At 41.3% G+C, this 116,772-nt stretch overlaps 1 protein-coding gene across 2 annotated transcripts; it reads left to right on the top strand.

The window, feature by feature from the left end:
* The first annotated feature begins 23,161 nt into the window (after nt 1–23,161).
* LOC124777498 lies at nt 23,162–77,024 on the top strand. Of its 2 annotated transcripts, XR_007015736.1 has the most exons (7): nt 23,162–23,252; nt 53,927–54,019; nt 57,765–57,909; nt 61,326–61,459; nt 62,417–62,566; nt 76,393–76,602; nt 76,734–77,024. XR_007015736.1 is itself a non-coding variant. In XM_047252941.1 (6 exons), exons 1-6 carry the CDS (start codon nt 23,189–23,191, stop codon nt 76,536–76,538), a joined length of 732 nt encoding a protein of 243 aa, XP_047108897.1. In that variant the 5' UTR covers nt 23,162–23,188; the 3' UTR covers nt 76,539–77,024. The 2 variants fall into 2 exon arrangements, 1 of the variants encoding a protein (XP_047108897.1); XM_047252941.1 differs by having other exon boundaries at nt 76,393–77,024.
* The last annotated feature ends 39,748 nt before the right edge of the window (nt 77,025–116,772 follow it).

A 116,772-nucleotide genomic window follows, 5' to 3' on the forward strand; every position in this document is an offset into this window, starting at 1 on the left:
GTTCTCCACATCCCCCTAGGTGAATACCGGCTTGGACCCCACGTCCCGCCTCCGTTACACGGCTCGCAGACATCTGAACACTTTCGCACTATTCCATGGATTACGTTAGTCGCAGACAGTTGGGTTACACTAATTCCGTCCCGGGGGGTACGGGGTGGCGGCAGGAAGGGCATCTGGCCACCCCTTCAACTAACATTGCTACATCCGATTAACCATCTCGACAGGTGCACAACATGGACACCGCCTGTGCTATGGTAAACGTTAACAAGTGAGTGCAGATGAATGGAGTCGCTGACACAAACTGCCCGCGAAGACGCCACAGCTACCGACTTTGGAAATTTGTTCACCGGATTGCCTGTCCGAAGGCAGATACTTATTATTCACAAACTGCGATTCTGAAATTCACAAACTTGTCAGGGCACTGTGTGTTTGCGTTTTCCTCATCATTTCATCATCATTCCTCAACGTGGTGAGACTGGACTGTGTAAAAATTAGAACTTCGTACGGGCGCTGATAACCGCACAGTTGAGCGTTCCATAAACCAAACATCATCATCGTCATCACAGGATTGTCAGCCGACTAGTTAGCGTCGTTCGTGGAATTGTGCACGCTACGGCAAGAAACACCGTCGACCCGCTCTTCGTCTTAATCAGCGGCAAGTATCCCTGGCCTGACACATTTACAACACTATAACTTCCGGCTGCAACGGCGGCCAACCCTGCAAGGCGAACAACGCTAATTGCTCACAGCACGGCGGTGCGCTCTCACGTAACACCGGCCGCAAACTGTAATGTACTGCACCCTGAGAGCCAGCAACATCTGCTAAGTAAATAATGCCACACGCACCTGCATTCAGGAGACCCGCTTAGAGCAACAGGTAAAGCGCTTTGAGATACACTGGGCAACGGTTTGCTCTCCTTGTTTGATTAAAATATGCAATAATATTGCATTTATTTTAATGTATGTGGTTCCGTATTAGCAGCGTTTCCTTGATATGTTACACACCTTACCCTCTACTTTTAATCGGTGGTTATCTACCTTAAGCCATCTGGCATCCAATAATTAAAAACGGCTGATGCGAGAGGATGGCTACTGCAGTGCTAGATTTGAATTGCGCAGGTGAGTATCACGGGGCCAGGTCACCTTCTCCAGCTCCAGTTACACATAATTAAAAAAAAAGCTTTCCGATACTTGAGAAGTGGGCCAGAATTCCAAAAATTAGTAGACTGTTACTCAAAATCTGTTGTATACTACAGCACTCTGTCTTCTAGTGTTTAACACTCTGCCTCCCTAACAGGAGCAATAAACGAAAAATGAAGCTAAAATTAATTTCGTTCGCCACTTGGAACACAAATAATGTATATACCGGTAAAGCGTCTTTTCACAAATATTGGTGCAATTTTTTTACTTTAGCCGCAACAATTATACTTAAAATGCAAAACTGAATTTGTCGGACCTCACGTTTGACCAATGGCGTTCGAGTCGACATCTGCTTGAGATACACGGCAGTAAATACTTCTCCGTACGAGTTTATGTTTGTCCGTACTTATCCTCCTTTGGTGGCCAAATTTTCGAAGTGAAAATTTATTCTGTCAACGAGATTGTATTCTGTCGTCCTTGGGGAAAGTACGATGAGACTGATTCTGTCAGAATTTCGCGAGGACAACTACGTTATCATTCTTCTCAACTGAAGCCCATCCAACCTAGAAGACAAACAAAAGGAGGGTCCAGAATAGATATGGTCGATACAGAACAGCAAATCGAAGAGAGAAGATTGATTAACACAGGCCAACGATTTTTTTCATTGAAATTGGCTTATTCTCGCCAATTTCAATTTGTTGAATCCTAATATGATGGCAAAAATACCGCATCAACGACAATTTCTTTATTACTAATAATTAATGACATGTGTGTTGGCAAAAGACGAACATCGGTTTCGAGTAAAGGTGCCTGCACCAAAATTTTTGTAGCCTGGAGAGAAGAAAATTTAGCGAAATTGACTCAGGGATCTGAAAAAAAAAAATCCATTACTACTTCTGTTCATTGAAGTTGGTCTTAATGAAACAGTTTGCGAAAACATTATTCAAAAGGGAGAATGTCTGAAGTATTTCTATGGGAAGTTTCCTCATTTATCAGAAGATAAATTGAAAGAAGTCGTGTTTGTTTTAGCTGACATTTGACAAATGATATTCAGTTCCAACACTGAATCAAAAGTAATTGTAAGTGCGAGGGCACTTGGATATCATTCAAGGACGCTGTTACCAATGTCTCTAGCAAGAAAAAGGACCAGCATTATATTTCTTTACTAGTCAAAATGCAAGGTGACAACAAAAGTTAGTCTGATGAGCCTCAAGATCCACTGTTTCACAGTCACCTAGACGTCTTCAATGCTAATTTATTGGGAGGCAAGCACTGGTCACGTCACCGAGATGTACAAGAGGGCATACATCAGAGAAAAAGCTATTAACAAGTAAAAAGAAACCACAAAATAATTTTTCGTTGGACTATCTACATCTACATCTACATCTATACTCCGCGAGCCACCTTACGGTGTGTGGCGGAGGGTACTTATTGTACCACTATCTGATCCCCCCTTCCCTGTTCCATTCACGAATTGTGCGTGGGAAGAACGACTGCTTGTAAGTCTCCGTATTTGCTCTAATTTCTCGGATCTTTTCGTTGTGATCATTACGCGAGATATATGTGGGCGGTAGTAATATGTTGCCCATCTCTTCCCGGAATGTGCTCTCTCGTAATTTCGATAATAAACCTCTCCGTATTGCGTAACGCCTTTCTTGAAGTGTCCGCCACTGGAGCTTGTTCAGCATCTCCGTAACGCTCTCGCGCTGACTAAATGTCCCCATGACGAATCGCGCTGCTTTTCGCTGGATCATGTCTATCTCTTCTATTAATCCAACCTGGTAAGGGTCCCATGCTGATGAGCAATACTCAAGAATCGAACGAACAAGCGTTTTGTAAGCTACTTCTTTCGTCGATGAGTCACATTTTCTTAGAATTCTTCCTATGAATCTCAACCTGGCGCCTGCTTTTCCCACTATTTGTTTTATGTGATCATTCCACTTCAGATCGCTCCGGATAGTAACTCCTAAGTATTTTACGGTCGTTACCGCTTCCAATGATTTACCACCTATGGCATAATCGTACTGGAATGAATTTCTGCCCCTATGTATGCGCATTATATTACATTTATCTACGTTTAGGGAAAGCTGCCAGCTGTCGCACCATGCATTAATCCTCTGCAGGTCCTCCTGGAGTACGTACGAGTCTTCTGATGTTGCTACTTTCTTGTAGACAACCGTGTCATCTGCAAATAGCCTCACGGAGCTACCGATGTTGTCAACTAAGTCATTTATGTATATTGTAAACAATAAAGGTCCTATCACGCTTCCTTGCGGTACTCCCGAAATTACCTCTACATCTGCAGATTTTGAACCGTTAAGAATGACATGTTGTGTTCTTTCTTCTAGGAAATCCTGAATCCAATCACAAACCTGGTCCGATATTCCGTAAGCTCGTATTTTTTTCACTAAACGTAAGTGCGGAACCGTATCAAATGCCTTCCTGAAGTCCAGGAATACGGCATCAATCTGCTCGCCAGTGTCTACGGCACTGTGAATTTCTTGGGCAAATAGGGCGAGCTGAGTTTCACATGATCTCTGTTTGCGGAATCCATGTTGGTTATGATGAAGGAGATTTGTATTATCTAAGAACGTCATAATACGAGAACACAAAACATGTTCCATTATTCTACAACAGATTGACGTAAGCGAAATAGGTCTATAATTATTCGCATCTGATTTATGACCCTTCTTGAAAATGGGAACGACCTGCGCTTTCTTCCAGTCGCTAGGTACTTTACGTTCTTCCAGCGATCTACGATAAATTGCTGATAGAAAGGGGGCAAGTTCTTTAGCATAATCACTGTAGAATCTTAAGGGTATCTCGTCTGGTCCGGATGCTATTCCGCTACTAAGTGATAGCAGTTGTTTTTCAATTCCGATATCGTTTATTTCAATATTTTCCATTTTGGCGTCCGTGCGACGGCTGAAGCAGGGACCGTGTTACGATTTTCCGCAGTGAAACAGTTTCGGAACACTGAATTCAGTATTTCTGCCTTTCTTCGGTCGTCCTCTGTTTCGGTGCCATCGTGGTCAACGAGTGACTGAATAGGGGATTTAGATCCGCTTACCGATTTTACATATGACCAAAACTTTTTAGGGTTCTTGTTTAGATTGTTTGCCAATGTTTTATGTTCGAATTCGTTGAATGCTTCTCTCATTGCTCTCTTTACGCTCTTTTTCGCTTCGTTCAGCTTTTCCTTATCAGCTATGATTCGACTACTCTTAAACCTATGATGAAGCTTTCTTTGTTTCCGTAGTACCTTTCGTACATGATTGTTATACCACGGTGGATCTTTCCCCTCGCTTTGGACCTTAGTCGGTACGAACTTATCTAAGGCGTACTGGACGATGTTTCTGAATTTTTTCCATTTTTGTTCCACATCCTCTTCCTCAGAAATGAACGTTTGATGGTGGTCACTCAGATATTCTGCCATTTGTGCCCAATCACTCTTGTTAAGCAAATATATTTTCCTTCCTTTCTTGGCATTTCTTATTACACTTGTAGTCATTGATGCAACCACTGACTTATGATCACTGATACCCTCTTCTACATTCACGGAGTCGAAAAGTTCCGGTCTATTTGTTGCTATGAGGTCTAAAACGTTAGCTTCACGAGTTGGTTCTCTAACTATCTGCTCGAAGTAATTCTCGGACAAGGCAGTCAGGATAATGTCACAAGAGTCTCTGTCCCTGGCTCCAGTTCTGATTGTGTGACTATCCCATTCTATACCTGGTAGATTGAAGTCTCCCCCTATTACAATAGTATGATCACGAAACTTCTTCACGACGTTCTGCAGGTTCTCTCTGACGCGCTCAACTACTACGGTTGCTGATGCAGGTGGTCTATAGAAGCATCCGACTATCATATCTGACCCACCTTTGATAGCTTAACCCAGATTATTTCACATTCGCATTCGCTAATAACTTCGCTGGATATTATTGAATTCTTTACTGCTATAAATACTCCTCCACCATTGGCGTTTATCCTATCCTTGCGGTATATATTCCATTCTGTGTCTACGATTTCGTTACTGTTCACTTCCGGTTTTAACAAACTTTCCGTTCCTAATACTATATGCGCACTATTTCCTTCAATAAGAGATACTAATTCAGGAACCTTGCCCTGGATACTCCTGCAGTTTACCAATATTACGTTAACTTTTCCTGTTTTTGGTCTCTGAGGACGGACGTTCTTTATCAACGATGATAATGTCCTCTCTGGTAAGCCGTCAGGTATTTTATCGTTTCGCCCAAGGGGGGGTCCCTCTAACCTAAAAAAACCCCCGTGTGCACGCCACACGTACTCTGCTACCCTAGTAGCTGCTTCCGGTGTGTAGTGCACGCCTGACCTGTCTAGGGGGGCCCTACAGTTCTCCACCCAATAACGGAGGTCGATGAATTTGCAACCATTATAGTCGCAGAGTCGTCTGAGCCTCTGGTTTAGACCCTCCACACGGCTCCAAACCAGAGGACCGCGATCGACTCTGGGCACTATGCTGCAGATATTAAGCTCAGCTTGCACTCCGCGTGCGATGCTGGTTGTCTTCACCAAATCAGCCAGCCGCCGGAAGGAACCAAGGATGGCCTCAGAACCCAAGCGGCAGGCGTCATTCGTTCCGACATGTGCTACTATCTGCAGCCGGTCACACCCAGTGCGTTCAATAGCTGCCGGAAGGGCCTCCTCCACATTACGGACGAGACCCCCCGGCAAGCACACCGAGTGCACACTGGCATTCTTCCCCGACCTACCCGCTATTTTCCTGAGGGGCTCCATAACCCGCCTAACGTTGGAGCTCCCTATAACTAATAGGCCCGCCCTCTGTGACTGTCGGGACCTTGCCGGAGAATCGGCCACTGGCCCAACAGGCGAGGCATCCTGTGGTGGCTCGGAGACGATGTCATCACCACTAGGAAGCACCCCGTACCTGTTGGAAAGGGGTAAGGCAGCTGCCACGCGGCCAGATCCCACCTTCGCCTTTCGGCCAGGCACGCGCGAGCCCACCACTGTCCGCCATTCACCCTGGAGTGATGGCTGACCGGTAAGATGCTCACTGCCGGAAGACGCAGCGACATCAGGGGTTCCATGTGATTCCAAAGCCACCGAAGTAGGCATAGGTCTCACCACAGTTGCCCCAACGCCACTACGAGCCGACGCCTGCGCCTCGAGCTCGATGAGCCTAACAGACAAAGCCTCCACCTGCCCCCGAAGAGTGGCCAATTCTCCTTGCGTCCGCTCACAACAACCACAGTCCCTACACATGACTATGTTTACCCTACTCTATACGGTGACAAATCCCCAAGATAATCTTCTGATGAGCTACTCTGATAATCAAGAAACACTCACTGAAATACGAGACGCGAAAACTACGCTAGGTTTTCCCAGAAAAACTATTTAAAAGCTAAGCGCAGCAAATAAGTACAAAAACGCTTTATACAAACAGTACTCGCTGCTGCTGGTGCTCTCGCTCTGGCTGTCACAAGACAACTGCTGATTCAAGTGACTAGTGGCTAACGGCCGCGAAACAAACAAAAGACGGTTTTAGGGCGCTTTCTGTTCTAAACGATCAAGAAAACACTAAGAAATCTAACACGAAAACTACGTAAAGTTTTATCAAGAACTGTTAGTTACTATGCAGAGCAGATAAACACAAATAGAATCCCTTCCTTGTTTATATATCGAACTGCATATGACCAGTTTCAGCTCGCTACAATTTCCGATGTGTTTTACAAACTTCTTGCAGACAGCAGATAGACATTAGATAAAGTTGCTGAGGAAACTATTTAAAATTCTGGATTTCACTTTGGTGTGTTTGTGTGATGGTTACTTCCAACGATTAATTTAGTATTACTATAGAATCTCATACATACAGTCCTGGAAATTAAAGATTCGTCATTATGATTTCGCCAGAGAGTTTCAAAACAATAGTAGATCGATATGATTTTACCACGCGTAAGTATAAATCTGAAATAATAAACTTACAGAAGCAAGCAAGAATGTGAGAGATGTACGTAGGTAAATAACTGGAAATACGCTGTCCATAACTTCGTGAGGCCAACGGGGGTTTCTCTCACTGCGTATCGTTATGGAGAGAATTATACATCAGGATGGTGAGGCGATATAATTAAAAGTACAACAATGCTCGTGCGCAACCAAAAGTGGACAAGGGCAGAGGAATAATGCTAACATATGTTCTGCTAACTTTTTTTTCACTCCCATATTTCCTGAGAGCTTTTGCGCTCATTGTAATTACTCTACTTATGGCTACGAGCCAGCAGAAGTTCTTTATTCGAAATTTTGTTCGAGTGAAGCTCCAGCCTCCCGAAACAGCAAAAGTTACGTGAGTTGTGCCTGACACCAAACCATCAAATGTCAGACACTCAGATCGATACCAAACGTTATAAGTCGATAGAGTATCAACCAAAACTCCGATTTAGTTCTTACTGTTTGCTGTCATCCAGCAGCAAAACGGGCGTAAACGTTAATTAAAAGTAACACCAAAGCTACGGAGCACAGCAAAAGCATAACTGTAACTGTCCAATGTTGCTTCCGTGGGGAAGCTGATAGAGCGTTAGATCCTTGTACCTAATGACGACAATATTGTTTGCTGTTTTCTGCGTGAAAATGTTGTATGGGTCAGTACGGTTATGACATGTAAAAGGGCTGTTTGGAGTTCACAGCAATGTTCTCTTTGAAATCTGCTTTCTCTTCGTTTCTTTGAAAGTACTAAACCTACAGAGAACATTTGTAGTTTCACAGAATATCCAATCAGAACAGAAAAATAAAGAAGCAATTGCATCACACACGCGGAAGTATTAATAATAATAATAATAATAACAGTAATGTGGGAGTATCACCGAGGGAGAACCAACCTCACCACCAAGGGGCTCAAAGTGACAGGAAATTCTTCTTCTTTGGGTGGAGTGTGTAATACGTTGACTCAGCAGTTCAGCACTCTCCGCTTTTCTGCAAGTCACTGTGACTTGCATGGCTCGACATGTATTATGGCTATGCAACCGTCGTTGGTTTTCCCGCTTTATCTGTTTCTAGTTGCTGACATGACTCAAGGGCACATTTCTTCAGTACATTCAGTGGAAATTTTAAACATCTACATTTACATCTGCAATTCATGCTTAAATGCCTGGTAGGGGGTTCTTCAAACCACCTTAATATTATTTCTCTACCGTTCGACTCTCTAACAGCGTGTTGGAAAAATTAACTCTTAAATCTTTCTGTACGATTTCTGATTTCTCTTATTTTATTATGATGGTCTTTTCTTGCTATGCAGGTTGGCGAAAATAAAATATTTTAATATTCATAACAAAAGGCTGCTGGTTTCAATTTCGCGTAAAGGTCTCGCCGCAACAAAAAAGCCCTTTGTTTTGATGATTACCATCCCAACTACGTAATCATATTGTAATGCTGTCTTGCTCAGACCGGTCTGAAATTCTTAAATGTTTTAGAATCTTCACCAAACAAGGTCGCATCACACTGACGACAGCAAGAGAACAGTAATATCATAAAAATGTAGGATTTAGGATAAATGAGTTGATGTAAAATTCTCCTTCTTTGTCTAGTTAAGTTGGAAGGGACACACAGAAAATGTTGTGGGGAAGGCTAACCAAAGATTGCAGGACACTTACAAAATGTAACACATCTACTAAGGAGACTGCCTACACTACGCTTGTCTGTCCTCTTTTAGAATACTGCTGCGCGGTGTGGGTCCCTTGCCAGATAGGATTGTCGGAGTACATCGAAAAAGTTCAAAGAAGCGCTATACGTTTTGTATTATCGCGAGATAGGGGAGAGAGTGTCACTGAAATGGTACAGGATTTGGGGTGAACATCATGAAAACAAAGGCGTTTTGCGTTGCGGCGTAATCTTCTCACGAAATTACAAATACAAACTTTCTCCTCCTATTGTGAAAATACTTTGTTCACACCGACCTACATAGGAAGGAACGATCACCACGAAAAAAAGGGAAGTAAGAATTTGTATGGAAAGATACAGGTGTTCTTTCTTTCCGCTCGCTATACATGATTGGAATAACAGAAAATTGTGAAGGTGGTCCGATGAATCCTCTGCCATGCGCTTAAATGTGACTTGCAAAGTATCCATGTAGATGTAGATGTAGTATCTTGATTTGATTAAATACCCGTTGCCTTCACGAAACTGAATCATTAGGCAGTCGTTGTTAGATAGGGGAGAAATTTGGTGACAGAAAACAACGTTCTGTTCTACGTTAAGCCTCAATGCAATGTTGGCACAGTCAGATACAACGAAAGCCCAAAATACCTGGGAGTCACTCTGGACAGAACTTTAACATACAAAAAACACCCTTCCAACTTGGCCAAGAAGATACAAACACGAGTGAACCTTGTGAGAAACCTGGCTGGCAGTACATGGGGGGCAACCACATCAGTTCTCCGAGGAGCATCCCTTGCACTGGTATACTCTGCAGCAGAATACTGTGCACCAGTTTGCTTCCGAAGCGCCTACGTAGTGAAAGTAGACGTCCAACTGAACTCAGTTATGAGAGTGATTAGTGGTACAGTCCGGTCTACACCTACTTGCTGGCTACCAGTGCTTTCAAACATCTGTCCACCAGACCTCCGTCGAAAGACTTCTCTTTACAACCTATGTCAGCAAGATTCTGAAAACAACTCGATCCCTCTTCATGTCGATTTGCTATCACTGCCCAGGAAACGCCTCAAATCTAGAAGACCAGCATATGAAATGGGAGTCCAAATGCCATCCACAAAAAGTGGCTCTGAGCACTATGGGACTTAACATCTGAGGTCATCAGTCCCCTAGAACTTAGAAATACTTAAACCTAAGTAACCTAAGGATCACACACATCCATGCCCGAGCCAGGTTTCGAAGCTGCGACCGTAGTGGTCACGCGGTTCCAGACTGAAGCGCCTAGAACCGCTCGGCCACCACGGCCGGCTGCTATCCACAGGATTCGACCAGGACGCAGAGTGGAAACGTGAGTGGTAAGCTACAAGAACCCGAAACCACGAACTTGTAGACAATCCAACAGTTCCAGTTCCAGGCTTCCACCAACCAAGGGAGGTGTGGGTGCATTTAAACAGATATCGTAGTGAAGAGGGTAGTTGCAAATACAACAATCACAAGTGGGGCTTTTCAAGTGACAGTGTGTGTGACTGTGGTGACAACCAAACAATGAGCCACACTGAGAATGAATGTCCAGTCAGACGCTTCCCTGGTGGCATTGACAAACTCCATCAAGCATCCCACGAGGCACTCCGTTGGATCGAGTCCATCAACATCCGAGTGTAGTCTGATCCGCTTTAAAACTTGTTCTGTATATAATTCCACATGTTCATTTTTATATATATTTCTTTGTTTTGCTAAATGTGTATTACTGTAATTGATGCATATGATAATAACAATAATAATAATAATAAGGCAAAGAATGATAAAATTCCGCAAATAGCTGAAATTCACAAGAGCTTTACTTTCTGCAGTACAATTAAGTTTTTGACACTGAGTCATAGCCGGCCGGGGTGGCCTAGCGGTTCTAGGCGCTACAGTCTGGAACCGCGCGACCGCTACGGTCGCAGGTTCGAATCCTGCCTCGTGCATGGATGTGTGTGATGTCCTTAGGCTAGTTAGGCTTAAGTAGTTCTAAGTTCTAGGGGACTGATGACCTCAGAAGTTAAGTCCCATAGTGCTCAGAGCCATTTGAACCATTTGAGCCACTGAGTCATAATGATTTCTTACACCGCTCCCTTGAATGGCGGAGACAATATCTGTAATAGATTGTGGAAGCGTCATTCAATCATATTTCACTCAGGAGCTCAGAGTTGACATGTAATGATACTAATTAAATGGTAAAAAGTGTGTAGGAGGAGAGTGTAGCGTTACAATACACGTGACACTTTCTCCCTTACTTCGCGATAAAACTGACTGCTCTGGTACGCACTGAGTGCAATTAAAGATTTCAGTTTCTATTATGTCGTACTTCGTTCATCTCTTTCCCCAAGATAAAAGTGATATGCAAACAAGCGCTTTGAAAATTAGTGCTATTCAGGATCGTTTACGAATTCATATTGAATCTTCGTGCCACATCAAAAAACTTTGAAGCACAATTTCCGTCACAACACCTCTTGATATAAAAGTATGTTAACTATTGTGAGAACTGGATATGGACAAGTAAAGAAACAAACTTTCTTAGAAGGATCTATAATGTGCAATGCTCTTAGAGCTGGAACATCTTATAAATTGCATTGTTTCTGCATCAATAAATTTTCATAGACTTTTAACCTCACCTCGTCATATATCCGAGTTCATTGCATTCATTACAGTAAGCGCGTTGTTGCACCATTGTGTCCTATGAAGGAATTTTTGCATTCAGGCAACTAGATAAGCCGGAAACAATACATATACTATGCATATACGTTCCACATATCCTTCTAAACCACTGAATCGATTTCAGTCAGACTTGGTACACATACCACTTATTGTCTGGAAAGAACCATTGTGGTGTAAGATCCTGTTAAATGGATGGGGGTTGGCGTGAAAGGGGGGTATAGCTCATGACGCGCAAATAGTCTGATTATATTCATCCATTATATGAGAACGAGAGCTCTTGGTGACTCGCAACGAACTTCACATACACTTTCAATCCATTATGAGACTTTTTTCGCTGACATCCCCGCCCCCTCCCCCACAAAATGATGAAACGAAAGAAGTTTAATACTTACTACATTTTCGCTGTTCGTGCAGTAAAACTGCCGCATCAGGCATGACCTTTTCATTTATTACTTATTTACTAATAACTTCATTCGCAACACATTTTGAAGTCATTGATCACGTATACCACGGAATATACCTACAAAAATATATCGTTATACGACACACAGTTCAAGAGATTTGACCTGGTAAATATAGAGATGCGTGCAAAACTGAAGCATTGTATATGATGTATTAATTTATTATTTCTTTATCGTTGTCTCTATTCGAACACTTTTCGTAGACAGTGTCTACAAATTCCACTGAATGTACCTGCAAAATTGTATCATTCTACGACATGTAGTTCAGGAAATATGACACCATAAACTTTGAGCTGCGTAAAAATAAAGCTCTAGAGGGAAGTACGCTAGAGAAAGAGGTGAAATATCCGCACAGATATGTGAGAAATATAAGTGACATGTGCGTATGCGGATAAAGCCGTTGGTATAAAGCTCCTATAGACCACTGGACCGATTTCAACCAAACTTCGATACACGTATTATGTAGTAACTACAAAGATATACTGTGGGTTGAGAACCAGTAACCTTCTGTTGGTACGATATTGCAGTGCTTGTTTTGTTTGAAGAAATGATACAATGTTCTGTCGGACATGCATGCGTGTGGAGGGGGAAGGAGGATATGGACAGAGAGAGGAAAGAGGAGGCAGTGGAGAGAGAGGAGAGCGACGAAGAGATGGACTCGGAAGGGGCGAGGGGCAGGAGAAGTTAGAAGAGCGGGGCAGGGGAGAAGATGGACAGAGGGGAAGTAGCAGATGGACAGTGGGGGCAAAAGTAGATGGACAGAGAAAGGGAGCAGAAGGAGATGGACAGAGAAAGGGAGGAGAAGGAGATGGACAGAGAAAGGGAGGAGATGGAGATGGACAGAGAAAGGGAGGAGAAGGAGATGGACAGAGAGAGGGGCAGGAGGAGATCGACAGAGGGTGGGAGGGTGGAGGAGATGGTCAGAGAGTGGGGAGAGGAGGAGATGGCAGAAAATGGTGAGAAGGAAATAGAGAGTGAGAGGCAGAAGATGGAGGCGGACTAACAGAATTGGAGGAAATACAGACTGGAGTATGCTTGGTACTCAACTAGTTCTAAATAGAAACATCATACATAGAGAAATATCGGCATTCAACTAGATCGAATGATTATGCTAGTGATCAACAGGACTGAACTTCACTTTAGAAGACATACTCGTATTAGCCCAACAAATGTAAGTTTGGGACCATGCTTTTTTTTATACATTATAGAGTGCAGCAATCAGTCGACCTTTTTTAGATTTTATTACGCAAATCCATATTTAGGCCAGTAGCCGAAATCTGGATTTGCGTAATAAAATCTAAAAAAGGACGACTGATTGTTGCACTCTATAATTTATAAGACACATAACAGTCGATGAGTGTACCCACTTTCTGAATGGAAGGTAACCATGCATGTTTAATAAGACTAGACTGGAAACTAGAAGCATTTAACCTTAGAAGACCTGCTGCCACTGAGATTTATGGCCATCATTATGTCCAGAAACAGACGAACCTACTCCACTCGAGGAAATAACTGTCACAGTGGGAAACTTATGCTGCCAACAAAGTGCGTGAAGTTTGGATACCATCTGCTAGCTCGGATGGCAAAAGTGGAACGATGGCTCCATGTATGAAAACACTCAGCAGATCGTTGTCAGTAGATTAAAACACGCCAACGGTCACACCAGAACCATTTCATTACCACGAGACAACCTGCCTCCGTAGCCGTGGTCGCTAATGCTCGCCTTTGCGGTGACGGTCGACGCAGAAATAGCTGGTTCAGATACTGATGGTGGTGGATGAAATTTTCACTGCCAGTATTTGACCCGAATGGGGAAGAGAGGTATGGCAAGAAGTTTCCGTTCATCAGTATCTGCGCCGCTGTCTTGGCTTAGATTCCAAACCTTTCCACAGTGTCTCATGAAGTGAATGCATGTGACACTGCTGACGGTTATCCGTCAGTCGGATGGGTCCGTTAAGCTCGGTTGACCGTTCGCAATATTCGAGAGGAACAGGCTACGTGCTGGCACCAGGTTTCACCATCTCCCTTCTCTCATCGCGGTCGTCGTCATCATCATCAACAAACAACACCCGGGTTCCCGGGTTCGATTCCCGGCGGGGTCAGGGATTTTCTCTGCCTCGTGATGGCTGGGTGTTGTGTGATGTCCTTAGGTTAGTTAGGTTTAAGGAGTTCTAAGTTAGGGGACTGATGACCATAGATGTTAAGTCCCATAGTTCTCAGAGCCATTTGAACCATTTGTTACACTTATTTATGTTCGGGGTTAAACTGCCAGTCCCCGTACCAGCCGCGGTTCTTCTGCTCGTCTTCCTGCATTTAGCAACAGTCTTCTGGCTCTGCAAGCTTGCTAAAGACTGCAGCATCGTTCATCAATAGCCTCACAGAGGGCCCGATATAATCGACAATATTTTTTTTTGAAGGATTCTTTAGCCTCCCCTATCGATGTCGGTTTACACAACCCGGTATACGTCTGTTTAAGGAATGGTATCCACACGGCGACAGCAATGTAATCGATGTAACTTCCCTCTTAGAGCTTTGAATGACTCTTAGCAAACGAAATCATACTGTAAAAATACAAGTGAGGATTGGCCATGAATTACAAGATATTTTTGGACCAAGATATACCTTACGTTTGCCAAACCTGCCCAAGTGTCTTCAATTTCTTCGTGTAATTAGTGGTGTAATCATATATGTTTTAGAAGTCCTTTTAAGTTTATTCAGTTTATACTACTTAATCTTTCGCAAATGGTTCAGAAACGATGCCTTATAAACTGTTCTTCACCACCAGGAACAACGAAGTTAACAGGAGACATCAAAACGGGAAACGTGGTAGTAACAGTTTTCTGTATATAACCCAATGAAACGATTAACCTACAATTTTATAACATAATTTTTTTCAAAGTTTAAAACTTTTGGTGCCTTGACCGAAATTTTCCTGTTACAATTAAATCACGGTAACTAATTTCGGTTGCCCTCTACAACCATCTTCACTACGTGCAAAACGTAAAAAATAGCGGTAAATCCGCATTGGAAAGCTTTATTAACTATAGTCAAACAATTTTTTTTAGTATAAACACCAAGACAATGTACGTAGTCAGCATGCTAAGTTGTTGATAGTAATCTCGCAGGATGGCGGTAATAATGAATGCAAATGGTCATTTGCTTGAGTTAAAGTTGCATGAAAAGCTCTTTATTTGTAACTGTGTAGCAGGCATTATAGTCAGAACAGTTCCAAAAGCTGTCAGCTTTTCCATAGCCTGGCTTACAAAAGAATGATCCTGCATGCTGTATGAAATAGTCTAATAGGTTGAAGAACAAAAGGGAAATGCCATAGGCACACCAGCCTGACAACAGACGTCAAAACTCTATTTCATAAAGGTTATTTCATACGCCTTGCAGGATATAGTGATCTCACTATAATACCTGCTAGACAGTTGCAGATAATGAGGTTTTGATGGAACTTTAACTAGTGCAACTGGTCATTTTTTTTCATTATTACCGTCATTCTACGAGGTCTACAACCTGGTTTGATGTGGTCCGCCACAAATGCCGCTTCTGCGCCAATCTCTTCATCTCAGAGATGCACTTGTAACCTACGTTCTCAATTACTTGCTGGACATATTTCAATTTCTGCCTTCTTCTACAGTTTTTACCCACTACAGCTTCCTCTAGCAACATGGAAGTTATTCCTTGATGCCTTAACAAATGTTCTATCATCTGTCCCTTCTTCTCGTCAGTGTTTTCCACACATTCCTTCAGTCTCCGATTCTGCGCAGAACTTCCTCATTCCCTACCATATCAGTCCATCTAATTTTCAGCTTTCGTCTGCAGCACCACATCTCAGATGCTTCGATGTTCTTCTGTTCTGGTTTCCCACAGTCCATGTTTCACTACCATACAATGATGTGCTCCAAATGTACGTTCTCAGAAATTTTTTTCTGAAATTAAGGCCTATGTTTGACACTAGTAGACTTTTCTTGCCCAGGAATGCTCTTTTTTTCAATCCTAGTCTGCTTCTTTCGTTCTCCTTGCTCCGCCCGTTATGAGTTATTTTGCTGCCCAGCGTACAGCATTCCTGAACTTCATCTACTTCGTGACCATCAATCCTCAGTTTAAATTTCTCGCTGTTCTTATTTCTGCTACTTCTCCCAGCTTTTGTGTTTGTTCGATTTACTCTCAGTCCATATTCTGTACTCATTAGACTGTTCTTTCTATTCAACAGATTCTGTAATTCTTCTTCACTTCACAGAGGATAGCGATGTCATCAGCAAATCTTATCATTGACATCCTTTCGCCTTGAATTTTAATTCCACTCTTACATTTTCTTTTATTTCCACCATTTTCCTTTTAATAAGCTATATTAAGAGCGCCGTCTCCTCCATGACAGTGTGAGGTTTCATTAATATATGACTCGCTGCGTTAATACGCCAAAGTAGTTTCGTAAAAAAACATTTTTACAGTATGTCTAACATGTCTTTGTTTGCTTTAACAGTTATTCTGGGACATTTTGACAATGCGCTTTACATCTCCAGAGCTAACTGCCAACAACATTGTTCTGTCATATGGGGGTGCATGAAACAACATTAGTGGGGGCAGCTGAATCACCCTGTGTACTGGGTCAACCAGAGACTCATCGACAAAATTTCGGAGGCAGTTCAGGGATATTTTGAGTATTTCGGTGTAGGGGACACTTAGTCTCCCTTGGCTCGTTTTGTAGTAAGAGTTCAATTATGATTTATCCCGTTCATTTCCCACATTACCTATGTTTCTGTGAAATAAAATTCACAACGGTTAAAAAGCCTGTAATTCGCAGACAGTAAAATGTACAATACAAATCAGAGAGTGATGGGATAACCCTCAGACAGAAGCGAAAGTATTGTCATGGGGAGTGTCGCTATGGAAACAGCTCAGTATAGCGTCGTTATTCAGCTCTTCCACTGTTCCTCACAAGCGTCTTCTAACCAAACTGCGTGCCTACGGAGTAACGCCTCAGTTGTGCGACTGGATTCGTGATTTCCTCTCAGAAAGGTCACAGTTCGTAGTAATAGAAGGAAAGTCATCGAGTAAAACAGTAGTAATATCCGGCGTTCCCCAAGGAAGTGTTATAGGCCCTCTGTTGTTCCTGATCTATATTAACGACGTAGGAGACAAGCTGAGTAGCCGTCTTAGATTGTTTGCAAAACGACTTACAAAATGATTTAGATAAGATATCTGTAAGGTGCGAAAAGTGGCAATTGACCATGAATAAAGAAAAGTGTGAAGTTATTCACATGAGTACTAAAAGAAATCGGATAAATTTCGATTACACAGTAAGTCACACAAATTTGAAGGCTGTAAATTCAAGTAAATACTTAGGGATTACAAGTACAAATAACCTAAATTGGAACGATCACATAGATAATATTGTGGGTAGAGCAAACCAAAGACTGCGATTCATTGGCAGAACACTTAGAAGGGGCAACAGGTCTACTAAAGAGACTGCTTACACCACACTTGTCCGCCGTATTCTTGAGTATTGCTGTGCAATGTGGGACCTGCATCAGGTGGGACTGACGGATGACATCGAAAAAGTACAAAGAAGGGCAGCTCGTTTTGTATTGTCCCGAAATAGGGGAGATAGTGTCACAGACATGATACGTGAATTGGAGTGGCAATCGTTAAAACAAAGGCGTTTTTCGTTGCGACGGCATCTTCTCATGAAATTTCAATCACCAGTTTTCTCCTCCGATTGCGAAAACATGCTGTTGGCAGCCACCTACACAGGGAGAAATGATCATGACGATAAAATAAGAGAGATCAGGACACGCACAGAAAAATTTAAGTGCTCATTTTTCCCGTGTGTCCTTCGAGAGTGGAACGGTAGAGAGATAGCTTGAAGGTGGTTCATTGAACCCTCTGCCAGACACTTTATTTTGAATAGCAGAGTAATCACGTAGTTGTAGATGTCGATGTAGATTGCATTCTGTGAATACGTACAGAACGTGCATATATACCAACATTCTATCAGTAAACCTATCCATACCACTCTGTATCACTGTTAATGCACAACCATCAATGCTGGAAAAACAAAGCCGTGACAACTGAGAACAGAAAGCGCGCTTGAGGGCGATGAGCGGAATGAGTGTTACAGTTGCCAACATCCAGTGCCGTAAGTTAACGGGGCAAGTCTGGATCATATAAGACGCCCTGTGCATAATGTTGACATGTGAATTTCTCTGCAGATATATTCAATGCAACACAGCTAATGAACATGCATGGGGGTAAGAAATCAAACGAAATGGCATTGCTCGGTAACGCTCCATCGGAGGTCATTGATCTCTTGTATCAAAATATTCATAAAATATCCGTGAACAGCTTCCGATTCTTTTTCGGTGGAGTTCTGTAATGAATTTTTGATACTGGAGCCGAGCGTGCACTGGTATGAAAATTCCTGGTGGATTAAAACTGTGTGCTGGGCCGAAACGCGAACCCGCGATCTTTGCCCTTATCTGGCAAGTGCTGTACCAGATTTATTTTCTTCTTATTTTTCCCCTTCCTTCCTAGCCCCACCTTGCGATGGCCACTATTACATCTTCTGAGTCAAATTAAATATAAGTTTCTTGTGCAATTTTTCCTTTCTTTTGTCAAAGAAAACGATAACTGAGGAATGCAATTGTTGCATCGAACTGGCGGCTAAGCGTATGGAGGGGACTGACAGAGCGTAATATATAGCTATGGTAGCAGCAAAAGAAAAAATGAGTGCAGTGTGTGGGTAAGGAAGCCATGAAATGAATAACGAAGGGTGGGATCTATAACATCACCAGTAACTGGCAATATATTGTGTGGTGGACTGGAAACAAAAGCAGCAGTGTATCCTTCCTTAGTTAAGGTAAAAAATAAAAAGGGGAAGCACATATTGCAGCACCGTGCAAATGGTCATCACAGACCTCTCCCGTTGCTTAAACATGCAGGTGTGACTACCCGTACTGTGTAAGATACAGCCCACATTGAAATGTGCCTTGTTTTATCATCCTGTAATTTTAGCTTGTCCTACCAGTGATGATCCAGCTGCAAGGAGGCTCGTGAAGCGCACTCCATAAATAATTAGAGAAATATTGCCTATGGTTTGTACTACGAAGGATCGAAGGATCTTGCAATGTCGTTCCTGCAAGAAATGCTAGAAATCCAAAGTGTTCTTAGTGCAGTCTTGGGAAAAATAATACAATGTGTGCTCGTGAAGCCACGACACGGCATTAGTTTTTATACTTGGGTAATATGTCACATTAGGAAATAATGGAGCCTTAGTTCGATATGATTTGGAGTTACTCGGAGAAAGTACGCCAACATTTGCTTCACCGAGCGTCACCCTGCCGCCGACGCGCCACGGCTAAGACGGTGTTCATCGTTCTCTTGGACTCTACAGCCCGTGCACAGTGGAGAATCCGTCATATGGATCGGGTGTAGCTCTGATATTTTCATGTGCTTGCCGTCAACCGTAATAAACCATATAGTAATGATATGGTGTCAGCATAACATGCTGAATCTTTAGTCACATTACGTTTTCTCTCTACCATGTAATTTCTGCGTCCACGCTGCATGATACGATACACCGTCCGTGCCGTCGCCGGTGGAGTCGCTGGTAGGGTGAGACAGGCCTAACTGAGGTCTAGATAAACGACACCAATGCAGCCGATGTAGAAGAGTGTTTCTGTGGAGGAGGGGGGGGGGGGGGGGCGTGGTGTGGTGCACAGGCGACGTTACGGAGAGCAGCGCCAGTTCCTCTAACAAACCCGTCAGACTGTGCGAACGGTGGTGCCGTAATTTGAGCAACGTGCTTACAAACAGCGCGACCGCCCTCTCATGAACATGGACTACGTCAAGGTCTCCCAGACCCTGGGGAAGGGTCAGCGTTTCACGTTTGATCTTGACAAGCATTTCTGAACGAACAGAGCACCCAAATTCGCTAGTATTTGTCGAAGAAAAAAGACCATCATCATCAGTAAGTGTAGTATCAGGAGGATGTGCAGGATGCGTGACGCCAAATGAATGTTAACACACTGAGTCCTTTGGAGGACATAGTCTGTCCTTTATTGATTACAAGGCATCTCTGAGCTGGAAGGGGGGAGGGAGTGGGACGGGGACACGCAAACTTTCAACAGGCAATCCAACCCCAATATTCATCGCCACTGATTGGTGACGTTGAAACGACTACTCGGGGTTATGCCATATGGACGAGTAACTGTTCAGTCCAGCCAAATGGTCTACTCATGCACGACCCACGACACGTTCTCACAGATTAGTTTCCGCCAGTCGCCGATCTCCTATCTTCCGTACTTCACAGTTCAACTGGGAAACTTGCAGGCCTAGCATTCCTGGAAGGAAGCATATCGGGGACACATGTGTTAGCCACATGCTCTGGGATGTTTCCAAGGAAGAATTTTTCACTCTGCAGCGGAATGTGCCATTATATGAAATTTCCTGACGGATTAAATGTACCGGTCCAGGACTCGAACTCTGGGCCTTTTTCTTCCGCTGGTAAGTGCTCTGCCGACTGAGCTACCCAAACACCACCCATACAGCTTCAATTTCGTGACTACCTCATCTCCTACTTTCCAGACTTCACAGAAATTCTCTTAGTAGATAACGGACTAGCACGCCTGTAAGAAAGAAAAATGCAGATACATGGCTTAGCCAAAGGGTGGAATACGTTTCTAGTATTAATATTTCACTCTGCAGCAGAGAGTACGCTGATACGAAACTTCATGTCAGATTAAAACTATGTGCGACACCGGGAACCTAATGAGGGCCCTTTTAAGTGGCTTTAATCTGCCAGGAAGATTCATATCGGTGGAGGTTTGGTTCAGCCTGCACATCGTAAACATTAACCGCCCTGTAACACGCTCTTGGGGTAGTCCAAACTAGTGACTTCCAGCCGCACAGGACATTGTGGAAATGAAATGGCGAAATCTGAAAATTAGTGTCGGACCGGGACTCGAATCCCGATTTACCGCTTCTGACGAGAGATTGACTTAACCACTTCAGCCATCCGAACACGTTGTCTGACAGAGCCAAATTTCCAGCTTATTGCACGTTGCACTGCTGTGTTCCTCGTCAGTTAATCCCGTACTCACAAATAATTAATTCATGCAGGAATTGGAACGATATTAGCGCATCCGCACTGAAATAAATCTCTGTGTAGAACAGTCACAACTGGTATATACACTACTGGCCATTAAAATTGCTACACCAAGAAGAAATTGATATGATAAACGGGTATTCATTGGACAAATATATTATACTAGAACTGACATGTGATTACTTTTTCACGCAATTTGGGTGCATAGATCCTGAGAAATCAGTACCCAGAACAACCACCTCTGGCCGTAATAACGGCCTTGATACGCCTGGGCATTGAGTCAAACAGAGATTGGATGGCGTGTACAGGTAGAGCTGCCCATGCAGCTTCTACACGATACCACAGTTCATCAAGAGTAGTGACTGGCGTTTTGTGACGACCCAGTTGCTCGGTCACCATTGACCAGGCGTTTTCAGTTGGTGAGAGATCTGGAGAATGTGCGGGCCAGGGCAGCAGTCGAACATTTTCTGTATCCAGAAAGGTCCGTACAGGACCTGCGACATGCGGTCGTGCATTATCCTGCTGAAATGTAGGGTTTCGCAGGGATCGAATGAAGGGTAGAGCCACGGGTCGTAACACATCTGAAATGTAACGTCCACTGTTCAAAGTGCCGACAATACGAACAAGAGGTGACCGAGATGTGTAACCAATGGCAGCCCTTACCATGACGCCGGGTGATACGCCAGTATGGCGATGACGAATACACGCTTCCTATGTGCGTTCACCGCGTTGTCGCCAAACAGGGATGCGACTATCATGTTGCTGTAAACAGAACCTGGATTCATCCGAAAAAAATTACGTTTTGCCATTCGTGCACCCAGGTTCGTCGTTGAGTACACCATCGCAGGCGGTCCCCTCTGGGATTCAGCGTCAAGGATAACCGCAGCCATGGTCTTCGAGCTGATGATCCATGCTGCTGCAAACGTCGTCGAACTGTTGGTGCAGATGGTTGTTGTCTTGCAAACGTCCCCATCTGTTGACTCAGGGATCGAGACGTGGCTGCACGATCCGTTACAGCCATGCGGATAAGATGCCTGTCATCTCGACTGCTGGTGATACAAGGCCGTTGGGATCCATCACGGCGTTCCGTATTACCCTCCTGAACCCACCGATTCCATATTCTGCTAACAGTCATTGGATCTCGACCAACGCGAGCTGCAATGTCGCGATACGATAAACCGCAATAGCGATAGGCTACAATCCGACCTTTATCAAAGTCGGAAACGTGATGGTACGCATTTCTCCTTCTTACACGAGGCATCACAACAATGTTTCACCAGGCAACGCCGGTCAACTGCTGTTTGAGTATGAGAAATCGGTTGGAAACTTTCATGATGTCAGCGCGTTGTGTGAATGCTCTGAAAAGCTAATCATTTGCATATCACATCTGTCGGTTAAATTTCGCGTCTGTAGCACGTCATCTTCGTGGTGTAGCAATTTTAATGGCCAGTAGTGTAATTATACATTTACCTGATAGTGTGACAGTTCCGTGGCATTTCCTTCGTACGAGCTCCGATGGGAAGCAATAATTTGCGAGAAGGGGATTAATGGCTTAGGGACGCTGCTGCATTGCAGCGTGCGATAACATGGAAATATGAGTCGGTCAGTGACCTTGTCCGGATATCTGAAGCGGATAAGCCAACCGCTCGTGAGAAGTGGTAAATCCGACTTCGAGTCCCGGGCCGGCAGAAACCTTCAGCTTTCGCATTTCCACAATACCCTGTGTGCCTGGAAGTCACTAGTTTACCGTGCACCCTTCACCTTCACATTCCATATTTCGTATACGGTGTATAGACCTGTCGCTAACTCGCGGAGCAGAGCAGACACTACTCGTGTATAAATTATTTCTGGATGCCCTTGCCTACGGAGTGGCGGGTCTCACGGAAGAACACTTTCTATTGCGGAAGCCGCAGCAGGGCATGACTGCAAAAGCGGCCGCGTCCAGGACGTTGCCACGTCCGGTAGGAGTGTCGGCCGCCTGTCGCGAAGGATGATGCGCGCCGCTGGAGGAGGCGGCATCGCAAATGATGGGGACGCCTCGAGCCGCGCGGGGCGGGGCGTGGCCGCGTCGGCCTTGGGGCCCGCGATATAAGCCGGCGGTGCGCGCGACCCCACAACAGCGCCGCTCGCTGCAGCCATGGCTCTCCTGCAGGTCTCTTGCTTTCTCGCAGTCGCGATTGCCGCCGTCTCGGCTGCACTACGTGAGTACATCTCCACCATACAGTGTAGCTAAGCGGCGACGTTAATTAGTCCTGCCTAGAGCTGTAAAACTACCGTAGGCTACCGTAGACTATCACAATTAAGCGTGGACTTCGGAAGTTTTCGTAGTAGCTTTGGTCAGTTAAGGTCGTAGCCGCGTTACTTGTAAGTTAGGTGTGTTGCCTACCTATCGGGCGTCACGTCATAACGACCGCTTTCTTTACGTATGCGATGTGTTACTAGAGTCCGCTAAAAACCAGAAGTGGTGAACCGTCTAGAAACTGAGTGAGGATATATTAAGGGCTGGATAACCTATGGAATATTTTACTTCTCCGCAGATATCCTCCTGCATGTTATTCAAGAGAAAACAGTATTTATATCAGAACTGAAATTGTTACTGTTTAATTAATGTTTTATTCGAAAATTGTTGATTTGTGACGTGAAACAGACGGATGTTCTACACAACATAGACTTAGGATATAGCGCCAGAGAACGAAATATCCTCAACAAAAAGGTAAAACACAACACCCGCAAAACAAAAAATGTATCGAACATCGCTTCAATACTTCGTAGAACTTATATAAAACATATCTGTGTTACTCATAAACAACTTTAGCATTTATAAATAATGACAGAAAACTCTTTTCTTTTCATCATGATGAAGAACGTTCTATTGAGTACAAAAAGCAATATTTTTATATATATAATGTTCGTGCGTGTAAACTATACTTGCATCAAAAGTTATCATTTGTGTTGCATAGAAGCGTCTAAGTTACCCTAACAACTATTTTTATTACTTATAAAATACAATTTATCTTCTGTAAAAATGTAAAATGAACTACGCTGAATGATGTTTCGTTCTAATTATGAGCAAAGCAAACAACCAAACAAACAAGAAAACAAGAGGCAATTCGCCCGCTCTCACTTCCTCCCTCACACATTCATTTATGTTCCTTTCCTACCATCCACCAACAATCCTACCATCTGCTACGTCATATATGTAGTGTACCAAAACTACTGAGCAATAGTTTTGGTAGAACACAGCTCTACTCCTGCCGATAAGGAGGCCGTGGCTTCAGGAACGCCTACACATGATTCTCTGGAATCGTGGAAAACGGTTGGAATTCTTCGAGAAACAGCATTGTAACCATAAAGATCCTCAACGACGAATATTGTCTCTTAAACTTAGGCACCATTCATACCGTTACTAGCTTTATGAAGCTGCTTCCTTCTCGACTAGTACAAAATGGTAGCAATTTCTACCTAATCCATTAAATTTCGGGCAAGCAGCCGCGTGAATTCCAACTTGTCACACTGTTACTTCAGCCGTGTACCTTGTCGTCATGCACGGAGAAAACCAAGAATGTCTCTTAGTTCCTTCCGAGGATGGCTGGAAGACATGAGGCAGAAATATCAGTGCAACTAATGTAATTTGTACAGCTGCGTGCCTGAAACTTAATGGGTTATTTATTTGTACATTTTTACGTGATTTCTACTTCTGGAAGATCCGTTGTTGATGGGATGACTATAGACTCTGTTTAAATTTGGCGCAATTCCATTAAGGTTTGACATTTTTCCCAGACTCGCTATGCTAAATAACTTATAGATCCTGTTTCATATGCACGATTCGCTCATAAATTAGAAGAAATGATGATGGTACTTGTTTTTGAATGACACCGAAGCTGGAAGTATTAGAATGACGAAGCTGTGACTGCTCTTGGAGGAAGTCATTTTCCTGCATAAGCTACTTTTGTGTTCGAAATAATCACTTTATTTCATGCTTAACTGTTAGCTAATTTCACCCACTTGAGCGAAAAGAAGTATCTAGCACGTAACCGAGGTGGTGAATTTAGGTAATTGCTAAGCATGAAATATAGTGATTATTTCGAAAATAAAAACAGACTGATTAGGAAAATGACTTTCCTCATAAAATTTATACCGACATTGGAAGCATGTGTACCAATGTCTATTGTTACTACTCTACAGTTGGCGTCAGTTTATTAAGAACAATTTACAGGAAAATTTAAAAATTTCATATATTTATTACGTCTTAACGGTTTAAGTAACAACAGAATTGTCTTAAAAAGGGGACAACAAATTGTTCATGTCTCTATGAAGGAATCTCCCAGTATGTGTTTTACGGAAACCACGGAAAACAAAACTTCGAATGAGGATATATACTGCAACGGAATGAAATTTCTAACCTTATTCGATCATTCTTTCTACTTTATTACATGTCGTAATGCTTTCTTTTATTCTGAGCCTCGTTTGATGTTACGGTTACCTTTTAATGTAGAAACTATGTCGAGTTATACAGTACACCTACAGATTATGCAAACCCCCAGTCAACTGTACTAACGTTTGTTTGGTTCATTCAAGAATACACCAAGCCTGATCTTTGGCAGCATGTTGGATCCTCTTTGCTTATCCCGCTAGAGATAATTATGGTTGGTTTTTTCACACGTCTTGTTTATCTCACGAATTACATTGTCCGTTTAAGTCTTACGCGAGTCACATAGTGCTCCCATATCAATAGACTTTCCGACAAACTGAGATTTGATACTGATATTATTTTATATATGATTATTGTGACATGATTAGTCGACGGTTTATTCATCAGATTTTCACTATTCATAAAAAAAGATTTCGTGGTAAAAAGGGTAAGAAATTTTCTCGTGCAAACCATCAAATTCTATAAAATAATTGGGAGTATACCGATGAACAGATAAATTCCATTTATCACGTTCCAAAATCCAGTCATATTACAGTTACGTTAAAAAATTTTCATCTTTGGCACTAAAATACGAAGTCAAATAATCAAGGAGAATTAATAATAGTCTTATCGCAAGTTACATACACGTTGCTTCTAGAGAAATATTTCTTACTATAGCCCTAGCAAATTATATAAAATTGTAGCTATTATTTCCGTTTTAACACAGAATTAAACACAGATGTGCTATCGATTCCTTGATTCATGTTGGCCTATTGAAATGACGTATTATACCAAACAGACCAAGACACACACCATGTGCAAGAATGCGAAGGGGAGTAACAAACTACATCATTGTCTAAAGTACATTGCTCAATATTTGTTATAAATTCACTGTATCCCGATTTAAAATTTGAGTCGCACACCTCTTTTTATAGCTGGCATTTCAGCTACTCCAGTGTTGACGCCTTTGCTCATCGGACTGTGTCAATCGTCATCACTGTCCTCGTTATCGTTTTTTAAATTGCAAATCAAGTTTTTCTTCTCTTGCAGCTGTTTCGTAATACTGTGCTGTTGCTCAAAGAGGTTATAAATGTCATAGTGTTGCGCAGTCATAGAGCTGAGAGTTCCACTTCGTCCTTCAAACGCAATAGAGAGCAGGAGCAAATCGCTTATATAACTTATAAATAATTTAAATATTTCAGTAAGTTACACATATTTTTATTCGTGAATTAAGGTTCTAGCGACACTCTAATTATGAACGGAGAATTAACCAAACTATCCGAAGAATTTGGAGGGAATTACCTTGGAGCATTCACAAGAACCTCGACAGTTTTAGCGCGTTTTATTGTATGGTCCCGATGGAAAAGTAATTCGAGGTCATCGGATCAAGAGTTAAACGTTGTTTTCCCGGAATAAAAGTCTTTTTCTACGTCTACTTCCACTGTCTGACCTCAAGAGGTTTCGTAATGAGAAGATGATAAAACGGATGGTATAAGAGGTGCTTCGACACCCTGTAGTTAATTTATAATTAGGTATTGCATTTATCTTCGAAAGTAAATGCTGCAACATATTTTCTGGATATTCCTAGAAAGTGCTTAAATAGGTAGGGTCTTCACTCTTTCCTCATTGTTGTTACGCGGATGAATCCTTGTGCAAGACAGTGTTATATTTGTATTGAAATGGATGACTATCGAAATGAAGACAATTCTGAAAACGACAATAGCTGCTTCTTTCGAGTAGCATCAAGGAGACCGCCAAACTTGTCGTCCACATCCAACGGACGGATCGCCGTCAACAGTAGTGCAATGCCGCTTGTCAGAGTAAATTCATGGAAGACAGCAGAGGGGTTTCGATTTATCACGAACATTGATGCTCAGTTGATGGCAATAGACTCTTCTTACCCTTATGATCACATATCTGTTATGAACTTCTCCACAATCACTATTCGAATCGACCTGGATTATTTACCCGTAGTTGTGACAATTTCTCTTCCCGGAAAAAAGGGAATGGACTCGAGCAACTAAACCTAAAAGCTAAATACAAATTATATCTAAAATTCAGCACATCTAACATTCTTCTCTCAATATTTTTTAACATTACCGGTGCGGTTTTAATGCGGGGACAGACTGTTTGAAGACGTAAGTATTCATGAGTACGATTGTACATCCATCTGTATTTCTCCTGCATTAAAACATCCAAAACCTTAGGCTACATGTCTCCACAGAAGACTGAACTGTAGGCCTGAGTCACATGAGACGTCGCAAAGCAAATGGAGATTGTTACTCCGTTAGACCAGCCGAAAAGAGTGTGATGCTCGACGTGACGAAAATATACGAACTTCCCGAGTGACTGTGGATGGAATTTTTAGGCGGTTTCCCACATCCCACTAGGTGAATGCTGGGCTGGTGCCCGAGTCTTGCCTCGGTTGCACGATTCGCTCACTTCCACTACACGCAGGCAGTTGTGGTACACATATTATGTGCCAGGGATAACGGGAAGGCGGCAGGAAAGGCACCACATCCCTTAAATTAACCAAGTCAAATCCGTTAATAACCAAGCCATCCTTGCTCCGATGTGAGAGAAACCTAAAAAAAAAAAACTACTGAAAATATTCCATAGCACCAGAAACGTAGCAAAACAGTCGGTCAGTCGGTCTGTCGATGTTATTATTTACCGAGATAGACTGCCTTTCCTTCAACGATACAAACAACTATTTCCAAATATTCCAGGAATGCAAACCAAGTAAAAAGAGAGACAAGACCAAAGATTACCTGCACATGACATGACTTCGCCGTGCAGAGCCTTAGGAAGATGAATGAAGCACTCCACTTTTAACAGAGACATTCAGATTATCTGGAAAAAGGCTCCAATGACGGAAGTTGAAATCATCGATAAAAAAGAGCATGAGTATTATTTATTGTTATCTGTGGTCGTAATTCTTCACAGCTGGTTGTAGCGTCGATATATAGTACAATTTTAATGAAACCGTAGATGTCAAGCGAAAATTGTTAGGGCATAAAATTTTGTACCACAGATCCTGTAGTATTTAGCATCATGGACGCTATTCTGTGTGTTTTAGTTTAAGTAACAGGAGAGAACAGGACCAGAGTGACACAAATTATACACTAAGTCCTACTACTTGCCTTATGTTGTGTATGTGACTAATATTGCGCTGATGTACACGACGACATATCTACAGATTTGCAGAAAGAAAGTTGAAAATCCCGTTCGAAGTCTGTGTCACTAGAGACGGATTCGCAAAGGATGGTAAATCAAGTCTTGCTTTGTGTCTGTAAGCAAACATCTCGGCGTTGAGCTCAAGTACTTCCGGTAAATTTACGGAATTAGAATAATCTGACGGAATTTGAACCGTCTCTGCCGAACTGTCTTGTCCACTAAGCCGCCGCGCTGAGGGCGCAACTTTACAAGAAGTTCTTAGGTCGGCTGGCGACATCTTTTATTGAGGCCATGCATTTCCCCTGACTACCCTCACTCATCCTCTCAAACTACATTTCATTACTCATCTGCTTCCAGTCATACAGATCAGCATTTCTTGAAATGTGTTCACTCAAGTGTCCTCCAAAACGTACGTTTTTTCACAACTTTCAAGAAAATAAATTAGAAAAGAACAATAAAAACTTTAAAAAATAGAGTAGCAACTAACCATTGCTCCCATCTGCTAGGCGAACGGTCTACCCGACGGGAGGCCCTAGCCACACGACATTTCCATTTTTTTATCTGGCTAGTATGTACGAATGGGACACCGACAGCTACAAATTGCTTATTTGCGACATTTTAGAAAGATCGATGAACTTATTTTAACCCTTCAAGGCGGACAAATAAATACATTTACTATTCTCTGATAAATCTTACTTTTAAGAAGAAGAATTTTGAAAAATTTGTACGCGCTCTAATAAGTGTCATTGTTTCCCAAGAATGAAAGCCTTTTTACGAGGAAGGATCTGGAATAGCAAAGACCTAAATAGTTTGAATGAAGCTGCTCATCAGCATGAACAGGTTAAGCATCTAAATTAGGTATACGTGAAATTTTGATTTATTGTCAATGTACGACCTACCATTCAACGGAAGAATGCGAAACTTCTATTGAGGAGACATCTAATTCACCGTAGGAAGAAAAATTTGAATTAACGCCGTTGTCGAAATTCTGATGCAGTTTAAAAAATGAATATTCTCAACTGGTACAAAAGGCCATGTTGACACTTTTACCATTTGAAACAATATGTGCGTGCGAAACGGTGTTCTCACGACAGTGTGCCATCTTAGGCAATTTATAACTCTTAAAACACTTGATAATGGCACTTTGAAGAAAAAATCATAATTGTATAAGTGTAATGTAACACTGTAAATAAACAACAGTCTAATGGCGGTACTGACTTTAAAGGGTGTTCTCACCTTTTTGCGTGGACAAAAATTAAATACCGTAAGAGAACTGTTTCAGAGCCACCCATGATAATTCAGCTTTCACCCATAAATCCTACTGTCAAGTCGAAAATGAGAACCAATACCACTGATCTCACCAAAATTTGAAGTTAGAAGTACTGTTTGATTATATTACTTTAAAGTGAAGCAACTTTACGAACTTTCGATTAATCTGAAATTATTTTCTGAAGAAAATAAACACAGTTTGAAATAATTGTCATTTTTGTAGTAGATAATTAATTTAAAGAATGTTGTATTGATAATAAACCGCACAAATAAGAGTGAACATGAAAGAGGATTCCACTTACCGAAAACATTAAGAAACTCTGACGCAGATGATGCACAAAGAATGTCAAAGGTTCTTATATAATAACACAGGAAAATTTTAGCCACAGACTAGCAGAGCAACGATATAAAATAGCATCATTTCTTACAAGGCCAAGGATGAAGCCAGGGATGACCTTGGAGTCCAGAGTGCGTTCGGAGCAAGGCGGCAGATGCGAAAGGAAAAGAAAACGTTGAGAGCCCCTTCCAGAGCACCGAGTGACTTACGTAGTCAGTCTCTGCATTACGTAAAAGGTTAATGTGGGGAACTACATGCCGGTTAGCTGGCTTGTATATGCCTGGAAAAAACCAGTTACCCCGTCGGTAGGAAGGCCTTGAGATGGCCAATTAAACTTCGTTGTACAATTTTACGGTGGATGCAAAAGAAAAGAACAATCCACGCACTCATTATCTTCGACGTCCTTGATAGTCTTCTTGTTGTATGTACGGGATCATCACTATGACATTTTTTTGAAGGAAGGAAGGTTAGAGTTTAACGTCCCGCTGACATCGAGGTCATTAGAGACGGAGCACAAGCTCGAATTGTTTCAAGGATGGAGGAGGAAATCGGTCGTGCTCTTTCAGAGAAACCATTCCGGTAGTTGCGTGGAGTGATTTAGGGAAGTAACAGGTAACTCAGATCACGAGGACCGGAGGCAAATTTGAATGGTCGTCCTCCGGGATGCGAGTCCAGTGTGCTAACAAAAAATTGGTTCAAATGGCTCTGACCACTGTGGGACTTAACTTCTGAGGTCATCAGTCCCCTAGAACTTAGAACTACTTAAACCTAACTAACCTAAGGATATGACACACATCCATGCCCGAGGCAGGATTCGAACCTGCTACCGTAGCGGTCGCGCGGTTCCAGACTGTAGCGCCTAGAACCGCTCGGCCTCTCCGGCCGTCAGTATGCTAACAACTATGGCACCTCACTCGGTGTAGCTTTCGACGTTAATGAAAAAATAATTACGAATGCTATACTGTTGGTATCATGTAAACTCAGGCAACGCCGTGCACAGTAACGCATTAACGTGTGCTATATGAAACAGAGGAGCTAAGGCCTCAAGTGATCCCGAAATCGAGAACGTTGAAAAATTATGTGAACTTCTAAGAGACGAATTCGTAGTGCTAAACTGTTTTTCCTGCCGTGATTTAATCAATATTTGTTTGAAACAAATAAGCTTTTAGCATTTTCTTAAAATCTGTGGCAAATTTCATGAATTACTGTTGTAACAAGTCCGAAAATTTCGATTTCTCGTCTCGCTAGAGGCATATATACTAGATACTGAAACTTATTTGTATTGTCAGAAGATAATCATTGTAGTAGTAGTTGTATAATTGATTCATAGCTTCCCGAAATAAATTCTCACTCTACAATGGAAAATACAATGTTAAGAAATTCCTTATAAATTAAAACTCTACTCCAGACTTAGCCTTGAGCCCAGATGACTTTCGCTGGCAGTGCCTGGCAAGAGCTCTGTTGCAGCACACAACTGTAACCGGCCAGGAACCTTGAAATAAGAACCTTTCAAGAACGGCAACAGGGAAATAGATAAGAGCTGCCATTGTGGAAAATAGGAGCAGATCTATCTAAACTGACCAGTACAGTGATCGGACAGAACATCACAACCAGCCGTGAGTTGTGGGATTGGCACGCTTAGGATACATGGAACAACAGCTAATTAAATCAACAGGTATGTAGCCGGAAAAGAGATGCAGAAAATATTTTGTCAGCGACTAACTGCAGTCGGATTTTGAGAGCTGCTCTTGTAGGTACCTCTCGAAAGATAGAAATCGATAACGAAACCGATAATAGAGAACAGGAATTGAAGCAAACGCGTGTAATTCCTTAACTGGGCGACGGTAACTTGCGTTTTGTAAACAGTGCAGGGGGCGCCATACTGAGGTGAACTGCAACGCTGGTCAAAGCGCAGATATGTCGCAACCGTTGGTTGGAAAGTGAGCATTTGTAGCAGGAAACCTGTCTATACGAACCAACGATATTGTCAGTTATGACTGTCCTAGTCACGGGAGCTTCGTAATTGCAATGACAGTAAGTTGTTTGGTTTGTAATGTAAAGTCGCTTCATGTCAAGTATCCCCTCGAGATACATCGTGTTCCAGAGGCGAAGAAGTTGATTCATGGACCAAGTGGCAACCTTATTATGTTTGAACTAAGCTGAACTTCCCGACGGAGGTACTTACCACTGAAAGCACAAGAGACACTGAAGAGGGCGTCGAGATTATTGCTGTGGATTTACGTCAGTTAATGACTGAAATCTTATTCACCAGTTATGCCGCTTTCCAGTTGGACTATTGTCTGTTTCAAATATTTGAAACAGTGCTACACAGGTTCGATAAGCATTACGGTGATGTCTTGGTCCTTAAATTTGTCGCATATCAAACCCCTCGGATACATTTACGTCTACCATATGTACGCGACGGGCAATACACGGTGTACTCCTACCTAATCCATTCGCCAATGGTACGTGGGACAAAAACGTATAGGATTCAGCCCCTCTGACCTTCAGGGATTGCTTGTGATCCGTCTACCACTAGGTATCTCCTGTCACGTACTAAAGAACTGTCGAAACCACAAGGCGAATTCCAGTAGTTTGGTGTGGCTAAAACAATCCATTACTATACTGGGTAGGTATTGCTACTGTTATGGCTTAGCGTGGAATGTAAGATCCCTTAATCGGGCAGGTAGGTTAGAAAATTTAAAAAGGGAAATGGATAGGTTGAAGTTAGATATAGTGGGAATTAGTGAAGTTCGGTGGCAGGAGGAACAAGACTTCTGGTCAGGTGACTACAGGGTTATAAACACAAAATCAAATAGGGGTAATGCAGGAGTAGGTTTAATAATGAATAGGAAAATAGGAATGCGAGTAAGCTACTACAAACAGCATAGTGAACGCATTATTGTGGCCAAGATAGATACAAAGCCCACACCTACTACAGTAGTACAAGTTTATATGCCAACTAGCTCTGCAGATGACGAAGATATTGAAGAAATGTATGATGAAATAAAAGAAATTATTCAGATTGTGAAGGGAGACGAAAATTTAATAGTCATGGGTGACTGGAATTCGAGTGTAGGAAAAGGGAGAGAAGGAAACATAGTAGGTGAATATGGATTGGGGCTAAGAAATGAAAGAGGAAGCCGCCTGGTAGAATTTTGCACAGAGCACAACATAATCATAACTAACACTTGGTTTAAGAATCATGAAAGAAGGTTGTATACATGGAAGAACCCTGGAGATACTAAAAGGTATCAGATAGATTACATAATGGTAAGACAGAGATTTAGGAACCAGGTTTTAAATTGTAAGACATTTCCAGGGGCAGATGTGGACTCTGACCACAATCTATTGGTTATGACCTGTAGATTAAAACTGAAGAAACTGCAAAAAGGTGGGAATTTAAGGAGATGGGACCTGGATAAACTAAAAGAACCAGAGGTTGTACAGAGATTCAGGGAGAGCATAAGGGAGCAATTGACAGGAATGGGGGAAATAAATACAGTAGAAGAAGAATGGGTAGCTTTGAGGGATGAAGTAGCGAAGGCAGCAGAGGATCAAGTAGGTAAAAAGACGAGGGCTAGTAGAAATCCTTGGGTAACAGAAGAAATATTGAATTTAATTGATGAAAGGAGAAAATATAAAAATGCAGTAAGTGAAACAGGCAAAAAGGAATACAAACGTCTCAAAAATGAGATCGACAGGAAGTGCAAAATGGCTAAGCAGGGATGGCTAGAGGACAAATGTAAGGATATAGAGGCCTATCTCACTAGGGGTAAGATAGATACCGCCTACAGGAAAATTAAAGAGACCTTTGGAGATAAGAGAATGACTTGCATGAATATCAAGAACTCAGATGGAAACCCAGTTCTAAGCAAAGAAGGGAAAGCAGAAAGGTGGGAGGAGTATATAGAGGGTCTATACAAGGGCGATGTACTTGAGGACAATATTATGGAAATGGAAGAGGATGTAGATGAAGATGAAATGGGAGATATGATACTGCGTGACGAGTTTGACAGAGCACTGAAAGACCTGAGTCGAAACAAGGCCCCCGGAGTAGACAATATTCCATTGGAACTACTGACGGCCGTGGGATAGCCAGTCCTGACAAAACTCTACCATCTGGTGAGCAAGATGTATGAAACAGGCGAAGTACCCTCAGACTTCAAGAAGAATATAATAATTCCAATCCCATAGAAAGCAGGTGTTGACAGATGTGAAAATTACCGAACTATCAGTTTAATAAGTCACAGCTGCAAAATACTAACACGAATTCTTTACGGACGAATGGAAAAACTAGTAGAAGCCAACCTCGGGGAAGATCAGTTTGGATTCCGTAGAAACACTGAAACACGTGAGGCAATACTGACCTTACGACTTATCTTAGAAGAAAGATTACGGAAAGGCAAACCTACGTTTCTACCATTTGTAGACTTTTAGAAAGCTTTTGACAATGTTGACTGGAATACTCTCTTTCAAATTCTAAAGGTGGCAGGGGTAAAATACAGGGAGCGAAAGGCTATTTACAATTTGTACAGAAACCAGATGGCAGTTATAAGAGTCGAGGGACATGAAAGGGAAGCAGTGGCTGGGAAGGGAGTAAGACAGGGTTGTAGCCTCTCCCCGATGTTGTTCAATCTGTATTTTGAGCAAGCAGTAAAGGAAACAAAAGAAAAATTCGGAGTAGGTATTAAAATTCATGGAGAAGAAATAAAAACTTTGAGGTTCGCCGATGACATTGTAATTCTGTCAGAGACAGCAAAGGACTTGGAAGAGCAGTTGAATGGAATGGACAGTGTCTTGAAAGGAGGATATAAGATGAACATCAACAAAAGCAAAACAAGGATAATGGAATGTAGTCTAATTAAGTCGGGTGATGGTGAGGGAATTAGATTAGGAAATGAGGCACTTAAAGTAGTAAAGGAGTTTTGCTATTTGGGGAGCAAAATAACTGATGATGGTCGAAGTAGAGAGGATATAAAATGTAGGCTGGCAATGGCAAGGAAAGCGTTTCTGAAGTAGAGAAATTTGTTAACATCCAGTATTGATTTAGGTGTCAGGAAGTCATTTCTGAAAGTATTTGTATGGAGTGTAGCCATGTATGGAAGTGAAACATGGACGATAAATAGTTTGGACAAGAAGAGAATAGAAGCTTTCGAAATGTGGTGCTACAGAAGAATGCTGAAGATTAGATGGGTAGATCACATAACTAATGAGGAAGTATTGAATAGGATTGGGGAGAAGAGAAGTTTGTGGCACAACTTGACCAGAAGAACGGATCGGTTCGTAGAACATGTTCTGAGGCATCAAGGGATCACCAATTTAGTATTGGAGGGCAGCGTGGAGGGTAAAATTCGTGGAGGGAGACCAAGAGATGAATACACTAAGCAGATTCAGAAGGATGTAGGTTGCAGTAGGTACTGGGAGATGAAAAAGCTTGCACAGGATAGAGTAGCATGGAGAGCTGCATCAAACCAGTCTCAGGACTGAAGACCACAACAACAACAACATGGCTTAAAATTGGTTTCCGCGAAGTCACGCATCTTAAGGTTACTGTCTTAACCAACTACTTCCGTTAAATAATTTACTTACAGTGGTCAGGTCAGCATTACTGGAACAAATAAAATGCAGCAGAGCGTAAGTTATATATTTGGAAATAAAATATTCAATGGAAATTTACTTTGAGGAGTCTACAGTCTGTAATGTTTTCAGAAGTGCTGGAATCCCCAATTCTGAATCGATAAAAGTCTTAAGACTACGGCCTCTGTCATCCATAACCACCCATAAAAACTGTGTACACTAGTTCTGCGGTAGCTATTCTTGAATTCTGTGTTACAGTTTACTTACATTTATTCAGAAATAACTCTGGGGTCTCAGAATACAACGGAGTGGGAACTGCAAAAGTACAGACAGAGGATCTCTCCAGGTTTCGATTCGTAATAAACGCCGTTGCGTAGCTGAAGTGTGCACGACTGGAAGGCACGCGTGTCAAAACATGTAGGCAAATTGTCCGCACCGTATTGCCGCAACGAATTAGAGCGCACCTGCAGATACGCAACAGAATCAACAGATTTTCAAAGCGGGCTGTTGACCTAGAACACACACACATGCTCCTCCGCCCATACTGACGTTTCCTGCGTCGTAAACGGTGACCATATTGAGCACCTGTAGTGTGACTTAAAAACTTGGAGAAATGCTCTATCGATTGACACTCATATATTCTGTATATGCTGTACTTTTCAGTTTGCACACAGTCATCTTCTGAAACCCCAGAGATACTTATCAATAACCCGCTAGTGTGATGTGTTATTAAGTAATTTCTGGTCCAAAACACTTTATAATTTGTGCAGCCAAACTACGAAAATTCATCTGTTAAATGATGCTTTGTTAAAACGACCGGTTTCGCAGCTTATAGCTGCATCTTCAGGTATACGAGTACCTCTGAGGAGAAAGAATGGGCGAGTGCAGTAGGATTCGCTCTTTGAGGGTTCCATGCAAGCTTAATTAAGTATGCAGATAATTTATCCATCCCGGGAATTGATAATCTCGACGATTTTAACGTGTTATCGACATCGATACTGGCAAGTTACCCGTTCCAGGAATCCGAAGGCCGTCGGAAATGTTTCAGTTTTATGTTTAAATAATTAACGTAATTTGGCTTTCGCTATTGATATTGATTACAAAAAGGGATCTTAACAGATGAACAGACAGGCAGGAGGACGGATAACAAATAAAAAATTTTTTTTTCGTGTGATAGGATAACAAATTAACAATTAATGGATTTTTTCCTTTACTTGTACTGTCAATCCTTGCTTCTTACCAAATTTCAAGATTCTAGGTCAACGGGAAGTACCCTATAGAAATTGCGAGCATCAAAATGTGTGACATACTTGGCCGTATCTTTTGACTGTGCTGATTTAGAAGTCTAAATCTTTTACATCGCCAAGGGGCATAGGGCTTAGTATGTGAAATAAATGTCAATTTTTTTCGTCTACCTTCTCCTGAGAAAAAGCAGTTTTAACAAACTGACAGAAAAGCGACTGGGTAAAAAATACAATGATTTTTCGTTTGATATAATTACAAATGAACAAATTTAGGATTTTTCCCTAATTCGTACAGTAAAATCTTGCTTCTTGCCAAATTACAGGATTCTAGGTCAAAGGGAAACGTGCTATAGATTTCGAGGAGTGAATTTGAGAGTACTACAGTATGTGACATAAATGGCAGAATCGTTTGATTGCATTGACTTACAGGCATAGACTTTTATATAGTCAAGGAACTATAAGCCTTAGTGTGTGACATAACTTTCAACGTCTACACGTTTCTGGAAAAAAAGGGTCTTAACAGTGGCGCAGACAGACAAACAGACAACAAAGTAATCCTATAAGGATTCCTTTTTTATTAATGAGATACGGAACCCTAAAAATAGGGAAAACATAATAACCCATATTTTCAAAATCCAAAGTTAAAAATGGATGTAGTAAATAACGGATAAAATCCAGACTGGGATTAAATGGACGACCCAGCATTCTCAGTGAAATGAAAGTAAAATGTCTGTCAAAGAACGGTAGTCAGGTAATGAAACCGGGAGAACGATGGAATCTACTAACCCTAATAGCAAGAAATTCTTTGAGAGAGCAACATAACGTAATAGATCCGTGTGGCAATACAACACGTTGGGTACCGGGCAAAAAATCAGATGAGATAACAACCACAATAAAATAGGAAACCAGAATGTAAAATCCATATAGGCACAAAGCCGGGACAAACGCAAGTGAAAGCCGTTGCAACACTGACGAGGAGAATGCGGCAAGTGGCATAACCCGACTGTATGGATGCCTCGCTCAGTGGAAGGGGAGCCGAAATAAGTGAACATGTCTCAGGTTATCTGTAGATACCCGACCGTTATTGAGAATACGAACCTCAAAGTTTTCGACCTTATGTAAATGCCTTTTAGTAGGCAATCAGTGCAGTCCATGTGGCTAGAATAGTGGCTAGAATCAGGGCTTCACACTTTTGTGCCCTGTGTTTGAAACCCGACTACTATATTTATTTTTCGTTTATCTAATCACGTACGTGGAAGATTACTACATGAATTTTTTCCAATGTGTGTTGAAATAACGTTGTCCTTATTCGTCTACTAATTATATATCTGGTGAAAGCAGTAAAAAGAAATAGAAAAATAATTTGAAATTGTTTTTGGTGTTGTTCCTGTAGTGTATTCTGATTCACAACCAGGTGCAAGCGCCAGATTACGAAAAAGTGATCCGTTATGTGTGGTTGCCGCAAAATTATTGAAAACGCGTGAAATGTTCAGTAATCTTAACAATGTTTCTTTCCCCAGGGAGAGATATACTGTCGTCGTGCGTTGCTTGTGGTGTTTCGAATTTTTATGTTCGGGATGTTTCCACTATCGGTATAATGCACCACATCTTCCTGAACAATAGACATAGGAATAAAATGAAAGAATTAGGAATTGATACAAGAATGAAAAATGGGAATTTAAACAGATTTTTGCATCTGAAAATACCATAAATACATGTATTAGAAAATGTAGATAGATAATAGATAATAACAACCCAGTCGTAATTTTGCAATTAATATATTGGTCGCGACGTTAGCCACTATGCCACCACTGAAAGCCTGCTAAAAGGCATCTAAATTATGTCGAAAAATTTGACGTTCATTTTTCAGAAACGGTCCAGTATCTACTGTTAAGGCGGGACATGTGTTAGCTTATTTTGGCTCCTCTTACACCGAGCGAAGTATGTGGAAAATCGGGTAGTGACACTTGCCGTGTTCTCCTCGTGAGTGGTGAGTGCAGTGGGGGCTAGGGAGGTGCAAGAAGCCGACGTAAGCCAGCGCGAGCGGGCTAGACAATAACAAAATAAATACATCTCAATATCCACATAAGTAACACATAATGAATGTGTGTTTATGGGCGGTAACAACTTTAAACGGGAAGAGGGATACTGAAAAATTCAAGAGAGCATAAAAAGTGATCATAAAAATATTATGTTCAAATTATACCCAAGAAGGAACACACAGAGTAAAAGCAAGTAATAATGTAGGTAAGTAAGTGTACAAACATTTATTTGGACACGAAGAAAATTCAGGCAAAAATTCTGTGTGCCTATTAAAGGGATGGAACTAACCAGATTAAAACAGACGGTATTGTAAGGAAGTTTCAATAAAGTAAAAATTGAAACAGTTAAAGCGATCGGGATAAGTTACAAGAAAGAAGAAGTAATACAACGTGATATACCCTGTCAGAAAAATGTTTAGGCAGAAAATTGACGACGGGACAGTTTTCATGGAAGATAAACTCAAGAGGATCGGAACAATATGATCAGACGAGAGAAAAAGAGCCCAGTTGCAGAGAGTGAAGTAATTTGGGTACAAACTAAAGCTAAAACAAATTCTGGAAATGCCGTTTGTTGTACATCGTCCGGTGAAGATTGTTGTACATCGTCCGGTGAAGAATAAGCAGACGAGTCCCCCATCTCTGTACCTAACGACATCTGGCTGTTTTCATTATTTTAGGGACTCTTGTCGATACCCGTTGTCGAGGGATAGCGTCTTGGATTAGTAATCAATGCGTCCTCATTCCCGTGTTTGAGGCCGACCACTGCTCAAATTTGTAATAAAATCATCATTAATGGCGGTCGAAGACATCAGGAATAAGAAGTTACCGTCTTCCTTCTAACAGCCCTCTCAAAGAGGGCGGAGGAGAGGACAGGTTAAGGGCACTCTCTTGCCCCTGGGTTGAGAAGCTGCCCCTAAAAGGTGGAAGAATCAACAACGATCAACAGCATGAGGATGCAGAAGCAATGGAAACTACTCCGTTAAAGACATATACAGGGCTATTACAAATGATTGAAGCGATTTCATAAATTCACTGTAGCTCCATTCATTGACATATGGTCACGACACACTACAGATACGTAGAAAAACTCATAAAGTTTTGTTCGGCTGAAGCCGCTCTTCAGGTTTCTGCCGCCAGAGCGCTCGAGAGCGCAGTGAGACAAAATGGCGACAGGAGCCGAGAAAGCGTATGTCGTGCTTGAAATGCACTCACATCAGTCAGTCATAACAGTGCAACGACACTTCAGGACGAAGTTAAACAAAGATCCACCAACTGCTAACTCCGTTCGGCGATGGTATGCGCAGTTTAAAGCTTCTGGATGCCTCTGCAAGGGGAAATCAACGGGTCGGTCTGCAGTGAGCGAAGAAACGGTTGAACGCGCGCGGGCAAGTTTCACGCGTAGCCCGCGGAAGTCGACGAATAAAGCAAGCAGGGAGCTAAACGTACCGCAGCCGACGGTTTGGAAAATCTTACGGAAAAGGCTAAAGCAGAAGCCTTACCGTTTACAATTGCTACAAGCCCTGACACCCGATGACAAAGTCAAACGCTTTGAATTTTCGGCGCGGTTGCAACAGCTCATGGAAGAGGATACGTTCAGTGCGAAACTTGTTTTCAGTGATAAAGCAACATTTTTTTTAATGGTGAAGTGAACAGACACAATGTGCGAATCTGGGCGGTAGAGAATCCTCACGCATTCGTGCAGCAAATTCGCAATTCATCAAAAGTTAACAAGTTTTGTGCAATCTCACGGTTTAAAGTTTACGGCCCCTTTTTCTTCTGCGAAAAAAAACGTTACAGGACACGTGTATCTGGACATGCTGGAAAATTGGCTCATGCTACAACTGGAGACCGACAGCGCCGACTTCATCTTTCAACAGGATGGTGCTCCACCGCACTTCCATCATGATGTTCGGCATTTCTTAAACAGGAGATTGGAAAACCGATGGATCGGTCGTGGTGGAGATCATGATCAGCAATTCATGTCATGGCCTCCACGCTCTCCCGACTTAACACCATGCGATTTCTTTCTGTGGGGTTATGTGAAAGATTCAGTGTTTAAACCTCCTCTACCAAGAACCGTGCCAGAACTGCGAGCTCGCATCAACGGTGCTTTCGAACTCATTGATGGGGACATGCTGCGCCGAGTGTGGGAGGAACTTGATTATTGGCTTGATGTCTGCCGAATCACTAAAGGGGCACATATCGAACATTTGTGAATGCCTAAAAAAACTTTTTGAGTTTTTGTATGTGTGTGCAAAGCATTGTGAAAATATCTCAAATAATAAAGTTATTGTAGAGCTGTGAAATCCCTTCAATCATTTGTAATAACCCTGTACAACAATGTGTATCCAAAGGACATGTTGAATGTAATCGAATAAGTGTATTGATAATTTCTGCATTGGCAGATGATTCCGGACTAATCCCCCATTCAGATCGCCGGCTGGGAACTGTCAAGGGGGAGGTGACCACGAGGAAAAGATTGAACAACCAACGGAAGGATATCGTTCTACGGGCCGAGCTTGGAGTGTAAGAAGTTTGAACGTAGTAGGAAAGCTAGAAAATCTGAAGAGGAAAACGCTAGATGTAGTGACGGATAATGAAACGAAATGGAAAGAAGAGAAGGTTTTCTAGTCAGATGGGTGTAGAGTAATATTAACAGCAGCAGAAAACGGTGTAAGGGGAGTGTAGGATTCGTTGTGAACAGGAAGGTAGGTCAGAGAATGAACTACTGCGAACAGTTCAGTGATAGGGTTATTCTCATCGGGAATCGATAGCAAACGAACACCGACAGCTGTAGTTCAGAGCAAGCAGAAGATGAAGAGACAGAAAAAGTATATGAGGGTATTGAGCGGGTAATTCAGTACGTAAAGGAGGATGAAAATTTAACAGTCGATTGGAATGCGGCTTTAGGGGAAGGAGTAGAAGAAAGTGCTACGGGAGAATATGGGCTTGATAGTAGAAATGACAGAGGAGAAAGAGTAACTGATTTCTGCAACCAACTAGTAACAGCGAATACTGTATTCAAGCATCACAAAAGCAGCAGTTATGCTTGAAAAATGGTGGGAGATACGGGAAGATTTCAGTTAGATTACATCATAACCAGGAAGAGATTCCGAAACCAGAAACTGAATTTACGCAGGAGGAGATACAGACTCAGAACACAATTTAGTAATCATGAAGAGTAGGCTGAAGTTTAAGAGACTAGCCAGGAAGAATTATTGCAAAAAAAGAAGGGAATACAGAAGCACCAAGGAATGTACAGATATGCTTTAAGTTGTCTGAGGCTATGTTCAGGGATATTTAGGAATACATAGATACAAGTCACTTAGGAATGAAATAAATGGAAAGTGTAGGGAGGTTAAGGCAAAACGGTTGCATTAAATGTGAAGAAAGCGAATAAGAAATGATTGTCGGAAGGACTGATCTAGTACACCAAAAAGTCGAAGCAACCTTTGGTGAAATTAAAAACAAGGGTGGTTACATTAAGAATACAGTGGGAAGGAATTCCACTGTTAAATGCAGAGGAGAAAGCGAATATGCGGCAGGAGTGCATAGGCCACTATGAGGGGAAGGACTTGTCTAATGACGTAATGGAGGAAGAAACAGGAGTCGATAGGGAAGAGATAGCGGATCTTGTATTAGAACAAGAATTCAAAAGAGTTTTGATATAATTAAGAGGTAATCTGGCTTAACGGACACATAACATTCAATAGGAATTACTAAAATCATTGGGGGCAGTGGCAGCAAAACGACTACTTACGCTGGTGTGTAGAATGTGCGAGACTACTGATTTACTGTGAGACATCCACACAGTTCCGAAGATTACAAGAGCCGACAAGTGCGAGAATTATCGCACAATCAGCTTAACAAGTCATGCATTCAAGTTGCCAACAAGAATAATATACAGAAGAATGGAAAAGAAAGTCGAGGATCTGTTACATGACAATCACTTTAGCTTTAGGAAAGTTAAAAGCACCAGGGAAGCAGTTCTGACGTGGCAGCTGATAATGGAAGCAAGACTGTCTTGACACGTTCTTAGGATATGTAAACCTGGAAAAAAGAGTTCGACGGTGTAAAATGGTCCAAAATGAGCTCTTGAGAAAAATAGGATTAAGCTATAGGGAAGTATGGACAACATACAGAAGTAGAAGAACCAAGAGGGAACAACTAGAGTGAAAGACCAAGTACTAAGTGCACGGATTAGAAAGGATGTAGTGTTTCGGCGCTGCAGGTCAACCTATACGTCAAAGAAGGAATGACGGAAATAAAAGAAACACACATACACACACACACACACACATTGCGTGTCACCTATAATTGCTGGTCTGCGTTAAAAGAAGTGAAACGTGAGTGATTACACCCCACAACGTTATGTAATCCAGAAGGTTAGCATCGTTCAGAAAGTTATCTGTCTTATTAATTGTACTACAGATCTAGATTTGAACGACAGTGCAGCTATCATGTTAAAAACTAACAACTTGCATCAGTACATGACATATGGGGCAATAGATTTCAGTCTTTTGATTTAATAGTTCCTTAATCAAACAACTATTCAATCAAAAGACTGAAATCTATTGCTAAGTGAAAGCAAACAACAGTCGCTCCGAAAATCGTTGCTGTTGCCAGTACTTGTGGTAATTCCATTTTTGTCTGAAAATTATCTAGAACTATTTAAATTCATTAAGAAGTGTGCTTGGTTTAGGGACGTATAGTAATGAAGGGATGTTTACACAGTGTTGACTGTACGAATGTTTTTGATGAAAAGTGGACGAACATTTTTAGAGCACTACCGACTAGACGGAAATGGTTTGTTTTCCCCACATCGCCATGGGTGACTAGAAGTGGATATGTCATATCGGAGTGGGATAAATACAACAGTCAATACTGTGTCCTCATTCATTTCTGCCATGCCAGAACAAAAACTCAAGCAGTCTCCATTACTGGAAGCTGGTCGTAATATCCTCTGTCCTTTTTATTACATTGTAGAGCTAGATTTCAACCGATAGTGTAGCTGTCATCACTACGCTATAAGTAGTCATGGAGACTGATCGTAATTATAATGACACAATCTACAAGCCTGAATTAGGTTGGAATGACTACTTATATCGCATCGATAATAGCTGCACTGTAAATTGAAATCTAAATCTGCAGTGTCATAAAAAAGACATCAACAATAAAATATAAACATACGGCCGTTACTTTTCGCACACACCTCGTACACAATAAAAAAGACATCAACAATGAAATATAAACATACGGCCGTTACTTTTCGCACACACCTCGTACAGGTCTGCTCTTCGAAAAGCAGCAAGGGCAGGCACTCTATACCCACCGCAAATCATCCTTTTCCTCCATAACGAGCGTGGGTTAAAACCAAGAATCTTTCTGGAACATGAATCTTATAAAACATCGAATTATTTCTAATTTAACAAGAAAATGAAAATAATTTGAATTTTTTTCTGTATTACCAAAATCATGGTGTAAGCATAGGGAATGAATCGATGCATGACACTGAAATGGGTGCGCTGCACGAGTGTTTTATCGTCGCCTCAGCCCCACGCCTTTCATCTGCAGGCAGCGCACTGGGTCTTAGCGGTCGAGAAACGGTTCGGACTGTATGTTAATCCACGTTATGGTGCACTTTTGTGATACAGCCATACTTCTAAGCAATATTTGGTTTCTAGATTATCTGTCTTGTAAGGACGATGGATACGCCTCGAATACTCGAATATCGAATATCTGTATGATGAGAGCAATTTTCGAACACTATTTTCCCGCCCATCTTCTCTATCCTTACCCATTCTTTCTTTTGTTTTAAAATGACACAGCCAAGTTCCACGTATCTGAGAAGTCTCAGTACGTGTATCCATTCAAACATTTTCGAAAGACTGTCTGTGAAATCATAAACTTAGAAGGATTATGGTGATAAAATAAGAACAATGCCATTTATATCGGCCTTTCAGTGACTGAGTAGAAACGTACGAACTGTCTATGAAGACGACAAAGATCATGCTGCCGTAGCTAACATACAGCTATAATCTTTGTACCACAGAGCTTTCTTACTATCTTGTTATGGATGTATGACTTATCATGCTCACCTGAACGCTGTTTGCGATTGTACTTCAAAAGCTGTTTAACACCATTGTTTCTATCACCACTCACCCTTTACCAGGTAAGGTTGTAAAATACCGAAGATCGACTTTAAGTAAAATGTATTATAATAATTAAAACATCTGGCTAAATATAATTAATACACTTTCATCTGCACTGGTCCATTCCCTTCCACTTTTGGTTATGTAGGACTTTGGCATGCAACCTGGTGCACTGTATTTTAGTGGTCACACGCAGCTTTTCCAGTAGTACGAGGGTCATTCGGAAAGTAAGGTCTGAATCGCGCTAACTATCGTATATCGCACGAACACTGAAACACGCAAACGCACCGACTGCCGACATACCTTGTTCGTCAAACGGCGGTATTTGCATTGTTATTGTTGCAGTGTGCTGTTTACAGTCTCAGTTCAAAATGTTTAAAACAATTAATCAGCCCATTGACTACGAAATACGGACAGTGATACGGTTTTTGACGGCAAGGAACATTGTAGCAGCGGGAATTCAACGACAGATAAGTGAGGCGCAGGGTTCCATTGCGATGAGTGACGGCAAGGTGTCTAAATGGGTGAGAGCTTTCAAGGACGGACGGGAAAATGTCTGCGATGAACTGCGATCAGGTCGACCATTAGTGATCTCAGAAGATTCGGTCGAAGCCGCGGAAGAAAAGATTCGTGAAGACCAGCGAATGACAATTTCAGCTTTAGCACTGGAAATTTCGAATGCGGGTGTAAAAACTGTGGACTTGTCTCAGAAAAATTGTTGTTTAGGAAATTCTGTACACATTTCGTTCCCAGACTGCATATCGGAAAACACAAAATGGAAAAAAACGGCTTGTGCTTTTGATTTTTTGGACTAGTATCATAAGAAAGGCGATCAATTTTTAGAGATCTGACATAGGGTACGAGACGTGAGTTTCTTACATGACCCCAGAATCTAAACGTCAGTTAATGCAATGGCGTCACCCGATATCGCGTATCAAAGACAAAGACAAGCAGACAATCTCAACTTGTAAGGTTATGGCAACTGATTTTTGGGACAGAAATGGAGATTTTTTAGTAGGGTTATGAGTAAGGGACAATAGTTGACGCAGCTACCTACTGCGCTATCCTGGCTAAACTTCGTTGTCCGTAATAGACTAAGCGATGTGGCTTTCTGAGTCTGGAATTCTGCTATTGCGTCATAATTCCAGATCCCATTCTGCCATTCACACCCAAAATCTGATCAGACCTTTAGGATGAGAATAGACTGTCCACCTGCTGCACGATCCAGACTTGTTGCCGAGCGATTTTCAATTGTTCCGCTGTCTAAAGGAGTTTCTCGGCTGCAAACGCTTCGCGACAGGTGACGAGGTTGGTTGGTTGATTTGAGGGATAAAGGGACCAAACTACAGGATCATCAGTCCCTTGTTCCACACGCAAACAAGGCCCAGGGTAAAACAATTCCCAAAGTACGTTTGGGAAAGAAAAAGGGGGAAAATGAATGCGGAACAACACCTAAATAGAAAACAAATGGTACAACCAGATCACAGGGAAAGCATACACCATAAGGAAAAATAGAAGATTGTATTAAACCATAGAGCTGATGGTCTGGGCTGGCTGATCACAAGGATAAAAGAGGATGAGCCAGCCACTCTGCAACACATTAAAATGTCCACTCCAAAAAGACAAGGCTAGATGAACACATGTAGGGAAAAGATGAACGCAAACAAATGCAAAGAAAGGTTGACAAAGTTAAAATGGAGGGAAGGTGGAGGCCCCAGAGAGAAGGCCAAACGCCCACCCTTATATGATATGATAAAAACCCGCTTCACGAATAGAAAGTAAAACTAAATCTTCCATTGAGGAATTGTCACCCAACGCCGACGAAAGGCTGCTGGGAAGGTTAAAAGTCCGCCGCAGAGCAGCTAAAATTGGGCAGTCAAGGAAGATGTGCACGACAGTCAGAAGCGAGCCACAGTGACACCGTGGTGAGTCCTCGTGATGGAGAATGTAGCCAAGTGTTGGCCACGTATGGCCAATGCGGAGGCGGCAAAGGACAACACATTCCCTGCGAGTGGCTTGCGTGGATGACCGTCACACATTCGTCGTCTCCTTGATAGCACGTAGTTTATTTGGTGTACTCAGAGTGCCCTTTCAGTATGCCAGATCGCGAAAACATTACGGCGGAAGACTGCTCGCAAATCGGTCTCCGGTAGGGCAATCTCCAGAGATGGTTTACTGGTGGCCTGCTTCGCCAGGTGGTCAGCAAGCTCATTGGCTGGCATCCCGACATGGCCTGGGGTCCAAATGAAGGTCATTGAGTACATAAGGATGCCTGGGGAAGCACTGGTCGAGAGTTTGTAGGCTGCTTAAGGAGTCACTACAAATAAAGGACTCTCCAGAGCAGGAGCGGATGTGATCAAGAGCGCGGTAGATGGCAACCAACTCTGCTGTGAAAATGCTGGAGCCATCCAGCAAGGAGCGTTGTTCAGTATGGCCAACGTGAGCATAAGCGTAGCCAACAAGACCATCAGCCAGTGATCCATCGGTGTAGATTATTTCTGAGCCCTCAAAGTGGCATGGAAGACAGATAAAATACCGACAGAGGGCCTCAGGTGGAACTGAGCCAAGAACACAGATAGAATCCCGACATAGGGCCTTAGGTCGAACTGAGCCTTTGGGGCCTTGCAATAGGTCCAACCGAAGCCGTGGTCGAAATATGGACCTTAGAGGTGTACGGAAGTGGACCTGCAGAAAAAAGGTGGTAAGGGGGAAGCGCCGATTTCATGAAGAAGTGACCAGATACGGGCGGCGAAGGGAAGCCCAGTTCTAGGCCGCCATTCTGGGAGATGGACAGCCGTGTTGGGGAAAAGAGACGGTAATTTGGATGGCGAGGCGAGCTATATATGTGGGCGGTAGAATTTGCGAGGAATACCTGCCGCCGGAGCCGCAGCTTCCATAAGTAGGCTCTTCACGAGGCTAGATCGGAAGGCACCCGTCGCGAGGCCAACCTCACAGTGGTGGATGGGGTCTAGTAGACTCAGTGTAGAGGGGGCTGCTGAACTATATACCACGCTCCCGTAATCAATACAGGACTGTAGAAGGACTTGGTACAGATGCAACAGTGTATGACGATCAGCACCCCAGTCGTGTGGCTAAGGCATCGAATAAGCTGACAAAGACGTGGAAGCTAACTTAAGCAGGCGTCGAAGACGAGTCCCAGAAAGCAGTAACTCTCCACTACATCTAGTAGTTGGTCATCAAGGTAAAGTTCTGGATGGCGCTGGATGGTAAGACGACGATAAAGGTGTATCACGCAAGTTTTGGTGGCCGAAAACTAAAAGCCGTGAGTGAGGGCTCACGATTGCACCTTCTGTATAGCTCCCTGCAGAAGGCGTTCAGTTGCAACAGTATAAGAGGAGAAGAACGAAGTACAAAAATCGTCAGCGTGTAGGAGAGGAGATACTGACGATCCTACTGCTAATGCGAGACCATTGACGATAATTAAAAAGAATGGGACACTCAGGACAGATCCCTGTGAGACCCCATTCTCTTGTATATGGGGTGCACTATGGGAAGCACACCACTCTGAAAGTGTGGTGTGATAAAAAGTTCTGTATAAAAATCGGGAGTGGATCCCAGACCCCACTCATGCAGTGTAGCGAGGATGTGGTGTCGCCAAATGGTTTTGTAGACCTTTGTGAGATCGAAAAAGATGACAATGAGATGTTGTCGCCAGGAGAAGGCTGGTTGAATGGCAGACTCCAGGTACACCAAGTTGTCAATGGTGGAGCGTCCTTGGTGAAAACAGCCCTGGGACGGAGCCAGCAGGTCCAAAGACTCAAGAAGCCAACACAACTGCTGGCTCACAATATGTTAAAGCAGCTTGCACAGAAAATTGGTGGGGCTGATGGGATGATAGCTGTCAACATCTAGTGGGTTCTTCCTGGACTTTAGCACTGTAATGATGACACTTTCCCGCCATTGCGATGGGAAGTCGCTATCGCTCCAAATGCTGTTGAAGACAACTAGGAAGTAGCGTTCGGAATCCGTTGACAGATGTTTCAGCATTTGTGAATGGATGTGACCTGGGCCAGGGGATGTGCCAGGACAGTTGGCAAGGGCACTGAGGAATTCCCACTCACTGAAGGGAGCATTATAAGGCTCAGAGTGGCGTGGAGCAGAAATGAGGTGTTGTCGCACCACCCTTTGTTTGAGGAGACGAAAGGTGGGGTGCTAATTCTCTGATGCAGAGACGTGAGCATAATGCTCAGCAAGATGCTCTGCAATTACGTCGAGATTGGCTGAGACAGCTCCCTTTTTGGAAATTCCAGATTCATCTGCTGGGTTCTGGTAGCCATAAAGTCGGCAGAGCTTGGTCAAAACCTGAGAGGGGGAGGTCCTGTTCCAATAGTGGAGACATAGTGTTCCCAACACTCCTGCTTCCTTCGTTTGATGAGGAGGCAAACCTGCACTCAGATTCATTTGAAGGTAATAAGGTTCTCCTGGTATAGGTGGCGCTTATGTCGTTGGAGGGCCCGCCTACAATCTCTAATGGCTGCAGTGATTTCAGGTGACCACCAATGAACTGACTTCCACTGGGGGTAACCAGATGAACGAGGGATTGCTGATTCAGCTGCAGAAACAATATTATTAGTGACGACATGGATCACTTCATCGATGGTGGCATGCAACGGATACTCTATGTGGGTAGCGGATGTGAAAGTGTTCCAGTCAGCCTTGGGAAGAACTCACCTGGGCAGGCGCTGAGAAGAGGAATGCTGTGGTAGGGAAAGTAAACTGGAGAAGGCCAGGACTGCAAACCGAGAGATCAATGGCTGAATATGTGCCATTTGCCACAATGAAATGTGTGAGGGCACCTGTATTTAGTAGGTAAAGGCCAAGGCGAGTGAGTAGTTCCTCAACATCTTTGCATGGCCATTAACCTTGGCTCCATCCCACAAGGGGTTATGGGTGTTAAAATCACCCAGAAGCAGAAAAGGTGGGGGGAGTTGCGAAATGAATGCAGCAAAAACATGGGGTGGGGCTTCACCATCTGGAGAGAATGTAACAGATGGTGATTTCCTGCGGTGTTCTCACCCTGACAGCCACAGTTTCCAAAGCTGTTTGAAGGGGCGCAAGTTCGCTACAGACAGAGGTGAGGACGAAAATACTCACTCCACCTGACAGTCTGTCAAAGGCAGGACGGTTTTTGTAGTAGCCCCAGTAGCCATGAAGGGTGGGTGTCTGCATTGGGGGAAACCAGGTGTCTTAAAGGACAATGCAAAAGGCAGGTTTATTGCTTAAGAGTTGACATAACTCAGCAAGTTGGGAGAAAAAGCCACCGCAGTTCCACTGGAGAATGAAGCTTTCTGTTATCTGGGGTGGCATGGAGTGACCAAGGAGGCACATTAGGCCTCAGAATCACCTGTCGCCAGTGATTGAGCATTGGCATCTAGCACCATTGCATCAGAGCATCAGCGAGACCTAGGTCCTCAGGGGACACCAGAATCTCCACCTCGACCTCAGACACATATCTGTGGGGGAGTGCTGGTGTAGGCTGCACTGGAGGCTCCCGTTTATTAGTGGACTTCTTCTTTGAAGTTTTGCCCTCTTGCCACTCCTTGGGTGCTTGCCAGGAGGGCTTCTTGGAAGTAGCTTCAGGGACAGAGGACGACCTTGAAACCTTTTGACCAGCAGTCAGTGGATATTTCAACCACTGACTGGTGTCCACTGGACTATGGGGGGGTGAGGGGACTGTGTAAGGTAGCGTCCCAAGGGACTCCATCCGCATAAGAGGAGCCAGGGGAGGCCATTGCTTCCCCAGCTGGGTGGAGGGAACAGATGTCCCCTGGCATTTTGGGGGGGGGGGGGGGGGCGATGCTCCCAAAGTAGAAGCTCTGGGAGCAACAGAAGAGGATGTACCTCCAGCCACCTGGTTGGGGGAGGAAGATGGGCGACCCTGAGGCCCCACAGGACCAACCTTAGAGCAAGGGCATAACGACGTCGTCGAGTGCGACGCCGTTGCGGCGGCAGCATATGAAAATAGCATGGCAGCAGGGTTTAGTGGTTCATATTTTAGTTTAGCCTTGTGGTAAGATAGGCTGTCCAGCCAGGGTCTTGTACTCCATAATTTTGCGCTCCTTTTGGAGTATCGGGCAGGCTGGTGAGCAGGGGAGTTATGCTGTCCACAGTTCACACAGGTAAGAGGAGGCACAAATGGAGTATTCAGATGCAGTGAACAGCTGTAGTCTCTACATGTGGCATTGGAAGGGCACCTGGAGGACATGTGCCCAAATTTCCAACACTTAAAGTATCGCGTAACGGGAGGGACAAAGGGTTTGACGTCACACCGGTAAATCATAACCTTGACCTTTTCAGGTAACGAATCACTCTCAATGGCCAAGATAAAGGCACCAGTGTCAACCCTATTGTTTTTGGGTCTCCTATAAACGCGCCAGATGAAACGAACACCCCACCTTTCTAAATTGGCATGTAGCTCGTCATCAGAGTGTAACAGGAGGTCGCGATGAAAAATAATTCCCTGGACCATATTGAGGCTTTTATGGGGAGTGACTGAAACAGTGATATCACCCAGCTTGTCACAGGCGAGTAACGCCCAGGACTGGGTTGGGGATGCTGTCTGAATCAAAACTGACCCATTGTGCATTTTGGATAGCGCTATCATTTCCCAGGTGCTCAACAAAAACCAGAGGCTTTGTTTCCATGAAGGAGTACCCATCAGTTCTGCTACAAAATAAGTAAATTGGCGAATAAGAATTCTATCGCTCTGAAGCCCTACGTGCCTCCCAAGGTATTACTAAGGAGGGGAATGATTTAGGATCATACCTGTCAGTGTTGTAATCACTCTTTCCTTTCTTAGAGACTGCTGAGGCCATTTGGTCCCCAGCAAAAGATGACTTAGTCCACTTCATTGCGGGTCATCCGCTCTGATGCCACCCACTCCGATCAGGGGCTCTCCCAATGGGCGCCATCCAGCCACAGCAAAGGCCACCTGGCTTGATGGCCATTGCCAGGAGTCCAGATGCTCCAGGACGACAGGCATCTACACCTTGGCATACTTGGGGAGTTTACAGCTCAGGTATCAGCAGTGTATTCCCTGTGTTGTGAGGGGGCTACCACCAAATGGGTACATGATAGGCCCACCACAACGGGCTGGGTACCGTGCTGGATATTAGGCGCAGAGAAATCCAGTATTGTCATGAGGGCAAAAGGGGACAGGAGATGACAGAAGAAGATGACCTACCCCAGAGAGTGTCCTCGCCCAGATAGCTGAATTGCAGGTGGAGATGCAAAGCCGTGACAAGAGATTCAGGAGATCCAATCTAATGGCACTATGGATAACTCATGCACAAACTAAGGCGTCCTTCTCCATATGGCCCGCACTTCTGTAGAATTTGGAAAAATGGAGGTCAAACCCTACAGGGGACTATTACATAAAGGCCGAAACGTGTGAGACTCCTTTTAGTCGCCTCTTACAACAGGCAGGAATACCTCGAGCCTATTCGAAACCCCGGACCCAAAGGGAGGGGTGGGGGGGGGGCTGGTTGTTCACACAGGCGGCTGATGTCGATGTCTTAGGGATACAAACGTTTGTAGCACGTTATGACAAATGCTTAAACAAAGATGAAAACTTCTTAGAATAATAGTGAAATATGTAAGGAATTAAGTAAAAACATTTTTTTGAAAAAAATCTGTGATGGATTACATTTTACAGTAAATCAGACTTAAATTTCTGCATAGCCCTCGTATTTACGTCACATACACTGCCTATAAAATGAAGCAAAGCTTATTTGGCTTAGTTCAGTTTAGAGGCAACGTATGTCATATGTAAATACTACTGGAATAACCGCCTGAGACCATTGAAAGACAGGGCCATAAGTTGCGCACAAAAATCGTACATAAAATACGTGCACCCATGCATTATTAACTGACATAACTCCAGCGCATGTTTGAAGTAAAGCCTCCGAAACGCGTAGTGGGAAGAACAATAAATATGACGTTATAGTTCTTCGTATTTCAAAGGGATATTCGAAAGGGCGACTGTCAAACTTAATCTAAAATGTTCGCATTTGAAGATTCATTTTGTCATCAGCAGTATATTTAGCGTCTATGTTATCTGTTTGGTTGTAACGAATAACTAGCACAGGCAACGAATAATACACAAAACTCGCTACTCGCTATTGGAGACAATAAGTATCATTGTGCCTGGTGAACACCTCGATGTACGGGCGGGTCTTCTGCTGACGTGGAAGGGCTCCACCGTGCCTTCGCCAGCGCCTCTCCAACTGCGAGGGACCTCACCGTCAAATGAAGTGCTTCTTTTCGTAGAGTTATCACGAAGCTATTCCTATGCTATGCAAGGAAAGCTTCACATACATGTTAATTGATTTCAGTTGTTTCTTATTTATCTCTTCTAGCCAGACGACGCTTCTCTGTAAAAAAAAAAAAAAGCTACAATTCAACTTAACTTCTCATAATTTGATTGTCTTAGTATTTACATAGCCAATAATTAGATGAAAAAGCAGAATCTAATAACGAGTAGTACAGTCCCTCTTTTCGAACAAGAGGACTTTTATTCAACTAACAACACCGCAAACATCATTTTAATTAGTTTTGACGTAAAACGTAAACAGGAAAGAGAACTTTTATAAAGTGTAACTGTAGTTTCAGGGTATAACACTGCTGCGTTCTGTTTGTTGCAGCGGACTACGTCCCCGTGTGTTCGAGGAATGACCCTGACATCAACGCCTGTGTTTCGAATGCTATCGAGAAGCTGAGACCCGCACTGATGAAAGGTAAGCGGAGGTGTCGTACAGACGGCAGTATACTGCAACCAAACAGCATTCTGTCTTGTAACTGCTGCTGGAGTGTAGTCCATAGAAGTAAATCGTAAAATTTATATGTAACTACCATGACTCTACATGTTCAATTGTTTTTTACCTTTATTTTGACTTTTACTCTATTTTTAACTTGGATATCTGTCTAAGATGTACTCATTTCTAGAAAGAACATATCTCCATTCATCCAGGCACTCTTGCGTGATTTGCAGAGTATCCACGCAGATGTAGATATACAGATGCCTAATGAATTTACTGATTTGGATAAAAAAAGTAATACGATCAGCAACGTTTCAACTTGCTTTTAACTTGGATGTAACATGAAACGTGAATGAGCTGTAACAAGCTGATTTACTAGCAAGTGAAATGTAAAAGAGTGGGCTTAACATTCACTCGATTTTCTTACACATTTTCGTTAAATGTAAACCTGTTGATGCACACTCATGAGCGAATTGATTAAAGATAGCTGGCCAGACTCCTGTAGAATCCACTTTGACAGTGATAACGGCGGTCTCACATCGTGGGAACGCAATCCACGCTAGGTGCCAGGGAGCCTTCCCGATTCACGACCATCCGCAAGTGTTGGAGAGTGGTTCGATTGCGCTCCATATGTGCTCAGTGTGACTGAGGTCAGATCACCTGATGCTGTACGCTCAATGAGCGCCCTGACAGTTGCGGTGTGACTGATTGTGGGGCACTGTGTTGTTGAAAGTACATGGCGCCTGCTGGGTGCTGTAGACCAGCAGTCAATTCACATGGTCAGCCAATAGGTTGCTGTAACGACTCACCGCTGAGAGAGCATGGTAAACACAGCTGGAACGCTGTTACAGATCATTTATGCATTAGAATACCTCCACCAACAGATTCAATGATGCCCATTTGATTAGCGGAGTGCATTAATTCACTTGATTCTAGACGAACTAATTCCTTCTCATCGGCGTGTACAGCGACTCACCAGTGAAGGTGGCACTCCTTGCTTGAAGCGTCGAGAGGTGATGTTCCTGAGCCTGTTCTAACTGCTGGAACTGGTAATTTCAGTGGCTTTGTACCACACAGGAAGAACGTAGTTTTGGCGGGTGACTCGGCGGGAAATGGCGAGTCACCTCGTGCACTGTGGCTGGGCATTAACTGTCACCTTCCAAGACAATCGACAGACCCATGTCACCGACACGCTGTCCCCCATGGCAGTTGTGAACACTTTTCAAATGAGTTAGAACTTCGGGTTCGCTCCAGGCTCTAGCATCCGCCATCTCTGGTTTCAGCTCCTAAGAAGACTGGATTGCCATTCCTCTACAAACACATCATCCAAAGTGTCCCCAGCGGAGGTGAGTCATAAAGGCGACGGGTGGACACTGACGATATTTATGTCAACTATTAGTTGTCCGGATACTTTTGATCTGATATCGTATAAACATCTAGTGAAATAACTTACTTGGTTGGTTCTGTAGGTCATATTTGCGATTAAAATTGTAGCGTGGAATACGCGTAGCTGTTACACATGGGTAATACAGGTACATATTGTATATTTAGAGGTACGTAATTATCTATTTCTGTTTAACAGCTCAGTTATGTTACGGAAGGAATTATCAAAGAGAAAAAAATCGAATATCATGTTGTTGTGGTCTTCAGTCCAAAGACCGATTCGATGCAGCTCTCCATTCAACTCTATCCTGTGCAAGCCTCTTCATCTCCGAGTAACCAGTGCAACTTAGGTCCTTCTGAATCTGTTTACCGTATTCATCTCTTGGCGTCTCTCTAAGATTCCCCCCCCCCCTCCCACCCACGCTTCCTTCCAGTATCAAATTGATGATCCTCTAATGTCTCAGAAGGTGTCCTACTAACCGATCTATTCTTCTAGTCAGGTTATACCACAAATTTCTCATCTCCACAATTTGTTCAGTACCTCCTCATTAGTTATCTGATCTACCTCTCTAATCTTGAGCATTCTTCTGTAGCACTACATTTCAAAAGCTTCTATCTACTTGTCTAAACGGTTTATCGTCCATGTATCAGTTCCATACATGGCTAGACTCCATACAAATACTGTCAGGAAAGATCTCCTGACACTTAAATCTATACTCGATATTAACAAATTTCTCTTCTTCAGAAGCGATTTCCTTGTCATTGCCAGTCTACGTATTATAACCTCCCTACTTCTACCATCATCAGTTATTTTGCTTGCAAAATACTAAAACTCATCTACTACTTTAAGTGTCACGTTTATTAATCTAATTTTCTCAGCATCACATGATTTAATTCGACTGCATTCCATTACCCTGGTTTTTCTTTTGTTGATGTTCGTCTTTTATCCTCCTTTCTTGACACTGTCCATTCCGTTCAATAGCTCTTCCAAGTCCATTGCTCTGTCTGACAGAATTGTTATGTCATCAGCAAACCTCAAAGTTTTTAGTTCTTCTCCCCAGAGTTCTATTCCTACTCCAACTTTTTCTATTGTTTCCTCTACTGCTTGTAGCAAGCCAAGTTGTGTGTAATGATTTAATAACGTTTGGCAAAACACAGTTTACTGTTTTTTTTATTTCAGTGCTTCCTTTAACTCCAATTATTATATAATGTGCAGAAAAAAGTACTCTGGCTCCTATTACATATTAAATAGTGCGTGACTCAAATACACCACTTAGAGCGGAAGACCCACGATAGAATATTATGAAACGTCCTTCGTAAATTCTCCGGTACAGATCACATGCAGTCAATCAGCGATTTATTTGAAATACTCAGATTGCGTTACACACTTCGTATATACGAAATAAATCTTCTACTGTCTGATTAACACAGTTAAAAGGTCACTTCAAAAAAGTAAAACAAAGGGTCGAAAATAAATGAAACAAACCCCAAAACTTTAATTATGAACATTTCAAAATTTTCCTCCTGTGGGCACTGAACGCGTAATAACTGTGAAAGTATAAAGACGTGCTGAAATCCACTCTCAATGCTTAAGTATCACATTGCTTTTCCGCCTCGTTGCTTATTCAAGTTCCAGAAAAATATCTAAGGAGAGAGGCATGCCTGTAGCTGTGAACATACCAATAATCACACTTATTTAAAGAAGCATAACAGAGGCATTTCATAATCTGTCTAGAAAGGCCCAGCATCTACATGTCAAAGGAAGAGATCATCTAAATAAATTAAAAGCATCGTGAGTAGCATATGTTGCCCCTGAATCGCATGTGTTAAAGGCATTTAAATGGACGAAGGAGCCGCTCATGGATCATTTCTCCATTGTGGATGACTTTTCTGTTAGAAAACGTCTCCTTGCTATAACGGCAGAATGGAGCTACCGTTGTTTGGGGACCGAACAGAGGATTTACAATGGATATTCTGGTTTATATTCATCCTACTTGAATGATATCATCTAGTCGAGCTCCTCGTCCTCCAGAGCTCCAGTTTTTTCGTTTGTATAATTTAGCCATAAATGTTGGACATACATAACAGTAAATTTAAAACTCAAACAGTTACCGAAGTCGGTACTCGAACCCATTACCTCTGCTTCAAAGGCAGAAATGCTATTACGAAATGATGGATAGGGGCCGTGCTTAATGTGTACAGTGGAGACAGCATACATCTGGGTAGTTGAAGTGCTTCATAATGATAACAATAATGACTCTACACAGCAACAAACAGAACTAACACAGACTGTAGTCTTGGTGTAGTGAGTCTGATCAAAGAGCGTGTGCATTTGCTTCAGGAATCCCGGAGCTGGAGGTGCCGCCAATCGACCCACTGGAAGTGTCCGAGGTGACGGTCTCCCCGATTCCTGGACAGCGCGTTCGCGTCACCGCCAGCAACATCAAGGTGTACGGCCTCGAGAAGACCAGGATCAACAGGATCAAGTAAGGCAATGGTACAGGAGAGGAAGGTGTCTGAGAAATATCTTACACTGCACGAATGTTCCACGTATTGTGGGTTAAATATAGCACAAACTGACAGAACACGAATGAAACTATACGGTTGCAGAGACCTTATCACGTCTCATACGTTTATGATGTACATATAATACATATGCAGACTGAAGCGGCGAATGAAAATTTATACAAACGCCAGGATTCTAACCCAACTCTCCTGCTAACTACGCAGTTGCGCTAACAGCTACGCCACCTTGGCACAGTGACTTTCCTAGGACGCCTCCCTCTTCAATCCAGTCTGCACATATACGTCATAGATGTTTGAGAACTGAAAAAGTTTCTAGAATCGTATAATTTCATTTGATTAAAGTACCTATGCCTGTGTTTCGGGAGGATCCCCCGTTTCTTTCGATGCTGGGGTGATATTCCAATGCAGTTGAAGAACCTCTGCAATGATGTTCGAGTATAGGGGCGTGAATCGTATCGGGAGTGAGCCGGGTGGCATGCAAGGATAGCCCATGGAGTTGTGCAAAACCTAAAGCTACTGCGCTAACGTGGTTCCGTGGTTAACGAATCTACTTTGTAATTAGGAGACCTGGGTTCGAGTGCCAGCATTGGTACAAATTTTCATTCGTCGCTTCAGTCTGCATATATACATGACAGAATACGGTTCTTATTATCGAAGCTGAACAACAGGAATAGAAATGAGTACCGATACTGCATCATTCCCTTAGAGGCCCTTTAGGGTGTCATTTTCGTATTATTTTTCATTCACTACGCATTTCTAACACCTATGTCAGTCACTTTATGATACAATTACTCGTCAGTTCGCACAATTCTTATTATCTTACGATGTAACGGGACCTTTAGAGCTCCACATTCCTCTGTAGAAATTCCCAGATTTTTTTGTGGACGGTAAATCAGAAGAACTACAGCTGTAAATTTTTGTCTAACGACGTAACAGATTCATGTGGCGGAAACACATAAGATTACGTTATACTTACGCAGATAGTCCCATATAGTGCGGAATACTGACAGGTAGTTTTCGTCACGTGTAATAGTGCAGCTACTTGGCTAAATGGGTTCCAGTCTTATGTTCCAAAGATTGTGGCTTCAACGTTCAACTTTTGTCACTTACCGCTTCTTCGCTTCTGGTAATGGTCGTTACATGTCAAAAACTTTAAGTGATACCACTGTTTAAAATCGACGTTTAACTACAGGTCCCCTACGAATGGCTCGATGAGCAAGTTCAGTCAACAGGAAACAAAGGACGTACCATCTCCGTTAGGCCCGCGCGTTGTAAAGCACTGCGGTGTTCAAACATACTTTCGGTTTAAAGATAGTTTCAGGCAATGTTCTGTAATAGTTAAAGCTGTTTAAGGAGGATATTTGTCGCATCTTCGGTTTTGTAATGGTTCAATATATATGACTTTAGACAGATCACAATATTCTGAGGGTATTTGTCTTTATTTGTGGTTATCGTAATTCTTTCAGCAACAAAGCTGCTGAAGCAGTTTTTTAAATGACGATGTATGACTTTTTATGGTTTTCGAGAACTGTTAAAGAGAAAGGTTGGTAATTTTCAGAGAGAGTTTTCTAAAAACATTGACTTTATATGAAGCCAGCACAACTAAATTTCTTGGCTATTCATACAAAAGATTTCCGATTCGTCGTTTCTCAAGGCCCTTTTAACAAGTGTATCGGCACAATGCAAATTAACAAGGGATAGAAACACAAGTATCTGAGGCATTTTCTGTTCACACCAGGAAAAGTTGGTTGAAAATCAAAACTCGCCACGAGAGAGGTATAGAAGAATCACAGAACATTTTGCAACGATTCGTAATATTTGCTGAGATGATACGCCATCCTGTCCTATGGGAAAGCAAGTAGAAAGAGAGGTGACTAAGAAATGGGGATAGAGGAAATCAGAGGTAATGAAAATTGCCATTCAGAGCAGTGAAGGAGTCAATAGTCACGTTGCTGACGTCTCATTATGCCCGTTTACGCCGTACTAATTTCCTAACGTTTTGTAGGGCTGTCAGATTTAGGGAAAGGAACTGACACTGAAACAGCTATCCACTAGTGAGATGAACATTCGTAGGAACAGTTATGACCGACGAAGATAGCGAAGCGTGGAATAGGAAGTTTTCTACGATGGAGAGCTACAACACCTGTATGAGTACCCCAAAATTATGTCTGGTTAAGAGTCGAATTCTAGAACGTAGTTAGTATAAATAATGGCCAAAGACTTGTACGCGCTGATACTAGACTGGCAACTGGAAATTTGTAGTAAGGTCTTATGGGACCAAACTACTTAGGTCATCGTTCTCTAAGCCTACACACTACTTAATCTAACTTAAACTAACTTACTTACGCTATGGGTAACACACATACCCATGCCCGAGGAAGGACTCGAAACTCCGAGGGGGGAGCCGTACGGACCGTGGCAAGAAGCCCGAGACCGCGCGGCTAACCCGCGCGACTGATACTAGATGCCAGAAGGCAAGTGAGAAGCCCTAGTAATGGACAGATAGATAGATTAAAAGTGTGTGTCCGGGACAACTACAGAGGACTGCAAAAAGGACGGAGTGTAGTGTCTTAGTCGAGACATCTCTTCCTCCATTGTGCTTGACCATACAGAACAAGAAACAGTGAAGAAGAAGAAATGGAATGAAAGAAGAAGAAAAGGATATTCTACTGCTGTTAATATTTTATTATAACCAACACGAGGCCTAGTGAATGTGTAACACATAGGTGAATGATGAATATCGGGAAGGAAGAACCAACCGGTGAACCTTCAGTATCTCTGAAGTATACTTCCCAGTATAATATAATATTAGTCTAGTCAGTGAATTCTTATGTGCCGTAAGTCTTATGAGATCTCCAATTGCGCATTAAATGTTATGTATGTTTATTTTGTGCCGGACACGGACACGAAATCGCCGTGAGGAAGGTGGAGATCGAACTTTAGGAAATAAAAACATGCAGGACTCTGTTAAAGATGCTTTTTCATAAAGACAGGTACATGATAACTGATGGTACTTTGAAGCTAATGGCAGCAAAACGTCTACGATATTTCTAAATAATCGTTTCGTGAGTTATTTCATTTGACTTATACCAGGGCAAGAACGAACGGTAACCGTGTAGGACATTTCCAGAAAAACGTGCTTAAAAGCTAGGCCAACGAATATGTCTCCGGAAGCGGATTTAAGAAGTCCGTATCCAGGAATAATCCTTGATTAATGTCTGGAAGCACTATACTGGAATTATCTAACATGCTTATTTCAATTTTTTTACATCATTTGCCCAGCTGAATATTTTTTAAAAAATTACTTGTTGTGAGGCTACATAATTAGGATATTTTTTGCTTTCGTATTTAAAGAAGTTTTTGCACTATGTTGTAGCGTCAACGTGCGGAACCAAGAATTCTCTGGAGCAGTGGAAATGCCTAATTTGATGTTTGCGGCTGACTACAACGTCGACGCTAAGTTCATGCAGCTGTCCATGAAAGGGAAAGGAGCTGTGAGCGGCAACGCGAGTAAGTAATCTACCTCTCACCTTTAGATTAGCATTAGTTTTTGTTCCAGGTACATTTCTCATTTCAAATGAGAACTCAATGAATACCGTACTTGTTCGCTTGAGAAGAACTGTATGCGATAAGATGAATTCTAGAAAGCGTTGTTTGAAATTTCACTGAAATGGTAAAATCGATTGCAGCGGAGCCAGATGGTAAGTGTGTTAGGCAGGTAACTGGTTGTCTCAACAGCCCATTACTTCACAAGTTACCACTTACGCAGAGGGTTCCGTCCACCTGAGTCAAGATGGGAAGAAAACGTAAATGTGTTACTTGACATTGTGGCTTGAGTGATATAGAAGATTCTTCAGCAGCATTCCAGATCAGGAAAATGATATTTTATTACGACCCTAAAATCCCTTTGTTTCGTTTCGCGAATTAAATTCCCTTGTTTACCGTAGCTGAGTTGAAATAACTGCCATTAAATTTTAATAATGTGGAGCGTCAAGGAAGATAGTGGGAACTGCTGTCTGCACATAGAGTAGCCTTCGCGACTCAAGTAGTAATGAAGGGAACACCGAAATTAAAGACCACATCGGGTGGACAGAACTCCATCACCAACGTTATACGTCGCGGTCCTATGAGACCATAGAGATATTGTATTTACGGTATCATGAAGGACTTTGTGTAGCAGCTGCCACGTGACTACTTTCCTACCTACCAGGACACAATCTGATGACGAACATTTCTTTTCCTACCACCACTTATTCCTGCTACCGACAGATCGTGCTATTACAACAGCGTCAGTGGCCTCCACCAAAGAGATATACGATGAAGTGGTAGAAGTAGGTCAAAACTAATACTTAAGTTTTTAATACAGTGATGGCTGTACTCTCAAACTTGACTGCACCATCAAATTTGCCAAATACTTTATGTTGTAGGGAGTGTTGATAACGAAACCTTACTCTTGCTCTATTACAGCTGGCGTCCATGGAGATTTTACGCTCAGAGGAAAGCTTGTGAAACGCAAGAACGGCAACTATTTGCAGTTCAATAAACTGAACCTTAACTTCAACGTGGATCGTTCGCATTCGCACATGGAAGGTCTCGTATCTGGCGACCTAGTGATAGGTAAGTTTGAAACGTGCAAGTATCGTTACCCACACACAATATAACGTAAGCATAATATACTAATATGCCAAATTAAATTAAGAAGCCCAAAAGGAAACGCACAAATTAACTGTAGGCGCGTAACAAAAATGAAAGCTCTTAAGATGAAGTGTTGGCCCTTTGGAAATATCAATTCGTATAATTCGTATATGATCAATTTGATTTACTCTACTACAGTTGCAATTACTTCAGTGATTTAAACTCACGCCGTAAGGCTATTACGATGCTCATTGCGTCCCTTTTCAACATACATGGTAAAACAAAATGAAACAAAAATTAACAAAAATTATAAATAGTGTAGCTTGTAAAAGATCACTGCTATTATCTTAAAATTTTCATTCCTCTGCACCTTATTACTACTGCAGTACAGTGGTGTCTCCCTTACGTTTCGATCGAATAGTGTTCAAAAAAATGGCTCTTGGACTTAACATCTGAGGTCATCAGTCCCCTAGACCTTAGAACTGCTTAAACCTAACTAACCTAAAGACATCACACACATCCATGCCCGAGGCAGGATTCGAACCTGCGACCACAGCAGCAGTGCGATTCCGGACTGAAGCGCCTAGAACCGCTCGGTCACAGCGGCCGGCTCGAATAGTGTAATTTGTAAATAAATTACTCAAGAAGTTTCCATTATCTTTATGACGTGAATATTTTTTAGTTTCTATATCGAAAAATACACCTCTGATTACAGGAAATAGCTGTATAGAGCATGTGTCTAATGGTGATAAAAATAAACCGGCATTCTCGGTGCAGTTCAGTACAATGCGTTCTGTCTTCAACGGTGAACGTGACACTGGAGCTTTTATACATAGTCGAGTATATCAACATACCACGAAAGGTTACTTCAAGCTTAGATTGTGCACATAGTGTCAGTTTATGGCAAAAAGGGAAATTGCGTACCGAACTGGTGTTGCTCACAGGCTGTGAACAGTACCAAGTGGTGATCGTTGCCAAACGACTACTGCTCTTAGCTACACCTGTAGTCGAGCTGCCACAAGAAGATTCCTGACAGCTGGATCCAGCAGCTTCATATTCCTACATTAACCTGTAATGTAATGCGATTTAGTAAATATGTGTAACTACGTTTGCGTGAAATGTTATCCTGATCCATAAAACTAATTACACTACTGGCCATTAAAATCGCTACACCAAGAAGAAATGCAGATGATGAACGGGTATTCATTGGACAAATATATTATACTAGAACTGACATGTGATTACATTTTCACACAATTTGAGTGCATAGATCCTGAGAAATCAGTACCCAGAACAACCACCTCTGGTCGTAATAACGGCCTTGATACGCCCGGGGATTGAGTCAAACAGAGATTGGATGGCGTGTGGAGGTACAGATGCCCATGCAGCTTCAAAACGATACCACAGTTCATTAAGAGTAGTGACTGGCGTATTGTGACGAGCCTGCCGGCCGCGGTGGTCTAGCGGTTCTAGGCGCGCAGTCCGGAACCGCGAGACTGCTACGGTCGCAGGTTCGAATCCTGCCTCGGGCATGGATGTGTGTGATGTCCTTAGGTTAGTTAGGTTTAAGTAGTTCTAAGTTCTAGGGGACTGATGACCACAGATGTTAAGTCCCATAGTGCTCAGAGCCATTTGAACCATTTTTGTGACGAGCCAGTTGCTCGGCCACCATTGACCAGACGTTTTCAGTTGGTGAGAGATCTGGAGAATGTGCTGGCCAGGCCAGCAGTCGAACATTTTCTGTAACCAGAAAGGCCCGTACAGGACCTGCAACATGCGGTCGTGCATTATCCTGCTGAAATGTAGGGTTTCGCAGGGATCGAATGAAGGGTAGAGTCACGGGTCGTAACACATCTGAAATGTAACGTCCACTGTTCAAAGTGCCGTCAGTGCGAACAAGAGGTGACCGAGATGTGTAACCAGTAGCACCCCATACCATCATGTTGGGTAATACGGCAGTATGGCGATAACTAATACACGCTTCCAATGTGCGTTCACCGCGATGACGCCAAACACGGATTCGACGATCATGATGCTGTAAATAGAACCTGGATTCATCCGAAAAAATGACGTTTTGCCATTCGTGCACCCAGGTTCGTCGTAGAGTACACCATCGCAGGCGCTCCTGTCTGTGATGCAGCGTCAAGGGTAAGCGCAGCCATGGTCTCCGAGCTGATAGTCCATGCTCCTGCAAACGTCGTCGAACTGTTCGTGCAGATGGTTGTTGTAAACGTCCCCATCTGTTGACTCGGGGATCGAGACGTGGCTGCACGATCCGTTACAGTCATGCGGATAAGATGCCTGTCATATCGACTGCTAGTGATACGAGGCCGTTGGGATCCAGCACGGCGTTCCGTATTACCCTCCTGAACCCACCGATTCGATATTCTGCTAACAGTCATTGGATCTCGACCAACGCGAGCAGCAATGTCGCGATAAGATAAACCGCAATCTCGATAGGCTACAATCCGACCTTTATCAAAGTCGGAAACGTGATGGTATGCATTTCTTCTCCTTACACGAGGCATCACAACAACGTTTCACTAGGCAACGCCGGTCAACTGCTGTTTGTGTATGAGAAATCGGTAGGAAACTTTCCTCACGTCAGCACGTTGTAGGTGTCGCCACCGGCGCCAATCTTGTGTGAATGCTCTTAAAACCTAATCATGTGCATATCACAGCATCTTCTTCCTGTAGGTTAAATTTAGCGTCTGTAGCACGTCATCTTCGTGGTGTAGCAGTTTTAATGGCCAGTAGTGTAAGAGCCGGAGACACCTTTAAGAGATAAGCTATAATTTAGTGTGCACAACTTTAATGGACAACGTGAATGGTTTAAGGGTCTAGTTAAAGGCCCTAAAGCTAATCAATATGAATGGAAGATGTTTAACAGAAACAATCTTCCGATTGAGACAGTAATTAATTCAATTAAAAACATAATCATTCCAAATAGATGACGCATGAACATGAAATCATTTACAATCTCTTTACGCAAACTTCAAGTAGTAGCTTTGTTGATTTTCAACGGTACTTGAACCAACAGGAAAATTGCCTTTCTGAAACTAACGGGAGTCTGAAAATTATCCTCGAATCTCTTTAACACCAATGAAAGCCAGTGGTAGTAATCCTAATAGTTTTTGAGGAACTGATACATTCGCTACAGTAGTGGTGCACCTGAAACAGGTGATCGAAATGATTTCCACAATTGCAGACCAAGAAACGCCCTAACACAGCAGTGCTGCTTATTATGCTCATTGTAACTGTTCACCGACATTCACGCAGAATTCTGCTCTTGTGCAAATAGCTCTATGGTACAGGAAGAGGGTCATGCTGATGTCGTAACAACTCCTGACCCCACTCGTTTGCCAAGATGCACGCCTCTGTCCGTCTACAAAGTACACGGCTAATATGCACAAGATACACACACTTACATGATTCCTGAGTATAGATACATAAAAAAAGTTTTGCATCGTCATAGTTCACAGAACTCCTGAAGATAGCCGTTGACTGTGGATGTTGTATCACAGACACAGTCCCTTTGACTGTTCAGAGAAGTCACTAAACCCGCCCATAGATGTGGAGAATCATGCAACAGCAGCGCCTATTAGACGGAGGAGGTCAGACAGCCGATCAGTTCCAGTCATTCCACCAGGATGGATGTACACGACTGGTGTTGTCTGTAGTTCCACAATGCCTAGACGGTCAATACCACAGTTCGATCGCGTCCGCATTGTTACTTTGTGCCAGGAAGGTCTCTCAACAAGGAAAGGATCCAGGCACCTCGGAGTGAACCAGAGTGATGTTGTTCGGACATGGAGGTGATACAGAAAGACAGGAACTGTCCATGACATGCCTCGCTCAGGCCGCCCAAGGGCTACTACTGCAGTGGATGACTGCTACCTACGAATTACGGTTCGGAGGATCCCTGACAGCAACTCCACCATGCTTTTAGTGCAGCCACAGGACGTCGTGTTGCACCTGAAACTGCAAAATTGGCAGCATGAAGCGCACCTTCATTCCCGACGTCCATGGCGAGATCCATCTTTGCAACCACGACACTATGCAGCGCGGTACAGATGGGCCCAAAAATATGCCGAATGGACCGCTCAGGATTGGCATCATGTTCTCTTCACTGATGAGTATCGCATATGCCTTCAACCAGACAATCGTCGGAGACTTGCTTGGAGGCAACCCGGTCAAATTGAACGCCTTAGACACACTGTCCAGCAAGCGCAGCAAGGTGGTGGTTACCTGCTGTTTTGGGGTGGTATCATGTGGGGCCGCTGGGGTCATGGAAGGCGCCGTTACGGCTGTACTATACGTGAATGCCATCCTCCGACCGACAATGAAAACATATCGGCAGCATATTGGCGAGGTATTCGTCTTCCATAAACGACAATTCGCGCCCCCATTGCACATCTTGTGAATGAGTTCCTGCAGGATAACGACATCTCCCGAATAGAGCGGCCAGTATGTTCTCCAGACATGAACCCTATTGAACATGCCTGGGATTGATTGAAAAGGGCTGTTTATGGACGACGTGACCCACCAACCACTCTGAGGGATCTACACCGAATCGCCGTTGAGGAGTGGGACAACAGTGCCTTGATGAACTTATGTATAGTATGCCACGACGAATAAAGGCATGCATCAATGCGAGAGGACGTGCTACTTGGTATTAAAGGTACTGGTGCGTACAGCAATCTGTACCACCACCTCAGAAGGTCTCGCTGTTCAACATGCAATGTGTGGTTTTCATGAGCAATAAAAAGGGCAGAAATGATGTTTATGTTGATATCCGTTCTAGTTTCCTGTACAGGTTCCGAAACTCTCGGAACCGAGGTGATGTAATACTTTTTTGATGTCTATTAGGCTCAGTCTTATGCACAGGTATTTCTTTCTACCAAACGGAAGATGCCTGGTAATGCGGAAAATGCGAACACGGCCATCCAATAGCGAGGTTCCTTGAAGCAGACAAAATTCCACCAATACGAAGCATCACGATCATACATCTACCACACCACAATATGAGCTTCTACCTCTAAAGAAATGTCGTTTCGGTACCGTCTCCACGGTGTCACTATCAGCTTTACCAATGGTTAATTTTTCCACCCAACAACTAGCTTTGCATCAGAGGTTGTCTGAAACTAGAAGGCTGCTCGTGAGGCTAGGCCATTATTTTCTGCAAGCCGTCTTTCTTTCTAAATATGCAATATTAGGGAGTGTCACTCTCCTTCTGCTAGAGTCGCTTCCCACCCTCTGTTTGGCCTCTGGACAAGGCTTGGTTGTAAAATGCACAGTAGCCTGCCGTAGGGGGGAGTGGTGGAGAGGGGGGGGGGGGGGGGGGGGCGTGGAGACCACACCTGAAGCTTCAGCCTGGGCTGATGCAAGGCGCCGCTCTTTTCGCTGCATTCTCTGCTCTGCCTATCTCAAACCCAGTGCACTGCACCTTACCACTTACATACTCAGAAGAACAAGGGAGTCCAGCATCTTGTCAAACAAAAAGAAATAAGGCCAGAAAGAGCTCAGTATATATAGTCACTGTGTTCTGATATACTTTCATAAAAGCAATGCTATAGGAATCTGCGCTGTTATTACCTTCTAATCAGTGAATCAGAAACATATTAAATGAAAGAGGCACGTGGTTGTGCCTGATATATTTCAAATATCTTTATGCCGATTTCTCAGCGTTGTTGCAGTTCCATAGATGATTACAGTTTTTGCGTGCAGCTGTCTGCGTGTCGCAGTTGAGTATTGGCCACCACATTGCTTCCATCTGTCAGGGATCTTTTAACACTGACTCCACTGCATGAGAGTATTTCAGAACAGTGCGGTGCCTTTTTACAGGCAACCAGGAGGGCTGTGTTGTCCCAGACAGTGCTAAAGTCTCTCCACATGAGGAATTTGGCCTTTAAATGTACAATACGGCCAACAGTACAAATCCTCAAGGCTGTAGACGAAGGGACACTTGGAAAGGAACTGGGATCAGTGGACCTGGGTTCTCTGCAACTGATGTATGTATTATTTGTCTGCCGTCTAAAGAACATCGTGGGAGAGAGTTAAGGCAGTCAGTGGTTACCAGAGAGGTGAGTCAACAATGTTCGGGCCAGTATCATACAGGAATGTTGGGCGCCTCTCAACGCAATAGAGGGTAATTTTACGACTGTGCAGCACCAGTACAGGAACCTCCTACCAACTGCCCCGACCTAGAGTTAACATTTCAGCGACGGGTTCGGCTCTCAAGACGATAATGCACGAATAAACCGCGGGCATCTCGAGGACACCTTCCTCCAGGAGGCAGTAATCCACATAGTGTGTGGAATTTCCTGCATTATCTGCTGACCTGAGCCCGACAGATCATGTTTGAGACCAGCTGTAACTTGTAGCGCATCATGGTACAAACTCTCGAACACAATGTGTAACCTGAGGCACCTCTCCTTTAAAGAATGGGACAGGCTTGAACAGTGCCTCGACAACCTTGTGTACAGCGTGCCGAGGAGGAGCCAAGAACCATACAATGAACGGGGCGGATCAAAATGGTACCTACCATCAGGTTTTCGGTTCACAGATGCGTAAAAAGTGTACTTTCTAGGAGACTGCACTAATTCTCTTTTTTTTACAGAATTAAATCCCATTATTTCGTTTCCTGTACCTCTTAATTATGAGCTTACACTTGTTCGCAGATGTGCAGGTAGTGCAAAACCATTTTTAAGCAGTTTGTGTTTGAAAATGAATAGCCACATAATTGTGAAAAATTAAAAACATATAACGAGTCAGAAATGGCTGCTTAATATGACACTCCTTTGGTCCATGTTTCCACTAGATTGACAGCTATTAATACGTATGTATCCATACAGTACAAATAGAAAATGTATATGGCCTAAAGAGGTTCATAAACCGATATCTAACGTGTACTGGAGGTAGCCTTGTGCATTAGAAGTTATTTCTGTTTGCCCAGATTGTTTAACTGAAATATAACTTCAGTCGACTTCTTTACCCTCTCAAAAGGTAAAGACAAATCTAAGATTAAGATGTAAATGCTTCTAAGGATTATTTTAGAGTTAGATAACACATCCACAGCACTGGTTCGAGAACAAGTGTGAATATTAGAGGGTTATTGAAATGTTTTAAATTATTTTTGCCTATTTTTAAACATATCATCTATGACATGTATATCTACATCTACATCCATACTCCGCACGCCACCTGACGGTGTGTGACGGAGGGTACCATGAGTATCTCTATCGGTTCTCCCTTCTGTTCCAGTCTCGTATTGTTCGTGGAAAGAAGGATTGTCGGTATGCCTCTGTGTGGGCTCTAATCTCTCTGATTTTATCCTCATGGTCTCTTCGCGAGATATACGTAGGATGGAGCAATATACTGCTTGACTCCTCGGTGAAGGTTTGTTCTCGAAACTTCAACAAAAGCCCGTGCCAAGCTACTGAGTGTCTCTCCTGCAGAGTCTTCCACTGGAGTTTATCTATTATCTCCGTAACACTTTCGCGATTGCTAAATGACCCTGTAATGAAGCGCGCTGCTCTCCGTTGGATCTTCTCTATCTCTTCTATCAACCCTGTCTGGTACGGATCCCACACTGCTGAGCAGTATTCAAGCAGTGGGCGAACAAGCGTGCTGTAACCTACTTCCTTTGTTTTCGGATTGCATTTTCTGAGAATTCTTCCAATGAATCTCATTCTGGCATCTGCTTTACCGACGATCAGCTTTATATGATCATTCCATTTTAAATCACTCCTAAGGCGTACTCCCAGATAATTTATGGAATTAACTGCTTCCAGTTGCTGACCTGCTATATTGTAGCTAAATGATAAGGAATCTTTCTTTCTATGTATTCGCAGCACATTACACTTGTCTACATTGCGATTCAATTGCCGTTCCCTGCACCATGCGTCAATTCGCTGCAGATCCTCCTGCATTTCAGTACAATTTTCCATTGTTACAACCTCTCGATATACCACAGCATCATCCACAAGAAGCCTCAGTGAACTTCCGATGTCATTTATGTATATTGTGCTGCACATATAAAGAAAGAGTATTTACTCCTTCGCAAAGACGGTCAAGAAAATTATTATTGCTTTATGAAGGAAGTAAATCCAGCATTTATTACTAAATGAGAGTACTTTGCGCCCGCGATTGGTTCAGAAATAAAGTGAATTCCATGTATGGAGAGAGACAGGACTACCGGTCCCTTTTTGTTTTATTTTCAATTAATCGTTGTTGCACCATCACTGGTTGCGAATTCTTAATGTTGAAACATTTCTGAATTTTAGAGGCTAAACATTGCTAACGATGTTCCGAGAGGGCTCATGGAGAGATTCAAGTCAAAAAAAAAAAAAAAAAAAAAAAAAAAAAAAAAAAAAAAAAAAAAAAAAAAAGATGGCGTTCCAGTACGAGTGGACACCACTTGCGCTATCATCGTGACACTAAATGTAAGACTTTGAGATTGGTGATTAAAATAGGGGATCACGTATAGAAAAATTAAATGATTTGATACACACATCATCAGTTAACTACAAGGGTTAATAGATAAAGAAAATTCGAAGAGCAACCTTACAGCTGAATGTCGCATATAACTCAGAGAAGCAGATTTAGCTTATCTGCACACAGGTATGAGAGCTGTTGGTTCCGGTCTGATGCAAGCCTTTCTCTCGGTGATGACCTTAGAAAGACGTACCTCTGTAACATACAGAGAAAAAAATCTATAGCTACGTTTCACTGAGCTTAAAACTCAAAGATTCAGTAATCAATTTCTGATGTTCGTAAGCACAGAAGGAAATCACTATATCTTTGAAACAACGCTCACGTAATTGTCATATGTTACTTTCGTGTTCAAATTAAGAAGATACATTCCTATGTTAAGAATGTTAATGGCACTGTAAAAAGGTCGTAAAAAACTTTAAAATTTTTATATAAAATTATAAGCAACATTTATTCTGTGAAATGTAAGATGGCTGAAGTAAAGAAACAAACTTACAGCAAAAATTATTCGAGCAAATTTTCAGTAACAGTTTCAGAGAATGAAATAAAAGTAATTGATCAATGCTGTCGCAAATTCGCCGTTTCGGCGAAAGTTTTTACGATGGGGCGAAAATTACAACTGTAATTGGTATCTGCTATAATGTAATTTAAAAGAGTGCGTACGAAATACACGTAAAGTTAAGTAAGAGCAATATAGAAAGTTGTTAATGATTAGTTTTTATAAATTGATAGCTTGCTTTTAAAATATTGACACTTCATAAAAAATAGTTATTACTGTTGCAATTGTTCTTCATTATATCAACACTAGCCTATGAACAATGTTTACCACACATACTGAACACTGCGGAAACAATTACTGATCTTTCAGCAAAATCTTTCTTTCTGTCAATTCTGACTCCTGTGTGTTGCCTAGGAGAAGATGTTGATGTACATACATAATGATAATATTAATAATGGTAATAATAATAATAATAATAATAATAATAATAATAATAATAATAATTCCCGTGGAGGCCCGGGAAAAGAATTAGGCCTCTGGTATGTTCTGCCAGTCGTAAAAGGCGACGAAAAGAACAAACCACTAATAAGGCTAACCCCCCTTTTAGTGTGATGAGTTGGTTCAGGACAGAACTAAAGAAGCATCGGACAAGCGCCATCATGGTCGGGGACGACACTTGAACCCTATGCCCGCCCACAATGGTAACAACACTGCTAGCCAACTGGAAACTGATTTAAATCCAAATAGAGGTGTTTTGCAGGATATGCTTCCTGCAACCACCCTAGAAGGAAAACAAAGACAGAGGATGAGATGGTCAGATGAAGTTAATCGACACCTCATGTTCTGTTATTACCAAGCAACAAACCTAGGAACCAACACAACTGGATACAGATCACAAGTATACACAACATCTATTACCAGATACCCAGAATTAAAATTTATAACAGAACAACGACTAGCTGATCAGATCCGTGTAATAATCAAAAATAACAGGATACCCGAGTCAGAATTAGAAAACATCAAACAACAAGTACAACAAATACTGGAACAAAATAATGTGCAATCAGAAGAAGAAGAAAATACAGTAATGGACTCAACCATCCCAGAGCAAACAAACAAAGATCAACACGCATCAATTAAACAATCAGAGGAAAACGAAATCTTAAGACAGCCACCAGAACAAGTATAAATAGAACACTAAGTGACACACATGTTAGATATAGAAGAAAAATTTCGGCTGACATATATAGAATACAAAGACACAAATACAGACATTAGACCATTCTTGCATAGACCGCCAAATAACCCACAAGTCGAAACAACAATAAAAACTATCAACACAATCATACACAACAAAATAAATGAAAACACAACTATGGAAGAGTTACAACTACTGGTTTATATAGGAGCACTCACTACACTAAATATACACACTAGGCAGAGATCAGAACCAACCAACACACAGAAGAAACCCACAAAACCAGCATGGCAACACAGGCTATAGATCAGAATAGAAAAACTGAGAAAAGACATCGGACAGCTAACACAATTTATAAGAAATGAAATGTCAGAAAAAAAACGAAAAAGGTTAGGTAAAATCTCACAACAAGAAGCGACAGAGCAATTAGATGAAAAGAAGCAGAAATTACAAGCATTTGCCAAACGACTTAGAAGATACAAAAAAAGTGAAAATAGAAGGAAACAAAACCAAACATTCAACACAAACCAAAAGAAATTTTACCAGACAATAGTTAACACACACATTAAAATAGACAATCCACCAAACATAACAGAAATGGAACACTTCTGGAGCAACATATGGTCAAACCCGGTACAACATAACAGGCATGCACGGTGGATACAAGCAGAAACAGGCACACACAAGTTGATACCACAAATGCCTGAAGTAAAAATTTTGCAACATGAAGTCACCCAAGCAATTAATTCTACTCACAATTGGAAAGCCCCTGGAAAAGATAAAATACCAAATTTCTGGCTAAAGAAGTTCACCTCAACACATTCACATCTAACTAAATTGTTTAACAGATACATTGCAGACCCATACACATTCCCTGACACACTTACACATGGAATAACTTATCTGCAACCTAAAGAACAAGCAGACACAGCAAACCCAGCTAAATATCGCCCCATAACATGCCTACCAACAATACACAAAATATTAACTTCAGTCATTACACAGAAATTAATAACACATACAACACAGAACAAAATTATAAATGAAGAACAAAAAGCCTGTTGCAAAGCAGCACGAGGATGTAAAGCGCAACTGATAATAGATGCAGAGGTGACATATCAAGCTAAAACTAAACAAAGGCCGCTACACTACGCATACATTGATTACCAAAAAGCTTTTGATAGTGTACCCCACTCATGGTTACTACAAATATTGGAAATATACAAAGTAGATCCTAAATTGATACAGTTCCTGAACATAGTAATGAAAAATTGGAAAGCCACACTTCATATCCAAACAAATTCAAATAATATCACATCACAGCCAATACAGATTAAGCGTGGAATGTACCAAGAAGACTCATTAAGTCCTTGGAAATATACAAAGTAGATCCTAAATTGATACAGTTCCTGAACATAGTAATGAAAAATTGGAAAGCCACACTTCATATCCAAACAAATTCAAATAATATCACATCACAGCCAATACAGATTAAGCGTGGAATGTACCAAGGAGACTCATTAAGTCCTTTCTGGTTCTGCCTTGCTCTGAACCCACTATCCAACATGCTAAATAATACAAATTATGGATACAATATTACTGGAACATACCCACACAAAATCACACCTTTGCTATACATGGATGATCTAAACCTACTGGCAGCAACAAATCAACAACTCAACAAATTACTAAAGATGACAGAAGTATTCAGCAATGATATAAATATGGCTTTTGGAACAGACAAATGTAAGAAAAATAGCATAGTCAAGGGAAAACACACTAAACAAGAAGATTACATAATGGATAACCACAGTGACTCCATAGAAGCAATGGAAAAAACAGATGCCTATAAATATCTAGGGTACAGACAAAAAATAGGAATAGATAATACAAATATTAAAGAAGAACTAAAAGAAAAATGTAGACAAAGACTAACAAAAATACTGAAAACAGAGTTGACAGCAAGAAACAAGACAAAAGCTGTAAATACTTATGCTATACCAATATTGACCTACTCATTTGGAGTAGTGAAATGAAGTAACACAGACCTAGAAGCACTCAATACACTTACACGATCACAATGCCACAAATATAGAATACATCACATACATTCAGCAACAGAAAGATTCACATTAAGCAGAAAGGAAGGAGGAAGGGGATTTATCGACATAAAAAACCTACATTATGGACAGGTAGACAATTTAAGAAAATTCTTTATAGAACGAGCAGAAACTAGCAAAATACACAAAGCAATCACCCATATAAATACATCGGCTACACCACTGCAATTTCATAACCACTTCTACAACCCTTTAGATCACATAACATCAACAGATACGAAGAAAGTAAATTGGAAAAAGAAAACACTACATGGCAAGCACCTATATCATCTAACACAGCCACACATCGATCAAGACGCATCCAACACATGGCTAAGAAAAGGCAATATACACAGTGAGACGGAAGGATTCATGATTGCAATACAGGATCAAACAATAAACACCAGATATTACAGCAAGCATATTATTAAAGATCCCAATACCACAACAGATAAATGCAGATTTTGCAAACAACAAATAAAAACAGTAGATCACATCACAAGCGGATATACAATACTAGCAAATACAGAATACTCCAGAAGACATGACAATGTAGCAAAAATAATACATCAACAGCTTCCCTTACAACATAAACTTATAAAACAACATGTTTCCACATACAAGTATGTACCACAAAATGTACTGGAGAATGATGAATACAAATTATACTGGAACAGAACCATTATAACAGATAAAACAACACCACATAACAAACCTGACATCATACTCACCAATAAGAAGAAGAAATTAACACAACTAATCGAAATATCCATACCCAATACAACAAATATACAAAAGGAAACAGGAGAAAAAATTGAAAAATACATCCAACTGGCAGAGGAAGTCAAGGACATGTGGCATCAGGATAAAGTTGACATTATATCAATTATACTATCAACTACAGGAGTCATACCACACAATATCCACCAGTACATCAATGCAATACAGCTACATTCGAACTTATATATACAACTACAGAAATCTGTAATTATTGACACTTGTTCAATTACCCGAAAGTTCCTAAATGCAATGTAACATATACCGTACAGTTAAAAGGAAGTCACGCTTGATCAAGGTCCACGTCACCTTCCATTTTTAACCAGACATAACGTCTGAGACAAGAAAGAAATAATAATAATAATAATAATATACAGACCTATTAACAAGAATTACAGTGCGATACACAAACATTTGTGGCATCTTATGTCTGCATTCTCGAATTCTGCAGTTGCACATATCACCAAAAACTTGTCTGTTCGAAAATTTCTCCTTACGTTGTATGAATTAGTAACACTATGCTCCTCTAACCAAGGAGTTTCGCTTGGTCTTGAACGGGTTATATTACAGAAATAATCCGCAAATGAGGAGCGTAACTCGTCGAAATGTGAATATTTCGTCTCAGTTGTCTGTGGCTTTATAGGTCTCCAACCAGAAATTATTTTTTGCATATGCAGTAAATTTCTTTGATTTATGATGATATTCACAAATTTATTCTGAATTGTTTGCTACTTCTTTTTAGGTGATGATACCTATGACCAAGGCGACAATGGTATGAACATCTGGCCTCTGGCTAAACCTGTCATCGAGAGATCAATTGCAGAAGTACTTCTTGAAATGGCCAACAGGATTGTGTCACATGTCTCCTACGACGAAATGTTCCCCTAATAAAAGAAACGACGGTCGCATTTAGTTTTTCTTGCCGTTTATGTCTTTCAATAAAAATTTATGCGTAAGTATATATTTTTATCTGTGTATTAGTTTTGATTGCCTCAAACACAATTTTTGGTGATTAATAATGTTTCCTTTGGATTTGATTTATACGTTATCTGTCAAATTTAATGTTATAACAACATTACACAGCCTGCAAAAATGGAACACTTTGACACTACCTCCGAATGAGATTCGAGTTCCTCAATGACGGACGCAAGGACGAAAAGTAAGCTTCTGAAGTCAACGTGGTGGGCTTTACGAATGACCGCCCGTATGTAACTAAGAAATTTTTGTATTATTAGCTAATAGCATTCAGCGAAATGAACAAAAGAAAAGAAAACTGTCTTTGTGAACTTATAAATACTTCTAAAATGTCCACCGACGAAAAGTGTAAAATGTACATGACTGGACACCGTAATAAAGAAGGAATTCTGTATGTTACATGACGTTTCTGTCTTTTCGTTGCCAGATTTCTCATTTGTACTGCAATGTATTTCCTGTACTTGTCAATACGCTAAACTTTGTGAAAATCGCTACATCAACAACGACAGAAGCGACTGAAATGAAATTTACACAACACATTACACACGTGACAGTAGGCATATGAATTACCAAGCTGTACCTAATCTGTGTCCTTCAGAATTGAATATGTTGTGCATCTGACTTGAATTGTTTAGGAGCCTCTAATCATATTGAAAACAAATAAAACGAAAGGAAAATTACGGTTTAATGTCCTGTCGACTGGGAGGTCATTAGAAACGAAACACAACCTTGTACTGGGAAAGTGCGGGGATAGGGCCATTTCATAGGGATCATCGTGACTTCAGCCTTAACATATAGAGGAAACCACGGATAATCTAAATTTTAAAGACTAGATGGTAATTTGACCTTGATCCTCCAGAATGCGCCTTCAATGCCTTACTACTGCACCAACCTGAATGCTGTTGAATTAAATAAGACGTGCATGTGTTCAAGGGGAATATCCCACTCTGTTTTGTATGACTCAACAAGCACCAACAGTTGTTGCTGAAGGAACGTAAAGAACAGGACATTAGCTAACCGTTTCTGATGGAGATTATTATGTTGTCTGTTTGTTGCTACCTTTTTCTTGCGCAGTATTCTTAACCATATAAATACTAATATTTAGTGTATATTAACACCATAATTTTTAAATGTAATTGTGGGATACGAAACTACTCCAACACACTAGTGTTAGTTGGCAATAAAATCATTTGTCCTGTTATGACAATAGGGCGAAAAAATATTATGTACGTTTGACAGGCGATAAGTCGGGCTCACTTACTATTATGTAATATTACACATTTTCACTTTTGTTGCAAAAATTTCTTTCCTGGACTATTGTTGTTCTGCTTATGATATATCAATGAAACAGTAACTTAGGAAACTTCAGTAGCGCGAGAAATGTTGTAGAGAAGTCACGCCGAAAGGAGTAAATAAGAATGTGTAATATAAAACATCTTTGGCATGAGGGAAAAAAAGAAACATTGAAATGTAAGGAAGAGTGTGTCGGATTTCCATGGTGCTGCACAGGTCGAGTCTTAACCACTATGTCCAATCAAATGTAAACCACAGTCCTACTAGAATGAACCGTACTACAGTCAGTGTGGAACTTATACTGGACTGTCTACATCTGTGACATACGTGTACGTTTAGAAGGAGAAACTGCAGCCTGTCAGTGACCACCGAGGACTCTTCCAGACAACTTGTCATCCATTCCTTGGGGGAAGGATAGACTGCCTACTGTGCCCTTGAAACACGTCACAGAGAGGACTTTAGGTCGCTAACAAACATGTCTGTCAGCTTTGGGTAACCATATCGCGCAGTCTGCATATCCCCTCTTTTATTTTCACCTCACTAAGAAGCGGATATGTCTTGCACAAATAATTACTCTGATCAGTCAGAACATTATGACCACCAATATAATAGCCGGTATGTCCATATTTCGCACTGATAACAGAGGCGGCGCGTCGTGGCATGGAAGCAAAGAGACGTTGGTGGGTCGCTGGAGGGAACTGACACCACATCTGCACGAACGAGTCACCTAATTCCCGTAAATTCCTGGGAGGGCAGTGATGAGCTCTGACGTCATTTACGATCATATTCCAGATGTGTTCGATCGGGATGAGCTCTGGCGAGTTGGGAGGCCAGCACATCAACTAAAACCCACCAATGTGTTTCTCGAACCACTCCATCACACTCCTGGCCTTGTGACATGGCGCATTATCTTGTCGAAAAATACCATTGCTGTCGGGAAACATGACCGTCAAGAAGGAGGGGACGTACGATACTCCTTGACCGTCATGGTGCCTTGCACGAGCTCCACTGGACACATGGCTGACCACGTGGAAGTTCCTCAGAGTATAGAGGAGCCGCCGCCAGCTAGTCTCCGTCCGGCAGTACAGAAGTCAAGGAACTATTCCCCTGGAAGATGGCGGCATCGGCATGCTGAAGAAGGTATCGGGAATCATTATACCACGCAACGTTCTCCCACTGCGCCAGCGTCCAGTGTCGATGGTAACGTGCCCATTCCACTCGTAGTTGTCGATGTGGTGGTTTTAATATCGGCTCATGCATGGGTCGTCGGCTGCGGAGCGCATCGCTAAGAGTGTTCGGTGCACTGTATTTTCAGGCACACTTGTACTCTTCCCAGCATTAAAGTCTGATGTTAGTTCCTTTTACCAGTTTGACGAGCCTACGACGTCCGACATCTGTAATGAGGAGTGACCACCCAATCTTATGACGTCTGGACGGAGTTTGACCTTGGTTAACGAAATTTTTCATTAAGCTCAATTTTTTAGGGAGAGCTTGGAGAGCTGTTCTTTAGGATTCGCTAGTGCTTGTGCATAACAATGTGAGATCCGTGGGTCAAGTGATTGACACTTAGGTCAATCTATCCTTTTACAAAGAACTGCTTTGGCGCGGCTATCTCAGAGACACAGGAAGCAACAGAATTTGGTCAGCCGTGTTACAGCCCAAGTAATAAGCCTATGACTTTCAGACCCCCGTAAATCTGACATTTAAACTTTTCCAGGATCAGTTGCAATTACAACTCTTTCATATTATCATCTCTTTCTTTCACGTAAAGTGCACATTCAATCGATGATAACACATTGCCACTATAGAGTAGCACACACTTGAGATTTACTTTCGAGGACTCGATGGGCATCCTCCACTGATAACTTATATAGTCAGTGGCATCAGCTACCATTAGTCCCTGTGCATGATTACAAAATAACAAATTATTTTCATTTTTGAAAAAGGAGGGAATGGCACATGGCGCTCACGGAACACAGTCACATTTACCGTCTAATCAAGAAAATTCCACTGTCGTAGTCTCGAAGGCAACAGTCCAGCTTTACTCTCCGGCAATTCCAGATCTCCAACTAGGTCATTAAGTTCACTGTGTGATATTTCGTGAATCACTGTACACCCACAGTTACAACAAAATCAAAATCTTTTGAAGAACAGGGTTTTGGAAGTGATAGCGCAGCACTAGTTTGGCTACCGCCCTCATCAACGTCACAGTCACGTGGGACAGGAACAGGCAGTCTCTCTCCGGGAGGCCCTGGTCGCACGGCCGACGGTATGTTAGGATATGTCGAGGAAGACTTTTTATTTTTGGAAATACCGTGTTTTAATGGAGTTGTTATACAAAAGTAACAATCATTCACATGGTTCGATGATTCTCGCCAGATTATGGGTGTAGCAAAGCTCATGGAAGGTCTTTCGCGTTTCAACCGCGAATGAAGACTCGAGACACTATATACGCAACGTACATAAGAAGCCCAGGGCCTTTCTTGGTCTTCGATTTCACAGCCAAAATACAGGGTGTTACAAAAAGGTACGGCCAAACTTTCACGAAACATTCCTCACACACAAAGAAAGAAAATATGTTATGTGGACATGTGTCCGGAAACGCTTACTTTCCATGTTAGAGCTCATTTTATTACTTCTCTTCAAATCACATTAATCGTGGAATGGAAACACAAAGCAACAGAACGTACCAGCGTGACTTCAAACACTTTGTTACAGGAAATGTTCAAAATGTCCTCCGTTAGCGAGGATACATGCATCCACCCTCCGTCGCAAGGAATCCCTGATGCTCTGATGCAGCCCTGGAGAATGGCGTATTGTATCACAGCCGTCCACAATACGAGCACGAAGAGTCTCTACATTTGGTACCGGGGTTGCGTAGACAATAGCTTTCAAATGCCCCCATAAATGAAAGTCAAGAGGGTTGAGGTCAGGAGACCGTGGAGGCTATGGAATTGGTCCGCCTCTACCAATCCATCGGTCACCGAATCTGTTGTTGAGAAGCGTACGAACACTTCGACTGAAATGTGCAGGAGCTCCATCGTGCATGAACCACATGTTGTGTCGTACTTGTAAAGGCACATGTCTAGCAGCACAGGTAGAGTATCCCGTGTGAAATCACGATAACGTGCTCCATTGAGCGTAGGTGGAAGAACATGGGGCCCAATCAAGACATCACCAACAATGCCTGCCCAAACTGTAGAGCAATGAGTCGCACGTCAACACAAGCACCGAAGTCAACATTACCTTCCTTAAATTGGGCCAACTGGCGGTGAAAAGAGGAAAAGGCTTGCGGAGTACAAATGGAGATGTAGATGTGAAGTACAGTACATACTGACGAAACTAAAATGAGCTCTAACATGGAAATTAAGCGTTTCCCGACACATGTCCACGTAACATCTTTTCTTTATTTGTGTGTGAGGAATGTTTCCTGAAAGTTTGGCCGTACCTTTTTGTAACACCCTGTATAGTCTGTACGCTTTCCTAATATACGGCATTATTGACCTCCTTTGCTATTTCAACGTAGCCTGTCCGTAAATGTGGCAAAAATTGTTAGCGCTGTTTACACATTTGCGAGGCGTATTGAATCACTGGAATTGCATCGACAACACGCACTAACTACACTTCAGTAACACGTTCTTCCAGCACACGAGCAGAACATAGCTTGTAACAGATGAAACTACTCAAGAAACATGCTCCGCTCATCCCTTCCTCTTCCCCTTACCCTCCTTCCTATGAGTCCGAGCTAAAAATAGCGACAAAATACACACAGCTACTGTTACCTGAAACTTCATCACTCTGTCTGCCATCAGTATAATTTCGAAGCGTGTATGGGAAAGGATTGGAAACGAATGCTAATAAAATATAAGTAAATGCTTCTCCCTTTAATTTGGAAACAACGCCTAATTCGAGGTTTTCATTCGTTTTCTTTAACAGTGTGACTGATATAGTTAACAGACATTTATTTCATCGCCGTTACATTTTCCTGTTGGCTAGTCTTGTCATTGTCTAGATCTATTATAATGAACTCCATATGAATATGTGAAAATGGAGTACCTGGTAAAGCAGTGAGGGTGTTACAAGTATTGTTAAAGTTATTGCCCGTCTGTTGTTTATGCTGGTCTCATACGATTTGTGAAAACTACATAGACAAATATCATCTCTCTAAGATTGTATCTGAAATTATCGGTGCTGAATGTGGGCAGCATATGTGCCTCAGCAGACGTCTGCACGTGTGCGCAATCCAATGAAGCCGCTGCTGCCGCTGCCTGACAACGCGTGAGGACAGCAACCCGCTTAGGAAATATGTTCATTGGGTTGCCTACCTGCAAGTAGTTACTAAATCGCTGCGACGATATGGAGCAGATGATTTATCTACCTGTTCTGCCATGCCTGCCCCCTAGTGGTCTATTCTGTAACTATGCTACGACGCATATTACATATCAAAAATTAGAGCGACACTCTATCTACTGATATGTGTCTGCTTTCTGTATGTCTTGCAATTAAGCTCAGTCGTCTTCCGAAACCCTGGAGGTACTTAAGAGTAACACTGAACTTCTAGAGTGAGATTTACCAGAAGAAATCTGTGACTCGCAATAACTGATGACTGGAGTTTTCTTTCCAAACTGTTCTGAATGACATTAATGTCTATGGCGCCATAAAAATGTGGGATTACATACGAGGGTATTTCGAAAGTACGTTCCGTCATTGTTTTTCACATGGAAACTTTCGTGCCAGAAAACAAATATGCCATGGCACCATGAACTATACACCTTGCACTACTTTTCCGACTTAGTCGCCACTAACGTTGAGACATCTGTTGTAACACACAATCAGTTTGAAGAAACACGGTGCCCTGCGATGCAAGGAATTGTCGCACAGCTTCTAGCAATACTGTTTCCATTTGCGGTGTGGAGGGACGTCCACGTCGACCTGTGTCTTCCGCAGTCCGTCTCCCTTCATTAAACTTGCAACTCCAGTTATTTGACGAGACATGAACTCATAATCTTACACCGTCTGTAGACGCTCAGGGATGACGGGCACACTAGCCCCATGTGCTCATTCGTACGTGATAAAAGCACGTATTTATACTGGCGACCATGTTGTTACTACACGCCCGTCTGCCACCGTGATGCTCCAATAACCTCGGGCACACTGGTATGCCGCTACCTTCTCTTTTTTGGAACTCTGCGCATGCGCCTGTTGAACCAGCTACGGTTCTGCATTCATGTGGTGTATTTTTGTGTCGCCTGGCGTACCATCGCTTTCAAAAATAATGACGAAACTTACTTTTGGAATGTCCGTCGTAGTATTAGGAGATTTAGAACAACTATGTTCACAAATGAGAAACAACAGTGTAAATCAATGGGTAAATATACATTTTCTTAGAATAGGCACAACCAAATATAGAACTTACATAACTGTCAGAAGAATCTGTCTGAACATAAACCTTACAAACGAGCCGTACATTAGCACAAGCACGTCTGTACGGATTAAAATCAGACTCTTCTGACAGTTATATTTGACGAAAATGTATATTTGATCCATTGATTTATACTGTTGTTTTTCATCTGTGAACATTATTGTTGTAACTCCTGAAGGCACAGTTAAGCTTTTTTCAAAATAATAGACAATAATCTAATAAAAGATATAGCTTATAAATGATATTATTGGGTCTCTATTCAACTTCTTGAATCTTAAAGTGAAGAATTAATTCGTTACTCTTCTCAGTTAGTTTCATGGATACTATTCTTCTCACTTTAGTTACTCAAGTGTTTGTTATCTGTTCGATGTGCACTTCTAAACTGAATTTCTTGGAGCTTTCTGTATTTATTATTAATCTGGAACATTAACTCTATTTTTCCATTAGTTTCACCTCCTACAATGTATTGACCCTGTGTACTGTTCTTCTGCACTTCCTACATTTACAGTCAGAAAGATGATAAACGAAAAGTGTGTGTGGGATCTGTTTGAGAGTTGTATTCCTTGGCGTAGAACAACGATCTCTACATCTACATCTACACAGATACTCCGCAAGCCACAGTACTTCTCGCTGTTTCGTTATTGGTAACCCTTGAGAAAAGCTTCTACTATCACCTATACGCTCAGCAAGAATCCTCTGTTCAAAAAAATAATTTTGTGATCGAAAGCCTTTCCTTGTACCGCCCGCGTCGTAGTACGTGATAAGGAAATGTTGTTCTGCCTTGAGCAAATATAATTTTTCTTGTTCTACTCCCAATACATATTTCAGAGATTTTCCTTCATCTTCAGTTGCCAGGGATGTTCAATATCTTCCACAGAAAGTAATTTTCCCTATTCCTTGTTGACATAGCGAATTCAAGCCATATGGGAAACTGCAGTAGCTTTAAATCGAAGACTATTGTTTTAGTTCAGTTTTAATTATTTCGGGTAGGGCTGCATTTGAGCACGACTCGAACTCTTAGAACAATCTACGTCACAGTTCGGTAAATTTCGTGTTCAGTTCGATCACGAGCACGGACTAAAATATCTTCCATGGTATGTGATGTGTAACAACGGCAACTAATCAATGAATAAGAATTTAAAGTCATATTTCTGTCAAATTTTCGAGCTTTCTCTCGCCCCGTGACGGGTATTACCGTTGTAATCTATTCTGTCGATAGAAATTACAGTCAGTTTACCGCAGTATATTTCGTTTGTTAGGCATTTAATTTTTCATTCATTCTTACATATTACGTACATATATGTTTCAAGTCAGATTACGAAATATTTTGTTAACAGCGATTTTCCTCTTGCCTTCAAAGTAGAATGCGCAAAATTTCATCAAGATCAAAATAAAATTGTAGATTAGTACGAATTACAAACAAACAAACTGACACTTTTGTTTATGTATTTGTAGATCATTACATATTAGTGTTGACAAGTCTGTTTGGTATTTACAATAGAGATATAATGGCCTTCTAGTATGCCTTTCGTTGTGGTACATGCGTTATCGAGCTTTTACAGGGTGTTTAAGTAGAGCTTCCTAACACACACTTTTTCACTGAGGCTCTACTGAAACACCCAATAGAAATAAAAAAAAGATGCTGGAAGGCAATTATAGTGGTAATGCAAATACCAGACAGATTTGTAAACACCAATATCCAATAATAAGATAATAAATGAAACCCACTGAAGATGGAGAAACTTCTCTGAAACGTGTATGGGTGGTAAAACAAGGGAAACTGTGTTTGCTAAGGCAGAACCACGTTTCCTTTTTCCTCTGTTCAAAATTTTCATCCTGCCAGCTGTTAATTGTGTTAACGAATCCAGAAGTTAGCGCACTTATGCTTTCACACGTATACTGAATGTTTGACCCGTCAGGGTAGCCGAGAGCGGTAATGCGCTGCTTCCTGGGATCGGGTAGGCGCACCAGCCCCGGATCGATTCCGCCCGGCGGATTAACAACGAGGGCCAGTGTACCGGCCAGCCTGGGTGTGAGTTTTCAGCGGTTTTCCACAGCCTGCTAGGTGAATACTGGGCTGTTCGCCACGTTCCGCCTCAGTTACACGGCTCACAGACATCTGTACACATTCGCACTATTCCTTGGATTACACAAAATGCAGACAGCTGGGGTATACTGATTCCGTCCCGGGGGGTTACGAGGTGGTGGCAGGAAGGGCACCTGGCTACCCCTTAAAATTAACATGTCAAGTCCGATTAACCATGGCCGACCCTGCGTCACTGCGGGACAAGGCACAAGCGAAGGCTGGTTGGAAATATACTGTATGTTTCTCTTCCTCGACCAGACCGTTTTTGCGTGCTCACGACTGTTCACTTCACATGACTATACTTCTACAATAAGGAAGTACACTGTTCGTTTTTGATACCATGATGTCGGCAGTAGACAGGCCAGAAGGGGTGTGGTACTCTGAAGGCCCATTGTTGCAGCTACTTATGAAGTACGATGCCCGCTTCTGGCATTCGAACATTTCTCTGTTTATGTCCTCTACCTATCAGAACTTACTGTAGGGCGAAAATTATCCTCCTAGATCGATGTAAAAATAGAACGAACCGACAACGACTTAATTTTAAGTATACCATTGTTATAATCTTCGTACAGTGGGTTTTACAGTACAATAGTGGAATGTTGCAACATATGAATGTGTGTGGGTATAGTGATGGCCCTCCTTACGCCATTGGTTTTAATCCACAGTTCGACTTGTTTCTTAAGACTTCCTGTAATTTGATGACAATATTAGAGTACGGGGTCTTGCTACACTCCTTATTACTCATGGAATAAACGCCATTTTAAATGTAGACAGTAACTGGTTTGTTGTTGTTGTTGTCCATTTCTTAATAGAAATTGTATGTATGAGCGTAAAATGGTTCAAATGGCTCTGAGCACTATGGGACTCAACTGCTGTGGTCATAAGTCCCCTAGAACTTAGAACTACTTAAACCTAACTAACCTAAGGACATCACACACATCCATTCCCGAGGCAGGATTCGAACCTGCGACCGTAGCGGTCGTGCAGTTCCAGACTGTATGAGTGTACATATGGTTCTTTTTATCGAGGAAAGTGACTTTAATCCTATAAAACGAACAATTATTTGAACATTTAGAGAGGCACTTGAGTTAACACGAGGAAATAGTGACGACTATAGTTACTGGTAAGTCTTGCCGCAAATTAATGAAGGAAATTTAGGTTTCAAGATTGAAGGCAAAAATCACAAACCCACTGTGTAGCAGGTTCATCCGCATGACATGACTTGCACTCGGACCTCACTTTCTGATCTTCCTTCGGTCGTACCTTAGGAGGGCAAGATACAATTCACGGAAAACTAGAGAAAAGGGCGGCAAATGTAGCATCTTATCGTTAACGGCAGTATACAGATGGATGTATCCACCTCTGGTACCCTCAGCTCCTAGCTCGTTTAATTCACTGAAGCTCTCACAGCTCGTCCCACTGTTAAGGAAAATGACTTTGAAACTACGAATATTGAACAGACGGGAAAGAATTTCTTCTCCATCAACTTGTTCCTATAGGTTCTTAGATGAAAATGGCTACTCACACAACAATCTGGTTCAAAATGGTTCTAATGGCTCTGAGCACTATGGGACTTAACATCTATGGTCATCAGTCCCCTAGAACTTACAACTACTTAAACATAACTAACCTAAGGACATCATACAACACCCAGTCATCAGGAGGCAGAGAAAATCCCTAACCCCGCCGGGAGTCGAACCCGGGAACCCGGGAACCCGGGCGCGGGAAGCGAGAACGCTACCGCACGACCACGAGCTGCGGACACAACAATCTGATTCATTTATATGAATGCATGGCGTATGTTCTTTCGAACATGTCTGAAAGAACAGACACCACACATACATATAATAGATTCGCCTCGATGGGCAACGGATCAGTCTTCTTCAGTGTGGATGCTCGATTACGTCTCAAATGGAAATTTTGGTAAGGGCTATGGGACTAAACTGCTGAGGTCATCGGTCCCTAGTCGTACACATTACTTAATCTAACTTACGCTAAGGACAATACACACACCCATGCCCGAGGGAGGACTCGAACCTCCGACGGGGGGAGCCGCGCGACGCGTGGCAAGGTGCCTCAGACCGCACGGTTACCCGATGCGGCGATTACGTCTCACCTAAGGGAATTTCAAAGTAGCGGGCATGGAGGACGTGAACAGATATTTCGGATTGGTGGCGCTGCTTGGGAGTGTGGGTGGGCCCAGTGGCGCGCCGGGGTAGTCGGCGCAGTTGTGGTAACGCTGCCCCTCCGTGGACCAACTCTCTAGTGGCAGGAGATCCCAGGTTCGAACCCGATCTGTCACACATTCTCGTTCGTCGCCGCTGATTCTGCTTAAAGTTCAGATGCAGCTGACATCAGTATTCCTTTCCTTTCAGCATCATACACCATACAAGTAACTATCAGCCGAAAATTCTGGAACTTTGAGAAGAACAAAGTTTTTCAACCTTTTCATACTTCGTTACAAATGTATCGGAATTCCAGTGTCACTGTCACCTCCATCTTGGCAGCCCCTTCCCAGAGATACGAATGGGAGACTACGGACCAAATGTCCTGTGTCTTTAATGCAGTGGTTCCCATTGTCCTTATGTATCCTCATGCTGTTGATCATCACATTTTAGGGGCTGTTCCTCCCCACCAAGGACAAGAGAGTGCCCCGAATCTCTGTCTGCTCCTCCGCCCTCTTTGACAAGGCCGTTGGTAGAAAGAGCGTGACTTATTATGCTTGAAACTTTGAGGTGCCATTCCTCGTGATTTCTATTCAAAATATTAGCAGTCGGCGTGTTTGAACGCTGGATCAAAGACATTTAGTTTACGAGTCAAAGACGCTACTCCCTTCTTTTTGAATAATTTCTTCCAATAATCTGCAGTTCCATTTCAAAAAAAGAAGAGGAACAGAAAATAGGAACCTAGAGCGCATTATATTTTCCTATTTCAATTGTTGATTCGCAGAGCTACCTGAAGCTTCAGATAAACTCGATGGCAGTTACCTATTTTCAACTTAACTACAGTCACGGGACAGAGCACAGGGAACTACATGGGAATTCCGTAGAATCTTAAAGTACAGCAGGTTGAAGGGAACTGATTGAGACGAATATTACAGATCTTATTAATTACTGTCACTTTTTAGAGCAATGTATATCTTACACACTATGTTATAGGTGAAGAATTGGCTAAAAAAGTATGACTTCACATACTGAAATGTATGTAATACGGCGTATGTCCACAAAGTAAGTACCGTTTGGTTATATAAAACAAACGTTTACAGATACAGAAAAAATATTTATTGTACAAAAATCTGCAACTGTTAAACTACTTTTCTACATAGCTTCCGAAATTATGTAGGCTCTTGTGATAGCGTGGCACTAGTTTTTGTATGCCTTTTTCATAGAAGGTTGCTGCCTGTGTATTCAACCATGTGTTGACCACTAAGGACAGATTTTAGGTGTAAGAAGAGGTGAAAGTCGCTAGGAGCGAAGTCCGGGCTGTACGGAGGATGATCAAACGCGTCCCAGTGAAATTCTTGTAAGTGTTGTTTGGTCACATTCGCCGTGTGAGATCGGGCATTTTCGTGGAAAAAAGCAACACCTTTTGACAGTAATCCTCGACGCTTGTTCTGTATTGTGCGGCGCAATTTCTTAATTGTCTCGCAGTAACCATGTGCATTGATTGTTTGGCCTTGTGGTAAGAAATGAATCAGCAAAATGCCTTTTCTGTCCCAAAAAACGGTTCACATAACTTTTCGAGGTCTCAAGATTTGTTGGGCTTAACCTTCGATGGGTATGAAGTGTGCCTCCATTCCACTGATTGCCGTTTTGTTTCAGGGATGTCGTACGTTACCTTTGTTTGTTGTGTTGTTCATTAAGAATTTTAGGTGCCCAACGTGAGCAAAGTTTTCGAAATTTCAGTTTTTCAGTAACAGTTTCATGAATTAGTGATCGTGAGATTTGCGGAACTTCCATAACAAGGGCACTAAGTGTAAACTTGCTGTTGTGCTTAGTCTTCTCTTCAATCGTGTGAACCAGTTCATCAGTAATCACAGACGGGCGTCCACTTCATTCTTCGTCGTGCACTTGATCGCGTCCTGCATTGAACAGTCTGACCCATCATCTAACGACTGCAACACTCATACCATTTTGTCCGTAAACCTCGCAGATTTGCCGATGAATTTCTTTTGGTTTAACTTTCTTTGCATTTAGAAAACGAATCACAGATCTGATTTCACACACGGCGGCATTTTCAATTACGGTTGACATTATAAAGAAGCACTACAAGGCACACGTCGACAGCAGCGATATGAAAATGGTGTTCATGCCTTCTTCTTGAGTCAGAGTAACTGCTGCGCATGCTCGTCGGAACTGCGATCGTAGCGCTGCCGCGGATAGAAATAAAAACGGAACTTACTTTGTGGACGAACCTCGTATTACAAATAAAATCAAGAATTGTAGCATGTGAAATGATAGTTCTGCTTCATATCGTTCAACGGCGAGAATATTGGCGTTAAAGTCTGACAGTTGAAACTTAAAATATATTGACAAATTCCAACCAAATGTAACCAAAATGTCAGTCGCGGTAATATTGTGGAATAGCGAGTCAAGTAATGGAGAAGACAGTGCTGTGACGGAGATAAAGCTGAAAGCGGAACATCTGAATACATTTAGTAGTTAATTTCATACAAATTCGCGGCCTGAAACTAACTACAATAGGCTACCAGTTGAGCAGCGAGGTGTTGGATTGTGATCCGTCAGTCACGTCGAATGAGAGTGTCGCCACGTTCCAACACTGCAAGAGTGACAGCTGTATGCGGCTGGCTGGCACGCGGGAGTTCGGACAGGTTTGAGCGACGTTATTGCGATGACGACAGACGCCTTGCCCAACGACCGCCGTGCTTTCGTTCCTTGCCAGGTCTCCATAGACATTCTGCAAGCACCTATTAATATCTACAATGCTCTAGTTTTCCGCCAAAAGAAACTGAATGACAGATCTCTGCTTGGAAGGAACCTTCGTTACAGGCGGGTTTTTGAAGGCTATGTGTAGCACCGCCATGTACTGGAACTTCATGAAACTATAGGGGCTCAAGTGGGAATATCCCACGACGCCCCGTAACAAATTTCGCTTTTCTCAATAGAAATTGACCATGAAAAAATATGCTACATTACTTATTGGACGCCTCTTGGATTTCACTCAAGCGTGTAAAACCTTTACAAGCAAGAGAATAGTCTCTTTTGCACTGTGTTTTAGGAAACTTACTTTTTTCACGCATCTCAATGTTTATGACGTCATATCTCCTGAACGATGAGTCGTACAGTAATATAATTTTGCACTGTCTGCAAAATGTGTTACGAATAGATTTAGTACTAAAGTAATAAATTAAAACGGCATGCCTGATGCTCAAATTTTAGTGCACGAACAATATAAAAATAGTAAGCATAAAGTTTTGAAATGGTTGGAAACTCTACGTAAAGTTTGTGGGAAGTCGCTCAGTGTTGTCATTTCTAGTAATGGCTGAATGTAGTCTAGGTAATTTGTGCGGCGTTTGTTACACTGCCTCAAGATGGCTTTTAGCTTTAATATCTGATACTGTATAGTCCTATAATCTAAAATCACACCTCTTCATGAGTACATTACGCCAGCATTTTTAATTTGTAAATTCGGTCGACAATTATATGAAATAATGAAAGTCAAGACCATGGAAGCCGTTATACAGGCAGCCTGCTACTAGGACCTTGCATCGTTTTACCCATTTAGTAATACTGATTCTCTTGTAACTTATAAGCATTTAGAGTAGTTTAACTTTCACTTAGGAGAACGACATGGGCAGCAATAAAAGAAGGCATTGCAAATGGCCACTTGTTTCAAGCATAAATATATCTCCGAGTGGTGCTAAATTTTACTTTCTTTACGTAAAGAAAAGTATTATGTGCTCGACAACCTTCAAATCGTGAACTACGTACTTAATTTCTTTATTTATGAAATTAGTGAATTTATTCATGACCCTTTTGTTGTCTATGTCTGTGGCCACCTTCAGAACTCATATTAATAATCAAATTAACTAGTTTGATGAGATTGAACATTGTATTGGTGGTATAGCCATGTATTACCACAAAAAATAAAAACGCTGAAAGGTTGAGAATGAATGAGAACAGTGGTATATTTAATTTTACAAATATAATTACAAGTTTTTATTCGCCGTTTCATAATTACGACTTGATAAATCGTACAAATAAAATGACACAAGTCAGAAAAGGGATGGTGCTTGATTGGCAAAGGATTCATTGCGATGGAAACTATACAAATTCTCTCTTGAATTAACCCATTTTCAACGCAATCTGTCTGTGTTTACATGAATCCACTGTGTGACCAAATTCTATTTAAATGGAAGTTGCTACGACCAATTACACCACACTAGTTCACTCGAGAACAGGGCACTGTGAATATTATTTAAAAAGCCTACGCCGGTGTAGCAATTGCTTACCTTTTCGCATTGATTCAGGTGGCAGCAAAAAACAGAAGTCAGTGGGCGAGGAACGGCGCGCTACGGCAGCTGGAATTTTCTGACGCGTGCGCGAAAATTGGCAAACTATGCGGACTGGGGCGCTGCTTGTTAGATCGCGTGAAACTTCCTTATCAGAACCCTGGAATCCCTGCAAATTTCGGTGTGAAGTGCACCTGTTCGCTGGCTTGGCCAAACCAATTTGACTCACTGGCACGACAGTGCATGCTGCAATTGTGAAATGTGAAACGGTTGACTCAGGACGAATAAGTTCACCCTTGCGACACACAATATGTTCAAGATGATACATCAGTTCCACTGTTGATACAGTTGGAAACTGCCACTGGCTGTAAGTCCACCACAAGTTGCAGACCACAAGTCTTACAGATTAGGGAAAGGGGAGGACCAGAAGATGAGAACACAAAGAATCACCAACCCTCGGTGCGGGAGCCTAATTAAAGAAAAAGAACTTTACATTGTACAAAAAAATCGAAATATCCTCTACTCATTGACTCTCCACTCTTCACTGATCTATTGATGTGGTAACTAATCGAGACACAACAATTGGGTTTCCACGCTGGGAGAGAAAGCCTCTGCTTTGCATACCCAGAGAGGAGCCAATCAGCGACCCAAAATCCCTCTTGCCTGCAAAAAGACGATTTTAGACTAGGTTGAGGATGGCCATGTTTTGGCAGAAAACGTCCGTCATTTACAAAGAGATTACATCATTCCAGGTAGACATTTCCAATGTTTGAAGAAGGCGGTTAAGCTTTCCAAACAGTTGTGACCGTGAAATATATGTTTCTACCAGTCTATAAAAGCATCTGGCAACTTCCTGGATTCAGGGGAATTACAGTCTTAGCTCCACTAAACAACTGCACCAGCTGCTTTGTCTGTATCGACCTAGTTTCTAACATGAGAATCCTTGGAGTTTTATGAGCGTCCCACCGTTTGCACAAAAGGTCCAATTACAGCAGTCTCTCTTAAATGGCGTCCTCCACACACTTCCTACCCTCTGCAGGTACAATACACAGAGCTCTGCTTCCCGATATGACCCACACAGCATTTATGGCCCACAATCCATCTTTCTAACTGTTTTTCCATCGCCTACACTACGGACCCTCGGGTACAAGTTCTCTACAGTCTACACATGCAGTTATATTAACATTCTGCTCACAATTTCCTTATGTAAAAAGTTATAACCCACACATACCAAACGTAGTACTGGGGAATACGGAGAGAATGACCTAAAATATCAATATTAATCTGACTGACAGTGTTGTTAAAGTAAGAGAGTGGCGTGCCACCTCTCACTACCTCCCAGTTACCGAATAATTTTTGTCTGGAGAGTGTCACACTTCAATAAAGAGTTTAGTGTGACATACACTCTCTAACTGAGGCTTTGAGAATGACATGTCGGACCATGATAGCTTTGCCAACCGAAAACCAAAAAATACCACACTGTCTTGAACTCATTCCACCAGTGATCATACACACACACATACTCATGGTTGCATGCCTGCAAAAGTCTTGTGATTTGGTGGGTATCAGAATTTCTCCTGTGGACCTTCAAGTTTTTGACATACACCCTTGACCATAAATATAATGATTGAATGGTCATGTAGACATCTATTTCACACCGACGCTGTGGTCAGAGATGACTGGTTTCCCTAACCACGCTACATTATTGTTGGACATTGAGCATTCTCTGCTCATGCCCAAGAATTCACAGTGATTCGATCTTCCATAGAGACAATAACATAAAAAATTCTATCCAAGCATTCAGCAAAACTAGTCCAACAAAGTAAATGGTGTTAACACAAAATAAACAAGATTTAAATGACATGTGTAACATAATGAGACTTAACACAAATAACAAAACAAAAAAGTACGTGAGTCAGTTTCAAAAAGTGGTTTGATTATTACTGTATTTATTGTTTGTGATCTTTTGTCCATGTCAGATTTTACATGTGAGTGACCTTGTACTCTAGTATATTTCTAAAAATGGTGTCCCTTAAAAGATTACTTTTAACCTAATAAAATAAATACAATAAGACACACAAAAATAAGAATTAAAAACACAAACGTATTTTGTCTCCTACTGTTCCCTTCTCGAGAGTCTTTTGGGAGTCCAAAAATTAACTTTAACATTAGATGGGCAAATAAATACAACACGTACCAAATGTAGTACACTATGATATGGATTAATATGAATATTAATCAGACTGATAGTGCTGTTAAAGTGAGAGAGTTATCCACTTCTCAACATGGCGTTTTGCAAAGTACTGATTACTGTTTTAATCACTACACTTAGAATCATACCGGTTTATGAATGCTAACACAATTGTTGCTGAAGAGAAAACCGCCACATAGTCATGATAAAGAGGTGCCAATTGTAATAAAACTGAACACAACAGAAGGAATCCATTCCGTTTACAATTATTGGACGTTAGTAATGTCTCCCGATAATCAACGCTACAGACACACCTATGTAAATTACGTAGAAAAGGAATCAAAAACAAATTCATCTTTGCAGCGCATATGACATTCGGCCTTCTCGCTTTAGCTCTAGCTATGCTCCAAGTGTCAGACCATAAGAGTTTCCAGCGAAGTGAGTGTCCCACCTGCATATGTTAATCTGCGATAACACTAGTCTGCATTTGAAGAATTTTTGTCACATGTTCTGTTGAAAGTAGGTGTTCTTGAATAAATGTTTATACTTATTCTAGAAACAACTTCCATTTCTGTCTATCACATCAGGTTTCTTACACACAATAAGAAGTAATATTTTGACTATTTTAACTACTGAGTCCACCATTATATTCAAACACCAATTCACATAAGGCGAATTTTTAATCAAGATACATTTAAAATATGAAATATATTTAAAATTTCTTTACAGAACTCCCCTAACAAGTTCCCCAAAATAAGAATTTAACAGTGTTTCATTAATTTTTAAACTTTCTCTTCCTCGACTTTCGTGCAGATCTTTGTATATGATGGCCACTCCTCTTCAAAAACTGACAGCATTCGGCCATCATAGTTGCAATCCAGATCCCCTGGCAACTCTTCTCCATCTCAATATCTTGGTGAAAACGTTCATCCTGTTTCTCACTGTAATGTCCCAAAGTTTCTGGAAAGTAGTCGATATGTGAAGGTAGAAGGTGGACTTTCACACTCGTGTTACAACCCATCTTCTTGAAATTTTGCGACATTATTTCAACAATGCCTTTGTAATTAGGATCTTTGTTATCCCCTAGAAAGTTTTCTGAAACTGATCAGAATACGGTCCATGAGTCTTTTTCTCTCTTCTTCGTTGTCTAGTCAAACTCTGATCCTCCATCAATTTCTTCATTTGAGGACCAACAAAAATTACAATTTTCAATTTTTCTTGTGTAGTGAACGGAAATTTCTTGGAAAGTTATTTGAAGCGGTGTCCATCCTGTGCTAGAGCTTCTATAAATTGCTTCAAGGGCGGTTTTATGTGTAGTGGTGGAAGCAAGATTCGTTTTGGCTCTGCAAGCGGTTCTGCTGGATATTTTTTAGATCAGGCACAAAATTTCTCTACTCTTGACAAAATCTCGCACCCCAGTGTCTCTGCCATGTCAGATTGTGCAATTCACATAGAAAGCAAAGCATTTTTGTGAACTCATCTTGTTGTCCTAACAGGATTCCAATAGCTTTCAAGTTGCCACAGATAAGCTATTTGCGCTCCTCATACTGGCTAATTGTTAAGATTATCTTCAGGTTCTCATATGTATTTTTCATTTGAACTAAATGGGCCACAAGAATGGACTCATAGACTTCCCCATTATGCAGTAACACGTCTTTCAGGCTCCTCGTTGATGAGTCTACAAAAAGTCTTCACATGTCCAGTGCCACAGGAATGCACTAACTCGTGTACTTTATTGCAGTAAACCAAGGACTCAATCTTTGAGAATAAAGGAACTAGTTCTTTCTGGCTATGTCTGTACCTAATTCTGGCTACCGTACAGAAATAGTAACCACCACCCTCCCATACACGAGTTCATGGCACAGGTAAGGTATCATGAAATTTTGTGTCACACCGCGACATACTGCTCCTAACTCAATCACCTAAAGCTACAGAACACTTCTCTTTTGATGCGAGTGTCTCACTAAACTTGTATACAACGCTGTCACATTATTTTTTGCTTTAACCATTTTTTAGTCAACATAATTTTATACAGAATTGGTGGCGGTATGTAAGGAACCTGGTCCTTCATTTTCAATATACAGGTTGTCTCAGGAGGAATTGTCGCTAGTCAGATATGCGACAGGAACCATCACTCGAAGCAAAATATCTGGTAAATATGGGCTCTAAAATGCGTACCTTAAGACCTAAAAACACTTGTTCAGCAATAAATATGTGTTTCAGAGAAGATGAAAAAGTGGTCATAGTTCTTAAAGTTTGCGTTTTAGAGCCCCTGTTAGCAGATTCTTTTGCTTCGGATGATAGGTTCTGTCGTATTCTTGTACAATTACCATTTCTCCTGGGACACCCTTTATACACTGCACCGAGAAGACATGGCCGGATGTCAGTGTAACTTCGTACATGAACACACTATACTCGGGTATGCGTATTATAATGGCTTCATATCAGCGCCTGACGTCTGAGAACAAATGATGTATTTCTAGCAAATTTTCTGTCCTCCCATACAATTTTTTTTATTGGGGTTGGGATTTATCAGTCAGTGCTTAGGCTGCTGATAACACCACAACAGGACAGAGTTTGGAGTGGTGCCGTGACAGCGAAGCATGCATAATGAAGAATGACGTCGCTTTGTGCTCAGCAATAAATCGCGGTTCCGCACCACGAATAACTAAGTCGGTGAGTATGGCATCAAGCTGTGGAGAGAAAGGCGCCCATTGCTCCAATGTTTTGGAGAGGCACTGCTGTGTTACTCCTGGTGTAAAGGTGTGGCCAGCCATCGAGTATAACTTCAGGTGATGGAGGGCAGTTTTTGAGGGAAGCCTATTGGAACAAAAGTTCGCCATTGACATCTTTCATTCTCATATATTATCTCTCATGCGACAATATAACGGCACCATCTCTCAACAAGAAAATGCTCTGTCACACATGACTCGCATCTCTAAGAATTGTCAGCTTGATGGTGAACTACTCTGTCGACGAGCAAGAGACCCAGATGTGTACCAGATACAAAACGTGCGGGACAGGCTCGGAGGTCAACTCTGTCTCAGTGCCAGTATCTAGTATACCAGGAACAAGTTACAGTAGTTGTGGGCCAGTTTGACACAGGTGTGGATACAACGATGACGTTACATACCCTGGATGTTTCTTCAGAGATAGTACAAAAAAATTTGGCAGGAGTGTAGCCACTGAACATGATTGCTGCAGCAGTGGCTGCGAGAATGTACGACCGCAGGAATGGGCTCCAGGACGGTCACGTGGCACTAGCAACAGGGAAAACCATCATGGCTCTGCGGCATCGTACTGCATCTGCAGCAGCATTTGTGCAGCAGTTGGCACCACAGTGATACAAAAAACTCTTACAAATCAGTTACTTGAAGTGTAAGTAGGCTGTTTAGGTTTTTTTTATTGGTAACGCCACCTCTGTATGAAAATCACTGGCTGTGCTGTGTGCAGTCTGTGGCTGCTTTGCATTGTTGTAATACTCGCCATTGTAGTGTTAGGCAGCTGGATGTGAACAGCGCGTAGCGTTGCGCAGTTGGAGGTGAGCCGCCAGCAGTGATGGATGTGGAGAGAGAAATGGCGGAGTTTTGATATTTGTAAGAATGGATGTTATGAACTCCTATATATATTATGACTTTTGATGATATTAAGGTAAATACATTGTTTGTTCTCTATTAATATCTTTCATTTGCTAACTATCCCTATCAGTAGTTAGTGCCTTCCATAGTTTGAATCTTTTATTTAGCTGGCAGTAGTGGCGCTCTCTGTATTGCAGTAGCTTGAGCAGCGAAGATTTTTGTGAGGTAAGTGATTTGTGAAAGTTATAGTTTAATGTTAGTCAGGGCCATTCTTTTGTAGGGAATTTTGAAAGTCAGATTGCGTTGCGCTAACAAAATATTGTGTGTCAGTTTAAGCACAGTCATGTAGAATTGTTCAAAGGGGACGTTTCATATGTCGACCCTTAGCCGAGGATACCTCACTGGAATCTTCTGATTTTTTCTTGTAGTTTGTGTAATTAGTGTAGCTATTGTTTATTGCTAGCGCGTAATTGTAGAGAAAATCTCCTTTGTAGTTGCAGTCTTTCATTGTTGTACAGTAAAACAGTTGTGGCATGCATGTAGATTTGCACCAAGTATTTCGCAGCTGCAATTAACTAGATATTATTTTCAGTGCTATGTTAATGTGTTCTCTTATTTTTGATCTTCAAATTGTGTTTTTCTGTGTTGTCGTGTGAAATACTGTGACAATAATGGCGTGTGAAAAACGTAATACTAGGCTCCAAAGTAAACTGAGAAATGACAGTGAAAATGAAAGCAGTGTGTTAGCGCCACCGCGTAATGAATTAACTGATGTTCAAAGTAGTAATTTGGTAATTGTGCATAGGGAAATGGAGCGGGCTGCAAACAATGGTGTAGACAGTGAAACAGGTAGTGAACAGGGAAGCATTATCGATCAATCGGTCGGCAACAGCTCGCCTCAGGAATCCGAAATGACAGGACACAATTTCGCAAATACTGTAGATTCAGGTTTTGGGTCATCACCGTTTTCTCAAATAAGTCAAGACACATTTTCTGCTTGTCAAAATGTGAATGTTGCCGGTGCAAATGCACTGGCGAAAAGCGTAGAGAAACAGATTCCAGACCCTAATACATTATTATTGCAATTAATACAACAAATGGAACAAAATCAGAGACAAACACAGCAACAGTTAGACACAATGGAACAAAATCAGAGACAAACACAGCAAAAGCTTCAAAAGTTAGACACAGTGGAACAAAATCTTAAAAAGTTAGACTCATTGGAACAAACACTTGAACAAACACGTGAAGATTTAACAACTGAGTTACATAACATTGAATCGAAATGTCAAAAAGTCTGTAATGACGTAAAAACACAAATTTGTGAGCATTTTCAACCTATTTTTTCGCGGCATGAAAATGCATTACAGAATCACGAAGCAGCCATAAAAGAACTGCAAACCATTGTTCATGAAAATCATGAGACCTTGTGGGCTAAAATTGACTCAGTTGCATCTACCGATTCGGTTACGCAACTTGCAAAAACTCAGGAAAACTTAAAGGACACAGTAGATTCGATTTCAACACAAATGGACACTCTGAAACTTGGTTCAGAAAAACACACTGAGGAAATATGTTCACTATCGGAGAAAGTAGCCGAACTTTCGGATCAGGTCACTAACTTATCTACAAAGGTAGATGATGATCTGAATGACACAAGACCTGTAGCCTTCACTGACACAGAAGAGTATGAACAAATTAGAAAATTCAAACAGAATCAAAATCAAATCAATACACAGTACAAAAGAGAAATCCGGGAAGTACAAGATCAGCTGACACAGGTAATACAAGAATTACGTATTTCAGAGGATACTCGCGCCCCAATACGGGAAGAGGGACACAGAAATACGGAACAGCCACAAAATAATAACACAGGGCATTTCGGAAGTTATGAAAGAAATTGGCAATGTGCACCGAATTTTGATATGGAACGGCCGACACGACCTAACAATGACCGATATGCGACTCGCCGACGTGATGATTTTGACTATAAGCTGTTCATTACTACACGTAAATTCAAAACATTTAAGAATTCTGGCAACGACATTCATCCACAAGCATGGCTCCATCAATTCTCGCATTGTTTTCCTCCCAACTGGTCGTTAGAACACAGATTAGAATTTATGTGTGGCTACTTGGAGAATGAACCAGCTGTAAGAATGCGATCGGTAATTCACGATTGCCACAGTGAAGGAGAGTTTTACCATGCCTTCCTCTCAGCATATTGGTCTCAAGCCACACAAGACCGAGTAAAACATAGCATCATAATGATGAAACGTTTCGAACAATCTGAATTTTCCAGTCTTATGAAATATTTTGAAGACATGTTGCGTAAGAATCAGTATCTTTCAAACCCATACAGCCCCTCAGAACTCATCCGCATTTGCTTAATCAAACTGCCTGAACATTTACGACATATTATTTTGGCAGGACGTTGCAAAGACGACATTGAAGCATTTCAGGGACTCTTACAAGAATTAGAAATTGACACTGACAATTGCGGAACGCGAAACCAGGAACACAACAATTACAGGTCACATCCGTCGCAGTTCCGCGATGAAAGAAGTAATAACTTGACACGACAAGGCTATTCTCACAACAAAAATCGTGACCAAAACAGACACCACCCGTATGACAACCGTTGGCAGAGTAGTAATAACTACAGGGAAAGATCACCTCTCCGTGGTAATGACTATCACAGAGACAATAAGATAAACAGACAATATGGGAACCAAAATAAATACTATCAAGGGAGACAGAATAACTTTAGACGCAACGGACCAGCGCGCAGTTACGATTCAGGGAGAAATTCTCCACCATGTGACCGACAAGAAAGAAACTATGGAATCTACCGACATGACGACAGACGATATGATCGTAACGACAGACCTGAATTGCATCAGAACTGGCGGGATTCAAAGAGAGCAGGGCCCTCTCGTCACGGTGAATTTGTAGAAGTTAGGTCTCCAAATCCCAATAACGACGCGCGCCAACAAAGAGACAATAGGCAATGACTCACACCGCTGGCAGCAACAAAACGTACTTATGAAACTGATGACGCAGCTGCCGTAGCTAGTAATTACGTAAAAATGGAAGACATTAGGGACATCTTACTCCAGGAACACGACGTAAAACTTAACAACATTGCATATCCTGTGATTCACATTACTGTAAATGACGTAAAATTTACGGCAGTACTTGACTCTGGCAGTCCCATCTCAGTAATTAGTGAAACGGCCTTTAGCAAATGCAACAAATCGAACGATTGCCCCACACTTCCGTTACGTAAGATTAAATTACAAGGTACAATCTTTGGAAAAAGTGTAGATGTACGCCAACAAACCAACTTAGTATTCTTTTGTCAAAGCCACAGCTTCTCTACGAACTTTCTTATTGTTCCATTATTGTCGACGGAAATTATATTGGGAGTAGACTTTTTGAATGAATTCAAAGCAATCTTAAACTTTCACGATGCTGAAATAAGTTTAGAGAAAGAAGGTAAGTCAATTGCTTTGAAATTTGAAGACTGGCTCTCAAACCATGATGAGGAAATTAATCGGCTTTACGTTCTGTTAGACAACAGTTCGGAATTTTCTACGGAACTAGACACTAACAATCACTCTGCAAGTACTGACAGGGATGACATCGACGGCATATTTGAAATTAATGAGTTAATTCAGAATAAAATTCAAACAATTGAGAATTGTAATGACACTGATAGGCAGGACCTTTTTGAGATTTTACAAGCAGATTCCACAGTTTTTACTCACAAAACAGGAACAATCAAGGGATTTCAATACCAATTTCGTGTTCGTGAGCATACTAAATTTTGTGTTAGACCATATGTAATTCCAGCACATTATAGGGACCGTGTTAGAACAGAAATACAATCTATGCTTGACGAGGGCATTATTGAGCCTGCAGTAAGCTCATACAACAATCCATTACATGTTGTTGAGAAGAAAAATGGATCGATCAGGCTTGTCTTAGATTCGAGACAAATCAATACTATCATCATTCCTGAAACAGAAAGGCCGCAGACGATGGAAGAACTTCTTCAAAATTTTAATGGTGTAAAAGTGTTGTCTTCCATTGATCTCAGATCCAGCTTTTATCAGATCGAACTTCATCCAGAATGTAGAAAATACACAGCTTTCCTTTGTTTCGGCGTTTGTTATCAGTTTCGGAAACTTCCTTTTGGTTTGAACATTTCTTGGGCAGCATTCATTCGTGGGTTAAATTCCATATTACCTGAGTTCTTAAAACGTCACATCACCTTATATGTGGACGATATTCTGATAGCAGAAGCTTCATGGGAACAACATAATCACATCCTCAACAGTTTGTTACGTATTTTTGCAGAATCTGGAATTACAGTTAACTTGGAAAAGTCTGAATTCGGTAGGACAAAGGTGAAGTTTTTGGGACTTATTATTTCTTCTGAAGGGATTCAGCCGGATCCTGAAAAGTTAGAAGCAATCAGAGCCATTCCAGTTCCATCCACAAAAAGACAAGTCCGCAGTTTTCTAGGTCTCGTAAATTTTTACCGTCGTTTTCTGAATATGCGAATTCTTGTTACACCAAAACTTTGTTCTCTCACTGGAAAAAATACTATTTGGAACTGGGACGAACAAGCACAATTGGAATTCAATTCTTTGAAAGAAGCGTTACTTCACGCGCCAATCTTAGCTCATCCAGATCTGTCACAAGATTTCTGCCTTAGCATGGATTCTTCTGAAGTCGGTCTTGGTGTCCATTTATTTCAAGAAGCCATAGAAAATGACACTACCATTCAGAAAACCATTGCTTTTGCTAGCCGAGTGCTAACAAAATCTGAAAAAAATTATTCCGTTACTGAATTAGAAGCTTTAGCTATCGTTTAGGCATTTAACAAATTCCGTTTCTTTCTTTCTGGTAAGCACGTAAAAGTATACAGTGATCATCGTGCATTACAATTTCTTATGTCTTCAAAATTAAATTATGACAGGTTAAAACGTTGGGCATTGTTTCTGCAAGAATTCCACTTTAAAATAGTCTACATTCCCGGCAAGGAGAACATTGTTGCGGACGCGCTGTCACGCGTGCGGCTGGGCTTGAGAAAAGTAACACAGAAGGCAACCTCGAGAAAAATTTCAGTATTCTTTACATTCAGAAAGTCGCCTTTGAAAATTTCATCACCACATCTTTAAAGGACATTGCTCATGAACAAGATAAAGACCCGATTTGGAAAGACATCAAAAGTAAATGGCATGAAAAGACATACAGTCAGAATCGGCATTATTACCTGGTTAGAAACAACATACTGTTCAAACGCTGCACTGTTGATGACAAGCTATGGGTACTTTGCATTCCTGACGATTTTGTTAATAAGCTCATTTGGTACATTCATTTCAGCTACGCACATTTTGGTCCACGAAAATGTTATCATATTCTTCGAACGACTTGTTATTTTAACAATATGGAAAAGCGAATTCGAAGAGTCTTGTCTATTTGTAAACTTTGTCAAAAGGCGAAACCATCTACTATCTCACATCGTGCTCCGTTGTTTCCTATTATTCCTTCTAAATTAAAAGAATTTGCTGCTGTTGATCTCCTGGGACCCCTTGTCAGAACATCCAATGGATTTTCGTACGTTCTAGTCGCTGTTGAACTTACTTCAAAATTTGTTTCTTTCACTCCGTTACGTAAAGCCACTGGACGATCTGTATCCAACGCCTTTGTTAAAAATTTCTTACGTGAAGTTGGCCACGTTGCTAAAGTCATTTCAGATAACGGACCGCAATTTAGATCTGCTGTTTGGTCACACACGCTTCGGAATCATAAAATCAAACCTGTTTTTATTTCATTGTACTCACCACATTGCAACCCGTCTGAAAGGATTATGAAAGAAATCAATAAGCTTTGCAGACTTTATTGTCACAGAAAGCATCAGCATTGGGACAGATATTTACACTTATTTCAAAATGTGCTGAATGAAATGCCTCATGATTCCACTGCTTTACCACCTATTCTTGTACTGAAGAATGAAGAACCACCGAACAGAATCAGAGAGCTTGTACCTTTCCCGAATACACGTAAACTTCGACACAAAGACATAATTGATTTGGCTCTTAAAAATATAAAATCTGCAGCAGACGAAAGGAGAAAACTACACGGTAAAGCAAATGCAAAGAAATTGTATATTGGTCAGAAAGTTCTCATTAAAGCTCATTCATTGTCACATAAGAAGAAACACTTGAGTCACAAATTCTTTCTAGTTTACAGTGGACCTTACAGAATCCGACGTATACCACATGATAATTGCGTTGAAGTTGAAACCCTGCGTACTAGGAAGAGTAAAGGTTTACACCACATTTCACATGTAAAACCGTTTATTGAAAGATAATCTGGTTTTTAACTTTGTCTTTGCCATAAAACTTTTCACTTCACATTTCTAGTATGCTTTGTCAGACTTAAGAAACTGTTAACATGCAACAATGTTTGAAGTTAAATATCCAGTCTAGAACCTAGGGAACATTTTTAAACAGAAATTACGAATGCATTGTCATAGTGTACAGACGACACAGTGTTGTATTTGTACATTCTTGCTTGTTAGTTGCACGATTACGTAACGACTATCAGGCTTACATACTTAGGACACATACTGGTACTGCTAATGAGATTTTAATGCAACATTTTGGTTTACTTGAAAATACATTCTGGGTTTAATGTACTTTCTGTGAGATACCAGACGACACAGTGGTTAGTTTAAGTGACAACTACACGGTTTTATCACGACGCTACTAATGAGTGACAATTTACAATGTTGCTTTTGCGGTGTATCTGTTTTATATCTGCACAGTTTTTCTGAATTCTTCTGGAAATCAAAACATGCTTTATTAGTAACTTTTGTGGTATAGCTACAAGGAGATAGCCTTTTCCATAGTACAACAATACGTTACAGCACAGTACTTTCATCATCACAACAATAAGCGTAATAACTAAGATATCTCTACGCAAAGCATTTCACTTTTGTTTATCATGAGGTAAGTACATTGGCTTCTGCAGAACTTAGCTTTCGGAGGAAAATAACTACGACACTTCCACAGAGATTATCTTACAACAAGATGCACATTTAGCGCTACAGGACACGCATTTCAGTGATTAATTTTGTACTTAAAACATTTATTTTTAAAGATTTTTGAATTACAAAGAAAGTTTTCCGTGATACATTTCATTCCATTGCTGTAATCTGTAACACCTGAGGGTATAATTACATTAATCCTCAGGGGGGTACACGCTTACTTTGTGTACCATGTGTGTGGCAACCACAAGGAACCCTAGCTAATATGGTATTTGCTTATACAACTTTACACATCGGTACCATATTTCTCCAACACATAATTACACAGCTATCTGATCATTTAACTGAGACAGACAAACGTTTTTACTACATCAGTGACAGATTTTTACGTAATTACACAGTTGGATAACTTCACACTTACGAAATTGTATTTTGTCTGTACTTTGAGAAATGCTCACATTTTTCGGAACCATTGTGATACTATGAGAGCTTTGAATGATGTATTTGGTATGAGATCATGATTTTTAAAGTACGTTTGAGGCAGATGACACTATTGAAATGAGCAGAGAATATTTTTTATGGTTTGAAATTATTGCAGAAAGCTACGACCTTTTTGAGATTTGACTGAGGTGTTATGATGTTATTATTACGACGATGATGTGTATTACGTTGTTGAGGAATGTTTATTATGCTACGTATTTCTCATGATGAAATATTGAAGAAGTGTCGACGAATAAAGTAAGGAATAATGAGTAGTGGTTAGGGACGCTGATTTGTGAGAAAGGTTGTTGGAAACCAAGAATCGTACTTTAAGAGTTATGTGTGTATATGCGTGAATGTATCACTATGCTGGCGAAAATTTTTTGGACGCTGTTATATTTATAGGATTTTGTTTCTACACATTTGTAACGCAAATTTTCGACCTGTGAAATTTTTACGTGAGACTGTCACTGTAGCGGAAACTGCTGTCGTAAATATTTCCATTAGAAAGTTAAGTGACCACCTGCACGTAATGCGTCGCGGGCACCCACCTGGGTGACAGCCGCCCGAAAAAAAAAGCCATTAGCCTTTCAGCGGCACAGGTAGAATAAAAGAAAGGGGAGGCCATTATCCTCGCTATAGACATTTCCTTGTTGAAAGCATACTGTGGTGCTCGTAATTTATGATATTTACTGAAATGCCTAATGAAATGACGAGAAATATTTTTACATCTGCACACCTGATTACGACAAGCGTCTTTCTACGAGAGTTGAGAGAATTTCTACTAACTTATGAAATGTCACATGACTATTGAATGATATTTTTATGCTTTGGTTTGCGTAATTGCTTATTTCATTTGATACCTGTTTTCCAGCTGTGTTAAAGCATTAGTTTTATAAAATAAACTTAGATGCATTTGCTAATGTGAACACTTTCTGTCAACAGATCTATTAAATGATAATTTTGTAATCCACATTCTTTAAAAAAAAGGAGCACTTGGAAAGGAAAGAACAATAAGAAGGGACTAGTAACAGTAACTGGACACATAATTTTCTTTTCAAGTACATGGTAATATTTCTTTTACAATAAGTTGTTGTGGTGCACCACTTTAATTACATAGACATTAAGGTGTGATTATACATTTCCCTTATCTGCATTGTTATCTTTAGTGTACTATTTTTTCTGCTTGAGCTATGTCATGTTTAGATCTAAGCTGCTGTTTGCCAGGCATAGTGCTACTGAACTTTAATTTGTGTTACTCTGCTAAGCCAGATTTATTTTTTTGTTTGCTGCGCATTGCCTCATATTAGGTGTAATGTTGAATTGCTTGGTAATTTAGATTTACTGTAGCTTGCTTTGCAATTTTCCATTTTTTTTTCATTGCTGTTTATATTAATTGTTTTATGTGCTGCTGCATTGCCTCGTCCCTTAGTTTAGCATCTGAGCTCAGTAGATTTAAGTTAGCTTAAGAGGGGGTAGACTATATAAGAAACTGACTATGGAGAATAGGTAAAGAACGCATTGCGAAGTTATATGAAAACGATTTGGGCCCAAATGAGTATTGTACAATCAGAAATAATTATTTTGAAAGAAATATGAACAGAATACAGAAAGCAGGCTTAGATAGGACTTTTTGGGAATAATGATGAACAAAGGGAGATCTCCATGCAAATGCAAAATACTGCAGTAAAACAAACCTTGTCCTTTCCCTTTTTGTGTTATCCCACTATATGTTTGTGTACCCATGTGTATTTGTTTTCTTCCTGTCTCTGTGTACTGTTTCATAGAACATTTTTCTCTTCTAATACTAAGTTACATTCACTATGATGAGGAATACTGTTATCCTCAAATACAATTGGCATTAATAATGTGTTATTTACTTTGTAAAGATGTTTAGACATTATTTATTCTGTTTTGTGTTAATGCTCATGTGTGAAGTTGATGTTTCGAAAGTTATTCTGATCTTTTATGTATGTACTCATGTCATAATTCCTGTAACACTGATGTATATGTCTATTTCTATTCTTTTGTAACGCCTGTTTTACTACAAATGTTATCTGTATTGTTATGTTCTTTAATGATGTATTTTGTACCTTTGTAATTGTATTCTCATGTTATAAAATTGTAATTGACACCAGTTCATCTTATTATTAACTTGTAAGTTACATTTCACTGCACACGTTTCTGTTGGTCATAGTATATGGACAATATGTGAGAAGTAGGGACTGTTAGTGTTTGCATGTGTGTTAATAATTCAGCAAGGGACTGGATAACAGCATTACTGTTTCTAAGGACAATTCCAAAAACTTTGTGAGTGCACAAGTGGTGGTTATGGACTTGCTATATTCTCCGCAAGAATCTTCGATGGCGATTGTGCACCTGCACAGTCGCAACGGATGGCTGCTAGCCATCTCTACAAGGACTACAGTGGGTCTGCATTTTTGGTGGCCCACCAATACCGTAATCTCTACCAGGACTACAGTGGGTCTGCTCTGTGATGACCTACCTACCAATACTCTTCAAAATGTCGAATGACTCTGCTGTGGGTTTGCTCTGTTGTGACCCATTACTTGTCTGCATGTCGAGAGTCAGCACTGTCTTTCCGTTGGATGGACAACACTACTTCTTCAAGACTGCATGGAAATCCACTACTTCTGTGTGCAATTTCTTTTACTAATGAGACTTTGCGAAAAAAACTGTAATTACTATTATGATGAATGATCAGGACTGTCTTTATGGACTGTGACAAAATTTTAGCTTTTGACCAACATTGTATCAATAAGTGTGTGCATTTGATTTCTTTGTTATTGTAATTATGAAAAATTTTTTTCAAATCTGTATTGGCCACTGCCCAATCCAATTTGTAAAAATTTTTTGTGGGGAGCATGGGAGCTATGTAAGTAGGCTGTTTAGGTTTTTTTATTGGTAACGCCACCTCTGTATGAAAATCACTGGCTGTGCTGTGTGCAGTCTGTGGCTGCTTTGCATTGTTGTAATACTCGCCATTGTAGTGTTAGGCAGCTGGATGTGAACAGCGCGTAGCGTTGCGCAGTTGGAGGTGAGCCGCCAGCAGTGATGGATGTGGAGAGAGAAATGGCGGAGTTTTGATATTTGTAAGAATGGATGTTATGAACTCCTATATATATTATGACTTTTGATGATATTAAGGTAAATACATTGTTTGTTCTCTATTAATATCTTTCATTTGCTAACTATCCCTATCACTAGTTAGTGCCTTCCATAGTTTGAATCTTTTATTTAGCTGGCAGTAGTGGCGCTCGCTGTATTGCAGTAGCTTGAGCAGCGAAGATTTTTGTGAGGTAAGTGATTTGTGAAAGGTATAGTTTAATGTTAGTCAGGGCCATTCTTTTGTAGCGAATTTTGAAAGTCAGATTTCGTTGCGCTAACAAAATATTGTGTGTCAGGTTAAGCACAGTCTTGTATAAATTGTTCAAAGGGGACGTTTCAGAAGGACAGCTTCGAACCAGTCGTCCTGTAGCGTGGATTCCACAGATCCAAACTACCACCATTTCGACATCATCTGTTTCCAATCGTGCACAGATGAGGCATCATCGGATGGCAACTACAGAGTCATCCACAAACAGCATTAATCCGCCCAGCATTGACCGACGAAGTGCATGGAACTCCATCCCACAAGCTAACATCCAGTACCTGTGTGGAAAAATGCATGTCCGTTTGAATGCTCGCATTCAACATTCTGGCGGTCACACCGGTTATTAATGTACCAGAATTTCACATTTGGAATGAATTATCTCGCTCGTGATCTTACAATGTTAATCGCTAGACATACGTTTTCCAGAAATTTCATTAGTCAACATTAATTATTTTTTGTATTTCTGTTTTTTTCCGTCATTGTATTTACGATGAGACAGTCTCGCGGCATGTAACCATAACTCTGGAATACGTGAAGTATTTTCAACGAAATATGGTAAAGTATCTGTGAATTTCTACCTGGAAAAACACTGTTGAGATAAGATGCACACTGTACAAGTAAGTGTATGATTGATCAACATAGGAAACGTTGTAGAAATGAAAGGAGCTTATCTTGGTTTATTTAGTGCCAAAAAATCCGAAACTCAGATTAAGAGCTGCGCATTAACTCTTGTTATCGAATTCAGCCTTTACCTATTCTAAAGCTATTTTGATTAGTTATAATGCAAAACGCACAACAGTGATACCCTTCATATCTGGAAAGGAGCACGCAAAGACTGTCTTCCAATTTCAGGAAAGAGGGAAGAGATTTGTATCTGAGTTGTGTCACGTAAAGTGCGGAACGGCGAAGTGTTCTGTTCTATATCCGTTGCTTCGCTTAACGTAGTTGTATATGATTGAGCTGCATCCAAACGTGACTGATGACTCAAAAATTGTTCTCTTTGCAAATGACACAGGTACGAGGTGCATTCAAGATCTAAGGCCTCCGATTTTTTTTCTAATTAACTACTCACGCGAAATCGATGAAACTGGCGTTACTTCTCGACGTAATCGCCCTGCAGACGTACACATTTTTCACAACGCTGACGCCATGATTCCATGGCAGCGGCGAAGGCTTCTTTAGGAGTGTTTTGACCACTGGAAAATCGCTGAGGCAATCGCAGCACGGCTGGTGAATGTGCGGCCACGGAGAGTGTCTTTCATTGTTGGAAAAAGCCAAAAGTCACTAGGAGCCAGGTCAGGTGAGTAGGGAGCATGAGGAATCACTTCAAAGTTGTTATCACGAAGAAACTGTTGCGTAACGTTAGCTCGATGTGTGGGTGCGTTGTCTTGGTGAAACAGCACACGCGCAGCCCTTCCCGGACGTTTTTGTTGCAGTGCAGGAAGGAATTTGTTCTTCAATACATTTTCGTAGGATGCACCTGTTACCGTAGTGCCCTTTGCAACGCAATGGGTAAGGATTACGCCCTCGCTGTCCCAGAACATGGACACTATCATTTTTTCAGCACTGACGGTTACCCGAAATTTTTTATTGGCGGTGAATCTGTGTGCTTCCATTGAGCTGACTGTCGCTTTGTTTCTGGATTGAAAAATGGCATCCACGTCTCATCCATTGTCACAACCGATGGGCAGAAAGTCCCATTCATGCTGTCGTTGCACGTCAACATTGCTTGGCAACATGCCACACGGGCAGCCGTGTGGTCGTCCGTCAGCATTCGTGGCACCCACCTGGATGACACTTTTCGCATTTTCAGGTCGTCATGCAGGATTGTGTGCACAGAACCCACAGAAATGCCAACTCTGGAGGCGATCTGTTCAACAGTCATTCGGCGATCCCCCAAAACAATTCTCTCCACTTTCTCGATCATGTCGTCAGACCGGCTTGTGCGAGCCCGAGGTTGTTTTGGTTTGTTGTCACACAATGTTCTGCCTTCATTAAACTGTCGCACCCACGAACGCACTTTCGACACATCCATAACTCCATCACCACATGTCTCCTTCAACTGTCGATGAATTTCAATTGGTTTCACACCACGCAAATTCAGAAAACGAATGATTGCACGCTGTTCAAGTAAGGAAAACGTCGCCATTTTAAGTATTTAAAACAGTTCTCATTCTCGCCGCTGGCGGTAAAACTCCATCTGCCGTACGGTGCTGCCATCTCTGGGACGTATTGACAATGAACGTGGCCTCATTTTAAAACAATGCACATGTTTCTATCTCTTTCCAGTCCGGAGAAAAAAAATCGGAGGCCCTAGAACTTGAATGCACCTCGTATTATTGACAAAGACATAAATCGTAATATTAACATCAAAACGTCGCTTGCAGAGTACAGACTAACGCTCTATTGCCACGAATGCCATGCATACAGTTTCCGCCATGGAACTCTCGTAAAATTGAAATTGTGTTTTCCCAAATTGGCCAAATAGGCATTGAAATCGACTATACCTTTGATTATGAAATACCTTTCATGCCATCAGTCACGATTTTCTTTTGATTTACAGATTTCACGACGCTTTTGGAGAAATGATTCTCATTTTGAAGTGTGTCTTCTGTGTGCTACGCCATTTATCCGTGATATTTTCCATGTGTGAGCAAGAGTACTGTTCTATTGTCTTTACTGTAGTGTATAAAGACAGGAACAAATTTGATGATCAATATTTTTACAGAATTAGTGGCGAAATGCTGAAAGAGCATCTACTTACCTTACTCTTGCGATCCAAATGCGTGAAGTTTTATAAACTTCCTTACTCACATTTGTGCTTGAACACTTTCAGATGTTTCGACAGGGTGAAGAAAGGCAGCTGTACTCTATTTGTTTCTTTCTACTGCGGTGTAAATGTCTTCAGTTTAAATAGTTAAATAATCTACAATCCCTTTGCCTTTTTCGAGTCCGAACTGAAACAACTGTACAACTAGTTTTGTCCAGCCATGATTTCAAACAGTTTCCAATAAGATTTATAAATTTCTGCGATGCATGAGGAGAGAGTACAATGCAGTTGTGTCTCCATCTATGTGGTATTTTAGGATGGCTGTTACTAATTCAGTTGCCCGCTTCTCTATCATTTCGTCGATCATAAATATTTCAAGTATAAAACAATTACAAAAGGGTTTAAAATTAGTATTAAAAATGACGGGTGTATATTTAAGATGTTGAAAACTGTATACTCTTTTGTTGGTAGTCTTTTTATATATATTAAGCACTTCACTGCTGTAAAATTACAGAGGAGATAATGTGATAGAAGTGAAAGAATTGAATGGTGCTGAGAGTGGTGGGATGACCAGGTGTTAGTGAATGGATTTGTTGGATTGGTGTGTATCGACGGGAGACATAGCTTGTAACTAGGATGAAGAACAGGCAATGGTTATGCAAAAACTGGGGTGGGAAAGGAGAAAAGAACCCACATAAGAAGAAGAATAGAAAGGAGTGGGTTAGATATGGTAGCAAGGATAGGTACCAGTGTGGATTTTTTTGTCTCCTAGAATAGAAGGAGATTAAAGGTACATTGTGAAGTAACAGTGAGGTTAGGTAACTGTAGGATTGATTGGATTTGTTGGTGTCTTGGCGGTATGCCAGCTTTGGTGTTTATGTGGGGAACAATGAAGTTGTTGAACTCAAGTTTACTGGATGTGAAGGATGTATGGAGATATTCAGTGTTGATCAAGAAAGAGAGAAATTTGATGAATTAGAGCAGACCAGCGAAAGCAAAAGGTGTAATTTATGTGGAGTGCATAGCGTTAATAGATTTGGAGGGCTTTGTAGAAACTGGGTGGTGTGGATATCCAGGCAAATATTGAGTAAGAGAGGATAGGTCAGTCAAGGCTCTGTAAATGTGTGGAAAGGCTTTAAGGTGCGGGGTAAGTATCAACGACTTTTAGACTACACTGATTTGGCCGGGCGTTGGACCATTTATGAATCATCAAATCTCTTCTCTGAATTCAATGCTGAGCTTAACAATCAGCTTTCCAAAGCAACTATTTTCAAAGAGATTTAGAAACATGATGTAATATCCTGTAAGTTAGGGTTTGCGACGAGCGAGTAGTAAAAGAAATGATTATTACCGACTTTCCATCAGACACCCCTGATAACGCACTTTATATTTAATGAATTTCACAATTTGACGTAATTGAAAGGTGTGCTTCGCTCATGACAAGCTCGTAGAATCATGCTTTATTCCTGGATAAACTACTAAGGAACCCGTCAAAAAAAGTGTCGGATATCCTGTTCTAGAGAGGTGCGTATGCCATGGCTGGTCGCCATTCAGCTGTCAAAATTGTTCTCATTAACATGTAAGACATCCCCATTACGCTCTCTGTTACAGACATCAAGTGAGTCCGCTTATCGGACAAAACGACTGAGAAAACATACGCTGGAATTGGTTTTCAGTTGTTGACGTCTTATATATTTATAGTTTCTCAGCACTTCCCAGAGTACTAAAATGTTAAGAGATATAATGAATAGGAAAAATCCAACGCGATATTGAATTTTATATCAACGAAATGCAAGTTGTGTACGATAATAGATCGTAACGGAACAAAAAGCATTTAAAAGTATTAATTTTCACCTCGGAGAATTTTTACGATTACAAAGTAAGAGAACTTCATCTGAGGTTAGAGCGTAAAACAATAACTTTTTGTTGTTTTATGTTTTATCATATGATTCCGCACGTTGATACATGTTATGACATAAAAATCAGCAGCTATCCAACTGACTAATAAAAGGGTAGAACTACACTTGTATTAGCAAGTGCTGTACGAGATATCTGATGGGACAGCATTTACAAATTTCCACACGAGAGTTGTGTACCTTTCTGCCAGGAGACTGTTGGGATATGATATTTCTAAGTCGATTTCTTTTTACACAAATATCCCTCGGAATGGTGAATGATTTATTTTTTCGCTGGACACCTTGACTCCTGAAAACTTCATTCAATACACAAGTAAATTGCTACACACCTTTATGCAGTGATCTTGCGAAATATTGACCTGACTAATTCATTATTAAGAGATGAGTTTCAGATATTCTACCTAAGTAAAAAGTATGGGAGCCCTTTTGCAATTCATGCTCGAAAAAAGGGATATCAAATTGAGTGCTCTGCTGTGATGGAGCAATCTTACTGTATCATCTAGAAACACAATACTTCGTGTAAAAATTTTTAACTTATCATTTTAGGAAAGGATGAAGGATTTTTCGTTCAAGCGTTTGTACAAACTAGAGGTGACGTTTTTTCCCGTATAGGATTTTGTATTTTACGTATTTCACGTTTGTTACTTGTAACCTAGCAGTTCATCATCTGAGGAAACACTTAGGAAAACTTGGATATTCCAACGGACACCATCTTTGAAAATTTTGTGTTTTTGTTACTCACGTCATCCATTTTACCAGTATTATTGCAAACTTTGTCAATCCCAGTAGTGTTAACTGTACAAAATGTCACCGGGTTAAGTGCTTTATAATCTTGTTAGATACAAATATCACTCTGCAGGGTTTCCTGAATACGAAAATTTAGTAAACACTACTAAGGTCCTTAATACTGAACACGCTTCATATTTATTTTATCTTTCTGTTTTATCCACTGTTATGATCACCTTGGAGTTGTGTTCTTGAGCTGATAGAGAGATCAGTATTCTGAAGCTGTCTAGTTTTTCTTGATGACAACTTCGCCTCATGTAGTAATTTCTAACTATTCAAAACTTCTGTTTCACTTGAAAATTGGATAGTTGACAAGAGAGGTCTAACCGCCTTACAGTTTTTGCAGACTCTCATTTTCTGGTTAGTAACACGTATAAAATTACTGTTTATTTCATTATGACATATCGAACGTCCGTTTTCCTGATGGATATCACTCAATATTTTTCACAGTTCATCTATGAACATTGAAAAGAGCTTAGTGCTTGATATTAATCATACATGAAAATCATATGCCTTGGTTCTCAAACACTATCAAGTAGTAGAGCACATTGTTGACACAATTAGGAAATTCCTACATTAGTACTTGAAATATAGTTCCTTGTCATTTAGCAACCTTCTTCAGAAATGATAAAAATGAGAAATATGTTTTCCAAATATATAACATAGTATGATGGATTTTATTTGAATTTGTATGAAGATACTGAAACAGAAACTTTATCAAAACTGAGAATATTTCGAGGACTAAGAACTTTAATTGCTGGTGGGAAAAAAACATAGTCAAATAATGAAGCTAAGACTATATATACAATGCACTGCTGAAGTATAAGGAGGATACATCGATCGCCTACAAAGAGGTCATTAGTTACACAGCACCTTCCAATTGTAGAACTATAGGTAAATCATGTGGACTAGATTGGTTATGGAACCATATTCCTGTTTCCTAAAATGATTTTAGGGGAACCATACAAACCTTAAGCCACAACTTGTAGAGTGCAACTTGTATTATGTGCCTCATGGATCGATGTGCCTTGTATCAATCACTATGATATCTCCCTCCACTCCGTAATGTATCCTTGATGTTTGCCATAAAGAAAAAAAGAACAACTAGATCAGGAAATCTTCTTTATTTTTAATGCAGATACCTGTCTGAACACTGCTCTTTGATCTTATTTAGATATGTGAGATAAATCGTGACATGCATAAAAGAAACTTCCTGACAGATTAAAAGATTTTGGAATTTCAATATTTTCAACAAAAAATACTTAATGAAAAGAATCTTAGAAATGAATAAAACTGCATATAAGTGCCAGAATTTGCTGGCAATATTAAAGTCATGTCATTTTCTCTTCCCATAAAGTTATCATTTCACTTTTTATTAGTATTTGGCTACGATTATAGTGCGATGCAGTCTGCCATTTAGTACCACATGTTTTACAACATATTTAATTTATTACAGCCTCTCAACTGTTTATGAAAGAGGAAGGAAGTGGACTATGCCCTCTTAAAATAATTCGTTTATTTCCCAGGAATGAGCAGTCAGATAACCCAGTGATATGTATGTAGAAGAATAGTACTTACACATATAAAATATAATTTAGAATTGTTTACAAAACTGTTAAATATCTTAAATCAACATTTGCATTCTGTAATCGTTGATACTGCAACAGACATTATGTTTTAGTTCCTGTCTTTTTCAGTTTTGACATACTAAATTCTATAGCATGCTATGAAAAACTGCTGGGAGATTGATCCTGTCATTACTTTAGTGAACAACAAAAATAATTTTTTAGTAGAAGGCTATCACGAACAGCATATAACACAAGACAGATAAACAAGATAATAAGATGCCTATGAAAAGCAATTTTTGTTACAAATATTTATTTCAGCCTCAGAGCTGGTTGCCTGTTTGATTCACTCATTAGTAATTCTGCTTTTCTTGAAGTATCCAAATAATCACAAGGGCAAGTTCAATGTTTGCTGAGATGGATATTCTATAATCAATAGTCTGTATTCCTTACAAGATATTAATCTTCATATTTCTCACATATTTCCTGCAAAAATGTCTGACTGTACTGTTCCAAAACAAACACTCTACTTCCATTAGTACGTGTTTCACATCATCCTTACTACAGTGTGCATGAAGAAAAATATTACACATTAATACATGCCTTTTATGTATAAGAGCTTAAATCAAACTTGTATTGGAACACAGCTATCAGATTTTATTTGTTGTTATTGTATTATGGAATTCATAATATCCAGAGATAAGCTGTAGTTACTGTCTTATCAACAATAATTTTGTAGAAGATCTGATATCGTTGGAGCATTTACTTCACTGTAAATTATGTTGTCCTGTACTTCTGTAGCGACTCTTCAACTGTCACTGTAAAAAATACTAAATCATAAAGGAAAACCCAAAAATTTTCAGATGTTTTGAGGTAGTGAATGAATCAGTTGCTTGCATGTTTGTCATTAAATAAGAAAAACAATTTCTGATATGTGTCATGCACATAACACCACAAGTAACAACCTTTTTTCTGTCTGTTTTGTTGCCAGATGAAGACTATATATTAAAATGGTAACATGGGTTTGTGCTCATATTTTTGATGCATACCCTTCCACCGCTCCATGATGCAATCTATTGGTGTTTATATTTAACCTTACCTGATTTTCACATATATCACATTCCAGAACAA

Source organism: Schistocerca piceifrons, chromosome 2 (assembly GCF_021461385.2).
Source record: "Schistocerca piceifrons isolate TAMUIC-IGC-003096 chromosome 2, iqSchPice1.1, whole genome shotgun sequence".
Taxonomy (NCBI): Eukaryota; Metazoa; Arthropoda; class Insecta; order Orthoptera; family Acrididae; genus Schistocerca; species Schistocerca piceifrons.

Excerpts from the sequence above, each read along its gene's own strand:
- LOC124777498 (XM_047252941.1), top strand. The coding sequence starts at position 23,189 with ATGGCTCTCCTGCAGGTCTCTTGCTTTCTCGCAGTCGCGATTGCCGCC. Across the intron at positions 23,253-53,926 it reads CGCCGTCTCGGCTGCACTAC|CGGACTACGTCCCCGTGTGT; the intron begins GTGAGTACATCT and ends TGTTTGTTGCAG. Across the intron at positions 57,910-61,325 it reads ACCAGGATCAACAGGATCAA|CGTCAACGTGCGGAACCAAG; the intron begins GTAAGGCAATGG and ends ACTATGTTGTAG.